Source organism: Protopterus annectens, chromosome 3.part0, assembly GCF_019279795.1.
Source record: "Protopterus annectens isolate FY-2018-M chromosome 3.part0, PAN1.0, whole genome shotgun sequence".
Classification (NCBI taxonomy): Eukaryota; Metazoa; Chordata; order Ceratodontiformes; family Protopteridae; genus Protopterus; species Protopterus annectens.
In genome coordinates this window covers 222,667,038-222,811,216 of record NC_056731.1, presented here as the reverse complement: position 1 = coordinate 222,811,216, position 144,179 = coordinate 222,667,038, and positions in this window count along the sequence as shown.

Here is a 144,179-nt window from a genome sequence, read left to right as displayed (position 1 = left end):
CCGGGACTCACATCTGACTTTACAGGCCGACACATACAAACGGTCACTATATAGCATGGAAATTCACTTGCTTGCCTAAATAATATGCTTATTATTGTGGCAATTTCCTTGCTTATTCTGTTTTTGTGTCATTTAGGTATTTCTGTTACAGAAATAACCAATTCATGCTACCATTACATTAAATACGGGATATCATTGTGTCCTACAATCGTAGCACGTCAGCCATTTCTAATCGTTTTTTCGGGACACAACTGTCCATGGGTGACTGCCCCAACCAAAGTGGGACAGGTGGTGACCTTAGTCGCTGCTCCTATGTCGGTGCGGCGCTGACATGCTTGGCTGTACACCTTCTCTGAGTGTAAACACTGACAGTGCATTGCGGAATGACAGCGGTCTTATGCGTATCCTTTACTCCTTGGGCGGGTACACTTATGCCTTCGTGGCTTCTATTTGCTTCTCCATTAATTTGGGGCGGGGACTATGTTGCATACTGTACATGCGTTTCATTCTGCACAGGACCTGGCTGCTGCCATTACTATTGTGGGCGGACCATGGCTGTCAGCACATTAGGTTGCTCACCTCATGCTGGCTTAGACACGCCTCCAGACGCATCCTACCTGGGCTCGCTCACGTACACTACGCACGTGTCTGTGATTCCGGTGCACTCTCATTAATATGTATATGGCGCTACTGCGCCGGATATTCCATGCACCGCCGGCGCAGGCCTTACGCCGGCCTTGCGCCGAGCTTCATGAATCCCGGGGTTTGTTTCAAAGACAGAAATTATAGGAATACAAGCCCTTATTTTAAGGGATTGCATAAATAACTGGGTATTGCCAGTTTTCTATTAGGAAACAAATAACAGCTCCCTAAACAGTAGCTGCAGCTTCTGTGTTCAGATATAAAAAATATGATTCACTTTTAATTCATTTTACATACAAGGGATTAATATTACTTGACATGTTTAGGATTAATATATTACTTGCATGGCTGCATACATATGTGATAGTTTTCTGCACCAGAAATTTGTTTATAGTAGCTATCTGAATACTTGGAATGGCTGTTCTTTAACATAGTCAGGAAATGATATTCACTAGATTTTCAGTTCTATTCAGAATCCTCCTATGCGATTTTAGTCCTTCTCATTGTATATCTGCAGTTCTGCAATTGCTTCCAAGGGTCAGGTCATTGCCCGCCCCCTTGTCAATGGCAGACAGATTATTGGTGGTAAGTCTTGCTGGAGAATACTGGCACAATAAAGACCCCATTCAATGATTCGAACTTGACATCCTCCATGGTAACCTATGATATTCTTTCCTTCTTTTCAAGAGACATGCTTGCATTGATGCAATTTGCAGTAGAATATGATGAATCTAGTCTTCCTCTCACATCTTAAATCTGAAAAGGATCATAAACAGTATTTGCATCTTCAGCTGTTCAGCGTAAGTCATGTAGCTGTGCCTGTCTTTTGCTTAAAGTTTGTTGAATAAATAGAGGATACACTTCTTTCTGAGTTAACTTTTGTGACCTGGATTCATTATTACATGTTGGTATTTAGTGTGGTGGGCACAGAGCCAGCCTTAGGCATAGGCCAACTAGGCGGCTGCCTAGGGTGCCGCTGTAGCAGGGGCGCTTTTCCAGTATTTATTTGGTGTAGGTAAACCAGATGAGGGCACCTGGGTGGTGTGGGGGGGGGTCGTGGAGCCCTTTTGCCTAGGGCACCAGCTGATCTAAGGCCACTGCTGGGTGGGCAGATAAATTTGCTCTACTTTCAAGTTGAGTTACAGTGAAATATCTAAGAATGATTAGATGTTCAAATATTAGCATGATGTGGGACAGCATGGCAGTAACAAACAATAGGTGAGTACAGAGAGAATACTGCAAATCTCTGAACAAAAGAGCAAATGTGAGCAAATTTAAACTATCCTGCATTTAAGAAGGGGTGTAGTATATGAGGGCTGACTGTAATAATAGCTGATTTGCACTAATTCAACCATTCTCGAGCCAGACTGTAACCTGGTTTTGAACAACAGATCTCTAGGCTTGCCAGCTCACATGTGCCCAACAGTTGCACTTGAAGGCTGCCCTTTGCTTGCATATATTATAAAACTACCTTTAACTTAGGCGGTATAAGACAGGTGTTGGAGTCATCATGCAACCATAGCAAATCACTGCATTTTCAATTCACTTCTATTCATTAAGAAAAAAAGTAACAGACATGCATATCTGCTAAAATACTTCAGAATATATAGCTTTGTCATACTCCAAAGATATACGTCCTATTTTCTGATTCATAGCACTTCAGTCTCCCACAGTTTCCTTAAAAAACAGGATGGGGGAGGTGTAACACAACTTCTCAGTGTTGTGACAGACATCTTCCCATGTGCTGAGGTTAGTTTGTAAATGATTGCTGAGATATAAATATATATTATAAACTTGTTACCTAACTCATCTGCATGTAATGAAAGGGATAATGAGGCACGTATTTTACAATTGGTAAGGTTGGAATAAGTACATTTTCTTTTGCAGGGAGCTCTCACTGTGCCTCTGTGAAATTCCAGAGTCACTGAAATATATTCTGTATTACCTGTCTTATAGAGCTTTCTGATATCACCTGCCTGAAGTCAGCTCTTAGCACTTACTCTGCAACGCTAACTCATACAGGAAATACTGCTGTCAAAAAAGTATGCAAGGCATCCAGTTCCTCTCTAACACAGATTTAAAGTAAGTAAAGATAGAATAGTCGGGTCTATATTAGATGAACGAATGCTTAAAATGTCGACTATGACATTCTCGACAGCTTTTAAGTGAACGTTCATCTAATCAAAACCCCAGAATATTGAAACAAGGAGTTTCGAAAAGTTATAGTTGGCAAGCCGTCAGGAAGCCAACGGCTGATGGCTACAATGTACTGTAAACCATTACAACCTCCCAAAAAAAAACAAACAAAAAAAGAAAAAGCCCCCCACAACCCCCCAACTTAAATATACCAACTCTGAGATCGCACCACATTGGAGGACTGTCATAACATTACATTACACAGGGTGAATGTCGAGACCGCACCACAGTGGAGGACTGTAAGAATGGCGAGACAGGGTGAGCATTCTGACATCACCCATTGGCTTCCTCATGGCTGGCCAACTGTAACTTTTTGAAACTTCTTGTTTCGACATTCTTGGGTTTCGCTTAGATGAACGTTCTCTTAAAAGCTGTCAAGCATGTCGTACTCAACATTTTAAGTGTTCATTCATCTAATAGGGAACCAAATAGTCAGATGGATTCTTTCTTGCAAGGTGTATAGCTAAATTCTGGGAAGTATTTCACTTCCTCTGGGGTTTAATAGGCCTTCCAATGTCTTTACAGTTGCTTTTTGAGTCTGGTCTAGAAAGGCAGTATCTACAACCAGCTTATACATTTTTTTTCTCGGAACTCCAAGTTTGCATGTAGACATTTTTCATGACTGTCTATATCTAGACAGCAGTGTAAGTTTTAGCCAGCTTCTTTGAAGGTCAAGGAGCACTGTGGTGCATTCTACCACTGGTAAATGGCATGTTTTAGCTGCAGAGATCTTTAGCGTTACTGATACCCTACATTTAGGAACTGCACCTTGAAAAGTTGTGAAGACCATCACTCATTTGTTATGGAAGATGTTATCTCTTCATTCTTGCCCGAATTCTGGCTTACCTCCTGTACAAATTCCTAGTGATTTCAAAGGTGCAGATGTACCACGAGTTTTATGTAACATATTCTAAATTTTATGCAACCTACTTTCACTAATGTGGTGTATTCATAGAAGAAGATAGTTAACAAACATTACACCTGGTTTGGATGCCCAAGTACCCATGGAAAACTCCCAGCTGAACAAATGGACTTCCATTTCTTTGTGAATAAGTACCTCTTAGGCTTTTTCAGTGTTCTCATTTTGCTTTGTAAATGATGTCAAGTTGTGTAGAGATACAATTACATTACTCCTCTGTTTTTAGAGTGAACAGGACTTGCCCAACCATTTAAGGTTGTTTATTTTCCTAGAGCAGGTCTAAGAGTCTCTCTTGCACTTCCTCGTGGTGGTGTTTGTTATGTGATACCTGTGGTTGTGTCACAGCCTCAATTACATGTGGTAGGCACCTCATTCGTACTGCTGAGATGTGGCTAGAGCTAACAACTACAGCACTGACCCACTGTTAAGTAAGATGTCAGCTGTGCTCAGTGCATTGCATTAAGTTCACTTGGACTATGGAATTGGGGGTCATAATCAACAGCAAGCCTAAATATTCCATCTGAATGACCACCAGAAAAAGGAAGAGCTATAGTTCTGAAGCATACTTCCCTAGCAGGAGAGGAATAGATTATTTCCATTTAATCTCCAGGCCTGATGAAACACTAAAAGTATCTTTAAGGTCTGGAAGAACTGCTATTAAAAAGCAGTCATTCAAATACAAAAAAAAAAAAAAAAAAGTAGGGCTGGAAATTGAAACCAGTATCCTTTTCAGGGTATAGAGTGACAAAGCTGTAAATATGATCCAGATGTTGTAGGGTAGAATATCCATTCCTGGCACTGAAGGGGCTTACCCAAGAAGAAGAAAGGGATAGTGCCCACTTGTTTCACACTGTGATGGAGAGGAGAAGCATATAATCAAGGATGTGCATTCTATTACATCCTCTCCAGTGGAGTATAGAGGGCAATAGAACTGTTTTTTTTTCTTGTTGGGGAAAAAATTACATCACCCAGGAAAGTGTGTGACAAGCTGTGCTAAGGCAATTGCATGCTCAACTGTGAAGTAGCACTCGGCATGTGTGGGTGATGATAGGCTTAATGAATAAACTCTCTGATAGCTGTCTGGATGATGGTCCCACTACGACTGTTCTTTTAATCATGAGTACTGTGGTAAGGAGGGCAGCGATGGTCATCAGGGAAAACAGGAACAAAACACACAAGCATATAAAGGCTAACTATGGATGTAACAAATAATCATATTGATTCCTCATCAAAGGATCAATTGCCATATGAAACAGGTAAGATGATAGCAAGCATCCTTCTCTCATGTCCTTAGAAATGGGGAAGGTAGGGATACACAATTTCTTTAATGTGGCAACAAGGTAAGTCAACCAGACACAAGTGTTGCTTTTCAGGAGTGGCCCAGGCATATCATCTGGTTAAATGACTTGCTCAGAGCCATACAGTACAGAAATGGAGGTAGAAGGAATCAAACCCTGTAGTCTGGACTATAAAATGCAGCTTGTTAACTATCAGTGCCTGAATCATTTGTGATAACTACCAGGCAGGCAGTTTATTAACTTGGAATGTTGTTCACTGTGGAAAAGTCTCAGACACATGAGAAAATTATGACCAAGGCCCACCTGCTCTAGACATTTAAATAAGTAATCCTAGCTGACTTGAGTCACTTTTTGAACATATAGATGGGAGAAACCTTCTGATGAATCTAGTTTGTTTAAGATGGACATTATGTCTAGCAAATAACCAAATAAGTTACAATTTATTTTCTTTATAAACTCCAACTGAGTAACGCAACCCATTAGATAACATCCAGTTTTAACAGTATGGAACTGATATTAACTTTAGCTGATTTTGTGCCTTCTGACCAGCTGTAGAAACTTAACTGATAGTTATAACCCAAAGCCTATCAACAATGTCTTTGAAATCCTTTCAACTACTCTTGATAAAAGAATTACTTAGTTAATCATCTGTGGTAAAAGTTAAGAACTTCAAAATGGTATATTATATTATGTGACCAAGAAAAGTATTTATTTCATATTTTTATCAAAACATATATACTTTAGATTAAACACTTTTGTTGATAAGTATGAACGATGACCTAAGAGAATCCTAATATATCCACAGGAGCCAGTTTAAGTTTCTTCCTCCTCTGGATATAATTTATAAATAATATTTGAATCCAGAAAAGGTAATATCTATAGTGAGATACGTAGAACCTTTGGAGGGAATCTGCAATGGGTACAAATTAATTTTATCAGTCACCTGTATACAGCATAAATGGGCATCAGTTGGCAGAACTACTGATATAGAGGGATAATGCCCTGACCCAGGCAATCTGAACTCAAGGAATGACTCTGGTGTTTGACTGTGCAGGTAGTGAGGATTGACATGAGCTGTCTCCTCTGGCAGAGTTTCTCAATGTCCACTGCTATTACACCCTTGTTGCATATTCCCCTACCCTCCTTTCTGATTGATAAAAGTAGGCTTATGTCTCATCAAACCTCCACCCCCAGCAGCATCAGCCCCTTCAATGCCGAGGCTGCTAATCAAAAGTTGATTAAATGTACTGCAGTCATGGCTTCATCCCTCTATACCATGAAGTTTATAGATATCAGCTTAATAATACTTTTAAGAGATGATCTCCCAATTTACCTCAGGCAAATGATATATCATATATCAATTCACTGAAATATCATTTAGTCATACTGCTTATACCTACCATAGGCAACATGAACATATTTTATTCATGAAAATAAAAAAAAAATACTGTGGTACTGAACTGAATGCCAACCACCAGACGGGAAGGACAGTTTTGTACTTCCATATCTGTTTAATCCAAAGACTACTTATTCCTCAGAATAACAACTTTCATTACAAAATGGTTTAAAAAGACATGCAAAATAACAAAAAGATCCAGCACTCCTTGGAGCAACTAATATCTAATAACTTTATCAGAAGTAGAATGGCAAACAAAAATTGGCTATAAAGTCTTCATCAGGTTTATACCCCAAATTAGGAAATTTTTGCTTATGTAAGAACTATTGTTATGAAAATGAGGAAACACTTCAAAAAACACTACCGGCAAATATAAATAAATATGTAAATATAAATATAAAGAACATGCAAAGAAGTAAATACATTTTACTAAAGGTGGGTTTTATGCAGATTTTAGACTATGAGCCCATTATATTATTCTTATTAATGGCGACATCTGAAACTTTCCTTTGGATTTTTGACCACATGCCGTGGTGGTGCAGCGGTAGCATTGTTACCTCACAGCATGAGGTTCTCCTGTTCAATTCTCGGCTGGAGTGCGGGGAGTGCCTTCTGTGTGAAGTCTGCATGTCCTCCCCATGGTTGGGTGGGCGTTCGAAAGACATGCATAAATGGGTGTGCCTTCGTTGAAGGTTGAATGCCAAGCTGGCACCTCGGTGTTCGCGAAAATCTACTGCCAATCATTAGCGGACTGGAGTTCCGCAGTGGCGACCCCTAACCGGGAAAAAGCTGAAAGACAACAACAACCTGAAAGTAACAAATAAGCTGTGGACTTGTATCCATATGCATATTTACATGTTAAAAATTGCTACTCAATTAATATCAAACACAATACTTATGAGACAGCTGACATAGATCATATTATCAAGGTCTCAGTAGATATCCAAAACATGAAGAAAATTTTAAGTGGTAACTGTAAAATATTCCAAGGAAATGCTGAAGCACTGAAGCATGTGTGTAATAAATCTCATTTTACATTTAAAAGAAATGTTTGATAGAAACATAAATGAAAAGAAAAACGAGTAAAAAACAGCTGTAACATGAGAAGGGCTGGCATGTTTGCATATGGGTTTTGTAAACAATGCAAGTATATATTCAATAGGTCATATTCAGCTGGGAAAAATGATGACAAAACAGTTGAGGTTAATCAATACTTACAACAGCAATAGAGTTGTATATCTTGCTACTTGTGACATGTGTAAAGCATACTATGTAGGTAAACCACAGAGAAACTTATCATAGAGAACATATGAGCTTGTGCTAACTGAAAGAATGATATAAAATGCAGTATGTAAACAGTCTAAGAATTGTATCAATTTTAAGAAGTTTTCTTTTTCTTCATTAAATAAAAGATACTGTAACTTTACAAGAGAATGTAAATAACTTGCTGGAAATTAAAGAAGTTTTCTAACAGTTTAGATCAAGGCTAACCAGTTTTCTGGTCACAGTGACACTTTAATTATCATGTGCATCTTGAAAATGAAGACATCAGAACTGTGAGCATTTGAACATAATTTAATTTTAAAATGTGTGACTTGGGTTTTTATGTCTTCTAAACCATTTTTGTAAAAGTGTTGTTATTCTGAAGAAATATTTTGATTAAACATAGATGGAAGCAATAAATATGTTTCCTTTTTGACGATTCATTATTTGGATGTCTTTGCTTGCAAATGTTATTCATGTTATATTAAATAAAGAAAAGACACACTGTTTATGAGCATATCCAGGAGACATTTGGTCTTGTAAGTGGAGCTAATGTTATGGTGTAAAAGAATGTATCAATTCATTAAGTAAAAGTAGTTTAATTTAAATATTCATGACAATCTGTGTAAGAATTTGCATTTGGAAGCTGCTAACAAAGGCAGAGGCAGACAGCCTTTATGGAAACTCTATATAAGTTTGAACAATTAAAATGCTTTTTGATGAGTTGCACAACACTGCTTGAATGGAAAAAATCTAATATATGGCAGCTAATTGGCTCCAATGTGACTTCTAAAGCTCTGAGAGATTTATCATAAAAATAAAGACAAAACTAAAGTAATAGAACAGCCATAGGGATTAAAATACACCTGTCTTTACATATGAAAAAAATAAAGATCATTCCAGTCTTTATCTCTCAAAAATAACTATAGTGGTATCATTCTTCACATTGTTTCATTGTTCCCCAAATTTTCTGAGAATTCCCCCAAAATGTCAGCATGATGACAAACTACTGCTATTTGACAAGTTACTATTATTCTAGTTGGCTCCATAATATACAAAGATGAATCCTGAACTGAGACACAGATGTTCCAAGGTTGATTAGTGGTCTATATGGTGGAGCACCTAAAATAATTAAAGGTGAGTGACAAGGCAATGTCTATTCACCTCTTCTAAGATGAAAGTTGAGGGGCTGTGTTGGGGAGCATGCTCAGGGAATGAGTTCCACTGATGATATGGGTGTCTTAACAGGTGTTACCTGTCACACTATAAGTTGGATGAAGAAACAGGAATGTACCATAGTGTCATTGAGAGCTGTTCCCTTTAGGTACCACTGCATACCCAACTTGTGATATAGTCTAACTTGTCAGATGGATATTACAGGTAACAATTCTATTTAAACCTATCAGATGGCAGCAGTATGACATCCCTCCTCCTGCCTGAATTATCTTCCTAGACGTGGTGCATCCAATCCTGAATTATTTTGCAGCTTTTACTATCTGGAGAAGATGGAATCCCCCTAGTGAAAGGAAATATTTGCATTTGTCCCAGTAGTGATGGCTTCAGGGGTAAAGATGGAACTATAGGACAGGTAGAAGGTTTGAAGTCAGTAGTGGCAAATCTCAATTAATGTCAGGACAGCTACGTTGAGTTATGGGCCAGAGATTGTAAATAATAATAAAAATAATAATAATCATTATATACTGCTGAAAATTCTGGAAAACACAGTTATTTTGAATATGATGATCACTAAACCACTTTATAAAAAGGAATGCACTTCTGTCTTACAAATGTATTGAACACAGATTCCCCGAACTCGAGCTGTGAAGATAACCAAGCGAAGACCAAGTTCTTCTTTTGTCACACAGGTTTATTATAAAACACGCCAACACACAGAACACAGAACTCAATACAATGGTTAAGCGCTTTCATCTGGAGTATCCAGATTTCTTCAGAACCATTTGTGTCCATATACCATTCCCTTTTATATCAATTTTGGCGCCAAAAAATTAATTAGTTAATAATCTACTTTATATTTATTTATATATATATATATTTTAAACAGATAGGGTTATGTAATAGGAGAATTTTGTTAAGAATTTTGTCAAGCTTTAGTATAAGTTAAGTGTTTATGTGTATATTAGTAGAATAGTTTTGTAGTTTTTGTAGTTATGTATTGGAGTTCTTTATGTTACACAGTATGCATGATTTCCAACTATTCATATGGAATGTAATTAATGTTGATATTCTGATATTTTATATCAAATAACTTAATAATTCACTACAATAATTAACTACAGTTTTATATATAAAAATTATAAATATAAATTCTATACAAATTGTATAAAGATTTTTTAAACTTTATATTTTAAAGTAGATTATTAACTAATTAATGAATTTTTTGGTGCCAAAATTGATATAAAAGGGAATGGTATGTGGACACAAATGGTTCTGAAGAAATCTGGATACTCCAGATGAAAGCGCTTAAGCATTGTATTGAGTTCTGTGTTCTGTGTGTTGGCGTGTTTTATAATAAACCTGTGTGACAAAGGAAGAACTTGGTCTCCGCTTGGTTATCTTCACAGCTCGAGTTCGGGGAATCTGTGTTCAGCCACTTTGGAAATCTAGGTTGTTGATTTCTGTTGTTTATTTACCAGTTGTGTGATGGCAGAGGTGGATTCTCTTGGGACTCCATTGAGTCGTGAAGAATACTGCTCGCTCCGGTCTGAAGTGACGTCGCTTCAAGGCGACGTAAACAGACTGCTTGAACTTGTCCATAAGTTGACTGAAGCAGTAACGTCAGGCGGGGAATCTGCAAAACAAGCATTAAAATCTAATACAGAGACATCGCATGTGGAGGCGGTACTAGTTGAAGTTAACAGTGACGGAAGTGAAATCCCTAATGGACAGTGCGAAGGGATAACATCTAAAAACCAACGTAATTTGGATATAAGGGAGGACAATGCAAATGTGTCATTGGAAGCAGACTTTACCTTTGACTTTAGCCTATTTCACACTAATAGTGAAAATGTAAGAATGGGGGCACGTTCGAAACATCACCGTGAACAATTACGGACCTATTCGGCGATCGCTAGCAAAACAAATGCTAAAAACAAAGGTACTGTTAATAATGAACAAATATCTAGTTCTAAATTGATGTATACTCAAAAAAGGGACTGTCGGGAACATGTTTTCAACGTTACTAATGTATTGAATGATTTTTTAGCCGAAGAATATGATTTTGTGGGGAAAACTACAAGTGAATATAAGCAAAAACATTATGTGAATGAACAAAATGTAATGAATGATGATGTAAAGGCTAGAATTTATTCAATGGGGAAAAAATTGATACAACTGAGGAGTGTGAGAATTGATAATGCATATCTTGAAAAATGTTTATTGTTACAAGTTGTACCTAAAGGACTGAGATTCTTTAAACTACCATTGGGTATAAAATACACTTCTAAAATTGAGCAAACGTTTAATAAGATGTTTGATGAGTTTGGTTACATCTATATGAAGACACTTATTAAATGTAATGAAGAAAAAAAATAATGTTTTATTACAGGAGGTAGAAGTATTAAATGAATCCATTATACAAGATGGGAATTTTGTAGAGTGGTATGATTTATATTCTAAACAATTTAATAATGCAAAAAGTAGAGTGAACAATGTATATAACAGGAAAATGCATAAAACTGAACGTGACTTAGAAATGTATAGGATAGGTAGAGCTTACATTTGGCCCCAATATAAACATGATGGGGAGGGAGAATTTGAAGTAGTACATACTAAAGGAAGAAGAAGGAAGTATAGGATGAATGAAGATGAAAATTTTCAAGGGGGGAGATACTATCCGGCCCCCAAGAGATGGCAAAGAAGATATTAACAAGAAAAAATTCCAGATCATTTGAGGTTCCATTTAGTGGAAAGTGTTCCACATATACACCTATCTTTTCCCTTAAACAAACTATGGACTATACAAATCATAATGAGAAGGAAAAAGTAAATGGTACCCTTACATCTAATTCTGTGGAGAGAATGGTGAGGTATCCCAGTATACATAGTTTTGAGGGGTTCAAAGTATATAACTATACAGAAGTTCAAGTTACGGATGAAATCATAACACTGTTTAGTAAGGGAATGAAATTCATTCCTACTGTACATTTTGACATTTTTGATATAATTAAGGAAATTAAACTTTTTTGTAGAAGATTAAATTTAGCTATACAGTTTAATGATGACTCAAAAAAGGGAAATGTCAACATTAATAGCAAGAAATTAGTTAAGAAAAGTACATATATCCCTGTTATGAATACACAAATTGCTTTGTATGAGAAAATGGTATGTAAGGATTTATATACTTTGTATAGAGATATAAAAACTAATAGAGTTGATACATCTACTATTAATGATAATTTGAATAAGGAAGAAAGAAAATGTTTGGAAGATCTTATAATAAATAATGAGATCAGAATAATGAAGCCCGACAAGGGTGGAGGTATAGTGATTTTTGACAGCCAACTATACCAAAATGAAATACATAAAATCCTATATGAATCAGGTAACTACGAACAGGTATCCCAGAACCAAATTAATATAGGACATAGAAGGATTGATCTAGTAGTTGAGGAATATTTACTAGATAATAGAATAACTAGTGAACTATATGAATATTTAAGAAATGAATTCCCTATATTGTCCCACATCATAGGGATACCAAAGATACACAAAAATTTGGAACACCCCCCGTTTAGACCTATAATATCTGGTTCAAAATCAAAAACTTTTAAGTTAGGGGTTACAATTGATCATTGGATGAAACAAATATACACGAAAGTGGATCACATAGTGAAAGATTCATGGGATTTTTTGAGTAAATTAACCATGGAAGTTTGGGAAGAAAATTTAGTCTTCCTTACAGTGGATGTACAAGATTTGTTTTCCAGTATACCTGCGACTACTGGACTGGAATATTTCTACAATAGTATGACTAAATATTTAGGTTGTAGTTGGGACAAAATAAATTTAATCATGGATATGATGGGGCTTGTTCTCGATCATAACTACATTTACCATGCAGGGGAATATTTTAGACAAATACGTGGAGTTGCTATGGGGGCTTCTTGTGCCCCCATTTTTGCAAACATGGTTATGCTCGAGTGGGAGAACAAGTATATATTTCCCAGTGAATACTACCAATACATAGGGTTGTGTACAAGGTTCCTGGATGATATGTTTATTATATGGAAAGGTCCAGTTGCAGTTGACAAGATACCAGTTTTTATTGAATATCTCAATAAAACTACGGATTTCTTGAAATTTACTTACCAATATGACAAAGAAGGAATAGCATATTTGGATACATGGATAAGTAATACAGGAACGGGGTTTGCTTCAAAGATTTATAGAAAACCTACGTTTTCAAACGACTACATACATTACAGTAGTTGTCATCCAGCACACATTTTCCGTAATGTGGTTAAGGGCCAAAGCATACGTGTAGCCAGAATGTCATCCTCAAGAGAGAGTATGACAAGTGAATTGGATGTTGTATTTAAATTATTTTATGATAGAGGTTACCCTAAAACTATGTTAGAAAATATTATATCATATGTTAAGACAGAATGGGGACATAAATATGTACCCTTATTAGGGAAAGGTAGTGCGATAAGTACTAATATTAACACAGACCGTGATAATAGAGTATGTGTCATAAGGTTTAACCCCTATACCAATATAGTGATAGAAATACTGAAAAAACATTGGGAATTGATATTGACTTCAGTATCTATTGGCCACATAATAGGAACAAAACCAATAACTGTATTCAAAACAGGAAATAATTTGAAAAGGATGATTGAAAATGGAAAAAAGGGTCAGAATGGTACAAGTAAAAAAGGTACAACGTATTGTGGTGCTTGTAGTCAATGTAAAAATATTAATACCAACGTTAGGATTAGGTTAAAGAATATCACTAGATCCATAGTATTTGCCAAAAAAGGAAATTGCAATACCCAGCATATTGTTTATATAGCTACTTGTGTTAAGTGCTCCGCGTATTATATAGGAAAGACCGAGAGAAAATTTAAGACGCGTATATATGAGCACTTATATAGAATTAAGAAAGGAGATTCTAAGAATGCATTGAGTAGGCATATAAGAGACAAAGGTAATGATCACACCTTTAAATTCGTCATTATTGATCAAGTTGAAGTGAGTGATAGGGGTGGTAATTGGAAAACATTTTTGGCTTGGATGGAAAGTAAGTGGCAAATATGTTTAGATGCTACTTCACCACCAGGGATTAATGACCACATTAGTTTAAAACCTTTTTTAGTTCTAGATTAGAACAACCCCCCTCTTTCCTATTGTTTCTGAATAGATTTTGAATTGGTTATTGGGACTGTGTACAGGTGTACAACAATGCAGTATGTATTTATATTTTTATATATATATATATATATATATATATATATATATATATTTTTTTTTTAAACAGATAGGGTTATGTAATAGGAGAATTTTGTTAAGAATTTTGTCAAGCTTTAGTATAAGTTAAGTGTTTATGTGTATATTAGTAGAATAGTTTTGTAGTGTTTGTAGTTATGTATTGGAGTTCTTTATGTTACACAGTATGCATGATTTCCAACTATTCATATGGAATGTAATTAATGTTGATATTCTGATATTTTATATCAAATAACTTAATAATTCACTACAATAATTAACTACAGTTTTATATATAAATTCTATACAAATTGTATAAAGATTTTTTAAACTTTATATTTTAAAGTAGATTATTAACTAATTAATGAATTTTTTGGTGCCAAATTTGATATAAAAAGGAATGGTATGTGGACACAAATGGTTCTGAAGAAATCTGGATACTCCAGATGAAAGCGCTTAACAATTATATTGAGTTCTGTGTTCTGTGTGTTGGCGTGTTTTATAATAAACCTGTGTGACAAAGGAAGAACTTGGTCTTCGCTTGGTTATCTTCACAGCTCGAGTTCGGGGAATCTGTGTTCAGCCACTTTGGAAATCTAGGTTGTTGATTTCTGTTGTTTATTTACAAATGTATTGACACAGAAAAGGGATAAAAACATCTGAATGTCATATTGGGCAATATGAGGCTACTCTTAGAAGTGCTTCCCTTGAAACAGAAACTCAATGGTGAAATAAAATATAACGGGTAATTTTTCAGGAAACTGTAGAATGCCATGGGGATGTAGCAACAGGACATGGAAAGTAGCAAGTGAAAAATTGTTAAACAGGAAGTGTAGCCAGTGACAACAATAACAAAAACAAACACAAACAAACAAACAAAAAAATCACTATAAACAGCAGCAAAAATCCACAAAAGAACAATGAGAGAATGTGTTATCACCACTTTATTAAACTGTTTTTGTTAAGCACTTTTGTCCAGTTCACATATCAGGACTTCTTCAAAACAGTCAAAAATTCTACCAAATAGCATATTTTTCATAACCATTGAACACTTGTATATTAACTTTAATAAGCCAAAAAACATTGGAAATTCCTCAACTGGATTTAGGGTATTAAAAAAGATCTGGTTGCTATATTGATGTATAATACAATGAACAACCTTCACTGTACTGTCAAATTCATCAGTAAATGTTTGAAGGACATAGAAGTGTCTAAACTAAGATAATATTTCAACAGTACTCCAAGAAGAGTCTGTATATGAAGTAGCTTTATACATGACTGAAAAATATAGTCTATAGCAAACATAAGATACAATAAGTAATTTGTTCATGGGTGTACAGAGATTAACCCCCGGATTCACGAATCCTCCGTGTAAGACTTAAGTCTTACTCGGAGGCTGCAGTTGAACCGTATGACATCAGCATGCCATGAATATGCATAAGGGCACACTGACCCAACCGTAAGTCCTACACGGACCGTGTAAGAAAGCAGGGGGCGTGTCCGACTGCCAAGCAGTCTAAATGTCCACGCCCCTGCAAGTGTTTAAAATAAAAGGAAATAAACAAGAGTGAGTCTGCTCAAATGTCCCTGCACCCAACACCTCACTGCCTGATATTGTAAACCCCCATCACACATCTAAAATGCATAACCATAAAAATGTTTTTAAATACCCAAAATAGCTGCCTGTATTTGCCCGTGTGTGCACGTGTGTGCCCTTTGCTTAGCTACAGGTAGCAATTCTCACATGGAAGAGCATAAGAAAGAATGTTTATGCAAATCACACCAAATAGCAATAGCGTAATGGTAGAGCGTTCGCACAAAGAAGAGGCATTCACGGTTCGAGTCCCACCACTCCCTTTCATATTTATTTTTTAAATCAGTATATGGAATAATACCCAACATATATGTTTAAACATAACTAAAAAGCAGTGAAATGGCCAATGTATCAGTGAATAAAATAAATATTTTAAAGGATCCCAATATAAAATTGCCCGCAGTTAAGCAGCGCTTCACCCAGCACAATATAGTTGCCCATAGCTAAATCGTACTTTACCCAGCGCAAAATAGTTGCCCAAAGCTAAATAGTGCTTTACCCAGCGCAATCGGTTTGCGCGGAGGTCACCGCGCCAACCAGCACACCATCGGGCAACGTGGAGCAACGTAGAGCAAAGTTGCTTAAACACAGCCATGCCCCCTAACCTGTCTAAATAGTAGTAAAATAAAAAGCAATGATAAGGTTTGAACCCACGACACTGTGCACCATAATCAAAGTACTGAACCACTAAGCCACAACAGCTTAGGATAAGCATCCACTGTTAACATATATATAGTAATAAATGTTTGATTAACCATTGCTAAGCATGTCTGCAGTCAGCCAAGAATATTCAAAAACAACCAATCACAGAAAAGTGCGGGAAATGCAGCATATTTAAGCCGCATAGGCGGGAATACTCGCCATAACTGATTGTAGCTCCCATCTGCAGTTAGAATGTCTGGTGCTGGAGAGGGTACACGCTTTTGAGTGCAACGCTGGGGCATCGAGGAGTCAAGATATATGGTTTGGCTCCTAGTCCATCGGCATGAGACTCGACTCCTGCAGGGCCAGTTCCAAGGAACAGAGTATAAGGCAGAGGCTTGGAACTCATTGGCTCATGAACTCACCAGTGCCACAGGCATCCCTCGGACTGGTGAGCAGGTCCGTCACCACAATGCAGACCTGAAGAGGCAGAAGCAGGACCTTCTGAACCACTGGATCCAGGAGGCCCATCAAATGCGGGATGCCCACTACTAAGTAGGTAGCCATGGAATGCAGTATGTAAGATAAGCTAATATAGTCTAAATAATGGATAGGTATGTCTCAATATCCCTTTATTTACTCCACAACTGCAGGTGCTCGCGCTATGAATCAGCAAGCCTATGCAGATAGGCTGCTAAGGCTGCACCACCAGGCAGGTTAGTAAATATTCTGCATGTATTGTTACATGATATATGTGAGTGAACATGAGAAAAGTGTTTAAGCCCTATAATACAGCAATAAAATGTCCTGATTAAATCCTCTGCATGTACTGTTATATAACAAATGTCAGTGAGCCAGAAGTTGAGTGTACTAACCCACTAATCAAGCTAAAATAATTCTGGAATACTATCCCTGTATTGTCATAACATATAAGTGAGCAGGCCTGAAAAAGAGTGTTGTAACCTATCAAGAAAGGTATAATATGTCCTGAATATGTCTTCCGTATGCACTGTAATAACAAGTAAAGGAGAGAGCCTGTAGAAAAGAGTGTTCAATGTAATTAATAAAGGTATAACACTTGGAGTGTGTCTCTGTCACTTACTTTGAAATGTTGTTGTACCCTTGCAATAATAAATAGTACTGTTGTATTAGGTGCTGTCAACCCACAGTTGTGTAGTCCCATAGGAAGTGGATGAAGGAAGTGGCAGTAGCTGTGAAGTATAAAACATTCATTCCCTGAATAAATCATCTGCATGTACTGTTACATATCATAAATCAGATAGGCAGGAATAGAGTGTAGTTACCCATGAATAAAGCAAAAACATGTCTGGAATACTATCTCTGCATGCACTGTCATAGATAAAAAGTGAGTGAGCCTGCAAAATAGTCCTGTAACCTATCAATAAAGGTATAACATTTCCTGAATAGGTCTACTGTATGCAGTGTAATGCCAAATACAGGAGAGATCCTGTAGAAAAGAGTTTTAATGTAAATAAGAAAGGTATAATACTTGCAGTGTGTATGTGCCAGTTACTCAGAAATGTTGTTGTACCCTTGCAGTGAAGAAATGTTACTCTGTTGTAGTAAGTGCTGACAACCCCCAGTAGTGCAGTCCCATATAAAGTGGATGAAGGAAGTGCCAGTAGCTGTGAAGTATGCAACAGTCCTAAACAGTTGTGAAATGGCTGACATGCATAGGTAAATCTGGCACATGAGTAGCCTGTCAAGGTGTTCCCCAGAAATTTTAGTGTGTTACCTGAAAAGTAGGGTTGTGTAGAAAACAAGTGAAAAAGCCATGTGAACACATCCAGATGTGCAGATACATAAACAAGTCAATTTAATACAAGTATGTAGCAGTAACATCTGCATCCTGGACAGTTACCATGTCAGATATAGGCCAGGTATATCATGAAGTAGCAAAACCCATAACGCAATCAAATGCATGTTGCTTAGTGTAAGAATACATGTAGGGGATATACACCTGCAGTCAATAGGAATGTAGTGTACAGTTAAAGTACTAATAAGATGTTAATGGAGGTTACTTTTTACACCCTATTCCATGTGCATAAACAATGCAATTCCACACCTCAATGGGTATGTCTAATCTCATAACATTTGTTGGGACATATGTCCTATTGTTATAAAAAATATGCACTTACTTTGATGCATGTCCCCTGTTAAAACACCACAATCTCGGTGGCCTGTTGCCACCAATCATCCCTGCATGCTGTTGGAATGTCCACTGTTGTTCAATACATGCATGTATTATGCTTGCTGTTCAACTGTTGTAACCCTGGTGTGTTGGGTTAATGGGAATATTACTGCATGCTGTTACAACTAACTTGGAATGCTGTTGTATATGTTGTAATTAAACACACCTAATCACAGAACGTATGGGAAGGCTGGTCCAGGCAGACCCACATGTCCCACCTCAGCTGGCAGTTGCACATGGCACCAGCAGGTCTGGTGCCCAGCCCAGGCCACTCTCCTCCGTAGATCTTGTGCCACGTTTGGGTGGAAGCACTGCAGGGGATGGGGCTCACCCCCCCTGCAAGCGTGGGCAGAGAAGGGACTCCTGTCACCCTCCGAAGGGTCCGGGTTGTGGTGTGTAGGGAGATCCAGTGTTTAGTCGCTGATCCCCTAAGCTAGCTTGAGGTGAGAGTGGCACGACTCACGGGTGAGCCTGCCCCTCCTACGCAGCCCCCAGCACAGCGACCCTCTGGTCTGCGAAGGTCCAGTGGTGACTGCCCATGGGTGGGGATTTCAGTCCCACTGTTACCATCTGTGGGCTCATGGGCTTGCGATTTCCAAACATCCGTCCCGTCAATTGTGTTTAACCATCCCATGTGTCATACTCCACCCCTGTATGCGTCTTGTTTGTATTGTCTGTTTACCTATCCAACCTACCTCCCCAAATATACCTACTTCCTCTACCTCACTTTCCACTCTCCCATGAAAAAAAAAGGGCAATCTGTACCCAAAAAAAAATTACGCCCCATACATAGCTTCCCATTTCGCACACGTCCATTGGACATGTACACTGATTATTTTAATTGGCAGTACAACAAACTATGTTGTCCTCACCCCTCTCTCAGGGGTGGAAGGTTTCAAATTTCACTCCAAATTTTCAACATATGCACAGCTGTTGCTGGTAAAGAAATGGGCAGCTATGGACCTTCCCTACACCCGTCCTGCACATCCCGAGCTTGTTTTCCTACTGTCTTTCCCTCTCTGTGCCCCCTTTTTTCACCACTTTCCTATCTCCCCATTTTCTTTTCTTTCAAAGAAATTAGCATGGGGGTTAATGGGAGTAAGCACTTTTAAGCAGTAGTAAGCGGGATTAAGCGAGTGTGCGCATGTGTGTGCTTAGCTAAGCGTCACTAAGCATCACGCAAACCCGCGCAAACCCGCTTACTACTGCTTAAAAGAGCCTTAGTCACTCTATGGCAGGGCCCTTGTTCTGCTGAGCAGCAAAATAAAAAACATCTGCCAGACTCGAACCCCAGACCACTGACACAATAGACTGCATGAATTACCACTAAGCCGCAGCAGATATACAAATAACTTGGTTCTGAAATAAATATATCATGCATTGCACTGAGGGAATGTAAATGGAAATTAGGAATGGTATAACACAAACCCTTTTCTGTGGGTCTTTACCAGCAGTAGTTGTGGAATTGCATGACATGACTGTGAAAGGAGAACCAGCCATCCTAGCAGGGAATAATGTTACAGTAGCACCTTACAAACACCACACAGTATCAGACCAGGATAAATACTGGCCACAGGAATACAGTACAATAACCACATTTGTATGACACTTAATTGTGTAAGTGAGAAAAAAGTACATACTCCCATGTATCCTGTGTTAGCATTTGGAGGGGTGCGTAAATGTCTACCCTGAGATGTGTGTACTGGAAGCAGCAACATGCAGGTATGAGTACAACATGCAAATAACTGGCTACAACCCTAGCATCAGATAAGAGACATATACCAACTTTCAGACTGACACAACGGTGTCCAGAGCAAACAAGAATGGGCCCCACCTTTGAAATCTGAAAGGGCTATGCCTACCTAACCTAGCATTTTATAGCAGTGGGCTGCAATCACAGTGAGTAATGCAATCACCAAACAGCAGGCTGCATGCAATTACTGAATGGTGGGCAGCAATTGGTGCAGAGACTGTCACATGCACAAGTGCAGATACCTAGAAAAGCAGACTGTACCTGCAGTCCACACATGCAATTATATCATTGCAGGTGTTGTGAGATAGAGAGTGAGAGAGAGAGAGACACGGACACAGACTGAGACAGAGACAGAAGAGAGGGAGAAACAGAGACTGAAGGTTAAATAGAGGGCAAAAACCCAAAACAAACCAGCAATAAAAAAAATACAAAACCGTAACACACAGAGCAGGGAAATACAAAGGTAAGGTATGTGACTCAAATGTATGTGTTGGCATGTTGTAGATGTTCCCGAAGAGTACTCTACACACTGCAAATCATCCATGTGTGGCAGCATATGTATCTATCTGTATCTGCACATGTGCATAGGGCAAGGGACATACTGCAACTGTTAGTGAAGAGTGGACAGCTATCTGTCAGTGAATGTTGATATGTGCATATATCCATGTAGGTCATAGTGTGTGGCCTAGAAGACAGCATGCAGTGCGCAGGAGCGGCCTTAGGTCAACTGGTGCCCTAGGCAAAAGGGCCCCACGGCACCCCCTACCACACTTCCTGGTGCCCTCATCCTTGTGTCCACATAAATAGTGGAAAAGCACCCCTGCTAGAGTGGCACCCTAGGTGGCCGCCCAGTAGGCCTATTCCTAAGGCCAGCTATGGTAGTGCTGATATATGTCATGTGGTGGTTAAATGCTGTGGGACAGATTTGTCAGATCTGATGTGTTACAGACAGTGAGGCCTGCTAATGCTACAAGGGCTGAGGACACCCACATGCATTCTGCACAACACTGTGCAATGTAATCACATACCTGTACATCCCACAACTGTCGCATAAGTGACATCCCTACCATGAAAGGTGGACTGTACATGTGCCTATATGTACATCCATGTGGACAGCAATGGATGTGTACATGTATGTGTATAGATATGCATATATAACATATATATATATATATATATATATATATATAGAGATATATATATAGATATATATATATATACATATAGAGTGAGAGAGAGAGAGACAGAGAGACATGGGGTCATATGTACCGCAACAGACGTGTGGTGAGCAAGACATGGACTGTAGACAAGTGTTGATACTGCAGTGCCATTCCACCTTCCCAAAACAGTGTACCCATTAACTAACACATAGGCAGAGATCTATCTAACAGTGAAGGTGTGAAAAGGGAACATGGGACACAGGTGGACAGTAGCCTCCACTTTGATGAAGACAGTGCCACACTACACCTGTAATCTGTCTGTGTGGTATGTGTCATGACAATGGGTGTGTCATCTATGGAAGTATAGGGTTGAGTTCCCCCCTACTCATCACAATGCCCTGTGTGGTATGTACTTCACATGACAACTACACCAGGTGAACAGGCCACAGACAGACCTCCCAAAGGGTAATACTGTCCACAAACAGATGCCCTATGCAGACTGACTCACAAAACCACAACTACACTGTATTGCATAATGGCCACACAGAGGTGACCTCTGCCGGACATACAGAGGTATGTACCACCCATAGCTGGGTGACAACCACCATGGCAACATATCACAATCCCTCAGGTTTATACGCTCTAGGGCCCTAAACCTTGTCAGCTCACTAAACAGCACATGCTGGAGGGATAGGTTCCCATCTCAGACATATGCCATACACCGGAATAGACCACATAGCAATAGCAAACAAGGCTCCTCCTTAGCAGTTTTTATAAATACCCCTGATGATTGTGTGGGAGATTGTTAATACACCCCAAGAAACACCTCTTTGGTTCAGGTTGGCAGGGGCAAGTGAAATCAAAGTACATGTGTGTCAAAGGCCAGGGTAGCATATGGCTACAGAGCTGCGTAGGCCCTAGGGCCAATAGCATATTACCTACCTATGACACTATGCACTCACACATGTACTTAATGAAATAGCTGCTATGTGAGGTTGAATAAGTGTAACGCTGAGTGTGTGCAAGGTCTGTAAATGTGTGATAGCTTAGTGTGATGTTGTATATGACATGGTAGTGCCTATCCTAGCTGTGAGGACAGCAACTGATGTGTAATGTACTGTTAGGCAGACATAGTAGTACGGCATATGATGTGACGTAGTTCTCCGTTGATGAATGTGGTGTCTCATTGTAGGCTAAAGCAATACATGTATGCTTAGTGAGTGGTACTGCTGGTGAATCCATCACCAATATGAACTGTAGTACTACCTGAAGCTGTAGGGCTAAACAGCACAGTATGGTGTGCGTTCACATTGCTTGGAAACACTGTCATGTGTGTTTCCTGTAGTCTGCACAGAGGACAGACTGCAGGCATAAGGGTGTGTAAGTAGTGGCACACAGCACCGTATGGTACACAGGTAATGCTCATCTGTGTTGGCATACAGTGGTGTGTTGTATGTTTGCCTGATGTGTATGTGATTATGCCTGTACAATGGCAGCAATCGTATGTGTGTTACAGGGTTAACATGTGTATCCAGCAACATATATAGTCTATTACAGCAGTATGACACGTATAGTAACAACTGGACACATCTGTTAGGCAGGGCTATGGCATCAATGACTAGGGTGTTTGATTGGTACTACTGTACCTGTACTTTACATCCATTGCAATGGATGACATCTCTATTAGATGCATTGGTGTGATATACACCCCTGTCTTGAGGTTGTGCAATGTGTCACAAACAGTGTGTCAGGTACTGTTGTATAGTGGTGTGATATATAGAGTCTGCCAGGCAGTGTTAGTTAGTTGTGGCCTGAGAACCAATAAGTGTTATTGAACGTGTGTAACTGCTGACAGACAATAGGATGGTATATATGTCAGTAAAGTGATATCTGTGGGTAAAGGTGTAAAGTGTGCCACAGGACACTCTCACACATATTGTTCATACCTTTTTAAGCCAGATGGCCCACCAACGCAACCCAGCTTACACAGCAGAAGAGAAAGAGGTGATAGTCAACAGCCTTTTGCAGCAGTACACTATGCTCTTCTCCAGAAGCAGCCAGCACCAGCAGGAGTGGACTGCACTGTGGCAGGAACTTGTTAGTCGGGTAAATGACATAGGCATGCATAAGCAGACATATGAGCAGGTACGCCATCACTGCAGTGATTTAATTAGACAAGTCCGTTGGCGTGCGTCTGATATCCAAAGACAGCAGCTTGCCACAGGTGGTGGGTTGGCCATTCATCCCCCCCTCCCAGAGTGGAGGAGCTGCTCCTAAGCATGGTGGCTCCTGGACAACAGCTACAGCAACCTCTGACATGTGTTGTAATGGAGGCCGGAGCCACCCAACACATCCACCTGGAGCAAGCAGGTAATATGCCCTATCTGTAGACTACAGTTAACTGTATTGTTAGATTATGTGTACGTGAGATGTGTACTGTGTGTTTAGCAGTTCCACTGCCTACTGTTGTCTGTCTGAGGATAGTTTGTATAATATCCCTACACCTGTGACTGTTGACTGTTGTTGTACTGCAGTTTAGCATACCCACTGTAGCAATGCCACAGTTGTGGCCACTGATGAACCCTCTCATATTCTCGTAGGTCCCTCTGGTGTGATGGCAGGGCAGCAGATCCATGCTGGTGAGTGTGTTATACAATGTTGGTAATGAAATATGCCTGTCATATGTGAGGTGTAGGCCATGTACACGTAACACACCTACACATAATGCATGCCGTGCATGTTTGCTGTGAAACGTTGCACAGCTCAGTAATGTCAGTAGCTGCCTCAATGACATACAATACACAGAGCATGACACACAGTTGTGGCAACCCTGTACTGCACATTGGATAGGCATAGTTGCAACACCTGTATACAACATAAGACATTTATTACATGCAGTACACAAAGTCATGCTACATATGGCATAACCACACACCCGCTGTAAGGTCAGACGTCAGTATCCCACATGTCATCCATACACACATGATGTACCTCACGGGTAGAGGCCTATCATGGGGCTGTGCAACACTCTTCAACACATAACACTGTCATGTTAGGCAATGCTCCCTACTGGGCACCTCATACACCCATGTACAAAGTGGCTGTGTAATAGTGAACGTATCCACGGCTCTGCAGTTCAGGTACAGCATGCTAGGCGGTGGTCTGTCACACAGTAGTAGCCATGAGTGACCACAAGATGCATGATGATGATGATGGCACATGGTACTACACCCCATCCAGTTACAGTGACCACAGTACTACACATAGCAGTCTTTGCTGTGCACCTCATTGTTCTGTGTGTGCAAACATATGCACCTATACACACCATGCATAGCATGTTGTGTGTCTTAGCTTCATGCTAGTATACACATTTTGCACAACAGCCGCCATCTGTACAAAGAGTCACATATATGTCCTGGAATGCTATTGGGTGTATAGGTCACATGCCACACATTGGGTATGTGTGGTGTTTAAAGTTGCAGTCGTGTAGCATGCCATGTCATGGCTGGCAACAACATATCTGCAATATGTCCCACATGCACCATAACCACTGTGCAATGTCCATGTTGTGCATTGGGATTCCTTCAGGTCTACATGCACCACTCATCCCATGTCTGTACATTGCATGCATTTACTACACCTGTGCTCACTATTATGATAAATGTCATAGGCCAGGTATATCATGAAGTAGCAAAACCCATAACGCAATCAAATGCATGTTGCTTAGTGTAAGAATACATGTAGGGGATATACACCTGCAGTCAATAGGAATGTAGTGTACAGTTAAAGTACTAATAAGATGTTAATGGAGGTTTCTTTTTACACCCTACTCCATGTGCATAAACAATGCAATTCCACACCTCAATGGGTATGTCTAATCTCATAGCATTTGTTGGGACATATGTCCTATTGTTATAAAAAATATGCACTTACTTTGATGCATGTCCCCTGTTAAAACACCACAATCTTGGTAGCCTGTTGCCACCAATCATCCCTGCATGCTGTTGGAATGTCCACTGTCGTTCAATACATGCATGTATTATGCTTGCTGTTCAACTGTTGTAACCCTGATGTGTTGGGTTAATGGGAATATTACTGCATGCTGTTACAACTAACTTGGAATGCTGTTGTCTATGTTGTAATTAAACACACCTAATCACAGAACGTATGGGAAGGCTGGTCCAGGCGGACCCACATGTCCCACCTCAGCTGGCAGTTGCACCTGGCACCAGCAGGTCTGGTGCTCAGCCCAGGCCACCCTCCTCCATAGATCCTGTGCCACGTTCAGGTGGAAGCACTGCAGGGGATGGGGCTCACCCCCCCTGCAAGCGTGGGCAGAGAAGGGACTCCTGTCACCCTCCAAAGGGTCCGGGTTGTGGTGCGTAGGGAGATCCAGCGTTTAGTCGCTGATCCCCTACGCTAGCTTGAGGCAAGAGTGGCATGACTCACGGGTGAGCCTGCCCCTTCTACGCAGCCCCCAGCACAGTGACCCTCTGGTCTGCAAAGGTCCAGTGGTGACTGCCCATGGGTGGGGATTTCAGTCCCACTGTTACCATCTGTGGGCTCATGGGCTTGCGATTTCCAAACATCCGTCCCGTCAATTATGTTTAACCATCCCATGTGTCATACTCCACCCCTGTATGTGTCTTGTTTGTATTGTCTGTTTACCTATCCAACCTACCTCCCTAAATATACCTACTTCCTCTACCTCACTTTCCACTCTCCCCTGAAAAAAAGGGCAATTTGTACCCGAAAAAAAATTATGCCCCATACATAGCTTCCCATTTCGCACACATGTCCATTGGACATGTACACTGATAATTTTAATTGGCAGTACAACAAACTATGTTGTCCTCACCCCTCTCTCAGGGGTGGAAGGTTTCAAATTTCACTCCAAATTTTCAACATATGCACAGCTGTTGCTGGTAAAGAAATGGGCAGCTATGGACCTTCCCTACACCCGTCCTGAACATCCCGAGCTTGTTTTCCTACTGTCTTTCCCTCTCTGTGCCCCCTTTTTCACCACTTTCCTATGTCCCCATTTTCTTTTCTTTCAAAGAAATTAGCATGGGGGTTAACGGGAGTAAGCACTTTTAAGCAGTAGTAAGTGGGATTAAGCGAGTGTGCGCATGTGTGCGCTTAGCTAAGCGTCACTAAGCATCACGCAAACCTGCGCAAACCCGCTTACTACTGCTTAAAAGAGCCTTAGTCACTCTATGGCAGGGCTCTTGTTCTGCTGAGCAGCAAAATAAAAAACCTCTACCAGACTCGCACCCCAGACCACTGACACAATAGACTGCATGAATTACCACTAAGCCACAGCAGATATACAAATAACTTGGTTCTGAAATAAATATATCATGCATTACAATGAGGGAATGTAAATGGAAATTAGGAATGGTATAACACAAACCCTTTTCTGTGGGTCTTTACCAGCAGTAGTTGTGGAATTGCATGACATGACTGTGAAAGGAGAACCAGCCATCCTAGCAGGGAATAATGTTACAGTAGCACCTTACAAACACCACACAGTATCAGACCAGGATAAATACTGGCCACAGGAATACAGTACAATAACCACATTTGTATGGCACTTAATTGTGTAAGTGAGAAAAAAGTACATACTCCCATGTATTCTGTGTTAGCATTTGGAGGGGTGCGTACATGTCTACCCTGAGATGTGTGTACTGGAAGCAGCAACATGCAGGTATGAGTACAACATGCAAATAACTGGCTACAACCCTAGCATCAGATAAGAGACATATACCAACTTTCAGACTGACACAACGGTGTCCAGAGCAAACAGGAATGGGCCCCACCTTTGAAATCTGAAAGGGCTACGCCTACCTAACCTAGCATTTTATAGCAGTGGGCTGCAATCACAGTGAGTAATGCAATCACCAAACAGCAGGCTGCATGCAATTACTGAATGTTGGGCAGCAATTGGTGCAGAGGCTGTCACATGCACAAGTGCAGATACCTAGAAAAGCAGGCTGTACCTGCAGTCCACACATGCAATTATATCATTGCAGGTGTTGTGAGATAGAGAGTGAGAGAAAGAGAGAGAGAGACATGGACACAGACTGAGACAGAGACAGAAGAGAGGGAGAAACAGAGACTGAAGGTTAAATAGAGGGCAAAAACCCAAAACAAACCAGCAATAAAAAAATACAAAACCGTAACGCATGGAGCAGGGAAATACAAAGGTAAGGTATGTGACTCAAATGTATGTGTTGGCATGTTGTAGATGTTCTCGAAGAGTACTCTACACACTGCAAATCATCCATGTGTGGCAGCAGTATGTATCTATCTGTATCTGCACATGTGCATAGGGCAAGGGACATACTGCAACTGTTAGTGAAGGGTGGACAGCTATCTGTCAGTGAATGTTGATATGTGCATATATCCATGTAGGTCGTAGTGTGTGGCCTAGAAGACAGCATGCAGTACGCAGGAGCGGCCTTAGGTCAACTGGTGCCCTAGGCAAAAGGGCCCCACGGCACCCCCTACCACACTTCCTGGTGCCCCCATCCTTGTGTCCACATAAATAGTGGAAAAGCACCCCTGCTAGAGTGGCACCCTAGGTGGCCGCCCAGTAGGCCTATGCCTAAGGCCAGCTATGGTAGTGCTGATATATGTCATGTGGTGGTTAAATGCTGTGGGACAGATTTGTCAGATCTGATGTGTTACAGACAGTGAGGCCTGCTAATGCTACAAGGGCTGAGGACACCCACATGCATTCTGCACAATACTGTGCAATGTAATCACATACCTGTACATCCCACAACTATCGCATAAGTGACATCCCTACCATGAAAGGTGGACTGTACATGTGCCTATATGTACATCCATGTAGACAGCAATGGATGTGTACATGTATGTGTATAGATATGCATATATAACATATATATATATATATATATAGATATATATATACATATAGAGTGAGAGAGAGAGACAGAGAGACATGGGGTCATATGTACCGCAACAGGTGTGTGGTGAGCAAGACATGGACTGTAGACAAGTGTTGATACTGCAGTGCCATTCCACCTTCCCAAAACAGTGTACCCATTAACTAACACATAGGCAGAGATCTACCTAACAGTGAAGGTGTGAAAAGGGAACATGGGACACAGGTGGACAGTAGCCTCCACTTTGATGAAGACAGTGCCACACTACACCTGTAATCTGTCTGTGTGGTATGCATCATGACAACAGGTGTGTCATCTATGGAAGTATAGGGTTGAGTTCCCCCCTACTCATCACAATGCCCTGTGTGGTATGTACTTCACATGACAACTACACCAGGTGAACAGGCCACAGACAGACCTCCCAAAAGGTAATACTGTCCACAAACAGATGCCCTATGCAGACTGACTCACAAAACCACAACTACACTGTATTGCATACTGGCCACACAGAGGTGACCTCTGCTGGACATACAGAGGTATGTCACACCCATAGCTGGGTGACAACCACCATGGCAACATATCACAATCCCTCGGGTTTACACGCTCTAGGGCCCTAAACTTTGTCAGCTCACTAAACAGCACATGCTGGAGGGATAGGTTCCCATCTCAGACATATGCCATACACCGGAATAGACCACATAGCAATAGAAAACAAGGTTCCTTCTTAGCAGTTGTTATAAATACCCCTGATGATTGTGTGGGAGATTGTTAATACACCCCAAGAAACACCTCTTTGGTTCAGGTTGGCAGGGGAAAGTGAAATCAAAGTACATGTGTGTCAAAGGCCAGGGTAGCATATGGCTAGGCTGCCGTAGGCCCTAGAGCCAATAGCATATTACCTACCTATGACACTATGCACTCATACATGTACTTAATGAAATAGCTGCTATGTGAGGTTGAATAAGTGTAACGCTGAGTGTGTGCAAGGTCTGTAAATGTGTGATAGCTTAGTGTGATGTATATGACATGGTAGTGCCTATCCTAGCTGTGAGGACAGCAACTGATGTGTAATGTACTGTTAGGCAGACATAGTAGTACGGCATATGATGTGACGTAGTTCTCCGTTGATGAATGTGGTGTCTCATTGTAGGCTAAAGCAATACATGTATGCTTAGTGAGTGGTACTGCTGGTGAATCCATCACCAATATGAGCTGTAGTACTACCTGAAGCTGTAGGGCTAAACAGCACAGTATGGTGTGCGTTCGCATTGCTTGGAAACACTGTCATTTGTGTTTCCTGTAGTCTGCACAGAGGACAGACTGCAGGCATAAGGGTGTGTAAGTAGTGGCACACAGCACCGTATGGTACACAGGTAATGCTCATCGGTGTTGGCATACAGTGGTGCGTTGTATGTTTGCCTGATGTGTATGTGATTATGCCTGTACAATGGCTGCAATCGTATGTGTGTTACAGGGTTAACATGTGTATCCAGCAACATATATAGTCTGTTACAGCAGTATGCCACCTATAGTAACAACTGGACACATCTTTTAGGCAGGGCTATGGCATCAATGACTAGGGTGTTTGATTGGTACTACTGTACCTGCACTTTACATCCATTGCAATAGATGACATCTCTCTTCGTGCATTGGTGTGATATACACCCCTGTCTTGAGGTTGTGCAATGTGTCACAAACAGTGTGTCAGGTACTGTTGTATAGTGGTGTGATATATAGAGTCAGCCAGGCAGTGTTAGTTAGTTGTGGCCTGAGAACCAATAAGTGTTATTGAACGTGTGTAACTGCTGACAGACAATAGGATGGTATATATGTCAGTAAAGTGATATCTGTGGGTAAAGGTGTAAAGTGTGCCACAGGACACTCTCACACATATTGTTCATACCTTTTTCAGCCAGATGGCCCACCAACGCAACCCAGCTTACACAGCGGAAGAAAAAGAGGTGATAGTCAACAGCCTTTTGCAGCAATACTCTATGCTCTTCTCCAGAAGCAGCCAGCACCAGCAGGAGCGGACTGCACTGTGGCAGGAACTTGTTAGTCGGGTAAATGGCATAGGCATGCATAAGCAGACATATGAGCAGGTACGCCATCACTGCAGTGATTTAATTAGACAAGTCCATTGGCTTGCGTCTGATATCCAAAGACAGCAGCTTGCCACAGGTGGTGGGTTGGCCATTCATCCCCCCCTCACCAGAGTGGAGGAGCTGCTCCTAAGCATGGTGGCTCCTGGACAACAGCTACAGCAACCTCTGACATGTGTTGTAATGGAGGCCGGAGCCACCCAGCACATCCACCTGGAGCAAGCAGGTAATATGCCCTATCTGTAGACTACAGTTAACTGTATTGTTAGATTATGTGTACGTGAGATGTGTACTGTGTGTTTAGCAGTTCCACTGCCTACTGTTGTGCAATACGGATAGTTTGTATAATATCCCTACACCTGTGACTGTTGACTGTTGTTGTACTGCAGTTTAGCATACCCACTGTAGCAATGCCACAGTTGTGGCCACTGATGAACCCTCTCATATTCTTGTAGGTCCCTCTGGTGTGATGGCAGGGCAGCCGATCCATGCTGGTGAGTGTGTTATACAATGTTGGTAATGAAATATGCCTGTCATAGGTGAGGTGTAGGCCATGTACACGTAACACACCTACACATAATGCATGCCGTGCATGTTTGCTGTGAAACGTTGCACAGCTTAGTAATGTCAGTAGCTGCCTCAATGACATACAATACACAGAGCATGACACACAGTTGTGGCAACCCTGTACTGCACATTGGATAGGCATAGTTGCAACACCTGTATACAACATAAGACATTTATTACATGCAGTACACAAAGTCATGCTACATATGGCATAACCACACACCCGCTGTAAGGTCACACGTCAGTATCCCACATGTCATCCACACACACATGATGTACCTCACGGGTAGAGGCCTATCATGGGGCTGTGCAACACTCTTCAACACATAACACAGTCATGTTAGGCAATGCTCCCTACTGGGCACCTCATACACCCATGTACAAAGTGGCTGTGTAATAGTGAACGTATCCACGGCTCTGCAGTTCAGGTACAGCATGCTAGGCAGTGGTCTGTCACACAGTAGTAGCCGTGAGTGACCACAAGATGCATGATGATGATGATGGCACATGGTACTACACCCCATCCAGTTACAGTGACCACAGTACTACACATAGCAGTCTTTGCTGTGCACCTCATTGTTCTGTGTGTGCAAACATATGCACCTATACACACCATGCATAGCAAGTTGTGTGTGCGCTTATACATGCTAGTATACACATTTTGCACAACAGCCGCCATCTGTACAAAGAGTCACATATATGTCCTGGAATGCTATTGGGTGTATAGGTCACATGCCACACATTGGGTATGTGTGGTGTTTAAAGTTGCAGTCATGTAGCATGCCATGTCATGGCTGGCAACAACATATCTGCAATATGTCCCACATGCACCATAACCACTGTGCAATGTCCATGTTGTGCATTGGGATTCCTTCATGTCTACATGCACCACTCATCCCATGTCTGTACATTGCATGCATTTACTAAACCTGTGCCCACTATTATGTGATATGGACACAGACACTGTCATCAGACATGGCAATCTATGTGTCACACAGATGACACATGCAGCCATGGTATGTATACCATTGAGTGATGGTGCACATGACATTGCAGAGCAGATAATACTTGCACAGCAATGTTGTGTCCATGTACACATTGTGTTCCAGGGTGTAGCCAATCACTGAACAACTATGCACATGCATCAAAGCCATGTATAATGTCATTAGATAGGGCTGTCTACACTTGCACTGCATGGTGTTGAGCAACACATGGTCTGCCTGCTGATACATGTGTGGTGACTGTTTGCCTTGTGATACTGTCACCCACCATCACCCACTATTGTGTATGTGTTGGATTGCTGGTGTGTGTGTGTGTGTGTGTGTGTGTGTGTGTGTGTGTGTGTGTGTGTGTGTGTGTGTGTGTGTGTGTATGTGCTGTGGTGAGCGGTGTATTTCTGTGCATGTGTGCATGTGTTCATGTGTTCATGTGTGTATGTGTGCATGTGTGCATGTGTGCATGTGTTCATGTGTGCATGTGTGCATGTGCATGTACAGATTGTAAAGTGCGTTTCCTGTCTTCCTTCCACAGGTGCTGTGTTAGGCATGGCTGAATGCAGCAGGGAACCTGATGTCACCACCACTAATAGTGGAGATGATGAGACATGTATTGTGGCACAGGAAGGTCTGACAGGGTCTGTCGTTGGTCCACCAATCGACAGTACACAGCGGTCAACCCCATCTATGCGGACACTCATACTGCCAATACATCCCTCGTCACCAATGGCCATAGCTGAGGGACAGCATACAGTTGGCATTGACCAGGAGAGTGTGGTATCTATGGCACATGCATCCCCTCACAGCAGCCATAGCTGGATTACCAGAATGGTACCACATAGGCAGATGTCCAGGGGTTCTCGGGGGAGCACCACTGGTCTTATTAACCCTGGCAGACATGCCCCCAGAGGTATTACAGCCTTCAGTATGTTCTGGGCTGTAATGCAGGCACAGGCACATATGGAAAAGTACACCCGACAGGGATTAAGGACGCAGAGGGCCCATTACACTGCTATCAATGACAGCATCCGTGACCTTGTCAGTGCCATCTGGAATTACACCGAGGTCATTGATAGCCATTGGAGGAAGACATTAGATGTCCTCCACAATGTGTTAGCCATGAGCCAGGACCATGCGGGAAGGATGAGAAGCTGAAGCGGATGCATGTCAGCAACAGCATCAGCTGGCAGTCATCGCGGACAGACCACAGATCACAGCCGCTCCTGTATTGGCAGTGCCAGCCCCAGCAGGCTGGCCTGTCCATTGACCATCCTACTAGACCACATGCACGTGGCGCTGGCCAGTCCCAGCAGGGACATGGGTCCAGTCATCATACCTTTGCTTTTGATGATAGCACCCAGTCAGGGTTGGTGCCTGATACTGCTCGTAGCACCCCTGCTAGGCACAGGTACGGTGTCCATGGCCAGAGACAGTGATCTGTATGGCCTAGCAGGTACAGTCTGTGGCTGTCCCACAACCACCCGTATATGGCAGCCACATGGTGGAGTTGTGTGCATGCAGACACACACACATTTACCATACAACTAGGGCTCACACATACACACACACATTACATCAACATTGGCCCATGCAGTACTGTTTCCCCTCACACACACACAGATATGCCGATTGGATGGGTCAATGTCGGGCTCTGGCAAACCTACAACACACCCTGTGCATATGATGACACCTGTGCCACCTCCTGTCATCTGTCACATTGATGCAGGAATAGGCTAACATGGTTCTGATGCACAGGGTGACATTATAGCAGTGTAGCAATAGTAGCAAGTTGCCAACAGGAAGGTGTACTGATATCCTTGTAGGTATATCTGAGCAGGCATTATGCATCACAGCTCTGATAGTCATTGTAGCATTGTTTACACCAGTGTTAGGTCTGAGTATGTATTGTCCACCCATGTGCCACTTGGCTGAAGTGTACAGTGTTGCCAGCATGTGTTAGTGAGTGGACAGTACGTGCATGATGTGTGCATTACAAATTAGCAGGTGTACATCTATGAACATGGTGTGTGCGCACTGTCTGCATGTACGTGCATAGTGGACACGTGGGATGTGCGACATACCCTGTTCTACACATTGTTAACATCTCATGGTATCTTTCGATGGCCAGTATGCATTCTACTACAGATATGTACTAACATGGGTACACATGTGTGTATGACATGGGTTGGCACTATGCTGTGGGTGATACCGTTGATATCTGTCAATGATCTGCAATCTGGCAGTATACACCACCTCAACAGCATGACTATAACCAATCATTAGATGATGTCCTGACAAATGACTCACAGTTGTAGGGAACTCAGTAACAGTTGGATCCTTCCAGTACTATACTATAACAGTAACCAGTAGTATTGACCGCCACACATTCCTGTTTCCACACCTGTGTGGCATAAAGCCCTCTTTGGTACATGCAAACATACTAGGGATATGTTCATCCACATCTGGAAATGCATGCATTGGCCTACACTGCATTCCACGGATGGGACGCATATCCTACACAAGGGTATCATACAGACAGATACCTGTTGTCCAATACATGCTGTATAGCAGTATGCCGTCTATGGCATAGTCATCCACATTTACTATACATACTATCCCGACAGTACCACATAAGTGGTAGCCCTGAACATGTATGTTGGGTACCAATGTGTACAGACAGACACATGTTATGTAATCTGTTCCTTGGTATCCACATATCCATAGGTATTGTGGGGTCCCTCGGTGTTTTACATAACACATTAGGGGCCTGCATGCATATCCACAGAGCTGGTGCACACCTATCATGACTGTCCATTATTGCGAGTCGTTGTTGTGTATGAACATGCCTGACATATACCCTGGCAATTACCCTCACTCACAGTACTCTATAGTACATGTCATGGGTATGTGTGGCAGGGATGTCCTTGGCCATGGATCACTGCATTGGCCAGTCTTGATGCAGACATACATATGTGGCCTATGATCTGAGAAGCAGCGGCACTATCTGTTGAAGGTTACAAATGTATTCATGTAGTATGCAGGCTTCACACCTATGTACTGATTGAGGTCACATGTACACAAATCTATTTGACATGCAGATACCCAATGTGTGTAATGCACATACTGTTTGAAACATATGTCATTCCGTAGTAAAAGCAAAACCCACACTGCATTGACCACCTGTGGCACACACACACACACACACACACACACACACACACACACACACACAGCATTTGCATGATTCAAACCCCTACCAAACTAGGTAATGACACTAGTGAAATACGCATTAACACGACGCGCTATTTGCTTTACTGGGAGCATTTTTTCCCAAAGCTCTATTTGTAGGATGCTGACATCATCACACTTGACAAAGAGGTATTCACCACTCCTAATGTATTTCCACAGTCTCCAAAAAAGCCACTCCTCTCAAAGACAGTCTCACACACACACATTCACAGGATTCAAACCCCTACCTAACTATGTTATGATACTAGGGACATACGCATTAACACTGCATGCCATATGCATTACTGGGTGGTTTCTGTTCTCCTTCAATATTTGTAGGATGCTGACATCATCAGACTTTCCGAAGAGGGATGTACCTCTTTTAAAATGTGTTTTCACAGTCTCCAAAAAGGCTACTCCTCTCAAAGGAAACCACACACACAGACACATACATACACTCAGCAATTGCAGGATTCAAATCCCTACCTAACTATGTAATGATACTAGTGAGATACACATTTACACGACGCGCTATATGCTTTACTGTGGGGTTTCTATTCACATGCTAGGTTTGTAGGTTGCTGACATCATCAGACTGAACATGGTAGTGTGTGTGCACTTAGTGTTATGCAATCCCACGAATGAACCTTGTGGGTCAGCACGTGTGAACATCTTGAACAGGAATACACAATTCATACCTGGTGTGATCTATCTGTGGACATATTACCATTCCTTCATATGACAATACATATTCATGCATGGATTGTAGGTTTTGTGGTTACCACATGTGTCTGTGATGTTGGTAAAGGGCTATTCATAGTCTATGTGGGACCTGTGTTGCTCCTGTCAGTGATGTATGTCCTGGGTGGCTGCCTTGCAAGATATCTAGTAGGTTTGGGGAACATGATGTGCTCATTAACATACCAGAGACATTTGGGTTGTGTGTTTGTCGGTTTACAATATCTCTGTTCCTGACTGCAATCATGATGGACTCCATGGACTAGCATTTCGGACTTCATAGGCTTATAGGAATATAGTTCCCATGGTGTGTTGTGCACCAACACTTGTGGGGTGTGCCACATGTTGTTTTAACACATTCAATGGTGTAAGGTCCTGTAGAGAGTGTGAGGCTCAACAGACTGTTTGGGTGCAGTGTCTGTTTGTCCTGTCGTTCACTTATGACACATATGGGGAAACAATATTATCCACGTGATGGGATTCATTTGGCATTGGGAGGACCAGTTTACACATTCTACATGTGGTATCTCCTGGTATGATGTTAGGGCCTTTTGTCACTGGGAGGTGGGTATGTATGTATGGGCCTGTCTGACAGGATGTTGACATTGTCAGTCAGGTACAGTTGACCCTGACTCAGGACATATATGACTGTACATTGATATTTCTGACATAGCTGAAGGAGGTGTAATGTTTCTGTCTGTACTCCTTTGCAGATTATCTTTCCACAGCAACAACAAACCTGAACACTAAAACCCTGTTATACTCTTTTACACACTTGACACACTACTGATCCTTTGTGATCAGTCGACAGTGTATGTCATCATCATATCCTGGCATGTCCAAAGGTCGGTTTTGAGTGTACTCTCCAGTCCAGCTGGTGCATATTGGAATTCTGACGCATTGTTACAACTGCCTTATGTACACAGGTAACGCTGTCCTCCTACTAACAAACTCAGATATCTGTGAGAGGTGCAACTGTATAGACAGACAGGAGGCTGAGCTCTCCCAAGCCATGACTGGCACAGTCTATCGGGTGGTGAAGGTAACCACACACACCACAAATACAGTCACACATGCACCAATGACAACAGCAAACCGTATACATTGACACACAATGACATACTTGGAGCATCTAAATATACTCTGCCTAAGCAGCTGAGACATCCAAAGCAGACACACAAACAACTGCTAACACACAACCATACACACATATCATCACATAGTTCACAAAGTCATAGTGCCACACAATCACTGCCCTTAGGCCTACACAACACACCTCATACACTTGTATTAGGTGAGTATAATTGTCCGTCACACTGACATCCCACTCACCCGGCTGAACAAGGTGAAGGTCACTTTGTGCTGTGTGTCGGGTGCCAGGAAATGCCACATGACACATGCACTGTTGTCAGTCCACTGCAAGTACAAATATGGCTCCATCACTGACCATTCTGGTGTGTAGACCCTCAGACATTCCTCCATGGAATACATGACAAGAGACATAGAGGGGCTCTCTGATCATGTAGACCAGGACAGTATGACCCTGACCTTGTGTAGCATCTTACCCTCACCAAGTACTATGTCACAGTATACAGATGACATGATCACTTTTAACAGTTGCCTAACATATTGTTGTCATTCACAGGGGATCCAGTGTCTGTCAGCCTGGGATTACATGCTCAACATGCCATGTACATTTGCTATGGACGCCATGCACCTGTCACTCCTAGGCTTTCACAGACTGCCTTAGTCTCTTGACACACACATAGTGGCTGTTTGAAGCGAGGGTCAGAAGACATAACCACAGCCATAGACATTACAGGGTACAGGAAGCGGAGAGTGATGGTGCTCAACAACTGATGTCTAACCCTCAGAATGCATGCACTCAGGACTCACATCAGTATGGAATCTGTCGATATATGTGCAGTAATAAACATCTGGTTCAGGCTCACAAAAGCACAGCAGCACTAACAGGTTTTATGTCATACCATGGTTTTCAGACACAAGACTCTGACCAGACAACAATAGGGGGGAATCCATATACATCATTCATACACACACCTCTAGGTTGGTAGCAATACACAAAGCATTGGGGAATGTACATGTGCAACTGAGAGTGGGCAAAACTGCATTTCAGTTTGTAGACTGTTACAGACCACACTCCCAAACATGGGCACAACAGTCATTATTCCTGGGAACACTGGGGAATGTAAGGTCTCACCAAACACCATTATATTGTGTGACTTCAAATACACAAACATTGACTGGGTATACTACTCAAGCAGTGACACCCTCGCACAACAGTTGCTAAGATTGTTACACTCAAATGCTAGGGCAGACCTGGTCACCACACCCACAGGGGGTTAAACATGTGGGACCTGATCATCACCCACATGGGGACTCTATGTTCCACAACAGAGGTATACCTGTAATTGTTAAGGTCGGAACATATATTCATCTCACTAGACATACATATCCCATACATACACACATCCTATGTGATCTCAGTGACATACTTCTCATGAGCAAACGTCACACTTGTACAAACTGAGGTGATATCCCTCAATGACCCTGGGACAGTGTTAATTACGGCTCAGACAACTTCATACTTTACAAGCACATTCTATGGACAACTACTGGAATTCATGGATCATGCTATCCCAAATAACTACAAGACTCACTCCTCCAAAGGCAGGGGACCTGTCCACTGGACCACACCATTACTGAGCTATACATGGACAGGAGAAGGCTACTACATTATAGAACACAATCACAAGCTGGAAGGCATCTCTGATCAGTACTATGGTATAGCTATGATCAGTTGTTGATTCATCTAAGGCCCACTTCTAATGGACACTTGCAACAGACACTATGGACAATCACAAGGCCTTATTTAGTTATGTCAGGGACCTGTGTGGGAAGGAACTCACAGATATGCTGTGAGTTACTGCATAATTACAAATGATACAGTGAACCCACTGACATTGCGAACATCCTGGACAACAGGTTCAGTGGGAATGTTTCCCCGCCATCCCCCCTGCAGTGCACATGTCCATCACAACAGGGTGTAGCCTCCCTGACATTACAGATGAACATGTGTGTGCTGCCCTCTCCACAGCAGACAACACAGCATCAGTGGGACCAGATAGTGTCCCAGACTGTGGCATACACGAGACTCATGACAAACTTCACACTCACATTATGTCACTGCTCAATATCACAGTTACTACAGGATGTGTACCCATGGAATGGCATACAGCTACGGTGTACATGCTCCACAGTTCTGGTGCCACAAGGGACCCTGGACATTATCGCAATATATGCCTAACTATCCTGGTCTGCTATGCTATGGAGTGTATCATCATGGAACACAAACACATACACATTGTGAACCTACAGACACTGGATCCTACACAATTTGGTGTTGAAGTGGGCATATCTTGCCTCTTGCAGATGTTTGATGTCTTTAAACAGTTAACAGGTCCATAGACGTACACAGGGTTGTCCACACAGTCTACCTGTAGCTCGCACCCCACTTCTACACAATACCCCACTTGGCCTTTACACATTAGATCACCAGATTCAATATCTACACATATGCCACAAGATGTCTTGCTAACTGGATCATGGATAGCACACACATGGTCATTATTACAGGTGCCATGTCTGACTATACACCAGTTACACGTGGCATCCCATGGGGCTCAGTCCTGGGACCACTCTTGTTCTGTATATATTTCTGATACATACTGGCTAATACAGGAGGAATATGGATGACCATGTTTGCAGATGACTGCAAACTGTGTGCCATAATCGACTCCACAGCTGGCACAAGCATCCTCAGAAAGGGTCTCACAGAGATGGATGACTGGTGCCAGAGCCATGGCCTACAGCTACCTTACTTTAGATGCATAGTCATCACCTTTGGTAGTAACATCGTGCACACACATTACCGCATATGTGGATGTGAATAATGCGTTATATAGACATATAAATAAATGTGGTGATAAGCATTATTTTAAATTTGCAGTTCTGGATAGTGTAGTTATAGACTCCAAAGGGGGTAATTTTAAGGCATATTTGTCTTACAAGGAACTATGGTGGCAAATTTATACAGATGCTTCCACTGAACCTGGTCTAAATGATTTTATTACAATTAAGCCTCTATTAATGTTAACATAAGGATATATATGTTTTTATTCTTGTTTTTATTCTTATTTTAGATATTTCAGATAGTATGGATTATTGTAGTGCATTTTGTGCTTTTTTGATTTTTTATTATGTATTTTTGGTAATGATTTAGGATGGAGTATGATACGTTGTGTATGTTTTTGCTGTGTGTTTCTTTAAGAAGTTTGCTACATTGTTGGCGCCAAAAAAGTTATTTAAATGCTTTTTAATGGGTATTTGGTAGTTCTGAAGAAGCTTACTGTTGTTGTAAGTGAAAGCGCTTAACGGAACATCTTTTTATTAAAGCATTTTCACCATTTGTGGTTGGTTCAGTTCTTTTCAGAACTTATATTTGGCTGGTTGGAGTTTTTGGATCCCAAGACACAGGAGGAACCGGTATTTTTTTTGTTCGTCAGTTTGGTTGTACATTTCACATAGGTGATGATACATCACGTACAGTGTGTGTGATTTGTGATTTGGGGACATGAATATTTAGTACTCTTGCCTTTGACATTCACATTGCCAATGTTGTTGGACACACCTTCTATTTAGGCAGCCTTATCCCATACAGTTTTACATCCAGATCCGGTGGGGTCATTGTGAACCTGTAGTTATCTGGCACATGCTTGGATACAATGGCCCATTTCAGATGTACCTTACCCAGCACCTGCAGCAACTGGAATGTACACAGATTTACATAACCAAGTAGATCTAGGGACTCACACAGATGGTATGCACAGTTTGGCTATGGTCATCCCAGCTCTCCTCAGTTGCTTACTGCCTACTTGGATGCAGTCTGTGCCTTTTGTTTGATGCCATGTCCATCACCAGCATTGATGGACAGGCTCCACATGAGGATATCAAAGTCCCTTACAGCTAGATGCTCCAGGGACAGGTACCTGAGCAATGATGTTAATAGGACATGCTGGAGGGGCATATTACCATCACAGAGGCTCCACTCACTTGGGAATGTTATCACAGTACCACATATGCACAGACCCACGCTGCCCACCTACAGGTGACAACTTCACAGGTGGACGGGTGATCGTATGTTTAGCCCTGGGATATGTTATGGGTCCTTGCTAGACAGAGGCAGAATGAAATGAACATATGTGAGATATCTTCTGTGACCTACTATTGACAGGCACAGTCTACTGATCTAGCGTGATTGGCTCTACATGCCCTAGGGCAGATAGCCTAGTGTCAACCTCTGAACCTATGCTAATGTTCAGGATGCACATTGTTCAGTGATGGTACTGATTGGGGGGTTTGTTTCTTCTTTGCTTTACCACTTCCTATGAACAACCTAGGTTTCTGCATAACATATTTGATTGTGACAGGATTTCACTATTTTATATTGTGTCTGTTGTCATATCACTGTGTGCACATGGTGGATTGGTGAATAGTGCAAGGTTCCTGGGTTGACACTTGCAACTGAGGGATATGTGTGGCCCGCTGCTGTACTCAAACTTGAACTAAGTGTGTGAGCATGCCCAGTTCAGACTTTCAGTGTTTTGTTGCCTGACATTTGTCTCATAGTTTCAAGTGTGTGAGCATGCCCAGTGTGACCTTGCAGTATGTTGCTGTCTGAGGTCCACTACGTTTGTTGATGTGTGTGAACATTATCAATATTAACATTTATACTATATGTGTATTGAATATCAGGTTCTATTTTTACTGCAGGCCTCACCTTTGTGTCTTAACTCGACAGGGATTATGCTATGCCTGCAAGGTTTCCATGAGATACTTAGCATTGACTTATCAACATTTTTTCATACAAGCTGACCATTGACATACTGTCATGGTTTATTGGTTCTGTAATCTGACTATAGTGCACTGTATCCTGGGTTCGAGGACTGTCACTGCTTCATACTTTCATACATGCCAGAGCAGACTGCTTCAAGAAAAGTGAAGCAAATATGAACTTGTTAACCTGCTTTTGATGAACTATACCCACATTTGACCAGACTTGCACAACATTGCTCAATGTTGCCCAACATTGCTGGACAGTGCACAATATTGCTGAACATTGCCTGTAGTTGTGCTGCTTAGTGTGTGCAATTTTGTTTACATATACTAAATAGTGGTGAGAGCTGTTTAGCAGTGCTTTATATTGCTTAACACATAGCAATCATGCCTCAGGTGGTGCTGCAGAGCTGCCTATGTCAGATGCACATTTTACACTCACTATACATGTTTGTTAACAGGTAGTGTCAAGTTAGGCATCGCTTTTACTGTATGTGCGAGTCAGAGAGAGGTATCATTTCCAGGGTTCCTACTGAGCTATATATGCTATGCGTTGCCTCTTTGCCAAGGCCAAAGCATAATGGGCATGCCCCCTTCTACCTACTGGGGCAGGCTCAGGTTGTTCCTCCTCCGAGTCACGCTCTGCCTGTGATGGTCTTGGCAATGGTGGGGGGCTGTTGTGCCCGGCCCTATGCTGCTCCTGCTGCAGCTGTTTTTGGAGGATCATATTGTGTAGCATAGCACATACCATGACTATTTGGGTACATGTAGTTGGTGAGTACTGCAAGGCTCCACCAGATGTGTCCAGGCACCGGAACCGTGACTTGAGCAGCCCAAACACGCGCTCAATTACATTTCATGTTTGTGTGTGTGCCTCATTATGGCATTCCTGTTCAGGTGTGTGTGCATTTCTGATGGATGTCATCAGCCATAGCTCAAGTGCATATCCAGCATCCCCCACTAGGTGACCATGAGGGATGTCCCCATTGGCAAATGTCTGGTACAGCTGTGTCAGATGCCAGATATGGGAGTCATGATAGCTTCCAGGGCAGCCAGCACACACATTCATTATTATGCCCTGGGCATCACACACAACCTGGCAGTTGATGGAGAGTTAACCCTTGCGGTTATAGTAGACCCTATCCCGCTCACCGGCCAGTGCTTTGATGCGAATGTGCGTGCAGTCTATTGCACCCACTACCTCAGGGTATTCCGCTATTTGCTGGAAGAGATGCATATTGCTGACCAATACCTCACGGGAATTGGGGAAATATACATGATCACCGACATGTGCTGCCATGGCATTCAGGAACTGGTGCAGTACCCTAGATGCTGATGCCTGTGAAATCCCCATCATATCACCAGTTGGTCTCTGGAAGGTACCTGTTGCTAATATTCTTAGGCCAACACATACCTTGGTTTCCACTGGGATGGGTTCCCCTCTGTTGGTTCTGTGTGTGAGGTGTGGCCTGCACAGCTCAACAATTTGATGCCTGAGGTCTCTGTCCACTCTATAGCACTCCACTATCTCCAGCTCATGTAGCCCCTGGTAGGTTACCCTAGGCCTGTACACTCTTCTCCGTCTCCTCACTGTGGGTTGCTCAGCAGCATTTGCATTGTCACCAGTCTCAGCATGTTGCATATGTCGCCTTATGACAGCAATGGCAGCCCCTAACATTTCTTTGTCTCAGTAAAGCTTTTTCAGTTTTCACTTCTATTAGCTTACTGCAGTGTTGCAGTGTGTCTGAGAAATACATACTGGAATGTTTTTTGCTGAGTTTTGAGTGCTGGGCTGGGCTAGTGTAATGCCTGTGTAATTGGCTGATTCTGATTGTTTTCACCTGCTAGCTCTGCTAGTACTCCCTGGTTAATTTCCTACTATTTGTTGTGTTTCCTTTTCCCTTTCTGTTTCCTCAGGGGGCAGCGCCGCGCAAACAAGCGCAAACACACGCACACCAGCTCACACACATGCACACATGCTTACATGGACTAAAACTTGCTTATTCCTGTTAAACCGTGCGCACACCGGTGCAAGCGTGCTTACAACTGTTTACACAGCCTTACATATGCTTACTCAAGCCTACACATACGCACACACGCTTACACGTGCGCACACTGTCTTACTTGGGTTTACTGGCGCACACACATGCGCATGCATGCTCAGCAAGAAACTTTGGTATTATCCACAGCATACACCTTCGATTTCTTGACTTTACCTGGCCTACCTGTTGACACACCTCTTTCACTGTTATGTAAATGTAAGCTGACACATGTCACTCTGCTCCAATGAGCTGCACTCTTTTCATGCATACCCCCCTCGTGATGTCACCTGTGCTACGGTTAAACCCTGGAAATCGGGAATAAAAAAAAAAGTTATTTTATTTTTAATTTGCATCACTTCCCATTGCCAATGGCTGTATTTCTGGCCATTGTCATGCTTCCTCCTGTGAATGCATGTTTTTTTTCCAGCTGACACAGCTCTGTTTTGTTATTTGCAGAACCATACTCAGTTATCAACTGAGTACATTTCTGCAAATAACATTACTCCTACTCGGACAGGTTCTGGTTTCCTGGATCACAAATTTACCTCATTTGCATGGCTTTCACCTGCAATTGAGGTAATTTGCATATCCCAGCCCTGTCCATGTAGGACTAGTTTGGAGAGCTCAGTTGCACGCTCCTGCCGGCTGTTCCTGGATTGCTCGGTGGACATGTTGGCTTGCTGGAGTCTTATTCTACTCTTAGACTCCGTGCAAGCCTTCGTGAATCCGACCCTAACTGATTCACACCACACACTAAATGGATGCATCTCATGTATATGCAGTGTTAGCTTTGTACTATTATGTTTAATAGGAACTGCAGTACACAGGTACATTGATAACTAAGCACTACCACAGTATCACATTCTGAATATCAAGCAGGTCTAGCACTTTTAGGTGGACACATAAAACTAGTGCTATAAGAATACGCACCAGTAGGCACTAGACACATGCATTTTTAGAATACATAAATCCTACTAAATACAGGTAGCTTAGACAACCTCAGTGCATAAAAGCCATGTTTCACATGAAGGCTTTCATTTTGTTATGCAAATGTAGTGCAAATAACTGATACCGTGTATACTGTACATGGAAACCTCATATGGCTTCTCATGTTTACCTCTGAACATGATTTTTGCTTGTTCAATCTTCAAATGATGTGTTGCCTTAAAAAAAGAATGCTTTAAGTAATTGTCCTAAAAAATTGAATCTCTTTTCTGCATTTTTGTGGAGTCAATGTCTTAGATGCCTAGGCAGACGTACCTCATATTTCTGTTATACACTGACATCAACTCTGGATTAATATAGTGCCAGTTATTAAATCTAATAACTGACTTAAAATGGTTTGATTTTTCAATATCTTTGCAAATGCCATTTAGTCTCTTTTCTCACTCTTTATTACCAGTACATTGAATTCAACGAACTTGTCACATACACACATACACAAATATGGCAAGCATACCTATAGACAATTTAGATCACTGATTTATAATTGGTATCTTTGAGATGTGGGAGAAACCAAACATCCAAACATGACTGCAATCAAACTTAACTGTACTAATGTACAGTAGCATACATGTCCATGACATTGTTTTTCTCACAGTTTTATGACAAACATCATATCCAACAGCTATACCAGAAACTGTCTTTGTATCATTCTAAATTGTTAATTGTCTAACAACAAAACTCCTTTGGACTGTGAACATATTCCAGTCATGTTGAATCAAACAATGTGTTAATAATTAAAGTATTATCTAGAAATAGTTGAACATGCTGTACTCTTGTTAACTACATGCTGTACAATACAATAAGAGTATCAGAAAGTGCTCCATAGACAATTCCAAAAAAAAAAAAAACACATGTAACTAATGCTGTTTATGGGGTATATCATTTTATCATTTTAATGTTAATAAGTTCGTTACTATGATTTGTATCTCATGTGGTACTTGTTTTTATGTGTTTCTCTATGAATGGATATTTCATTGAAGCTAGACTGCTTCTGTCTTTTTTTCACTGTTTAGATGGTAGATGGTATCAGAGGTCAATAAATGTTTAACAAAACTGAAGAAACGTATCTGCAAAACTGAAGAAACATATTTGCTTCCAAGGGTTTATGTGCTCAGAAGTACAGAAATAAAATTCCCTGTAGAAAACTGTCCCAAATGCAACCACCGTCAATTATTTTGTGCTTAGAGATCAAACTGAAAACTGGAAGCTTTAGAGACAGAAATCTGATTTACTTCTTACTATGAGTGGATTAGTGAGCAACCCAAAACTGTGTAGTGTGCAGCACTTTTGCATGTCACAGAAGAAGAACACTTGAAGATAATACAATTCTTTTACTTTTCTTGTAGAGAAGATAGAGAAAACCAAAGCATGTAGGAGTCCAGCAGATATTATAAGCCTAGAATGAATATGCATTGTATCCACCATTTGTTGTTTACAGGGGCACATGTTCTACAGAAAACTATACATGCATATTTTATGCAGCTGAAGAATAATAAATTAGTTACAGGATCCAGCAATAACAGGCAGCATCATCTTAAGCTCTTGTAAAAGAAATGAAAGGGGTATGTTGTTAAGAAAAACAGACATGACCTCATCAAAAGCTAGTGATGTTTTCAGAGACATTCCCAGGAATCCATTAAAGGGCCCTGCTCCCATGACATGGTGTTTTGTGTTTATACCATGATATGCAAATCATCGCTGAACTGGATGCTGTGGTAGTAAACTGCTGCTCATGTTGGCATTGATATTTTCCTCCAGAACCTCTACTGCACACAGGAGTATCCATTCAAACATAAACACACACCACACTCTCTGTACCTGTCCCTAACATGTCTGCCCTCCCATGGTTCCCCAATCCCCAATCCCCATACTAGTTGACGTATTGCAATGGCACAGTTATAGTTATCCTGCTGTCTAGTGTTTTTCCTCACCCCCAGTCTATGTATTAGTTTACATGCCATTATGACACCATTGTTGTTTTTCTGGAGGCTAGTGGCTCCCCAACCCCCATACTCCTACTGTTGTTAAGTACTGCTGTGGCACAATTCTGGAAACCCTGGTGTCTAGTGTTTCTCCTCACCCTAATACCTATACTGAAATCAGTGCCATGATGGTACTTAACTATAGAGTAGTCCCTGGAATCTAGTGTTTACTACCCTGATCCCTGTAATATTGTCAGTGCCATTATAAAACTTAAAAGTAGAGTAATTCCCAATGTCTAATGGCTCTCCCACCCAAAAGTTCCATATTCCTCTTGTGTTAGGTAGTTGAACACAGCCTTGTGGCTGTTTTCACTACCTCAACATGGTGGAGCCAGCCATGCTGATCTATATGGCCTACTGAGTTTGTGAATAGCTTGTTGGTTAGATGACACCCTGGTAGTGGTTCCAGTGGAGAAAAGACATGGCCATGTTGCGCAACTTATAAACAAAGGTATGGCATCTATGTCCAAATAAGTCATTATTCCACTGTATTCAGCATTTATCAGATATGTCATTGAGTACAATGCCCCCTTTGGTATGTACCTAACCAGATATATCCAAGAATTAGAATGTCCACAAAGGTTCCTTACTAAAAGAATACAGGGCATAAGTAAAATGTAATATGCAGACTGCCTCAAGGCCCTATCCCTGTATTCTGTCTCCTACAGCCTTTTGAGGGGAGATCTATGTCTGGCATACAGGGCATTGTCAGACCACACTCTGATGGACCTCCTGCATATCCAATAAACAGCACCAGAATTACTCATTCTAATGACTTAAAACCTTGCCTGTGATATAAATAGCACCTGCTGGGAGATAGTTATGTATCCCAGAGACTACCCTGTCTATTGAACAGGCTCCCTATTTATGTGAAGCAGAGTTCCTCCCTAACCCAATTCAAGTGCAGCTTGGATAATTGGATGGGAAACCAGAAATTCATCCCTCGTTTGGCACCTGTGTCTCTAATGGACACAGGTAACCTGTAAATGGTTCATCTCCAAGGTCCATGCTTACACTTATCAAGGGTATCAGAACTTGTTAGAGATTTGGGATGCATAGCTAGGCTTAAAAAGGCCCTTGTGATCATCAGCCAAGTAAACACCTATGAACCTATGAATCTATAATTAACATATGCCTCTTCCATGGACTGCCTCATTAGCATTCAGCATGGCAACGGAGGCAACCCTATGCAGTGTTACATGTCTTCATGTTACATTATCATGCAGTACACTGTTAGGGCTGTTGCTGAATATAAAACAGTACTCATGATATGTACACAAATTAGTACCTGTCATGGTACCTTTATGATTTTCTCCCATAGTAATTATTAGTGCATAGTTAAAATATGTAACAGAAGAATGGGATGCGTGTAATATGAAATATGAGCAAGATAAAAGTAAAAACCGAAAGATAATATGAATATGTGTTGCAAATGAACTGGATATTGAAAAACAGAGAGAGTTATCAAAACAGAACTGAAAAAAAAACAGCGATGAGAACAATTGGTCTATTGGAATTAAACTTGCATATGGTTGTGGCTATAAACATGATAGGAAGAAGTGCCCTGCATTTAATCAGTTCTGCAGAATCTATTCTGTAATGGAACACTTTGCTAAGACATGTAAAAAAACAAAACAACTGAGTTTAAAAGAATCGAAATGGTGTTCAACAGAATTATTAAAATTAGCTGATTATTGTCATTATCCAACTGCAAGAGATGGCATTGTGATGTTTGAAAAAGTAATCAGAGAGTGAATGAGATAAACATATAAGTTAGATTGTTAGTAAGAAATGGGGAAAATGAAGAAACAAAAACTGAACTGCATTGAGAAACAGGTGCAGAATAGAACTTTTTTCTTATATGGCTAAAAACTGAATAGAGAGCTGTGTGCACATTTTAGTGTATTATGGTCAATGGATAAAGCCAGCATATGAAAAACTGCTGGAAAGTGGTTATAAAAATAAGAAATACCACATTGTTTTTAAAATATCACTTGAAATCTATTGGCATAGTATTTAATCTATTTGGTTTGTAAAAAGCTAGGAGTAGTAAAATTAATTCACAATGCAGAAGCAAAGATTGTATGTGCACAGCATGAGTCAGTAATTTACAGACCAGAAAGATGTAGAATCTTAAGTGGTACTGTACATGGTATGCATAACTCACTGCAGATTTGAGATATTTGAATGAAATATATATTTCAGATGGCATTATCTTTTTGCTATAAACATAGCTGAGCATAACTACTTTGTCTACAATTACTTTATATTGATTTCCCTGTCTAAGCCTGAAAATGCCCAGCCAGGATAAGTGCTCCACCCTGTCAATAAATAAATGAAGGATTACTTTCTTTTCATGTTTTCCTTCATTTCTTTTCTTCTTTTTTTTTTTTTTTGCCTGCTGTGTATGCATCAGCCTAACAGCCAATCAGTTCTTGAATAGGTAAGATAAACAAGAACCTTGTTTTATGATATCAAATTTGGATCATTTGCCTGCTTGGTCTTCATGTTTCCTTCCTTACTTAGGTAAGTTGATGATCATAGTTAACCAGCCCATCAGAAGGTTAATCTTGTTTGTTTATCATGTATTTTTGAAATTCCTTGTTGTTTGTACCTCGGAGAGGCAATTGCGATCGCCATTCTTCTTTGAAAATACAGCTATTTCTCTTACATGTTTAGATTGCTCCCTATTTCTGATGTGCAGACATTTCATGAACTCACCACGAGCTTCTTAATTTCATTGAGCACTTAGATGTTTCTGTATTGTTTTCTGTGTCTGTCCTTTCTTCAAGATTAAATATTACAAATATAAATTTATTGTTGGTAAGACTTCTGGTTAAGAATATTCACCATTTGCATTGCTCAAGCTGTTTACCTTCTCCTTATGTGCTTTGCACTGCTGAGCTACAAAGACCCAAAGACAGTGGTGTAGATAGAGACTCACCCCATGTTTAAAGAAGAATAACATCTTCAGGTGTTGTATAGGTGATCCAATTTGTTAAGCATTACACACATTTCTTGGTGCATTGGCGACCTCAGGGGCTTTTTATTCAGCTTCTTTTACTGTTGCAGCTCCCACTCCACCACTGTACACATTTTGCAGGTCTTGGCTTACATGCATACATACATGCATACAAATATTTCAAGTACCGACATTAATGGCCTTCTAGCTTGCCAATATACCAAAACAGTTGTTCCCATAATAAATGTCCCAGCTGTTCTTAAAAATATCTAAACTAGTGCTTACTTTAATGTAGTTTGGTAGTCTGTTCCAAGCATCAGCAGCTCTCTGAGAACCAATTAACACACTTCTCATTCTTATAGAAGCTTCTACGTAGGTTGTCTGATGATTCTGTACTACTTTTTTATAACTCCAAATATACCCAGATATACTTGTCTTTAAATGCCCTATATACCTGAATACGATCTCCTCTTAAATATATATAAGAAACACTGCACAAGTTCAGATATTTTAGTCTTTCATAACAACTTCAATTTTCACATCTATGGATGCCCTTGGTATATACACACTGTACTCCTTCCAGTTTACTCATGCTTGTTTTGTTATAAGGTTTCCATAATGTTATTCCATACTCAAGTTTGGGTCTAATGTAACTAACAAACAATGACTTCATTATTTCTGATTTCCTAGACTTTATAAATCTTTTTATACAACCTATAGTTCTATAAGTATCATTAACCAATTGGTTGATATGATTAGAAAACTCAAAGCTGGAGGATCTACCCATATACCCAGGTCCTTAAATGAGTCTACAGTTTCAATCACTCTGTGCTATATTAAATATTCACCTTTCAGTTTATTCCTCCCAAATCTCATATATTTAGTTTTTGATGTATATATCAGCAGATTATTCTCCTGTGCCCAATGATCAGTTTAGTCAAGTTCTTTTGCAGACATGCCCTATCTGTAACACATGTAATCAGTTTACCCAATTTCAGGTCATCTACATACAGACTGTAGAACACCTCAGATGAAAAGGATAGGTCTGAAAGGTACAATCTAAACAAGTAAGGGTCTAGGACAGAGCCCTCTGAGACACCCTGACTGTAACCAAGAATTTCACCTGTCCAATTGCTGAATGATACTTGCCATGTCCTATTTGTAAGGCATGCAGCTATCCATCTTAACAAGAGTAAATTAATGCCTAGTTGTAATTCATTGATCAGTATTTTTGTATGACCCTGTCAAATGCTGAAGTGAAATCTATGTAAATTACAACACTGCCCAATTTTTCATTCATTCATAGCTGTTATTATATTGCTATAGAACATTGTGTTACAGGTGGTAATAGATCAATTTTCAACATATGCATGTTAATATATGGTTTCAAGTCCCAACCTTTCCATTTCTGACAATAATTTATCCAATATTACCCTCCCCATTATTTTTCACAACATAAAAGTAGACTTAAGGGTCTATTTGACTGTGGGTTTCTCCTACTCCCCTTTCCCTTAAAGAGTGGTTTAATAAGCAAATGACTCCAATATTGAGGAATCTCCCCATATCTATATGACCTAGTAAATAATAGATATAATGGTACTATAGTTCTTGCTGAAGTGTTTTCATATCATTGTTATTAATTCCATGTCCTCCCAGTGCTTTGTTTGGATCCAGTTTGGATAGTTCTTTTTCAATATACTCTATTTTGATTCCAGTGTCTGAGGTTACCTGGTCATCACTAGAACAACTTATCAGACCCTTTTTGGAGCTAAACTGTTTTGTATAAGATTTTGTAAATATATGTATAATCTGTTGTGTGCGAGAATAAGTTTTTGAATCTACACACAGTTTATCAATTTGTGCTTCTTTACTCCTTTCACATCTTATGTATCTATGAAATGGTTTCCTATTATGCTCAATATCGTTATATACATTTTCTTAAATTTTTTCTTGATCTTGTCTCATGCTATGCTTAATTTGTTTGTCCAGCTTGTTTATTTCAGTTTTCAAAGTTGTAGTTTGGCCTCTTTTCCATTTCTTATATTCTTTGTCTCTCACTTCAATCAGGTATTTTGTTCTTATGGAAATAGAATCCCATACCGTTGCCTGCCTAGATACTGATGTTAAACAGTTTTTTGATTTTTTTGCACTCAAACAATTCCTCTTTCAAAACTTTCCACATTCCTTCTGCAGTTTTTCCACTGAACACCTCACTCCAATTAGTCTTACAGAGTGATTGTTTTGCTTCCATATAATCCATAATTAATCTTCCATGCATTGGTTTAGATATCAGTTTGGCAGAATTATCTAGCAACAAATTAACCTTTATAACCCCATGATTACTGCATATAAATGGTGGTAAAACTTGACATGAAGTAACAGTAATTTCTGTAGGAACACAAACAATGTCTAGTATGTTCCTTTCCCTGGTAGTTTTTTTTACAATCTGAAGTGATTGCTATTTATGGACAAAAGTTGTGAATAATTTCCTCACTAATGTTCATGAATCAATATTATACAATGAATGGCCATTAACATTCAAAAATGGGCATGCTGATCTCAAAAGAAGGGATGCCAGCTTGGTGTAGTTATTTTGGCATCTTCCATGGCTGCATTTTGTTTATTCCTAATGACAGGTATTCTTTTGGTTGATGACAGAAAATAGGCCAGAAGCTTGACATCAGATCTAGAGCAGAATTTCTGAATGCATGACAGAAATGTTGGCATTTATTTATTTATTTAGTTTGGTAATAGGGATAGAGCACTGATCCAAATGGACCTATTTCAGTCTTTGCCTGGACAAATAAAAATGACAGTAGAAAAACATGCAAGCAAGCTAACAAGAAGTATTATGAATACAAACAAAATGTGTGAAGATTAATTATATGAATTATTAACAATAATAATAATAACGTACACAATACAAGCACAGTAGGAATGGTTAGATTAAGGAGGGAAGAAGAGGAAGAAGCAGAAGAAAAAGAGAGTGAAATAGTGAAGGATTAGAGTACAAAGTGTAGATGATAGCAAAATTAAGGTAAGGACATCCAAAAAGTAACTATATACAAAGTATACAATATAGAAGAGATGTCACATATTAGTGCAGGAAATAATGTGAGGAAGACAAAGGTGCCAACTGGTGAGGAAGGCTAAAAACGTGGCAGAGTGATAAAGCTTTAATGTTATATCTCAAAAGGGTAGTTGCCTTATATACTTTTTATAGGGGCATATCATTTTATATGCAAAATGCAAACATAATGAAGGCACTATCGGACGTTGTAGGACAAAAGCAGATTTTGCTGTGTCCTTTATTCTATTATGTTGCAGCACAGAAAGTCAGCTCCATACCAAGAAACAGAAGGCAATGAGAATATCTGAATGACGGAAATGATCACAGCACTTTAAGTCATTACTGAAGATTTGATCTGAGAGTCTGGACTTGATTCTCATACCTGGAAATGGTCACTGAGGTAGTATATATACTGTTAAGAAGCAGGTTACCTAAAGGGGTCAGATGTATTATGACAAAGCACATGGTGAATGTCAAAAGTTACAGAAATGTACCCCAGGAAATGGAGAATTTGGTATTGCTAACAATGAATTTATTGAATTACATTTCACTGAACTTAACAGACTGAAAGTACAGTTCGATGACTATCAACAAGACAGAAAGAAGGGACACTGTATTCTGAATGGTACGTAAGCTGCCTTGGGTTTAAATAACAACACCAGGTACTACAACCTTGTTTTTTATTTAATAAAGTTAAGGAAGTAGGCAGAAAATGCCTTAGGAAAGGTATGTGGGAGCTTACACTCCCCACAGTTTCACTATGTATTTGTTTCCATTTTAATGCACTAAATAGTTCTAGTACCTCGGTGTTAGGCCATGTGTCTTTGCTCTCATATAGTAGACATTCCCTTCAGATTAATTGACATAGGAGTGATGTATGCAAGATTGCCAAGAATTGCAGCTATTTGACATGGATTTAGTTCAACCTTTGTCAAATGGTAAACCCAGCTTTCTGCGTAAGGTTCCAACAGTATCATTTGACAATACTTAATCCCTCCTCTATTCTTTTAAGAAAGGGATTGTATTGGGAATGATGGTTCCATTCTAAGTAAAATGTGAATTTTTGATTCAGCCATTTATGTTGACTGACAAATGTATGCATTATTAAGTATGACAGAAAGTATTGAGAGTGAAAGAAGAAAAATAAAGGGAAAACTCAGAAAATCCAAAGATGCAGTTATTCAAGTAATCATTGCAGATGCTTAGAATGATGTACAGGCTAGGATGTAGAAAGAAAGATGTCCTGAGAATTCAATCAATCTTGAAACTGATATGAGACAATCAGAGTGAATAAACAGACATAGTAAGGTTCTGTTTAATGGAAACGCACATGCTAGCAGCTTAATTACTGCGTAGAAGTGATGAACACTGCAGGCCATTAATTGCTGTTTGCATATATGCAATGATTATGCTTTTATGTTTATGTGAAGGTAACAATGATGCTTTGTAAAGTGAAGTAGAAACTATTTATATAAGGCTTGCTTCAAGGAAAAGTTGTTCAGGCATGAGGTCATTGTGATTTTTTTAACAAACAGTTGCAGAGCAACATAAATTGACTTACAAATGTTATTACAGTAGTCTTTATGACATTGTCCTTTGTGCAGTTCCCCATATGTCACTGCTACCACTTTATCCTTTGAAGTCTGTGCCATATGTGCCCTGCTCATGATGCCCTTCAAATCCTGCACTGTATCAGGCATGAACTTTACTCACACTTGCATTACTTTAAGCTTTCTGTCTCTCTCTCTCTTAACTACAACCTACAATTTTTTCTTCAATACGTCCACACAGTGAAGTTCTGCTCAGTGACCTTAAAATGTGCAGTTCATTTCCCTATTTGAGAATAACCTCGCCAGTACAGCTGCAGAATTACTGCCTACACAGTGTCACAAATAGCACATCAGTTATATTTAACATAATTTGTCTTATTACATTTTCAGCGCAATCCATGGTAATTGATAATCTACTGAGTCAGCAGTTCCATTTGAATATGCATGTAGCTGTTCAGCTGCAGTCCTTTATTTAACAAGAATTATTATTACCTTTAAGGTAACATTCTCACAAATCAGACTGATGCTTGTTAGTGTTAATAATGTCAACAGTGTTATTGTAAGATACAGCAGATACATTATTTACATGTTTATGATTTCTTATTAAGGAAAAGATGCTTATTTCTATTCTATTTACTGCTCAGCCCCAAACCCTGATGCCATTTTCTCCTACAGTGCCCCCAACATATGCTGCACTGACATGTTATGTCCTGTCTGCGTATGACCGCCAAGCAGTTATCCCACTTCTTTTAGCACAGAAACAGCTTGGTCACTACGGTGGTAAACTAGCTGAGGGCAGTAACTATACAGCATGGAGATATTAAAAAGAAAACTCAAGTATAACCATTAACTAGTGCCCCAGAATAAGAGAGCTCAACATTTCTTTCTTTTGTTCTTTTTTTTATTTTGAAGATAGTGTGTGATTTTCTTGCACAAAGTATGCATTAAAGTATATGATCACATATGCTAGAAGGGTATTCGCTCTGGCCAGCCACAAAGCATTTTATGTATAGAAGAGTAGGGTTAATCCTGCTTTCAGAAAAGACTACTGCTCTATCAGAAATCACAGTGAGGTTCAAGAAAAAAATGGGCTCTATGACACTCAGGACAATGCCAGTTGAGGCAGAGAATTAAGGCTATGATGCTAGCAAGTTACTTCCTGTGGTCCAGGGTTTGATTCCCTTAGCCTGCATTTGCCTGTGTCACTCTTAGCAAGTCACTGAACCCAACAGTTTTCCAGGGCTGAGTCTGGAAAAGATAAATATGGATCAATGTTGTACCCCAGTTTTAAAAATAGTTAAACAAAATATGTTCAGTCACAGACAGCTGCACAGAAGTTCAGGCAAGGACCTTTCTAACTTGGTATCAAACCAGCAGATGTTTAAGGTCATCCAAGCTATGCATACTTGGTTTGTAAATGAATCACATAAATAGGGGAGAAAACACCAAGCCATTTTTCTCTCAGAATTAAAGTTTCTACTTATCTCAATGAGATCCATTCACTCACAAATTCAAGGGCAGCCTTGAAAACTCATTGTCTCTTAAAATTATGTGCTAACTGTAGAAATAAGTAATTATGTGTAATCACAACATATACATCACAGAGTGCGGTACTAGAAAAAAAAAACATTCAATGAAAAAACATCTTGAAGAACTTGTGAGAAAATTATATCAATAAATAAAGTGTCTTATTGGGTCTCTAATGAACTGTATCAAACTAAAGGGTATTGCCTCATTCTTCTTTAATACACTGAATGCAAAGATAAAAAATGAATTCTAACTGCTGATGAAAGTCAGAGCCAAGGCAATAAAACTCCTATGCATAAAAAATGGTCAGACCACCACGGCTCCACTTTCGCGTTGGCCATCCAACTGGATTTGAAGAAGTGTTGGATGTCCAATGTGAAAGTGCTTATCTATTTTTACTTGTTTTAATAAAGTATTGTGTTTTGGGAGCTGTGATGGTCTGGCCGTTTTTTTTTATGCATTTACTACACTGACAAGTATCATGGATTCCACCTATAACTTAGCTTATAGTTACACTCAATAAAAGGACTACTTCATAGACATTAACCTTAAACTGAGCTTAAAGACAGCTTATCTTATATTGCATGCACTTTTATAACTGATGCCTTTAGATGTAAACCATAAACATATCTTCTTGGTCTCGCAAAACTTAAATAGATACAGTGTAGTGTTCTTCATCTGTCCCTTCTGATGTATTTTGAACAGATACAGGTATGAAATGTATTTAAAATGAACATATATAAATATACTTATGTCAGGTAGCTTTGCTCAGCTTTTATAGTATTTGATCTGGCTGCATGTTACAATAATTGCTCTCTTTGATGCTAAGACTTTTTGTTTATGTATGTTAAGCAATGAATCTGAAATTTTTCTTCTTTATTTAAATATGGACAGATGTCAAAGACCACACATACACATATTGGTACTTAACATACCTGATAAATAAAAAAGAGTGCAATATAATGTGCTATAATATAAAATGAACTCCTTAGTGCTTTATTTGGATGTGAACTTTTGGGTAACGTTATGATGACTATCAGTTTAACATAAAATAAGATGTTGCACTGAAGAGCTTTTCTCTCTTCATCCCACATGAAAGTGGGCTCTGATCAATAGGACAAACCAAGTTAACAAATTAAAATTAAACAAATTAAATACATAAATCATTCTGCATAGTTTAATCTCTTCCATCAAGATTCTGCTCCCGCATTTTCATTTTCATAACTCTGTGCCAGCAGAGGGTTAAGATGATATTTTGGCCATTACTTGCCAATTCAAACAACTGCATTTTTCAGACCATAGACAAAAAGAAATATTCAAAAAACTAGGCAACCAATATTATTACATTATATTATTATATTATGGACAGGGACAGTCTGTAAAATACTTAAAGGCATAGGAACAAACCTAAGCCATCCTCTAGCCCTTAGTGATTGAAAATTGGATAAAATTCAAGTAATAATGGCTAGGATTATAAGGTCTCTGAAGCTGTTAGCTTAGTTATCTCCTATGGACCTGTTACATCACCGGTTGCATTTTTTTGTATTGATTATGTTCCTGTGACTAGTGTACCATTGTTTTTCTTCTCACTGAGGAAAGAAAATGGTAAAAAATGCAAAAGAGCAGACTAGATTACCAAAATAATTAACTGATGTTATTTGGGGCTGCACCACATCACAGTTTTGGCTTGTAGAATGGAGGATTAAGGCTATGAAATGTTAGTGAGCTTCATTCTGTAGTTGCCAGTTTGACCACTCAGACTCCATTTTTGGATAGACTGTATCCACAAGTGCCGAAAATAACAAACTACAAACCAAGACAGAAACTAAGCAGGCGAACGCTCCCAAATGAATTTATTCACAAAATAAATGTAAGCAAAGTACACAACCAAGCTTAAGACGTGAGTGTCCACCACCTTACAAGAGGCGGGGTCTTATGAAGGGTAGGTTTCTCTTTTTCCTAATTTTGCTTATGTTTACCATATGAATAAATCATTTGCTGCGTTTATCCATCCCTAAGGATAACTTTGAAAAAGTTACCTAACCAGACAGTGTTTCTTAAAGAGGGGTTTGCCTGATTAACTAATAATGAAAAAGAAAATAATAAATAAATTCCCAAGCATCCACACAATATTACCAGGTCTAGATATGGGTCACAATTTGCCTTATTCCTTTAAAGTTAGCAGAAAACATTTAAAACTCTGAAATTTCCTTGATTACTATATCACTGTCTGCTCTAGAATTAAGAGGTTATAAAGGAATGCAATTGCCTCATGTTCTACTCCATAAAAAATATACTATGCCATCCTTTTTATTTATTCTTTGTTAGCCAGGTTAGTTTCTCTAAGTAAGTAGCTTCTTTTCAGTGGAGACCCAAGATGGTATTTATACTACTAGGGGAAATTTGGATGGGACATCGGGGAACTTCCCATACTCTTTGCAGTATGGGGAAGAGATTTGGTGTTACACTTCCCGACTTCCTGTTTCCTGTCTAGGTACAGAGGCAGCCAGGAGGAACAGGGAGAAATATAGCTGCTGAAAGCCAAGGCAATTTGGAAGTTAAATGTGTTAAAAATGAAGAAAATTGGTAGAATCTCTACCAGAAATGTTTTCCAGTGATGTGGGTGCAGAGAAAACATTGTCTGCTGATAGTGAGGAGATTGGGATGAAGACAAATGCAGTGGTGGAGATGGATTCCAAAGAAAATTTCCAGAAAAACCTGTTTGAAATGGCAGAAAAATGTGTTATTTCAACCCTCCAGTCAGGAGGATTGTGGGATGTGTATCTGGAAGAGGTAGTTAACAAGAGTGAGACAGAAAGTGGAACTGATATATCCTGGAGCGACATTATGGAAAAAAATAGGAGAGGGAGAAAAAGAGAAGGAAAAAGAGCCAGAGAAAGTTTCAGGAAAAGTCCTATGCTCAAATGGTGGAAGAATGAGCTAAGCAGAAAACAGAGACAAGGAAGTAAAGAAAAATATGTTGTTTGGGTGAGCAGTAAAAAAGAAAAAGTTCTGGACAGATATGAGATATTGGATAATGCTATTGCACCTCTGGGATTAAAAGCACTGCAGAGGTAAGAGCTTTCATTTTAATTAACAACGATACTTTTTGTGACTTATTTTTTGAAACTTGCCAGGCTATGGAAAACTTTTTGGGAACCTATGAAAAAAGAAAGTAGACTTTCCATGGTTAGAATATGTTGTGCAAGCCTTTTTCAGGCAAATAAAAAAATAATCTTGATTCAGTTTAGGACTGAAGTGGGAGCAAAATAACTGAGATAATATTTGTTGACAATATGTAAAGAAATCATGTGGTAATTTGGATAAGAATTCATGAAAATGAGGAATATATTAAAATAAGAAAAGGCATAAAAAGAGTAAATGAAACATATTAAGGAGAAAGAAAAAAAATGACAGGATTATGGCAACAACACATCAGTATGAGAGAGTTTTACAAAACTGGACAATATGGTGGATTCAGTTAAAAAAGAAACAAAAAATGTATTTTTAGAATATATAGGAAAGAAAAGGAAAAAAGAAAAAAAAAACGGAATAGAAAATATTAAGTCAAAATATTTCAGGACTTGATAGAGAAAAAAATGTTTATGAAAAAGAAAAAGAATTATATAGAAGAAATCAGGATAATATTAATACATTGCTATATAAGCACAAATATTGCTTACAAGGAAAAAAAAGAAGTAACACCATACTTATGTAATATACTAAAAGAAGAAAGGAAAATAAGAGAATTAAAAAATAAAAAAGGAAAACAAGTTAAAAACAAGGAGAAATATATGAAATAATTAAAAAATATGTATTAGATTTATATAGTAAAAAAGAAGTTAACATAGTACAAATTTATAATAGTGAAAGATAAAATAAGGAAAATAATGAATATTTAGAGAGAAAAATAAATATAAATGAGTTGAATGAGATCTTAAAATATATTAACAGTAATCCAGCTACAGTTGTGGACAGAACTGAATATACTATGTATAAAGAATGTATGACTGGCAAAAAAATGTTTTTTATAGAAGTAATGAATGAGTGGCTAGAAAGGGGAATTAATTATAAAGAAATTTGCACAAGTGTGATAAAATTTATAATAAAGAAAGGAGATAAAGATAAAATAAAAAACTGGAGATCAGTTACACTGAATAACACAAATTATAACATTTGCATGAGAATAGTAACTAAATTTGTTTGGGAGAAAAGGAAAGGGGAGTCAAGACCTAGTGTGGATAATAAGGGAAATAATTGATGATATTATTAATAAAAAAGTGGAAACAAAAATCATGATAGGTGATGTCAGTAAGGTGTATGATATTATTTAGTATAAAGTATTATGGGGAATTTTACAAGCATAGAACATAAATGAAAAAAAATATTACAAGTAATTAAATCAATAGATGAAAATAATTATGTGGAACTGAATGTAAATGGTTGGATTGGGGAAGATTTGAAAATAGAGTGTGGTATAATACAAGGATGTCCTGCAAGCAGTATGATCTTTGCTATAATCATGACCACAGTAGTAATGGAAATTAATAAAATGTCAAATAAGGGTGAATATAAAATAATGGATGAGAAACAGTTACCAATAATATATACTTATTGTGATGATATTGTAGTAACAGCAAAAAATAAAGCCTGGATGGAAAAAAATAATGAAAATTTGAGTATACAGTTGAAGAAACTTGGTTTAAGCATAAATAAAGAGAAAAGGAAATGATTTGGGTATGAAGGTATTATAGGAGGTTTGGAATATAATGCAAAGAGTATAGATATTTTAGGAATAGTACTTGGAAGGACAGAATACAGACATGAGCAATGGGATAAAGTTATTAAAGGAATCAAGGACATGATCACGTTCTGGAAGGCATATAGGTTTTCATACTAAAAGAAAGCACATTTATTAAAAAACATAATAATAAGTAAAATAGCTTATATTGCAAATGTTTATATGATGCTAATGAAATATGAAAATAAATTATGCAAACAATTTTTCATTTATTTGGGGTCAGGACTGAACCTGGTTAAGAGGAGAATTTTGTATATGAAAGGTGAACAAGGGGGATTGAGGCTGATAAATCTGATTGTGCATTCAGCCTCTAAGTATGTATAGAGTACTAAAACGAATAATGAAAAATAAGAAAGATTTGGCAGAAACAATAATGTATTGTAAATACAGAGAAAGTTAAGAAGAAATGGAAATGAATAAAGACATAAAAGTGTTATTAATGAAGAAATTAAAGAAATTTACAGTACAATTGTACTGTGGAAATTTAAAAAAGTGATAGAAAAGAACAGAAAAGAGTGGTGTGTTAACATTATGATATCCTTTTATTTGGTAAATCCATTGGAAGAGTTAGTGGCAGATAAGAAAGCAATAATGATGAGATACAGAAGTTATAAACAAATTAAAGAATGCAATGATTTTTTGTGGAGGTTGTCCATAGGAAAATTACCAGTGGTGGCAAATACGCCATACAAGAGAAAGCAAGATAGAATATGTAATAAATGTAAAGAATGGGAAACTACAGAACATGCTTTTTTAAAATGTGAGAGAATTCAACAACTATGGAAAGAAGTATGTAAACATAATTTGATTAACGGTCATTTAAATTTTGAACTGTTAACTATTTCTATAAATAGTCAGTACTACTTGTCTGTTACTACAAATATATCTTAGTACCTGTCCCTGGATTTAAACCCCGATCTGTGTGTGGCAAAATGAACAACAGATATATTGCTTATCATACTGAGCTACTGGGCGACCACTGTGTGTTGATTGAGTGATAAGTACTTAAAGCTCACCTAGTGACGAAGTTTGACCTGGTAATATAGGTCAAGTGTCACACAAGACTGCAGTGACAGCTGAACATACATGCATGAGATTCATGTATGAGAGAAATAGTAGGTGAACTGTGTACTAATACTTGGAATGCACATGTACACAATTAACCACTAGTGGATGGGAATATGTGTGATCTGTACAGACCATATCAAGGTGCTGGGTTGCCTACCTGACCCATATACATTTACAGATGGTATATTTGCAGTCTACGGCTATTACAGTTTCATACTTGCCTGCATCAGTCCTACATTTAGGGATGCATATAGCTGAAATGTAAAGGTTAACACAAGACAATCCTGGGAGAAACACACTATAATACCTTAGACAGTATAACTCTAGGTTCAGATCTTAGTGCAGAACAAATATCATATTGCATTTTATCTTGTAGTACAGCTCCACATCTACAGTTTAGCATAACAGTTCTTTATTGGCCAACCTTCAGTCACGTCATGGTGTTATACCCGTGTTTTCTTCACAGCACCTGTAATATTCGATTTCTTGAACAACAGCCCAGAATACACACAACAATTGGCAGAACACAGATTTATTGAGGGTGACATGACACAGTGACTGGTATACATCTGACAATCTTTATTGTTCTACACTTTAAATAATGCAGGCATTGGAAGACAGCTGTTATTACACAATCTATTCCATACTACCTTTATTTCTTCACAATTCTGACTGCAGTTATACTGTATTTCCTGTAGATTAGGAATGCAGTTAATTTATTCCCTTCACATTTTCAGTGCTGGTGTACTCTATTACCAAAACATGTATTATTAATGCAGTATACACATGTTATTCCCAAACATTATTAATGCCATATTAACTTTCTTTCTATAACATTAGTGTGTTTCATGCTTTCATCTATATTGAACTGTACTTGGCAATACTCACTTATATCAGTCCAGGTCTATGAACATATGCACTCACAACAGAATATACCTACTGGCAGTTACTACTGTACGCTTTCTTAATTAGATTACTATATATTGCAAGATATATCTGTATTCACCACACTCTTGGCGCATCTTGACCAGGCACCCTGCATGGGTCTCCAGGTTGAGAGCCCTCTCCTCTGCAGCTGTGGGGGGAAACACACCATTATGCATACTTGTCTATCAGATATTCATACTAGAATTTGGTAAATCTTACAAACTTCTGGGGTATTGCAGTACCGAGTGTCTTGGATCCATTGGGCCAAGAGCCCCCCTTCCTATGCTTCAGGTCGTCATAATGATGACGCCCCTGCTCACCAGTGTGGGGGATGCCAATTGCAGTGTTGAGGTTATGGGCCAGCTGGTCTCAAGCTTCTGATTTGTATTCAGAGCCCTGGTACAGGGCCTGCAGCAGCCGGTCACCATGGTCTTTCACAAGGAGTCCAACCATAACCCTGGACTCCAAAAGGTCCCAGCACTGCACCCAGAAGTGCACAACCTCCCCAACTCCAGCCATAGCTCCTGCAGTGATCAAACTCCAAGAGGTTCTGGATGTATTCCCATTTACTGCACTTAAATAAGGCTGTTTTCTGCCCTTTGCCACCATTGGCCATTTTTAAAAATTCTCAGCTTTGCTTAGCACAGCGCAAACCTGCTGAGCTCAGCTCAGCAGTGCTTAGACAGGGAATGCCTAGCAGTGAGAAAACCCTCTTAGCCAAGCTGAGGACTGCTTAAACTGGGATTGTTTAGCAGTGCCAAAACCAGTAAGTGGAGCTACACTTTGCTAAGTACTGCTAAAACAGATCCTGTTTAAGCATTGCTTGGCTTGACCTAGCAATGCTTAGCAGAGCTTAGCTACAGGCAAGCCAGAGTTTTTCAAAAATAAAAAAAATTATATAGAAACTAATTGTTCATTAATGATACTTTATTATTATGTGTATCTATTTTACTTTGTATGTCCTAAACATATGCATTTCACTATGTTATCTTGGAGTGTAACTTTAATGTATTGGACACTTGTGTGTAACTGGGGCTTTTATCCTCAGGTCTCCAACGTCAATTGGCTTCTGGTCCAGCTGGGCTAACCTGGTTAAAAAATGTCACTGTATACATGATAAAAAAAATGATAACATTTCTCTTTCACATGTAAAAAGCTAAATGTCCTGTATTTGAACTGTGCCCTTACTGCACATGAGGTCTTTACTCTAACCATTCTGCTACCAAGGAAATGGTGATTAGAGCTATCCATTTCTATATAGCTCTTATATTTAAACACTGGTGAGCACTGCACCTTGCCATGCAAACCTGCTTAGCTATGCTTAAATGTGACCTTTCCTAACTAATTAAATGCATCAGCTTTCTATTTTTAGATGTCTTACATGTGTCTATTGCTTAGCACTGTGTGAATACACACACGCACACACACACACACACACACACACACACACACACACACACACACACACACACACACACACACACAAACAATTAGTTGAACGTGTTTCACTTTATTATTTAAGTGCCATCTGGCACTTGTACCGTGTTACATGGTTCTCTCTCAGTAGCACATCTTCATTAATATGCAAGGCACACTGCCATGGGGGAGCTGTAAACATGGCCACAGTACACTATGTGTAGGACTTACACTATTCATTCAAAGAGTTTATTAAATCTGGGGAGAGGTTTTAATTATAATTTAAGAAGTAAATGTAATATGAAAGTTAACTATGTAAGAAAATATCAGAGGTTATGAGATATGGTAAATTAATTCTTTGTGATAAAAATTCATGAACATACAGAAGGGGTAATTAGAGAACAGAAACAGATTACTTTATAGTATCAGAAAAAAATGAAACGGATTTTCTTGTGATGTTAATAGAGATACAGGAAAACAAATAATATATAAAAAGAGGCAAAGGAATAAAGAGGCTAAATGAGAAGACATGAACTAAAGAAGGAAAGAGATTAAAAATACAGTTATTTAGAGATCTTATTACATTTTATAAAAATTGGTCTGAGTGGTGGATGATTTTTAAGGTATAAAATAAAAAATGTTTCTTACAGTGCCAACATGTTGTGAGAAAAGTAGAAAAAGAAACGTATAGGAAAGTATATAAAGATGCATCTGAAGATTTAGAAAGTAGGGACAGAAGTTATTTTGATAAGGAAAAAGAATTATATAGCAAAAAAGTCAAGAAAAGATAAAATTACTTATTCATATAAGATATTTCTTGCAAGGAAAAAGAAAAGTATCAGCATTTAAGTAGATTAGTAAAGGAAGATAGCAGTATAATGAAACAAAGAATGCAAAGGAAGAAATAGAAATAACCCAGGAACAAATTAGGAATATTGTGTAGAATATGCATAAGAAATGTTTAAAGAAAAAAGAAAAAAAATTGAAAATAATATGGGAAGTAAAAAAGTTTTCAGAGCAAGAAAATGAAGAATTTGAAAAGGACATTTCTCTATATGAGTTAGAAAAAGTATCAGGATATGTAAATAGATATTTGGCTGCAGGACCAAATGGAAAATGCTATGAAATGTATAAAATAATGGAATGGCAAAAATAATATTTTCAAAGTGTCAAATGAATGGCAGAATTAAGGTTTTATGAACAAAGAGATACATAATGAAATACTTACATTTATTTGGAAGAAAAAAGATAAAAGTCAGTTAAAATGGAAACTGATAGTACTGAATAATAATGCCTATAAGATCTTTATGAAACCCATACAGAAGAGATTTGAAATTAAGATGAAAAGTGTTATGGAGAACAGCATATATAGTATAAGGGGAAGGGGTGTCAAGAATTATTAATGATAGTAAGAGAAATTGTGGATGACATTATAAATAGAAGAGAAGAAGCTAAACTAATGGCTGGGTATCTTGATAAGGTATTTGATAAAATAGGACATAAAATTTTATTGGCACAAATTAAGAAATAATGAATTTCCACATGTAGTAATAATAAAGTAAAAACACTAGTAAATGGTTGGTTAAGTAAGGAAATACATATGAGGAGGGGTATACTTCCAATGAATTGTATTTTTTTTGCTTTAGTTATGAATGTGATTGTAAGAGAAATAAATTATAAAATGAAGTAGGCTAGGTACATAATGCCTGAAAAATTCCAGTTTTGTAAACATATGCAGATGAAGTTATAGTAATTGCAAAAAATAAAATTGGAATAAAATAAATAACATTTTGTCTATACGAGTGTTTAGAAGAAATAGGTATAACTTTAAGAAAAGAAAAAAAGTAAAGGATTGGGTGATATGGTTAAGATAGGGAAATATATTTTACAATTAATGAAATTTCTGTGTTAGGCATACAATTTGGTAATAAGAATGCAAGCAGAATTTAATGGGAAAAATAATAGAAGAATTATAAGAAATTTGTTCTTTCTGGAAAACATACAGTTTATCACTTAGGAAAATGTATATGTAATATATTCATTATTAATGGGAAAAATAGCATATTTACCAAGTGTATTTATGTTGCTAACAATATCTGAAAAATAATTAGTGCTCATATTTTTTTCATTTACATGGGGTTCTAGATTGAATCCAGTAATAACAGAAATTGTGTATTTAAATAAATAGGAAGGAGGATTGTGGTTAATTAAACCAGTAGTATATACTGCTTCACTGAATTTATATAAAGTGTTAAAGTGGGTAAATAAAAAAATGAAAGATTTTTAAAATGTATCTAAGTTGGATGGTGCAGTAGTTAATGTTGTTCATAGGTTCATAGCTTCATACTAGGCTATCTGCCCTAGGGCATTTATAAGCCTAGCCAGAGTTGTGTGGCTTTCACCACCCCTTAGGTTGAAGAATACTATACCCATTAGTTTGCCGTGCCTCTGTCCAGCAGTGATACAGAGATGATCCCCGGGGTAAACCTACGATCTCCCATCCACTGGTCAAGATTCCTCTTGAACAGAGCCAGTGAGGTGCTCTGTCTCACATGGACCGGGATTCTGTTCCACAGCATAGGGAGTCTCTGGGTGATGAATCTGTCCCTCCAGCACGTCCTATTTATATCCATGTTGAGGTTTAAGTCTCTTGCTCTTGTGGCTCTGGTGGATTTGGATTTTTTGAGGTGGAGCATGTCCATTAATTCCGGTTGGACATGGCCTTGTATGTCAGGCACAGGTCACCTCTGAGCAGACGGTATGCGACTGAATAGAGCTGGAGTTTCTTCAGTCGGGCAGCATATGGCATATTTTTGAGCCCCTTTATCCTTTTGGTGAGGAACTTTTGGGGTCTTTCCAATTGCTGCAGGTGTCGGGTAAGATACATTCCGAATGGGGCATTGTACTCAATCATTGTTCTGCTAAGTGAAGAGTACAGGGGAACAATGACCTCCCTTGATCTGGATGTGAATCCCTTCATAATCAGGTGGGCAATGTAGAAGGTCCTCCTAACCACTTTGGCAATGTGAGTGTCAAAGAAAGGTTACTGTCAACTTGGGTCCCCAGGTCCCTGATAACCTCTTCTGTGCTTAATGGATTGCCACCTATGTGGTAACTTGGGGTTACCTTGTTTTTACCAAAGGGTATGACTATACATTTTTTGGCGTTTAGCTTAAGGCCATGGCTCTGGCACCAGTTATCCGTTTCTATGAGACCTCTCTGAAGGATATCTGTGTCTGATGGATTTTCAACTATCGCCCAGTTTGCAGTCATCTGCAAATTTTGTCAGCCACAATCCTCCTATGTTTGCCTGCACTTCTGAAAAGTAGATGCCGAACAAGAGGGGTCCCAGGACTGAGCCCTGTGGGACACCGCTTGTGACTGGCTTGGAGTCTGACATGGCACCAGCAACTCTAACCCTGTGGGTTCTGTCCTTGAGCCAGTTTGCAACCCATCTTGTGACATATGGGTTTACATTTAAGCTGGTGAGCTTTTCTATGATACCCGAGTGGGGTATTGTGTCGAAAGCTTTTGCAAGGTCAAGGTAGGCTGTGTGAACTGCCTTACCCTCATCAATGACCTTGGTGGCTGTTTCAAAAAAGTCGACCAAGTTCAAGAGGCATGATCTGCCCTTGACAAAGCCGAATTGGGTAGGATCCAATGTCTGTAGGTCCCCTATGTCTTTATTTATGAGTTCCATTATGATCCTCTCCATAGCTTTGCAGACCAGGCTTGTTAAGCTTATGGGGCAGTAATTACCAGGGTCCGTAGAAGCACTGCCTTTGTGGAGTGGGACCACAGTTGCCGTATGCCACTCTTTGGGTACGTATCCTGTGGTAAGGCTAAGATTAAACAGCAGCCTTATGTGTGGGTTTAGTTCCTCATTGAGTTCATGTAGCACACAGCCGGGACACCATCCGTCCCATTGATGCTGTGTTTTAGCTTTAGAGAGAGCAGCTCTCACCTGCGCATTTGAGATGATTGGGGGGCTACACTCTGCTGGGATAGATATTTCTCCTTTTGGGGGGGGGAGGGGGAGGGGGAATTTTCACTGAACCTGTCTGCCAGTATGTTTGCAATATCTGTGGGTTCAGTGATTTTTGCATCATTTTGGACTAATTCTGAGCATATCTGGGAGTTTCCACCCAGATTTCTAACATAGCTGAAGAAGGCCTTATGATTGTCTTTTGAGTCCTTGGCGATTTTTCTCTCAAAGTTGGCCTTGGATGATTTTATGAGTGATCATAGTTTTTTACTAGTATTGATCAGAGATGTCTTCCCTTTTAGGGATTTTGCTCTATCTTATAGTAGCTTTCTCCTCTTGTTGTAAAGTTTGTTTATGGCTGGGGTCCACCAGATCGGGCGCTTGCCTTTGGTGGAAAGGGTCTTGATTTTATTTGGGATTGCTTGATCCATGCTCGTAGAAAGCATTTGTAAGGGATTCAGCAGCGTGGGTTGTGGTTTCCAATGGCTCAGGGGCCTTGAAGGATACCACCTTAGTGTGAAGTTGGCTTTTGAGAAGTTCTTCACTGTGGTCTTTTTGTTGGGGTGGGGATCTGATGGATCTCCAGTGAGATTAGTTTATGGTCTGATCTCACCAATGAGGGATATACTTCCGGTGTGGAGCATTTTGTCCCCATGTTTGTGATGATCAGGTCTAGTATATTTTCACCTCTTGTGGGAATGGTGACAAGTTGTTCCATAGCATTTGAGTTTATGAACTCCAGGAACCTTTGGGCTAGGGTATTGGGGCTTGAGTAATGTTCCCAGTCTATGTTTGGGTGAAGTCACCCAATATGATGGTGTTTGGAGAGACATTTATACTCTCCAGTGTTCGGAAGGCTGTGGGGTTCCTGAGTTTGAGAGGGTGGCCTGTAACATGCTACAAACTGTAGAGCAGTTTTGCCTATGGTTAATTGCACCTGAATGGTCTCTGATGCTTCGTGAGTTGCCACCAGCCTGGAGGTGTGGGTATCCTTGATGAATATGGATACACCCCTCCTTTTGTGGTACGGTCCGGGTTTTGGGGCCGGAACGCATGATATAAGGTAAAACCTGATAGTGCTGGGGTGCTCTCAGGAGCCTTGAACCAGGTTTCAGTCACAGCACAGACATCGATGTTCTCCATACTGAGGAGGGCTTCGAGGGCATGCATCTTGAGATTTAGACTTCTGGCATTGAGCAGCATTACCCTTAGTTTTTTTCCATTATTGTTTTGTAGGGCGGTGGGTTTAGAATTTGAGCCTTGTCTAAAAAAGGCACTATAAGTTCTCTGGTTTGATTCTTGGCTTGGGGTGCCTCTTGTGCAGAGTCTGCCTGTCCTCCCTGCATTTGCATGGGTTTTCTTGGGTACTCCAGTTTCCTTCCACATTCCAAAGACATGCATGTGGAACATTTCTCCACAGGCCTCCTCTGAAAATAGTATCTGTCCTAGTTGGACTTTCCTGGTCAACAAATGTTAAGAAAAAAATGTAAATGCAAGTATGATAAATTTTGGGGTATGATAAAAATGAGTAGAAAAAATAGATATATGAAGAGCTGAAATGTTATCAAGAAAAATATTAATATGAAGAAGAAAAACTGACAGAATAGAAAAGGAAAGAAGAGTATAATATACAAATAATAATGATACCACATTATTATTATTAAACCATGGGAAAATCTAGCAGGGGAAAATTAAAGCTATACAAATTATAAATAAAGGGTGTAATAAGAATATAGAATGTCAAGATTTTTTGTGGATAGTGGTAATAGATAAATTACCAGTGAAAGGAAGCATTCCATACAAAAAGAGAAGTGATAGAATATGTTTACATTGTGGGAAGAGGAAACTACTGAGCAAGTTTCTTTAATGTAAAAGAGTAGTAAAATTATGTTTAACATTACGTAAAGAAGTTTTTTTGAAGATATAAAAGAAGTGGGTAAGATAAATGTGGACATGATTAGAGATGGGCATTATAGGAAAAGAAGTAAAGAATATGTTAAAAGAATAGATAAAAATGTTGTATGTTATTGCATTGATGCAATAGAATGAACAGATACGTGAAATTATGTTTAATTGAAAATGGATTTTGGCAACAATATTGAGTAAAATCAGATGGTTATGGAAAAAGGAGTGGGAGCAAATATAATAAATAATGTAATTATGAATGCATAGTAATAAAGGAAGGGAATGGAAAATTGTATATTTGTAAATTTGTAAATATGTTTTGTAAATAATATTTTTTAATCAAAGGATCCCTACTCTTTTTGTTAGGTAACATGGGATATTTTGTATTCACCTGAGATACCACCAACTCAGGCTGATGGGTTCTCATTTACACATATTTTCTGTAGGATAGCACTCTCAGGAGTGTTGTAGTCTTAATCCAGCTACCTGGTGTTGGAGTAGAACTTACAGTCTTCTGTAGCAAAGGTAAGTGTACTACCTGTTTTGCCACTGACACTGCTACTATTATATGTATACTCTTTTCTCTTCAGAAACAGATCAAATTATTTATTTTATTTGTATTACCTACTTCTGCATGCTAACTTTTTCTGTTTTGAAAGTAGATGAAGTATCATTGTATGATTTGTCATCAATATACTGTCCACAACAAATTCAGTTTTCACAGCACATTCAATTGAGGAAAAATCTGTGTGATTTCCATATATCATACTGTGAGCTCTCTAAATTCTACTCTGTATTTTATCATTTCCCATGGTTTGTTGACTGAAACAGGACAATTGTTATTTCTACTGCCAATCAAGGAAAGGCAGATAATGTAAATGGCTTGATTTTTAGCAGACTTTTCATGTTTATTTTTAACCTTTTCATGTTTATTTTTTTTATTTATTTATTACTATTTGCTTACTGAGTAAGTGAATTGGACTATTGACCGTTTTTAGTCATGACTGGTGTACTTACAGCTTAAGTCACAAATAATATGCATGTATTTATAGACAATAAAATAATATAACACTTGTAGCATGCATGTACAATGTAGATTTTAGGGTATAAATATGTTAGATGTTTTAGTTATCACAGATTCAATTACAAAATGTTTAAAAGTTTACAGAATAATTGAAAAGTTTAAGGAATCAAACACGCAGATACATTTTAATGTTGTTCACAAACACAATCTTGGTGACATTGCTGAAAGATTACCATTTTGAATTGTTTGAAGACAATGGAGTAATTGCTACTTGTACAGTCTGGCTTGTATACCAGCTTACTGTGCCTCTTTAGTAAGACATATATTGAGTCTAGATGTGATGGTGTTGCAAGTGAGTACCGCTCATATTGGACATAATTATCCAAATACTAGGACCAGATGATGAGAAACCTTGTGTTTTAAAAATATGTATATTGAGCTAATTAGTAGACAAAGAATACTGAAAAAAACATGTTTTCTATGAACTATCAAGTAAAATTTTGTTGAGTTCTAGCATTCTTGTGCTAACAGCATTATTGTTGCCTTTGCTATTATTGCTACTGTTATTTTATGATGACAATGATAGTTCACTACATGCTATTATTGATGGTGTCTTGCCTGAGAAGATTTAAAAGTGTATTTAGTAATGACTCCTCATAAGATTAATACTAATTTTCTGTGAGTTTCATATATACAGTCATAGGTTCATAGGCAAGTACTAGGCAAGCTGAAATTGCAGGCCATTTTAATCCTAGCTAGTTTCCCTTTTTATACTCAAATTAACCTATACCATTTAGTTAGAGATTGGCCTTACCCATTCTGTGGTTGCTAATTATATATGACCCCTAATAATAATAATTGGGATCATATCATCGATAATATGAAGGGATCAATACATCAGATAAAGCATTTAGGAGCTGTTTCTGTCCATTAGTAGTATGGGGGGGGCAGTCCTGGGGTAAATTTTCTGTTTCCCATCTATATATCCAAGTTGTGCTTGAATATGGACAGGGATAACCTTTGTTTTATATGGCTGGGGAACCTGCTCCAGAGCAGTGGTATCCTTTGCGAGATATACCTCTTCCTCCAAACCATTCTCTTGATACTGCAGAAAAGGTTTAGATCCCTAGACCAAGTATTTCAGATGCCCTTTGATTTGCTTGTGTGTAATAAATCCATTGGTATTAGGTCAGAGGATGGCTTGTATTTCAGACACAAGTCATGTCTTAGCAATCTGTAGGATACTGACTGTAGTGTTGGTCCATGTAGGACATGTTGCTTAGGCTTTGTATGTTTTTTATAAGGTATGTCTGTGGGAGTTCCAGTTGTTGCATGTGTATGGACAAATACATGCCAAATGGGGCATTATATTCAATGACTGGCATAATGAGGACTGAGTAAAGGGGGACAATGACATCCCTAGAGCTAGTCACAATTCTTTTGTTTATAAGCTGTGACTATAGAAGGACATTCTTACATAAATGTATACATGTTAGTCAAACATTAGGTCACTGCCACAAAAGTTTCCAAATCTCAAACAAATGGGTCAATGCTTAGAAGTGTATTGTCAGTGTGGTAGTTTTCTGGGGTAGATTACTTCCCAAAGGATACACTAATACATTTTCTTGGCATTTAGTTTCAGTTCATGATTATGGCACCAGTTGTTTATTTGGGACAAACTTTTCTATAGGATGGCTAAGTCATTTGGAGAATCACTAACTAAAAAAATATTTGTGACTGTCTTTGGCATAGGTAGCTATTTTAGCCTCAGACTTGGCTATGGTGGATTTTATTAAGCTCCTGAGTTGTTTGTTTATTTGAGTAACAAGGGCTCCTCTTACTTTTGGTCAGAATTCTTTTCCTTTCATTGTAAAGTTTGTTGATGTTATGGTTCTGCTATGTGGGTTTGTTTCTGGGGTTTGCCCTGCCCTTGTTCCTACATGGTACAGCTGCATCTATGCAGCTGTTTACATGCTGGAATAGTGTGGTGGTGTACATTTCCACATATTTAGTGGAGTTAAATGGGTTTGGTGGAGATTTGCAGCCTGCCAATATATTGGGCTTTACCAAGTATTTACCATAAACACATTTTCTAAAGATATAACGTATTATTTTCATCTTAAAAATACTCAAAAAGAGTTGCAATACAATTATATAGGACAGTCCAGGTGCAATGGCGTTATCATCTGTGTATAGTATATTTGTTGTGCTGCATCTATAGTTAGCCTTTGATATACTTCATATGTTTTCATTTTGAATAGTAAAGCATTGAATATACATCCCAATTTATGACATGCAGGATGACTGAAGAACAAACACTCTTAATGTATGTTCTTGTTGTGTCTTTCGGCTTATCCCGGTTAGGGGTCGCCACAGTGGAACTCCGGTTCCTTAATGTTTGGTAGCGGATTTTTACGTGCGGAGTTACCAGCCCTGATGCACAATCTTCAACGAAGGCATGCCCATTCACGCATGCCTCCACACAGAAGACGCTCTAGCTGAGAATCAAATGCAATAACGTCTTGCTGTGAGGCGACAATGCTACCGCAGCACCACTACCGCGGGTCCAAAACACGCTTAAAATATAATATACAATATATAAGATATAATATATAGGTTTACTATCATAATGTAGAATGGCACCTACTTGAAACTTGGTTGATCGAATGCGCATTGTCATAATTTTCATAATGCCAAACTGAAAGTGATCAACATTACATTAATGAAAGTGAGTATTCATTCACTGATATAAGGTTAATGTTATGAATGGAGATCACAGTACAGTGTCGATTGGGAAGTTTACCCTTTTCCTCACTGTAGTGTGATCTCAGAGTTGGTATATTTGATTTGCAAGGGAAACACGGACTTTCCATATTGGAATTTTGGAAGTTCTAATGTCAAACATTGCTTTTGTCATGTCTGACATTGTAGACTTCTGACATTAACACTTTCAACTTAAAAATTCAATTACTTGATCTAAAAATATTGTGATTTTCAACATTATGATAGTAAACCTGAATAGACATTCCAGTCTATGATAGCTAGGATGATAAGAAGAACAAACACATTTATACAAATATAATATATAAAGATAAAAAGCAGTCATCAAGCAATACCTTAGTGTGTAAAATGAAGATATATCAAAGTAAACAACAGAATACAATTGACAGTGGTCGCTACTATAAAGCATGCAATCATTTGCAGAGATCTTGGTGGTACAGCTGTTACTCACAAACATACTACCAGAAAACAAAGTAAGGAAAGATCAAATGTTTAAGGTGGAGTATGACCAAATAGTGATTGACAAAGACCACTCAGAAACTTATCAAGGGTATCAGAACTCATCACAAATTTGGGATGCATGGCTAGGCTTAAAAAGGCCTATGTGGTCATTAGCCTAGTAAACACCTATGAACCTATGAATCTATATATTTGATGGAGAGTTTTTTTTTTTAATAAAAGATAGGAAGAGAAATTTGTAAGACCCCCCATATGCACACATAATAAGTAATCAATAAAGTACCTTATATGTCACTGATAGAAACAGGTGTAAATTTGGTAGATACTCAACAACAAGGAAGCCTTTTCCATCATTTTGAAAAGTACAGCTCGCTAGGTTTGCAGTAGTCTGCAGACTGATATTTTGGCAGACTTTCTAGTTTAACATGGAAGGTAGTGTGTGGATGTAAGTATAAGTCACAATGCAGTGGTGTTGCACACCATTATAGTGCTGCAGCTATTACTAAGAAAAAGTATGGCAACTTGCAGTGTTTACTGCAGTACTCACAATACCTTTAACATCACAACACAGATCATGTTTCATATTAGTGCAGTCAACTCTCTACAAACACATGCACTGGGCTTTGTAGACAGCTTTCTGAAGAACAGATCTTGTTGTTAATGCTTGAAATTTAGTGTGTCAGAAAGGCATAAGCAAGATCAAAATTGTTCTTTTGCATTTAGTATTTGTTTGCCAGCTGTTTTGAGTTTGCACTGCTAAATTTCTTCACAATGAAATTGACATGCAATGCAGTCAGTCAAGAGTATTATTATGTGTTGTTTATGTTTTTTCAGGAAAGTAAATTCATTTACAATAGATATCTTTCATGTATACTATCTGTTGTGTAATTTGACTCATGCAAGGTGCCTTGTAACTGCAATTTGATAACGTAACTGGCTCAGCAGTACTTCAGTATTACTTAAAGCCCACAGCTTTTCTACCACAGTCTGGATAGTACATATTCTGTTGTACTAAGTCAAGTCCTGTTTCCCCTTAATCATCTCTAGCTTTCAGCTTTACAGTAGCTCTTTTCTTGTCTTATTTGATTTGTCATGCTTTATCTGCCCTAAATCCAGTAACTTATCTTGTCTTTTTCTTACACCAAGTTCTCAGAAACAATACAATGGCTATGGGGCTGTGGGTCATTATCTGAATAAAGACAGAAAAGGGTACAGTCCTGATTTGCATCCAGAAAATAACAAGCTCCAAGGTTAACTGCACTGGACCATCACATTTATTTTCATTTGTTTATTTATTATTTTTTTATTTGTTATCCAGAATAAAGCACTGATCTAATAGACAATTTTCAAGCTCAACCTGGGATACAGTACAGACAATTTTTGTGACAGGTATTTTGATAAAATACTTAAAAATATCTAGCTTTAAACCAAATTTGACCAAACATTGTTATCTTATAAAAAGCTACAACATAAGTCTTACAAAAATTCAGTTTGTATGCAAAGTTGAATAAACTACAAGATGAAGCTTGCAAATAGTTTGAATATGAAATTGATTGTTATGCATGTTTTGTACACCCAACATATTAAGATTTTGTGGATGGAGCTCACTGAAGGATGTAGACATTAGCAGAATAGTATTGTGGTTGTTTGGGGAACTGGTGGGAGACAGAGAAGGAGGCAGGGAAGTTGAGATAAGGAGATATGTGGGGGTATAGGGAATTTATTTGCGTCCTTAAGGGATAAGGAGGGAGGGAGGACATTTGGTGTAGTAGAAGAGAAATACCATAAGAAATGGTGAGAAAGAGTAAGAATTATAACTTAATAGAATGTCATTATTTCAAAGTTTTTAATTATAAGACATAGAAAAGCAATCCACAGTGATTTGGAAGGGGAATTTTATACCAGTGTTTGGAAAACATTTGCACAATGCTTGTTAGAATAGAAATTTCTTAAGTGATCTGAACTTTGGGTAAAAGTTCATTTCTTTTGAGTGTTGAGGAAGGAATTCCCAAAATTTGAGAACCATGATAGAAATGTTTATCTACAGAATTTCTTCTTGTTCTAGGCAAACAGTATCCTGTAGCAAGTTTAGTTAAATTCCTGTATAAGTACTTGCGTTAATGTCATTACCCCAGAAAAGACCTGATGTGAAGTTGTTCAATCTCGCCGTTCATTCTTACATGTGGATTCGGAGCCGATCTATCGGCTCCGAGTCAGCCACTTTACTAGCTAAAGATCTCAGCCAGGTCTCTATCCCATGATGCTCTATGTCCTACCCCAGATCTAGTTTGCTGCTGCAACAGATCAGAGGTCGTCGGAGAGCTCAGGCCAGTTTGTTACAATGTTTTCTATTTTTTTCTAACTATTCTGCTATATAGATACTTAGATTTACCTTTCCTACAGTTATAAAACTTATTGGGATAGTTAGCCTTTGTTTACTTTTATCTTATCTGATTTTTGACAAGATTTCATCCTTTCAGAGTGGCTGTTCTTAGGCCTTTGGCCTTCCTTAGTTATTATACCCTATCCTGTTTAACACAATTCTCATATTAATAGTGTGTTTAGCTTGCTATTTAGGTACAGAAAATTTATATATATATATATATATATATATATATATATATATATATATATATATATATTAGACATAGATAGATTGTCATTGTTTATTAGTTGTCCAGGGATCTGACAACTCAATTGTTATACTAGCTAGAGTTTGTGGTGCTTGTGTGTGCTTTGTTGTGCAGTAATCATTTTATCAAGCTTAGTGTTTACTGTGGTTTTGCTCCTATAGCTGATCAAAAGGAGTGGCAAAAATCAGGGTTTAAAAAGTGCCCACAATGTGGGCAGAAGATGTCCATTACCGACGCCCGTGTGAACTGTGTCTATTGCTTGGGCCCAGTTCACCTCCAAGAGGATTGCTCTATCTGCCATTCCTTCAGTAGCAGGGTTTTGCTTGAGAGAAGAAGGAAGTTGGTAGCTAGAGGGTTATTGAAGACAGATTTTCAAGAGTCCTTGGACAAGGCTGACCAGACCACCAAGTCATCGAAGGGGTCGAAGTCGTCTAAAGCTTCCTCGGAGCCCAAGTCATCAGCTCCGAGTCTTACTGTGAAGGTTCAGTCACCGGTCCCACAGTCTTCAGAGCCATGCACTGAGCCAATGTTTTGGAGCTGGTCCCTGGTCTTGGAACTGGTCTCCGAAACCCTGAGATTGCCTATCCTTCAATCTGTGGCTTCTTTTCTTCCTTTGACTCATTCTTCAAGGACCCTCTCTGATGTGGATGTTGACCATGTGGTGCAGAGGCTTCTCGAAAACCTGGCACTGGCAAAATTATTATCGGCCTCGACCCAACCGGTTTCAGGGTCTAAGACCATCCCACCTGCTGTGACTACTCCTCCGAGATGGGCCAAGCCTTCGGAGCCGGGGGAGGAGGATCTGATGATTGTGGACCCTTTGGAGCCAAGGCTTGTTCAGTGCCATCAGCTCTGTCAACCCTGATGTCTTCGGTACCATTGGTAGAGTCTGGGAGCTGACACTCGCTGGTTGGCTCCGGGGGGGGGGGGGAGCCGAACCGATACGTCATTTCCATCCCTTCCTCTCAAAGTGTCAGCTCGGATGAACTCGATTCCATCCTTTGGCTCGGAGCCCACTGTCTCAGCGCCGGCGAGGTTGCCGTCTTCTTTGGAACCGGCGGCTTCCTCAGGTTGGAGCAGTGGTGCCTTCAATTCTATGAGGAGGGTTATTTCATCAAAGACACGCACATCATCAGGTCCCTCCTCCTCCTCCCCTAAAGTGCCACTTTCTGCCTCTACATTGCAGGTCTGTGTGAAGCGTTGAGACCCGGAGCCTCAGGTAACCCCATCGGCTGACCCTTGCTCTACTGAGACCTCACCAGAAGCTTCCACTGATGAGGTTCCCAGAAAGAGACTTTGTAAGAGGAGGCATTTAGATTCCCCACAGTAGTCTTTGACATCAGACACTGACTTAGAGGAATCGGAAGGGTCCTCATGGTCCCCCTTGGAGGATATCTCCTTTGCGGATATCTTGAAAGTCCTTAAGCAGACAGGTGACTGGCAGTCCGTTAGCCCTTCTGAGGATGAGTCAGTACTCATGAAGGCCTTTGGGTCACAACCTTCCACCTCCTGGGTGATTCCGACCTTCGATGAACTAATGGAATTGGTTTTTGGAAGGGCATGGGAGTCTACTAATACTATGGAACCGGTCCCCTTGGGGCCCAGCAAATTTATCACCTCCCCCCAAGACAAGATGTTCCTTACTAAGGGAGTTCCGGTTGATGCCATGGTGATGGCGGTGGCCACCAAGAAAGAGATATCTGAAACCTCTTCTACTGTCCATCCTCCTAAAAGGGATTTCAGGACTATGGACAGGTACGGGAAATGCATCTTTAGTTCTGTGACCTTTGCTATGTGATCGCTTAACTACTTGACTCATTTTACCCATCTTCAAAGAGTTCTCCTAAAAGTGCTTGGAGATACTCGGTAGTACAGATGGAGCTGTCTCTGAGGAGGTGACAGCCCAGCTTAATACCCTTAATTCCATAGTTAACTCGTCCATGCGGCTCATTTCCTATGCAGCCAATGGTTTGAGTCGGGCAGCAGATTCAGCGATAACTATTTGGAGACAGTCCTGGATGTGCTTATGCCCCTTTGTGGAAGCCTTCAAGTCTTCCTTTGTCAACACCCCATTCGATGGCTCTTCTCTTTTTGGGCCCAAAGTCAAGGAGACTCTCACTAGGCGTGAGCAAGAGGGAAAGACTCTTTCTGCCATAGGAGCCTGTTTTTCCACCCCTACCAGACCATACTCCAAAGGGCAGAAAGGTGGAAAAATGTGGTTCTGAAAGTCCCAAGGAGATTTCCAGAATACACATAGTGAACCCCCCTCCAGGTGCATAGGAGGGGGTAATAATGGAAGACGCCGCCCCGGCGGCAGAGGGGGTCCACAGAACCAGGGTGACAGGAATCAGTTCCTTGGTAAGCCCTATCAGCTTTCCTGAAAGGAGGCCCAACTGTCCTACTCTGGAGGCAGTTGGGGGTCACTTGGCTTTGTATTTAGATCCCTGGCTAGGAATTACAACAGATTCTTGGGTACAAAGCATTGTTACCAGAGGTTACATCATTCCATTCTTAGAAAACCCACCTGTTGGGAAAAAAAAAATCCCAGATGTTCCACCCAGTCTCAGGGATCAAGCAGCCATAGAAATCCAGAGGCTGCAGGAAAAAGGAGTCATCCAGCCAGTCCCAGCAGACCAAATAGGATCTGGAACTTACTCCAGATTCTTTTAGGTTCCAAAGGAGACAGGGGACTGGAGGCCCATTTTGGATCTCAGTAGACTCAAAACATTTGTAAAGAAGGAGAAGTTCCAGATGGTCACACTTCAGTCTATTCTGACATTCCTCGGAATGGGCGATTGGATGTTCTCTATAGATCTCAAGGATGCGTACTACCTATCAAAATGGCCAGGCCATCCAGAGATTATCTGCATTTCTGGCTGGGAGCCAGTCACTACCAATTCCGAGCACTGCCCTTTGGACTGACAACAGTCCTCAGAGTGTTTACCAAATGCATGGCAGTGGTTACAGCTCAAATGAGGTGTCTAGGATTCCAAGTGTTTCTGTATCTGGATGACTGGCTCCTCACCACTGCCTCCAGGCATCAACTAATTCTGTCCAGGGATCACACTCTCAGCTTCTGCTCTCAGTTAGGCCTCACTATCAATTTCGAAAAGCCAGCACTGTTGCTATCGCAGCATATCTCCTTTATCTGAGCAGAACTAGACACCACCACCGCAACAGTAAAATTGCCCCTAGACAGAAAAAACACTCTCAGAATCCAGGTCTTGGACATTTTGCAGAGAAGAACAGTACCGGCCCATCAAGTACTGAAGCTACTAGGTACCATGGCAGCTACACTCATAGCAGTTCCTCTGGGATGTATGCACATGAGGATTCTTCAATGGTTACTCTTCACCCAGTGGTCTTACCAACAACTTCCAATGTCATTCTTAATCATGATCACGGACTCTTGCAAGAAGGATCTTTGCTGGTGGTTGACCAGCCAAGTTACAGTGGGTTGACCATTTGTTTCTTCCCCACCATCAGCCATGGTGACCACGGATGATTCTCTGATATGGTGGGGGGCTTTTTCAAAGAAGAACAGTTCAAGGCACCTAGTCAGAGATAGAGTCACAGTTGCACATCAGTGTTCTGGAGCTGAGAACAGTGCTTTTGGTGTTTCAGCACTTCCACGACTCTCTGTCTCTAGGGACGATTGTGATACAGACGGACAACATGTCTGTGGTCTGGTACATCAACAAGCAAGGGGGAACTAAGTCTTACCCCCTGTGTCGAGAGGCCTTGAGAATTTGGCAGTGGGCAGTATCCACCGGGTGCTTTCTGATAGCAACGCATATCCTCGGGAAATCCAACGTGATAGTGGACAAACTGAGCAAAGACATTCTGTTACCGCATGAGTGACCTCTCAAAGATGAAGTTGTGGAGATGATTTTCTGCAGATGGGGCCAGCCTTGCTGCAATCTGTTGGAATCCCCTATGAATGCCAAATGCAGAAGCTACTTTGCCCTGAATCCTCCTCTGGGGGACAGCCCAAGGGACTACGATTGGCCCCAGGACTCCTGTATGCCTTCCCACCTATACTCCTGATTCCAAAATTCTTGCAGAAAGCCAAAAGCCTGGGAAGGACTGTAATCTTAATAGCCCCTTTTTGGCCTCGTCAGATTTGGTTCCCTTTCCTCCGACTCTATCAACTGGAGGGACCTTGGAGTTTGGACCCAGTTCCAGACCTGCTGACACATTCGTCAGGGGTCCTCCATCCCTCCCTTCGTTCCCTCAGACTGACAGCTTGGCTGCTCTGATTCCCAACCTGGCCAGGTCACACTTTTTTTTTCTTGTGAGGTACAGCACATTCTTGTATCTTCGCATAAGGCTTCCACCAGAAAGTTGCATGCTAGTAAATGGAAGCAACTTGCTTTTGGGGCCTCCCAAAATAACATTGATCCTTATGCTGCCTCGATTGCTAGTATCCTGGAATTCCTATCTAAGCTTTTTCATGAAGGTGCTGTAACTGCCACTATTAGAGTTCAATTGGCTGCAATTTCGAATTTTCACCTTGGAGCTGAAGGTTCTAATTTGATGTCTCACAGACTATGTAGGGCCTTTCTGAAGGGTACCATTCATCTTAGGCTGCCTGTTATACAACCCTTTTCTCCCGGGAATCTAAATTTTGTGTTGTCACATATTATTCTTCCCCCCTTTGAGCCTACATCAGCCTGCCAGTTGAAATTTCTTTCTTGGAAAACTATTTTATTGGTGGCCATTACCTCAGCACGCAAGGTGTCTGAGCTTCAAGCCCTTTCTATCAACCCCCCATATTTGGTGTTCCATCCAGCAAGAGTTTCTCTGAGGACTGATCATTCATTCCTGCCAAAGGTGTGTTTAGAGACTAACCTGAATCAAATTATCGAACTTCCAACCTTTTTCAGTAATCATTCCAATAAGTTGAAGTATATGTTGCATAAACTTGATGTCAACAGACAATTGAGATTCTATTTGGACAGAACAAAGGAATACAGAAAATCTGACCAACTCTTTGTATCTCATGCTGCCACTAAGAAGGGATTGCCAGTCTATAAAGTTACTCTTTCAAAATAGTTAACTGACTGCATTAAATGTATATACTCCAGCAAACCAAACATTAGAGCATGGTGTGAAGGCACACTCCACTAGGGCTGTTTCCACATCTTCTGCTTATGCGGCTCGATTGCCTTTGGGCACTATATGTACAGCTGCCACTTTGTCTAAGTCGCATACCTTTATCACTCATTACAAAGTGGACAGGGCCTCCAGGGACAGGGCTTCCTTTGGTTCAACTGTCCTCAGGAATATACTCCCTTGAGCCACCCAGGATTAGGGTGCTTGGGATGCTACCTATGTGTAAGAATGAATGGTGAGATTGAACAACTTCACATAAAGGAGTTATGTACTTACCATAATGTTCCATGTGAGTTGTTAGTCTCACCTTCATTCTTACATTCCCACCTGCCTTCCCCCTCCAGGGTCTCGAAGAATGAGTATACTTTGGGTCTGGTGGTCTTGTTCTGGGACTTCTTACTCCAGTTGGAGTATTTATTGAGTTATACCTGTTTATGCTGGGTTCAGCAAACTAGATCTGAGGTAGGACAGAGAGCATCATGGGATAGGGACCTGGCCTCGAGCTACTCTGAGATGACTTGGAGCCGATGGATCAGCTCTGAACCCATGTGTAAGAATGAAGGCAAGATGAACAATTCACATGGAACACTATGGTAAGTACATAACTTCTTTTTCACTTTCAACTACAGATAGTCAGCCTTCATGTTGGTCACACCCCTTCCACTTTTCCTTGTTGCAGATTTTGTTGTATGCAGGAATTAGATAATCTGCAAAAGGAGCATAGTACATCTTGTGATCTAACTTTGGTCAGATCTGTAGGATCAAGACTCAGGGTTTAGTCCTTCAGCTTGGAATTGAATTGCCTCTCATGTCTATGTGTAGTGGCAAGGGTAGTTTATTACACTTCCCCAACCACCTTTCTACCTGTAGGCAGTCTGAGGTAAATAGTGTACTTGCCTCCCCAACATGTCATACTAGCAAATTCAGTATTACTAGCACATTGCATTATGTTTACTATTCTCATACAGAACAAGATTATGGGTATAACTCCATCCCTGTTATGAAAGTACAATCGTATACCTTATGTGCAATATTAACGATGCCATGTTCTGTGCAATTTGAAATCTGTCTGATTTTGATCTGTGCAATATATTATCTGTGCGATATTTTGGGAACCAACGAAGACACGTAAGTGGATTAGTCTTGGTGCATAAATGTCTTACTGTTGTTATTGCTGGATTAGTATAGTATATATGTTATTGTTGCATTAATATCAGTATATGTTGTATACACATTGAGTTCGAAGTGATGCAATTTTGTTCAGTTGCACTGTTGTGTGGTCTGAATGACAATAAAGTTCACTTTGACTTTGGCTTTATCCCTGTTCTTCCTACAGCACTGCTCTGTCACTAATTCATTAGTTAATTCCTCCCCAGAAGTGCTGCATTAATAATATCTTTGCCATGACCGTAGTACCAGTTACTGCCATTAAGGTCTACAATCCTTCTAGTCACTGAATTTTGCTTGTTATAGTGTGGCTAAACCCTGACTATGACTCAAGTGTTGCATGTTCAGGTAGTGGCTTGGGAGACTTTAATCACAATAAAGGTTGTGAGAATAATTATGAAGCCTATGCCCTTTCTCTGGTTTTTAATTTCTCCAGGTCTTTTGGGTTTCTAATACCATGACGGGAATGGATCCCATTCCTAAGTCAAAGTATAATTAAAGTTCATGAAATTAGTATTGTTTCAAGTTTTGATGTCAGCCAGAAGTGCAATGTACCCAGTAATAACCTTCTGTAATTCGCATGGAATTACATGTATTGGTAACATATCTAAATACTATTGTAGATTATTTTTATAATTCTTTTTATAAGGCCCTTTGCTCCTACTACTATTGGAACTGTCTGGATATCCTTCTCCCACATTACTCTCATTTCTGCCTGCAAATCCTGATATTTTATGACTTTGTGCCTCTGTGTACGCAAGACACTATAGTCACTGGGTGTGGCGATTTCAATGATCAATGCTACTTTTGTCTTCTATTCATTGGCTACTATATCAGGTTTTCTAGCATCTATCTTTTGAACTGTTGGTAATGGGTGATCCCATGTGATATAAACTTCATAATTTTTTATGATACTATGTGACTCATGTTTCCAGTGTTTTTCAGCCACTTCAGTACCATAATGTTTTCACAGTCTCCAGTGCAACAGTCTTGCCACATTATTATGCTTTTCAGTATACAGTCCTTCTGCCATTAGTATGTCACAACCAACAACAAGGTGTGCAACTGTTTCCAATTTTGTTTTACAAAACCTACATTTATCTGTTTCTCCTACATGTTCAATGGACTTTGTAAACCAATGTGTATGTAGGCCACTATCTTGGGCCACCAATATTAACCTTTCGTCTCTTGGTTTGAATTTGCCTCTTCTTAACCATTCCTGCATTCAAACCTGATCAACATGAGGTTCTTCCAAAAGTTTTCTATATTTGCAACTATATTTATGCATTTTCCACATTTCTTGCCTTTTCATCTGGTTGTTCACCTTATATTCTTTCTTTTGATTTTTGGCACATTCAGTTGCTGCCTGATTTTTATCTACTTCTGGTTTAATTTCCATTCCTGCTTGATGCTGATATGCTTTTGCTAGACTAGGCAGGGAAGTAATATTAGATTTATTCTCCTCATGTTTCAGAGCTTTCACTACATTTGGGCCTTGTGAGGTTAGCAGATATGTATGCAGTCCCATGATTGCAGATCTATACATGTTATCAGTTTCAAGGAGACCCATACCTCCTTCAGAATGGGGAATATATATAGTCTTGGTATGCATTAATTTTTATAAATCATTTGGTGAGTATGAAGCATCCTTCTTGTTTTCCTGTTTAATCTGTCCAACACATTTTGGGGCCAGTCAGTCACTCCAAAACTGTAAGTTAGGATTGGAAGAGCATATTGGTTTATAGCTTGAATTTTGTTCCTAGCTGTTAATACTGTTTTCAGGATTAATTTAAGTCTTCTAAAGTATTCCTTACTAAAATTTATTCACATTTGTTTGTGTTTTATTGCTGATCCTTCATCAGTTTTCAAATATTTATACAATTCCTCTTGCTCAAGTTCTTTTATATCACATTCTTGTCCCAAACTGATGTTTTCTTGGTGTTGCAGTTTTCCTGGTTTAAAAGGTTGCTTTTGCACATTTATTAAGACCAAATGACATTCTTATATCATCTGAAAATGTTTTGACAACTTGCAGTTGTGCTTTCAGTTCTTCTCTGCTGTTTGGGTGGGAGGATGGTGGGAGAGGACGTGCACTGCACTTTACAGTTTCTTTTGGAAACAGAGAACTGGTGAAAAGAGGTGCTGGTAAGTAACACATTTGGCAGGGCTGTAGAGGTTGCATCATTGTAGAAACAGGGGTCACATCCCTCTAATCATTTATGTGCATGCTCAACCTAAACGTGCATTGTCCACATGAAGCACCTCTGTGAGCCACACTATGGAAGTTTCTTGCTTAGCCCAGTTGTCCTTCTAGTGCATGTGAGATATACCTTTGTTTGAGCCTGAGGTGCTGTTGAGACAAGCGCCCTCCCTGTGAAGGGTCAGAACAGGGAATCAAAAAATTCCTGAAGAACCACAGAAAACTGTAAAATTGTGGCACTGTGAAGAAGGAGCTTGAAGTCATCAGCAGCTGTAGGGATAAAGTGTGTCAGAACAAAAAATATAATAGTAATCTAAATTTGTATGCCAAAAATAGTAAAAATACTTAAAAACTGACCAAATAGCTCCCATTTCATTGACTAGCACAACATAAAGAGAAAGTTATATCTATCAAAACTTCCAGGCAAAGCAGACCAATAACATCCAGCATCTAGAAATAAAATCAAAGTAAAAAGCTACTGACATTCATGTCATTCTTTAATCTGCTCAATTAAATTGACTTATGTTGAAACACAGATAATGACAATAAGACTCACACTTTAATATCAGACAACTGCATAAGACAAACAACATGACCTGCATTATGGCATGACAAGTTTAAGCCTCATGCCCTATGCATATCTAATATAAGGCTAAAAATGCACTTAATTTCATTGAATTCCTGCCTAGAGGGTATTCCAAAAATAGGCTTGACTAGAAAAATGAAAAAAAAAATGACAAGAAGTATAACAGTGTAAGATCGAATTGCATCAGTGGTACATCAAAAGTAGCCACTAAAGGAAAGGAATATGAGGCACTGGTAGTCATAGTGACACTGAACAGACAGCCCGCTCCACATCATCTGTACATAATTCTTATATATGGAGAAAAAGAAATGGAGCATATGTTTGAGTTGGATAAATACACACGTCAGGCCAGCTAATCATCCTGAGGGATGTATAATGATTACTTCTGTAGCTTGTATGGACTGCCACAGTTTGTCTCATTATCTGTGTGGACTTGCAAGCATTCAGAATGTCAAGAACTTTATGCAGTCACAGTGGTGCATCATCACACTATGTTTGCCATCTGGGAGAATACCCAGATTCCAAAAAAGCAACATTTTGGAATCATTTGATCCACCTGGAAATATGAATTCAAAAAATTGAGATTAGTACTGAAAGAGAGTATCTGGATTCTTGTATGATATTGCTTAGAGGAGATGATACAATCCTGTTTGAGGAGTACATATCTTCTTGATGAATGCTTTAAAACAACTTAGAAGACCTAATCTCAATGTGGCTGTACACTCATTGACTACACATTAACTAAAGCAGTTAATAGTGGAATGAAAGAATAACTACCCTGTTCATTGCAGAAAAGGCACTTGAAAACTATTTAAACTGGCAGTATCTATTAAATCTATACAAGGCACAATGCAGGTATGCAAAGAAACATTACTTCACTAATTTAAGAAATAAAAACATTATCTCCCACAAACATCTATCAGAATATATAAATCAGTTACTGGGAACCACTAGTAACACTAATGTTAATTTACATGGGCACTATTCTGAGTTCATGTTTCAGTGTGAGCGTTTTTGTTATCCAGACAGGCAAAGTCCTCCACTGTGAGGTATGGCCTTCCAGTCTTTAGTGATACCGCTACTTGCTAACAAAAGCTGCAGCCATTTCCACCTTCTCTTATCAACTTATGCTTTTTCATCAAAGCAGGGTAAAATGAAGTTTTGTAGGTTGTATTAGTTAGTGTATGGAAGCTGTCTAACATGCTAGTGCAGACTCATTAATGTGAAGCTCTCACTGGTATTTATAACACTAACATGTTTTACCGAGCAGGCTTGTCTCATAATATTTATCTTGTCACTATACATTTTCTAGTACTGTAATGAGATCATGACTGAGAAAGGTCTCTGTTGGTTCAGTTTCATACCTTGACATCATATATTTTTTTTAGAATGGTTTCCTATACAATGAGAATGACATTGCCATTTTGTATTCCACAGTATTTATTAAAGAAACATTTCAGCTGCCCACATATATTTATTTCTCATTGATTCCCAAGCAAGAAAAACAAATTATATTTGGCATCTACAAGCTGCCCCTGTCCACAAGGGACACATTTGTTTGAAACCCAAAGTATATTTATTTTATTTTGTTAATTTATTCATATTTCATTTTATATGGTTTCCTGTTACTGATGGCTTCATTGATTAACCGAACTGAAGCCCATTCTTGCAACTTTATAATTTCCAGAAGTCCAAGAAATGATTTCACAGTAAACCATGTCTTGTTGTGAGTAATGCTGGGGTTACCCCCATTTGTTGTAGTTTGGCCATAAGGGGGAAACCCAAACAGCAGACAAAGCTAGGTTCCTTACTAAACTAGCAAATGACAACTGGATTTTCATTGAATAGACAAGTTTCATTTGAGCAACATGGTCCAGTTGCCAAAATACAAAGTGGCAAACTGAGCTGCACAAATGTGAGGAGGAGGTTCCATAATGAATGAGGACAAGGGTGTATGGATGAAGGAGTGTTGTCATCCAGTGGGAGGCATGAGAAAAAAGAAGGAAAAAATTATCTATGATATGGCACTTAGCTGCCACGGGAATATGAGAAGTAATCGAAGCAAGCACAGGATGGTTGTACAAGGTGCTGCAGACAGGCACAGATCCCTGTGGTGTTTAAATGACCAACCTACCATGCCACAGTTCTTGAGTTTACTTCACATGTTTGTCCTGTCCCTTATGTAGCTTGTGGCATTCTGGTAATGAAGAGAAGTGATGCTTGGGGATGGTAATGAGCTGGTTCACCTGGTCCATGGTTTGGTTCCCTGAGCCTCCTTTTCCCCTGTGTGACTTTGAGCAAAGTCATTTATGCAACCAGTGCTCCCAGCTTCAGTTGGGAGAGACACACAGATATTGTATCTCTTCCCTACATACCATTCATAGTAATACATAAATACATATATACATAAATAAATAAATATTTCACATATTGTAATCAAGAAATATTAGTGTGTTCCCACGTCTTATGCCAATGGCCATGATTCTACCGCAAAGTAGTTGAGAAGTATGTTGCTATATGGCAGGGATCATAACTCTCAAAATCATTGCTGAAGAATTTTGGTCAGTGACAAAAGTAATGGGGTAACAAAAGCCCAAAATCAGGGACAATATTTAATTATTACTATTAGAACAACAGGTTTTGTATCAACATGAATATTCTAAACAATATGAAATATGAAACTCCAATACCTGGCATTATTGACTTACTGTAATCATCTGTGATTTACAAGAAAATCAAAACTTTTTATGAGGGACAGGACAATATATAAGACAAAATATGGGACATTCTGCAAAATTATGTGCAACTGAAAGGTATGCTTCTCTGTGTTACTATCCTACACATAATGACAGCACATTAAGACAGTGATTCACCCCCCCCCCAATCTGACACAGGGAATTCCTTACTGCCTACAGACTGGATGTCCCAGGTTCAAGTACCACCTCCCACTCAAGGTGAAACACAAGTGAGAAATGCTGATCCTTGATGTGACTTAGCACATTAAGGCACCACCAGCACAGCTCTTTTTAAGAAGCTGTATTTTGGCAAAATTGTCCTGTGATGAATGCAGGCTTTGAGCATCACCATTTAATTTTTGCTTCACTGTTTAGTTTCTGACTCACTGAGGCAAAGCACTTCAGTTAGACATAGTTGAAGCCATTTGTGGGTAAACTAGCAGTATGACTCCCAGGCATGGTTTATTAATTGTATGCAATAACATCATTAAAAAATAGATGTATTACCATGTAATAAATAATGTCATTGTACGCAGCAACTTGGTTTTCCATTTTTTTCACTAATATGAGTTTCCAGTACCACATGTGTACAATCATCTAAGTGCAAACACTTGCACTAAACATCCATTTAACATGGCTGCTTTTGCTTTATTAGTCACTTTGGATCTGACTCTTCATTTCTGTACTCTCGTTTACAAGTACTTATAAAAGTCAAGGACAAGCTGTTGTATATCATGTCTCATATTATACAATAGCATTATTTAGAAAAAAATGTCTGCCCTATTTTCAATAATGTCGTTGTGTGATGGAGAGTCATTTGTTTCCACTCTCTGTTGTTTGAGGGAAACAGATGGAGTTTTACAGCCTACATATCCACCTGTGATAAAAATTACATCAATCACATGTTGTTGATTAATTATTTTTTGTTCATGGCATTGTGCAGTTCAACTGAAGAGTTAAAAGAGATGATTATTTAGTTTTATCTATAATTATTAAGAGGGAGAATTATATATTTTTAAATGAAATGTTGTTTTTGTTTGCTCTGCAGATGAAAAGGCAGCTAGATTTAATAGATACTCTGATCTGCATTTCAGCAGAGCTACAAAAGGAAGTTGTGCGAATGATGCTTAGTGTGTTACACTGCTTTTCTGACCACTGCATTCAGCTGCTGCTGATGTTTCTGAATGCAAAAAGCCTTTCACTGTATAATTTAAGACATCCTTGACGTTATGGAGCCCATGAAAAGTGATCAAGTGTTACTAACATTAAAGCAAGATGCATGGTAGCATTTGCATACAAATAAATACTCTAAACATTTTTTAAAAAGTTTTTATAAACTATATACACACCTGGATGCCTGGAAGCAACAAACACTTCTGTATATCCACACTGACACCTCCAGCCATTTTTTCACATGGGTGTGGCATTTGTCTACCAAAGTGGACTTTACTGAATTCTATTGTATCAAGTGATATTGTGCAAAATGGTATTTGGGGAACAAGGAGTTACTTGGCAAGGCAAGCCCCCTTCGATACCTTCACACAAGGGAAACATCCCTCACACCACATAATTAAAATGAATTACGGGGTTATTATACCTTGGTCAGAATTTAAACACACAATTCACTGATAATCGCTTTGTCCAATTTCATTCGGTTATGCTGCTTTCTGTAAACCTTTGTCTGAGTAAATATCAAATAATTCTTTCACAAACATGGTTGCAGTGCTGAGCAGAAGAAAAGTCAGACAACAATCAACAGGTTTTCAAACAAATATTTTCACTCCTTTTCAGTATAATACATTTTTGACACTATGAAATAGCAGTTCATTCAAAAATTTTGGAATGGAATAGTTTATAGTGAAGCAAGCAGTATGGGGGGGTGGGGGCTGTGTTAGTTGTCTTAAGAGATGACCCACAGCTCTGAAGCCTTTAATAAGTGCAAATTTAAAATGAAGTCTACACTTAAAAACAAAAGCCATGGTTCATTTAAAGAAAAAAGTGGTCAATGAATTACCAAATACAATGCTATGTTCTCACACTGTGGAATTCAAGGAATGACCAATGGTGAATTTGAATGACTGTAAGTAGGTAGTAGTGGTGCCCGGACAGTTATTTTATGAGACGGTTAATCTGTTCCATGATTATTCTTAATTACTGCATAGTGTTTTTCCTTTTTTTTTTTCCTAAACACTTTCTTATCAGTGGTATGCATGTAGGTCATACTTAGTTGAGTCATCTTGTGACTCCCACATATACACAAAGAAATACACATTCCAAAATTCTTTACAACTAAGTCAGGCCCAATACCTCTTTTGATAAAGTCAGAGTTCAAAAAGGTAGAAAGCAATTAGATGTGCCTATGAAAGTTTGGCAACTAGTGCATGTTTCTTCTTGCCAAACAGAATATATTGTTGTAAACATGTATTATTAATCCACAATAAGGAATGCAGAAGAACATCTGAATATATTGAATCACAGATGTACTGCATCATCACTTGCATAAACAACACAAGACCTGAAGCTCTATATGCAGTAGTGATTAGCACGCATGATAAAAGCTTTAGGAATAAAACAAGTGAACATTAACAGGGACAAGTAATAAGCAGACTGTCAGATCAAGTGGGGGGGTGGAATACATGGTATTCCCATACGAATTGCTGAGATTATATTGTGACTAGTTAGGAATGAGACAGTAAAATAAAAAAATGATTACAAATAAGGCTTCAGCCAAAGGCCCAGCTTAAATATAATGCTCCTTAACATTTGTGTTTATATGTTTTTCTGAAGTAGTGATACACTTGCTAAGTAAAATCTAAGACATCTAGAAGGAATGCCCATGTTATCATATTTTTATATTAACTGTTTTGCAGCAGTAACCTCAGTTTGATATTGATACTAACAATCTCCCAGAATTACTTGGTGGTATGCTTTTGTTTAGAGTTTCATTGATGAGTGAGAATCTGCTAGAATGGACTACAGTATGAAGCTGTTTACTATCTGCTCACTCTTATATAGTTGCTGCCAGTTATCCATTTATATTAGGCTTTGTAGTGCAAACAGAAAGTATGCAATACAGTAAAACAGTATTTTTTTGCAGAGGCATAAATGCCATCCCCCTAACATGGGGGCTGCCCTTTCACAACACTGTATATGTACTGTTTCTGAGGTCAATAAATGTTAAGCAAGTATGTTTGGAAATCAGGATGGTGTCTTTGAGTTTACTCAGATTTTAATGCAAAGGAGGATTCAGCTGTGAACAGTTAGAAATTGAGCTGCTGAGATATGATGAACTAAAGCAGAATCCTTCTTGACTGCTGTTAGTATACCACAAAATAAAAATGTATATTGGGACCATCCAAATTCTTAGAAGAGAAGAAGAAAAGTAACATTCCTTTTAGGAGATAATGGTGTGAGCTCCAAAAAGTTGGCAGACATACTGAACACCCTTTCATCATTCTGATAAGGATGGGTTAGGCCATTTCAAGGAGCCTATGATTCTACTGTTGGAGAGAGGGTCTGCTCCAGGGAACATTTTGGAGAGCTGCAGGTGTTAGAAAGGCCCATAAGGGTCACTTTCAGGTGAAAAGATTCCAAATTGTTACCTAGTTTGGGCACTTGTAGAAATGATTCCTTTTCCTCATCAGTGAGATATCTAACAAGTGCTTGTGCTAGCCACACCCAGGCCTCAAACAATGAAGAACTCTTCTTGACGAAGTATATAAGTAGAGACATATCTTTGTGTTTGGTAATGACTTCTTGTAGCTTTATAATATACTGAAATAGAGGATGGATAATATCTGATGTCTGTGTGGTCTGTTTACTCTAACACTGAGGTAATGTCTGGTTGATAACATCAAAGGGCATCTACAGAACTTATTCTAAATTTATGTTAGATCTCAGGCAAAATATTATTTAATCTCCTTCTAGAAACTGTGATCATGTAATAATACCCCTCCCTCTCCATTGTTTAAAGGCTGCACAGCCTTCTCCTGCAGGATATGGCAGTGATGGGACATTTTAAAAAAGGTGCAACATAGAGGTTAGGGTGCCCCTATGCAATGACTCCCATGTTCATATGAAATGAACTGATCAACTGGGGATGAGCTGAATGCTATTTATTTATTTATTTAGATTGTTGGGTCCAGTTAGCTTAAGAATAGAACTTATTATGTTCTTTCTGCTGGATATTTAAGGGGTTAGTTCAATCATGGAGACAGAATGCCATTCTTTCCAGGTATCTTTATAAGCAGATTGCAGATGTAGAAGAGGTAGCTACAGCTTGCACACCTTACTGGTTGTCATCAAGCATAGGAAACAAAAGCTTCCATGTTTCTTGCCCATGTAGTGATTGACCTCGGAAGTAAAATATATTTTCCTTCACTAAAAGTGTTCTTTCTATAACATGGCATTGCTTATATTAACAAATTTATACCTATGTTCTTTTAATAACATGTAATTCCTTATGTTAATATGGAATTGCCATGCTCACTGTTTTCTTTATGAGCCAGCTTACTTCACCAAGGAATTAAACTGCCTGTGCAGTCTAATACCCAGTTTTAAAAGGAAAGGCAGATTAAATTTGTGTTTGAAAGCTATCTAACATCCATGGAGTGTACTGAACCAGAACTGTTGCTGTGCTTTTCTTACTTGTTTGTCTGAGACTGTTACTTAGACAAGGAAATGTGTCTCAGCTCAGTGGAGTGTACTGAACCAGAGCTGCTGTAATTTTCTTTATTTTTGTGTGGGACTGTTATTTGGACTTGGAAAATACCAACTCATGGAGAACATTAACAAGTATCAGTATAACTAGTTGTCCCAGGTAGAAACTCTCAGGTGGCATGGCTGGCAGCTCAGAATACTTACAGACTGGTTGCGAATGCAATACCAGCATTTATTTTAGATGGCAAGGCTGATATCATGGCTGGCTAAAAAAATAATTTTGAATGCTAGTAACTGCAACAAGGAGAAAATATGAGCTCCATTTTAAAGTTGTGCAGTCCCAAATAAGTTTTTTTTTTGGCCTACAACTCAAGGAGGACCTTTTTTTAGTTTTCAACGTTGGATTGATGAGGCTAGTAGTCTGGAAACTGCCTAGGGAGCCAGTTCAGCTTACCACTGCTTTGACAAGGATTCTTTCATCATAAACTAGTTGGACATTATTTTCATCATGAGGCTTCAGTCATCAAGCATAAGTAATCGGAAACAACAACAACAGCAGGTCTATCTTAATCAGGTTTTTGATGTCAAGATTTATGAGGTCAGTGATGATATGCTTCATGGCCCTACAGATAACACTTGTAAGGCTGATGTTTCTGTAATTCTCTGGGCCTTGGGTGAGTCAACATTTATGGAAGGGCATTATTATAGTAGTGCACCAAAGATCAGGGACATAGTAGCAAGGCTTAGGTTGAACAGTTTGAGGAGGAGAATAATGAGTACATTTTTAACACTGTTTGTTAGTTAACCCAGTATATTGTCTGGGCCCATGGTGGATATTTTCTTGATATTTTAGAGTATGTTAAGAACATGTTCCTAGGTGATGGGGGTGCGACACAGGAAAGGTTTGACAAGAGATATTAGTTTCATGGGAGAAATTTGCTGAACATTTGCTTTGTGCACAGGGGTGTCACTGAACAGAGCACAGAACAACACAGGTGGATACAGATGAACTACAAAAATGACTGGAGGTGAGTACAACATGCCTGAGAGGGCTGTACACTCAAGCAGAAGACATAAACTAAAGATCTATGCAATCATATTAGGAATTGCATCTAAAGGCTTTTATCTATGAGAGTGTGTATCCAGGGAGTGGGCACCCAGGAAAGAGGGCAATATTTTTTTTAATTTGGCAAGTAAGGTCACTTGAAAATGAGACCACATTTTCCTCTATTTGGGAAGATGTTTTCCCTAATATTCCAATCAGAACTCTGACTGCTTTGCAGATAAGTTAAAGTCTTTGGCAACTGACTGGTATCAGCAAGGAGGGAAACAGTTGTCTGTTTTAACTGTCACAATCAACTTGCTTCTGTGTTTAAGGAGAAGAGGACAGATGTGACATGCTGCCTCAAAATAAGTCAGATGTATTTAAAGCTTAATTTATTTTTGTGGTCACTAAATCACTAGTTGTTGCTTATAGCCACTCAAGAATGCAGACATTACTTTTCACATAGAAATGCTGTAGCCACAGCTTTCTTCCAGAGTAGGAATATGGCACAAAGCTTTGTAAGACTATCATTTATTTATTTATACATTTCTTAACAAGGACTCATTTCAGGTATCATCCGGGTCACTAGGGTAATAAAGTACAGTAATTTTTAAAGACAGATATATGAAATTAATCCTGAACACTGCTTTACAATAGGCAAAAATATTGTTACACCAAGCACAATACTAGGTGAATAAACTACATTAATAAAAAAGCAAAGCTTGTTACTATATCCTAAAAGACTAAACTTTTCTAATAAAGCACGGAAAGAGATGCAATATGAACATTAGCTTGCTGTACTAAAGTATGGAAAAATAAAAAAAATAGCTCTTCTAAGTGTAGTTAAATGAAATTTGCTGTTATTTGACGTATAGTTTCCTCAGAATCAAAAAGGGTTATATTTACTGGTTCTACTACAGTAACATATCACAGACTTTCCAATGAAATTTCCTTGTTAACTTTCTGTAAAGTACTCCAGTATCTAATATTTAAGCACTAGCTATTCTGCATAATACAGATAGGAGCTGTAAGGGTTGGATGTACCATCATTTTCTTACATCCCAATCTAAGAATAAACAGCCATAGAGGCCCTACATGAACTTGTATTTAAAGACTTATAGATGGCAGCTAACTCAGGCAGTGCAATAACTGCCACACATTCACAGAGCATTCTGCTTTTTAATGTCTTCTCTTAATATCCATGAGAGATTTAAACTTAATTGGAAATGATGTCTGCTCTCTCAAGAGCTAACACCCTAAATGACCAGACAGCTGCTGTGGATATATAGTGAGCTTTTTAGGATCTCTCTGATTAAAGTCCCAATAAGTATATTCAAGCATGAGGAATCTTAATAATGTAACCACGTGCAGACATAGTCCAAATTGCACACACAGAATCCCACCACAGCAGAATTAGGGAGTCATCATACTGACATATTACACGGAGTTGAGGTTCTAATAAACCTGTCCTGGTTTATAAATTATTAATAGTTGTATTAAAACAGTATCCCAGTGGCATACCTGGGGTTGCAGATTCGTTATAATTGATAAAATAGACATGCTCACAGTCTTCTGCAAGGAATAAGTGAATTTTACCTGCTTAGAGGTGGCAACAATTGGAGCAAAGATAGTAGGTCAAATAGAATCTAAGACAAATATGACATAATTATAGTTCATATGGGAGTGGTTAATAATTTGATGAGTCAAAACACAGTGACATGTGTAAAGGTATGGTGGGGTTAGCCTGTACTCTCAATAACAAAGAAAAAACTTTTATACTTAATGAAATCCTACCAACTTTTCAAATGGCACTTAAAATTTAAACTAACATTTTGGTCATCATTTCTTGGCTAGGAAGCTGGTGGCATAAAGCAGGGGATTCAGTGTTCATTGGCTTGGTCAGAACAATTTGACCAACCTACCTGTTTGTTTTTCATTGGATGATTTGCATAAATCATCCCCGATATTGAATATGAAGCATTCTGTCTAGATGTTACCCAATCTAGAAATTGTGCATATTACAGAAAAAACAAAGGTAGCCCTGCCAACCAAGAGAAGCTAAAACAAACACATTAGCAGTCTTTTTCCTTTCTTTGCAGTGAGAACATAAATGTTTGTATCATAAACAAAACATGGTTTAAAGATGTAAAAACTTTAAACAAGTTAATCTCTTTCCTTTGCTCTAGACTGCAGAGAATGCACGGCAAATCCCAAGCAAGAATAATAGGAAAAAATACAAAATAGTACCCTTACTAACAAAAAATAGTATGGCTAATAGAGAAAATACGTAATAAGAAGTCTTACCTACAAAAAACTGCAGATAAGCCAGAATTCAATGTCATCAAGCATTCCAGAATCATTTCTATGACTACTATGGAGTACAAAGATTTCTTGGGTAGTCCACTACTCCAAAAGCAGAAAATAATAGGGTTCTTATGGGGGACTTCAATCATCCAAACATAGACTTAGAACATGTTCACAATAATAACAAATTGTACCAAATAAGATTAGGTCTTATTAAACAAAATATTTTAAAACAAATTGTCCTAAAAGAAGTAGCAACCTATTTATAACAAATAGCTTGCTACGTCTGTTAGGAATAGTAACATATTTATAATAAATGGTTTTGCCAATTTTCTCTCCCATAGTTTTTCACTTGCTTTTAAACATTGGCACATTATATTTATCCTAAGAACTGGTATTTATACTTTGGGAAACACATTCTTCCTTCGACTATGTACTGATAACTATAAAGAGATAAATATACTTTTTAATAAGGCCGTTTGGGACATAATGCTAAATGGACCTTATGTTATACCTCAGGAAACTTACAAAAAAATTCACACACACACACACACACACACACACACACACACACACACACACACACACACACACACACACACACACACACACACACACAGATATAGATATAGAAACACACATATAGGTAAGGCTACTCAAAGGCTCATTTATGAAATATTATGTTGGAACTACAAAATTATACTGTACAACAGGGAAAATAAAATTGTTCACTTCTTCAAGAATGAATCTTAACTATATTTTCAAACTCCTCATGAATGGATTATAGAAACATCTTGCTAAACTGATCCAGTTGTGAACACCACACTTAACAATGCATAAGATCCCACAGGATATGAAACTAGATTACAATCACAAACACAGGACAGCAGCAGCAAAGTGCTCTTCAAGTATTTCAGAAAACTAAAGAGTAAAGTAACAGGAGTGACAAACTTTTGATAAATAATGCTGTAATATCAGATCTTTAGTTAATAGTTATGTCAGACAAATTCTGTGCCATCTTCTGAAAATCTAAAGCTATATGTAGCACACCCACTCCCATTAAGGATGACTCCCACCCCAGCATAATGACTGAAACAAAAAATAATGGCATGAACAAAAATTTAAGTACACCAATTACTTGGGTCCTGATGGGTATTATGTCTGTGTGTGGCTGATACCCAATGCACAAGATGCCACAGAGCACAATGTTGACCACTGTACAAGATACCACAGAACACAACACTGACCAATGCATAAGATGCTATAGAATACAATGCTGACCAGTGTACAAGATGCCACAGAACACAATGCTGACCAATGCATAAGATGCCACAGAACACAATGCTGACCAATGCGTAAGATGCCACAGAATACAACACTGACCAATGCATAAGATGCCACAGAACACAATGCTGACCAATGCACAAGATGCCACAGAACACAACACTGACCGATGCATAAGATATCACAGAACACCACACTAACCAATGCATAAGACACCACAGAACACAACACTGACCAATGCATAAAATGACACAAAACAGAATGCTGACCAATGCACAGCATGCCATAGAACACAATGTTGGTAGCTGTTTTCCATATGAAATAACTGCCAGTCTGATTTCTAAGTGTACACTGTTAATGATTCCTTTGTTTTGAGAGAGTTTTCCTGACTTTGAGTTGTTGCTACCATAAAGTCAATATATATGATTTTGGAGGATATGAGGGCTTGCCCCCAAATCTGGAGATGCAGGAGGTTGCCTTCTTAAAAAAGAACCTCTTGCAATTTATAGTTGTTCTGTGCTTTTGGCATTACTTTTCCTTGTTTTGATTCTGTGACATTCTGATATTTGAGGTTTCATAATTTTATTTTTTTAACAATTTTAGTTTTTATTGCATAAAGTAAGGAATAACAAACCAAAACTTTGAGATCAGAACTATGGCTTGGGAGTAGCAGCATGCCCAGGTGCTAGGAGAAAATGCCATCTGTTTTGTAAACCAGACTGAAGGTCTTTGAGCATCATCTGTTTAATCCACTCAGCTTGGCATGGTGTTTGTTTCAGCATTTAGTCAGTAGGCACCTAGCACAGGTATCCAGTGGGGGGAACAATGCTACTGCTGATGTAACACCTATGTCTTGGTGATATTCTCTGTACCCATATGAGCTTCATTAGAATGTCAGAGACAATCTACCTAAACCATTGGATGTGTATGTATCAACTGTAAATTATGTTTGGTGGTTGCATCAAGTATCCATAACCAGAAAGTGACCCAAGTTTTAATAATACAGATAAAGAATCTGGTTTCCATGCCTGTAGGGTTGGCAGGAGTTACCTTAGCTTGATTGTCACATTTGTAGTTTGTGGTTTCCTCTGCTGTATGGCACTTGTGTCTAAGGTCCAGTTATGTGGTTATGTTTCAAAAAGATAGGCAGATATACCTCTTTTGATGTATATGGCAAGTTACAGCTCCATGTATCTTGCATTTATTATCTAATTTATGGATATGCACAGTCTTGTTGTACCATGTATAACACGACTGTGTTGTAATATGATGTTTTGTATATTACCCTTAAATCACTGACCTGCTTATGTATTCAATAGCTGGTTCATATTTTGCGTTGTAACTGTGGGCCATAAAATACAAAAGACAACATTGTTATAAGGGGACATTACCTGGAGCAATATGTTGAATATTACATCTGCAGTTAAGGAATTCTGTCTATACCCGAATAACTGAATGCTGTCACACGTGAGAGTAAGTCTATGATAATGGCATGGTAGAACAAGGTCTGGTTCACTACACACATGAATTCATTCCTACACTGGAGCCACCTGGGATATCTACATCATATTTAAGTGAAATACTCCATTCCCACTGGGAATGTTTCAGTTATATTTAGGTAACCTGTCACAACTTTATGCTGATCTACTGAGAAGCTAATGTGCCATGTCTTATCTTTACTGAATCTTTTTCATCTTATGCTATTGCTGTTTATACACACCTTGCAACCCATGACTTCATGGTTCATGGCGCAAATGATCAGCTGGCACATTTGGTAAGGTTAACAAAAGCATAAATACGTAAATTAAATAAGCTGCCAGCTTGATCTGACTGTTACTTCACTAGGTATGTTTGCCTTCCTGTTTCTCAGATGCTGTTGAGTGAACTGTGGATATGGCATGGTGACAGCATACTGTTTTTGGCTGTGTTTTCTTATCATGTGCTGCCGTAGATGTTAGGACAGACAGTCTCTTCCTTATGCTCTTCAGGTGAGAGCACTTCATATCCTGTATAACAATAAGGTAAAGATGTGCCACAACAAGCTGTACCACCTGTGCTGGAAGAGGCCACAGACGTGTCATTAGTATGATAATGAGAGGCTGTGGCTGTGATGGTGAAAGTGTGCCGGTGAAAAGGGTTTCACTATCTGCAGTTTGATGGCTCAGATGATATCTTTCATTCTGTCCTACTGAAGCAGCCCATATCCATGAGGTGATATGGTGTAGGCGGCACTATTCCAATTTCAGCAAGTGTCCACAGCCCCTGTTTAGATTTGTAGATCATCTGATGGATCAAAAAGGCCAAAATGAGTATGGACTGACATATGTAGTAGGCAGAGAAGCCATTGGATGCGACTGTAACATTGGGAGTGGCACACCCAAGAAAAGGGATAGAAGAAGATGGATGATCAGTAGGCAAACAGCTCTCACTAGTGTCAGGAGACTTCTTATGATTCATCAGTGAATCCAAGTGACTGAATCTCACTCGATGAAGGTATTGTTCACTTATTATTGCAGATGGCTGAGTGTCCTGGATATTCAGCAATATGTCTCTGTGTTTGAACTGATTGAATGGTATGTCATTGTACACATTGTGCCAGAATGGAGTAGGAAGAACCATTAGTTTATGATAGCAGTAACTATTTCCCTTTCCCACAGATGTGCTATCTCTGAGTAAGTATATTTAAAAAGCAGTAAGCCCCTGTAGAAACACTTCCTTTGGTTTTTATTATGTTAGAATTAACTGTGTTGGTTACGTATTCACCTTGGTGTTCTATTCAATGTGTGTAGCCACTTCTTGAAGGCCATTTTCAATGTGTCTGGTCACTTATAAAGCCATTTGAGATGAGAGGATAATCTGTCTGGTCACTCATAGAGCTGTTTGAAATGTGAGACAATGTGTCTGGTAACTCATAGAGCCATTTGAAATGTGAGGACAATGTGTCTGGTAACTCATAGCGCTGTTTGAGATGTGAGGATAATGTATCTGGTGACACACAGAGCTGTTTGAGATGTGAGGACATTATGTCTGGTCACTGATAAGGCAGTCTAGATCTCTGTCGCTTCTTCACCCCTTACTGTGTATATTATTTGTTTTTCACTGCTATTTTCATGTATTCCACAGCATCCCTACCATCTTGCCTGTCCTAGTCTTGTCCTCTCTCCACTCTTCCTGTTTACTTTAACCACTTTGAATTTCTTTAAATACTATATGAATAATACTTCTCTTTCATGTAATTGGCTTCCACCTTATTCACCACTGTTTGATTTTTGTCCTTGTCTAGATCCGCTCAATGTACTCTTCATTTTCACTTTGATACTGTCTTCACTCAAGTCTGCCTTCCCTTCATTATATCTCTGTGATATGATGTATTTGTAGCTATTTCTCATTCTCTGTCACTGTCCTATGGAGTGTTTGTCCTCCTGCATGCTGCATATGGTATGTGTGCTGTCGACTGTTATGGTATGTGTGCTGTAGACTGTTATGGTATGAGTGCTGTAGACTGCTATTGACAACCAGCTACATGTATTTCTTGAACTGACACTGTAAACATTTTTCTCTCTGGCATCATCTGACAACACACGCAGAACTTTTATTTTTGCTGTGGATTATTGTCTGGTGCAACATTAATTGCAACAGTGGCTTGGAGCAGCTGGGGCCACCTAAATAGGTCTGCAGTTTCCATATTAAATTGTGGCAGAATGGTGCATTGGTGTGTCTGGGAATGCTCCACAGCTGTGATTAGTTTGCTGTATTGCAAGCAGCACTGTTGTGTTGCTCATGATCTGTGATACATACTTATTCTACCTTGAATGACATTGTGTTTTTCTTTTATACAGCTGGCCCTATCTAGGCCACACTGCTCCCCTCTATAGCCATGCATGTGAATCTGCTGTCCAAGGCCTATTTTTTCTCATTCTAGTGATGCTTAGCTGTGACTTTGGTCAAGCAGCAGTATTTGCTTCAACTCCATCCCCCCTCAGCAGGCATACTGCTCTACACCATCACATGTGGCTGCTCTCCCGTACCTTGGTTGTGCTTCTCTGTGTCCTGTGTCAACACCTAGCTGTGCCTTAACACATGCAGTTATCTATGGTACCCCTCATTGACTGCTGTACAAATGGACTTGTAAGTGCTGTTTTCTAGTCTTATTTCTGTGCGATATATTATGTGGTGCTGCTGCATATAGCCTCATGATGACCATACCATGTTGGATTCCAGTTGCCTCTGCTTGCATGGTACACTGTCAGGTTTGGATGCTGCATCAACCTGTCCTGCACATGTTACTACTTCACATACACTTTATTCCAAGTACTGATATTTATATTATGGCACATTTCTTAATTCTTGCTGCTTTTTTCTCTAGTTTTCTTGTCTTAATTACTGTTTTCCAGACCACCTTTCTCTGAGTCCTCTATCGTAGTCACTATTACATGATTTATTTTTATTCTTGTTTTGGTGCACAGTGTGTTACTACTTTGCACTATGTTTTATGGATCCTCACATAGCTGAATGTTGCTCCATGATTTATGACAGGTTTCAGAAATCCTCTCTCATTTCAGCCCCTTTGGTTTGTTTTGCTACTTCTCATATAAAATGGTATGGGATTGTGGCAGTATATCATTATGCTGACTGCAACTACCATTTGTGCAGCGTAGGTTTGTGGCATTAAAAATGGGTTTTATCTTGCTGTCTCTTCATGAACCCCATCCTTGTACAACATGTAGAGTATGACTGGTAATTTATCTGGGTTTAATGTAGAAGAATTGAACCATAGGATTGATTTGCAAAAGTCTAGAGTGGCTGAGTACTGCAGTTCCATTCTGTTAAAGATTTTTTTTAAATAATTGATGATCAATCTCTACTGAAAGGCACTAAATTTGAAATTCTGTAGTTCACAAATCTTGTTTGTTGTGCAAGTGTTTTGAATTTTTTTTGTCATGGTTTGGCAGCACTAACTATAGTAAAGTATTTTATAGTGTGGCAACCCAGGTGTCTCACTTTTATCTTCAGAAATATATTTTGTCCACATGGGGCCCACAACAGGTAATTTAAATCATTTTGTCTCATTTGTGTAACGCTGATGACTGTGTCCTTAGGGTCACTTAAATTTAACCTACATCACCATCTGTTTGGTGCCTACAGTTTTCAGCAAGGGATGATCTTTTCTGTAAAATCTCCTTATATATTTTGCACAAAGGGAAATTTAAATAAGCATTTAGCATCAAAAACATGTCACTGAGATCATTTCCCAAAATCTGTTATAAATAGCTTTGTTCTGTATTGTGTGTTATAGAATTAAAGTGCACCACAGAGAGACTCTTGGGAAGAGAAGTTACCGACAGGCACAAACAATTCAAATCCAATGAATATTCTTAACTGTTAAAATGCAATATAGAGTAACAGGCTGAATTTCAGCTGCCTGACTGCTTTTCTTCTTAAAACTCTTTCCTAAATCCTATGGTCATCATAAGGTGACGGATTACATTTCCTATATTTTCTATTATTACCCAGATGCGAAATTTGCTGTCCAATACCCTTGATACCATCAGTAGTATGGCCACAAATATTTAGTTTTACTTTCATTATAATGCATGTTCATATATTTATGCAGTATTATTAAGGTTAACATAGTAATTACCTGTTATAATGCATGAAATTTACAGATAACATGTCATCATTCTGAACACTGTGCTTCATAATGTTTAGTCTGAGTACTTACTACTATAATTTCACTGTCAAATGCCTGAATATTATTTTTCAGACCATCTGCATTTAAAAGCATGTTTTAAGTTGGAGAACCCTTTACTGAATATATTTAACAGAAAAAATGCTTAATTAAATATTGCAAATTATACAGATACTATCTGTGCCGGAGAACTATACTTTAATTACTAAATTAGACTTCATTCAACCTTTTAACTTTTGGGCAGACCACTACAGAAAGGTTTAGTTTTATGCCTCATGATGTATGACTGATACATGCATACAACATGATGAAAACTATAGCTGCATCCTCTGGTATTTCCCTTTTCATTAAATAGATTTATTTTATACAATTTTCGGTTACTATTTTATCTGATTTGCTTTCACAAATAGTCATCTTTTTGTTTACATTTGTCATATATTTAAATAAAAGGAAATCATATAACTGTAAATGAAAAAAAAAAAATATCTGACAGTGCAACTACTATTCTGTTCTACTGCTTATCTAAATGCCTACATTTGATAAACCGGATTTTAGTCACATTTTATTTAGATTTAAATGATACTATCATTAAACATTAAATACTTTAGAATGATTTGATCAAAATATGCACTTTTATTTCCCCTTGCTCGGTCTCTGCCTGTTCCTTTTTCTTTCTTTCAAAAGAAAACAAAAAATTCCTAATTCTAACTTAATATTGTTGTAAACAAGATTTTGCATTCTGAATACTATTGTAGTGATAGCAAATGCTCACAATGCAGAAATTACTTTTACTGCATGAGGGATTCTCTGGAGACTGAGGTAAGATTGCTAAGGGGGTCTGCTGATATGATTCTACTGCTTGAAATTAATTATGTAATGAAATGGTAGGGTTGTGTTCACCACCTGGCTATGTAGTATCAAGTTTCATTTTAGAGTTATTATTTTTTTGTGCACACACTTGCTTCTTTATTTTGACCATGTGTTTCACATATCTTATCCTTGGGGATCTCCAGTATCAATACACTCAGTCAACCACTGATAGCAGTGGGGATATGTCTACCACATGTTCTTGCCCCAGAAGTATTTCTCAAAGCTCGTGGTGTAATCCAGTGGGATATCTGATGAGCTTCATTTTATAAACTAGAACATAATTCCTTCTCTGCTGATTTTGCCCTTGTCTCTTGGGATGGGGCAGGAACCTCAGTGAATGTTTTGTTTTACAACTAACCAATTATTTCAGTTGTTGCACAGACATCTGATGACTTTGCAAAAGCTTTCCTCAGATACCAGTCTTCTTAGAGATTCTGGAAAGTTACTATACAAAGTGAAGGATAGCATGCTACATACCCCGTCTTGAAGCTTGAAGCTGTACAAGTCAGTCAAAAAAATAAATATATATCCTTAATCAAACTGTGATAAAACATATAAAGAACAGATTCATTGTATGTATGAGAAGGTGATCATTTTAAAGGCAAACAATATTTTTCTAGCTTTGAATACTCTAAAACGTATGTACCTTTCAAATAAATGGCAATGATCAGACCTAATAAGGATTTTTTCTGGAGTGCACACAGATAAAACCCTTAAAACTCTTTGGAAGGAATAACCTGCTTTAATATTTTCAATGTTTTTTTTTTTTTTAATAACACGCAGTGAATGCTGGAATGCTACAGATATGTACCACAATTATTTCCTCAGGGAAAAAGGGTGTGTCAAATTTTCAGAAAGGAAGCTGGACTGTGCACTTAGGGGTTAGAGTCAGCATTTTAATTTCCATGCCATTTCAGCCTTGTGTTCTGTATATAACTTTAAACTTTTAGGCAGACTTCCTTTACATATGTAACATGGATTATTATTCTGGCAAATCTGGGCGAAGATTGTCTTCTGTATCTTCTTTTATCTGAAATGGATATTAGTTGAAGAGATTAACCATGGTACAGACTACAGGAGAAATCAGTCCTCTATGATAAGCAGTAATTTTGCATTAATGATAACTGCAGCTTTGAATTCAATGTCAGTAATTTCTCTGATGTGATATGCAATTATGTGGTTTGCTCTTAGCAATCAATATTCATAATGGAGCAAAAAAGGGAAGTAACATAATGGAAATTCCAAAACTTTGAAATGATTCTGTACAGTTAAGTGCCAAGTGATGCATTCCATTTTCCTTATATTTCCAATAAGTTAAATCTTGAAGAGTCTTATAATATTGTTTGTAAAATTATCTTGTTTTGTTTTGCATTTTACAGGCATATCTTCCTAGGCAGAACTATAGTGAGATAGAAAAAAGTGAACTTATTTAAGAATGCTATATGTATTAGTCATTTTATATGCTATTATGCAAAAAATGTGCTTGTGCAGAAATGTTCTAAGCCTGACCAACTTTCTAAATACTGAGCATTATTTTGCCTCTGTAGCTGAAAAGAGGATTATTTCATCTTGTAAAGTGCCAGTTTGCAGAATCATAATGCTATGTTTTCACATTGTTTCAGATCATTGATTGAACCATTTCAGTTAAAAGTGTGGAATTTTCAAGTGTGGAACTCTAGGCTGTCATGAAGATCCTATTCCTGCAGAAGAAAACTCCAAAGGAAATCCATGAATGTATGATGCAAACATTGAGTGATAAGTGCCTTTCTTACTCAACCTTGATGAGTGGATGGGTAACAGAAAGTTCACACCAGAGATCATACTAACAGCTCTACTAGATAGGGGCCAAGGGTACTAGCTGCTAGATCAAGGGCCTAGGGAACTAACCAAAGGGGCGGTAAATACTGCACAATGTGGCTGGGCTAATATATGCCTTCGGGCAGATAGCCCAGTACCTACCTATGAACCTATGAACCTATGAACTATGAAGAAGGGGTATGCAAACTTTCAGCATGGAGATTTTGAAACCAAAGATGCAGCAATGTCTGGGAGGCCTCAAACGGTGTTAACTCCTGAAATTGTTAGCCATGTCCATAACTTGATTTTGACAGATTAGCAAATATTGGCTAAAACAATTCCTGAGAAACTACAGATATCCAGGGAATGTGTTGGGTTTATAATCCATGAGTAGCTGGGTATACAGAAGCTGTCAGCCAAGTGGGTGCCCCAATTTTTGAATGCCGACAAGAAAAGACATTGAGTGGACACTTCAAAGTTGATTTTATGGCATTTTCATCAAGCAGGTGGCAGTTGTTTGGAATGAATAGTTACTGTTGATGAAATATAGTTACATCACTATGATCTTGAGACAAAACAATAGTCCTTGCAATGGCGGTACTCAGGGTCACCAAGGCCAAAGAAGTTCAAGACACAAAAGTCATCAGGAATGGTCATGGCCGCAGTGTTTTGGGATCAGGAAGGTGTTGTAATGACTATCTTCCAGGGGGCCAAACTGTTAATGCAGAACACTACTGTAACTTGCTGTGCTGATTAAAGGTGGCATTGAAAGAAAAAAGGAGAGGGAAGCTGCAGAAAGGAGTTCGGTTTTTGCAAGACAATCCACCTGTTCACAAGGCTGGCAAAACAATGGATGTTTTGACGAAAATGAGGCTTGAGTGCATAGACCATCCACCCTACTCACTAGATCTTGCTCCATCTATTTCCTGTTTTCAAACCTTAAAAAGAATTTGAAAGGGCAGCTGTTTTTGAGTGATTCAAAGGTGATTGCAGCAGCGGAGCAGTAGTACACTGTTCAGACTTCAAACTTTTTTTGGCAGGGTTACAGAAACTTCAGACATGATGTGCCAATTGTATTGAACTTTGGGAAGAATATGTTGAATAACTTATAAGTTTCATGGCTCCACTTCATTCCCTTCTTGGTCGGGTTTAGAACTTTTCAGCAGACATGACCCAGTACAGATGTAGTTACATGGTCTTGCCAGTAGTTCAAGAATCTTGCTCTTTCAGCATAAGGTGGAACTACAAACACAGAACATCACTAAAAATATGGTATTATCCACTAAAGGCCTTACTAATGTGCTTGCCTGGCTTTCTGTCCTGGATGGAAATGAAATGACATCAATTCCCATTCACAAACAAGAAGCGGGAAAGAGTATGATGACTTTTACTACACAGGTTACACAAATAAGATGATACACATTGAACCCTTTAAGTAATGATGTAAGTTAGCCCTGTTTTTCTTGGCATATATCATGCTGAAGAAGAACCTTGGCAACTGAACATTAACTACAGCTTCTCTTAGGATGTCTCATTTGCCATTTAATCCAGCTTCTAATTCTTCCTTTCATGTCCCAGGCAGACTGGAAGACACTGACTATTTTCATATCACTTCCTCTTCTCATTTGCTTCTCAATATGTCCTTTTTAGTTTCACTCACTATACCCTTGTAATGACCAGATATGTCCTACATTTTCCATAAACTGCCATCTTCACAGTTCACATGATTTATTGAGATAATATTTTCCTGCATAAAGTTATTTTTGTTCAGAAGTCTGAACTGCAGCTGTGGTTTTCTTGTCACAAGACTCTACATGATAAATACTGTGATAATATGAGGTAATGCCATCGGTGCCAGGGAGAGTAGGGCAGTACATGTGTAACATATGCTAGCATAGTTAGCTGGAGATTTGTAAAGAATTTTATGTCATCTGACTATCACACTGATTTGTACAGATGCTTGTGTTAAAAATGCATCAACACTGGGTCCTGCTGGATAGAAAAGAGATAGACATGTATGTCAGTCAGTATTATTATAACTGATTACATGTATATGTTTTAGCAGAGAATTCTGGAAGGGAATAGGTTAATTGCAGTTAAACTAATTTTGTAAACTAACTTGAAAATTAAATGAGTTGGTTTAGGCCATAAAGATTTATCTTACAGGTCTGATTTCAGACAGAGGCAAACATGTCTGGGAAAATCAAAACTAGGAATCTTACTGTACTGTTCTTAGGGGTGAACTAATTGCTAACCTGTAAGGATGGAAGTTTTTGAAATTGTTTTGTAGATTTTAGATGCTGCACAGATCTTAGCAAAGCTCTGGGTGTGTATTGTACCAGAGTCAGGTGACCAAACATGATGTCATTTTGTAACCAGCGCTGAAATTTTTTTTTATATTAGTGAGAGATATTCTGGAACTCTCACAGCAGCACTTTGTTCTTCAGAACCTGACAGGAAAGCTCTCTCACAGATATTATATACAACCTCACACCTCATCTTGCCTTGCTGTAGTAAGCAACTCAGCACTCATCATCTTGCCTTGCTGTAGTAAGTAACTTAACTAGGGAACAGTAATTCTTTAGTCAGTCAGGAAAATATAGTGAGATTAGTTAAGTGTTGTTTTTCTGCATCTGTGTGAATCTATTCAAGTGTGTTTTTATATCTCCTGTGACTGAAACTCTGGTGTTTATTGTAACTAGATATTCAGTATTCTTATATGTTCTATTTTATTATTTATTATTAAATATTTCTATACATTTCATTATGGCTGATCTTTAAGAGAATACTTGTAACATCATAAGAGTACTTATGCTTATGTTAGTGACACAATGGTCGCTCCTGAAAGCCTTGCTGCTTTGGTCAAACTCTACCATTTGTATTAGTATTAATTTTACTCAGTATAATTGGGTACCCTTATAAGAGCCATAGAGTAGATGACTGGTGGCAGTGTAATTACCTTATAGTCTGGGTTGAGGGGCATAGCTGGTAAATCTGTGCCAGCCTTTCTCAGGTGTGTGTGTGTGTGTGTGTGTGTGTGTGTGTGTGTGTGTGTGTGTGTGTGTGTGTGTGTGTGTGTGCACATGTGTGTGAACATCAAATATGTTGTGTGTGTTAGCTGCTTGGAAAAGGGTAACAGAGCTCCAAAGTGGTCAGTGTGGAGTCTTGTTTTGGGCTGGGAGAGAAACAGACAGTCCAGCCCCAGGTGGGTGCTTCCTGTGTGCTGTTAAAGGGAAATTGTGCTTGGTGCAGAGAGCTGCATCTGAAAATACTGTGTGTATCCAGTTTTGCTCCTAAAGGCTGTCCCTCACCATTTTCAGTGGTGATGATTGGGCTCCTTGATTATAGGCCCAGAGTAGGGACCATCACAATAACATTTACAGTTTATTTTAATTTTATAAAATATAAACACCAATGGAATAAAACACTGTCCGGAGGTACGTAAAAAAGAAAATCATTTATTAATAAACATCAGACCATAGACACACAAAAAAAGGACTGCACCCATACATAAATACAAGCACTTCAATTAGCAAAAAGCCAATCTTTAAATAGCAACAGTTATTCACTTGAAATACCAGTGTATTAAAAATATCTAAGAAGGCAACACTAAAAACATGATATGTATTGCTAAATAAATAAAAATATGTAAAAAATAATGATATATATCAAAATATATATGTGTATGTAAATATAATAGTAAAGCAGTAGCAATGTACTTACAAACATATATAAAAAGTACACATACAAATATATAACCAATCAGAAAACATATTCAAAAAATATATATACAAAATTTGCCAGGCATTAACTCTTGAGTCCTGGTCCCTTTAAACTAGGTCTTAGTGGGACTTTCTCATTGAGACCACTTAATCATCCATTTGACCTCCCTTTTCTCAGTGAGATTCCTTACATTACCACCTTGGGTGTTAGGATGTATTCTGTCAATGACCATAAACATAAATGTATGTATTATATCAGTGTTGATAACATGTTTAGATAGGGCATTATTTACAGAGGCACAGTGTATGCTATATAGATGTTCCCTGATCCTGTCCTTCAAGGCTCTAGCGGTTTTGCCAACATAAAATGCTTGGCATAACCTGCAATAGGTAAGATAAACCACGTGTGATGTCAAACATGTAGCTCCTAACTTAAAGTAAAACTTTTGTCCATTATCAGGATGCTCAAAACTCCCACTGCTGTCTATGTAGCTGCAATAATTGCAAGTGCCACATGGTGATGTTGTGTCTCCTCCCTCACATGTACCCAATCTGTGGCTATCTGGGTAGCACAAGAGCCTCTTCAAATTTTTCTTGTTTCTATATACAAATTTAGGAGTATCACCCACTATTCTCCTAATGGTTGAATCATTAGTTAATATGTCCCAATGTTTCCTGATGATTTTTGTTATCATCCTTGTGTCTTGCACAAGATTAACTTTTTAACTATATGAATTTTTTTTTGTGTCAGACTTTCAGATCAGGCCTTTCAAGGACCTTGCATGGTTTCTTTCATAAATATTATTTACCATCTTTTTTTTTTTTTTTTTTTTTTTTTTTTGGATCTGAGTTGCACTTATTCAGTGTAATAGTTGACACTGTGGTGGTCCATAGATGACATAGTCAAAATGTTAAGGTTTGGAAGAGTAGCAGACATTCATTTCAATGTATATTAACAGATATTGAAAATTCATTTTTTCATGTTTTACTGGTAGCCCTTACTTGTACAGTTTCTTTACAAAAGTTTATATATTTTTTTCTGACTTTTCCTTTTTCACCATATTTATGCAATCATTTTCTGCTTTTTGTGTAAGTACTATGAAGTCTTTTTCCCTTGCAGGTTGCATTTAGCAATGAAATGAAAAATTGGCTGTCAGTGAGATTTTGAAGGCTGAGAGGGAAAATGGATCTTTGACCGAATGTCATATCTCAATGACCTTTACTAGCTGTGTCTCCTGTGCATAGGGCACATTTGATGCAGGGGGATCCTGCAATCTTATTGAGCAGTTTTTCTTGTCCAAACAAGCACTAATACCTTTCACAACTTGGCTTCTCTGTTCAAGTTTGTAACAAAATTATTTAGGAGACAAGAAACTATGCATGACTTAACTTGGATTATAAACAAATAATAGAAATTAAAACCTTGGCAGAAAATGCCTTCAATGTTAGTAATCCAAAAATAGAAGCTAGAGTAAGTTGTAGAGAAAAGGCACCTACTGGTTGCTATAGCATGTGAGCAACAACATCCATTTGTTAGCCACATAGGCCCACTGGATACACAGTCCCTTTTCATGTACAACCTGGGAGCAATTTCTGATTAAGGGACTTGCTCAAGGACACACAGTAGGCAAATGAGAGCTGTGGGAATCAAACCCTGTACCACATAAACTACAGCTCACAGCCTTAACTCTCTGCATCAATTGCCATGGCTGGAAGCATGTTTCAGCTCCATGCAAACAAGCACATAGCTGAACAATGCAGCAATAATTAAAGCAGACCAAAACTCATCAGATTCCACTCCCTTTCCAACAGCAAACTGTAAACAACAACAACAACAAAAGTATAACTAGCAAGAACACACGTCTCAATATTAGCTTAAAAGTTGGAAAAGTCACTTCCTTGGTTTTGGCAGATTACTCCCAGTAAATCAATTCAGCAATAATCAAAGTTGCGAAAAAAAAAACAGACATAAAGCCAATAAGAATTGGTGGTCCTAATAAGCTAACAGCAAACAAACATTCAGACTGGTACAAGTTTTCCTTCTGTCACAAAAACAAATTGCAGAGACAGTGCCAAATGAAAAATACTACTAATACAAAGTCATGTTTCAATGTGAACATAAAAAGCTAGAAGAAATCATGTTCTTTGTGTTGTAGGGATCAGATAAGTGGTGACCTATTGAACTTTATTTACTGCTGAGATTTAAAATAACAGAGGCCCAGTTGAATGAAGTCCCTCATATCTGTTCTTACTTTATATCCTTTTCAGAGTTGCTGGCTTGTCACATGGCATAATTACCACTGATCTGAAGAAGGGACTGGAGATGCCCCAGCCTCTGCACATGGACTCCTGCAAGTCTGTTAAATTAGTTTGGTAAGAAAACCCACAGAATAATTCACAACCCTCTCCATTTTATTTAGTTATTCATCTATTTTTTTATCTTACATTTTGGGATGCTAATAAAACCATGCACACCGATACAGACAGAACCATGACTTCAGTTAATAGCTTGCAAACTGCAAGAGTGCTGACCCTTTCTGTCTTTCCTGTATTTTTCTGGTCTCAGTGTTATTTTTTCAACACTCCTCCTTCTGTATTTCCTCTTGCTTCAAATCCTATTTGCAGTTCCTTCACCTTTGCTACTTCAGTTGTGAAATACAGTGATGTTTCCTTCCTCTTGATCTTCATATTTGTTTCACATAAAGGTTTGTTGTTCTGTTCTAGCAGTTTTGAAGTGGTTCCATCATTTTCTCATAAGACAATTGCAGTCTGTTTTCTGAGGTCCTGCCCATTTTCTAAAAATCTGTCCTAATGAATTCAAGGACTGTCACTTTATTCTTGACTTTGCTTTGTAGTTAAGTTGACAGACAGCTGCAGTGTTTAGGAAGCATATGTTCATAAATTGCTGACTAGTTTTGCACATCCTTTATCTCAGTCACCTTTTGTGAGTACCAGACAGAATGTTGCTGTTTCTTTAGTACATTCTACCAACTCCTTGAAACCTGACCATTGTAGGGTATCGGGATGATAATATTCGTACAGATGAATGATACTCAGATTCATATCTGAAATATTGATGCAACCTTATCACTGCCTTCTGCATTATACAGGGACATCATCAATCATTTCCTTACATTTTCATCCTCATGAGGAGGTGGGAGTCATTATACAATCCATAGACTGAGTGTATTGCCATTTCTAGTACATAGTATGATCCAACCTACCTATTCCTCTCACTGTTTGCATATTTGTTTTGTTGATTCCACTTTTCCTTTGGTAAAGGACTACAGCTCAGAGATGTAATTAGATCATACTGGCCCCAACAGTACAAATTTGAGAAAGGTCTCCATATTACTCTTCAAAACTACTTAACTGTTAAAGGCATAGCTTGTCAGCAAGAACTGCCCCATGTCCAAATCTGGAGCCTGCTCTAGTCCAAAAAGCTCAAGATGTATGTGACAGCTGACTGCAAATGGACTGACTTTCAACTGCCTTGAAAATAAGATGTGATTATTGATAAAGCATACTTCCCACAGGGTGATGTAGGCTGCTACAAATGCAGGACATCAGTCTGATATTGGCCCATTTCCTTCACATGAATTGTTAGTTACCAATTAAATCAAGGACACAAGCTCTGCACCAGTTGTTCAACCATTTGGTAAATCATATGACGCAAAGCAAACTGATGCCATCCTTGCAATGCAGAGGTAGAACCTCCTGGTAGGCTACAATGTGAGTTCTTTATGTAAGGTCCATCCCAGCTATTCAGACTACATCTCATATGCCATAATCCCTTTACCAGCCAGGTGAGTTGTTCTTGAATACAGGATACTGGACCTATAAAACCATTTGGATGGACCAAAGAAGTGATCTGGCAGATGCCAGCAAAGATTCAATAAACACAAATATAAAATTATGAATATTATTAACAACTTCTGAAAGACATAGATAGTGGGAGTCTTTGGGAAAGATAGAGGAACAGATGGATTATGGGACTGGTAGCACCCAGAATGAATCATTTTGAGCAAAGCTAGAAGGTGGTGAGGAAAGTAAATACCATGCTTGTCTACATAGCAGAATCAAAGGATATAAATGTCACCTTGCATCAGTACAGACATGAAGCCACATCTTCATTGTACTGGGCAGCTCTGGATATTCTAACTAATAAATGGAAATGAAGCTGATAGAACCTCCTCAGGCCATGACTATCAAGATGGCTGCCAAACCCAATAGTAAATACAATACATCAGTAATGTGAAATAACCATTCATCACGCATGCTTTTGGAAGGTGAAAAGAAAATGGACTACTCAAGGAATGTCTATGCAGGTACATCATAAGCCATATCCGGATGTCAGGACTGAACTTCAAACTGTAACACTATGAAGCAGAATCTTAGTCACTGAGCCACCAAGCTGCTCACCTTAGACAGCTATATTAAAACTGATATATGATGGTCAGTAGAACCCCCTACAGAGAGAGTCACACCAAGGAGGTTCCAAGAAATGAAAGGCACAGACAGAAATAAAATACGCATTAGAATGTTCTTTTCCAGTTCAACAAAGTACACTTTGCAATAGCAGAAATCCCCTCAAACACTGACACAACTGTGAAGCTGTAGTGAATATAGACTGTTTTGTAGGCATAATTTTTTTTTTTTTTTTTTTTTTTGCTAGAACGTTTTTCTTTGAGGTGGTCAAGAGTTTTCAAATTAAAACTGCTGTGCAAGGTCAGCAGAAATGTTGCTTAGAGACTTACATCCTGCAGAATCCTATCAGAATTGATACAGAAAAGCAGAAATAAAATGCTCAATACTCACTTATTTCCCACTCAGCAAGAAGCAACTTGCAATGAAAAAAGCTATGAACAAAATGTCAAAGCTATAATACGGCTTTGAATATATTTTCTCTTTTCCAGAAATGTTCTAATTCTGAGATAACAGAACTTGCAGATTAAAACTGCTGTGTGACATCAGCAAAGCTTCATATTTTGAGATGCCCATGTAACAGATTCCCACCAAAGCTGACCAGCAATAAGACAAACTAGGCATACAACATAAATTCTTTCTTACTCACTTAGTAACATATATCTTGCAGTAATAGAAATGCCATGGGAAAGTAATGCAAGTGTACTGCATTCTGAATACAAACTCTTCTTCAGTTGTATGGTGCCTCTAGAACACTCTGGTTTGTTTTGACATTCATACAAAGCTGATCCTCTCAGAGTTGAAAGATAAACAAATGAAGTGTACAACAGTCAATTATCTAAAGAGAGATTTCAGTCATTAAAAAAATAAGATTCATGTTTAGTTTTAGTTTGTTGATAACAGAAGCATTCTGTGAAGTCATATGATTTTATGTGTACAGAGATTATTATAAAAGGGCTACCACCCACACACATACACACTCCCATATATTTCTCATATAAAAGACAACATCTCATGTTAGCACACTCTGCTGTCAGCCAAACTAGCCACAGGCCACTTCAAAAAGTGGGAATGAAACATGTATGGGTATGCACATACATATTCTCACAGGAACCATTAGTTTAAATAGGTTCACTGAATAGTTTAACATTCCCTAATGTAGTGAGAAGCATGATAAAGAAAGACGCTTCTGTGATATTGATCTTAGAAAAAAACATCATAAAATGAGAGATTTCAAGGGCCATAGTTACTGTAAAGAATAATAAATTATCAAATTCTGCATGAATACCTGTAGAAATGTAGCAGCTTGCCACAGTTAAAAGGACAACAAAATAACTTTTTTGCTACTCAATTTGTCAACTTTGTGTTGTGGGGCAGAAATTTGGGGAACTGCAGAGTGCACCAGATGTCATAGCTACAATTCTCCTATTATATTTTAAGGACTGGAATTTGAATAATATGAGTAATGCCCTTTGTGAAATTTAGCATCATTAGTAGATGGCTGCACTATCTAATTAAGCCACTTTATTAGTAACTAAGATAAGCGTATAAATAAAAGTTTTTTTGACAGAGTAAAGGAATCTGTATTGACAGTTATAATCAGTACAAACTATAGCAAAAAGATGTATGCTGTACCAACTATGATTAACACAGAGGAAAGTGATTTTTATTTTATTCAAATACAAGAAGAAGATTAATTATGTAATTAGTATTACAGTAAGTAACTGAATGTTGATACTGTATTTTCAGTCAAATATTATTTAAGCACTGTAGCATTCACTGTGTAGTGCTTTGACTCTAGAAAGCTGCTTGCTACATTTGTAACCAGCTTGCTACTTTGTGATCAGAAGAACATTTTTTAATTTCATATTGGCAAAGCTTTCAATTGTATGTTAATCCCATTTAATGTTCTCCCCTTCCACATTTTAATCCTGGCAAGCCTGAGTAGAGTTCCCATGATGACATACAAATTCCTCTCCTAACTCATCACTTTTTATGTCCTTTGCATAAGATCTTAAACTGAGGTTCATCTGTCTGAGTTTGTAGTAGTTCAGGTGGATATAAAAAAATCCCATGTTTTTTGAAGAGTAGGGATCCTTTATTTATATACAAAAATAACTCTTATTTACAAAATGTTTACATATTTACATTTACAAGTGTACAATATATATATATATATATATATATATATATATATATATATATATATATATATATATATATATACAATATATATGATTGTATAAAAATCTATTTATACAATCATTCTAAATTTTCACCCTTGTTAGACCCCCACTCCTTTTTCCATACCCACCATCTGATTTTACTTAATATTGTTGCTAAAACCATTTACCATTAAATGTAATTTCATTTACTCTTTCATTCCATATAGCCCATATAACATGAAATAACTTTGTATGTTTTTCTAACATATTCTTTACTTCTATTCTTGTAATATTTATACCCATGTTTATTTTATCCATTTCTTTATATCTTAAAACAATCTTCTTTTCATAGTTTTCTCCACAGCTTTTTTTACTCTTTTACATTACATAAACACATATTCTGTAGTTTTTCTTCTTGACAATGTAAACATATTCTATCACTTTTCTTCTTCTATGACATATTTTCTTTTATCTGCAATTTATATATTTCCAGTCTTCAGAAAAATCTTGAGATTCTATTTTCTGATTACAGTATTTGCTTCTTATTTTTGTAGCTTTAATTTTTAATCTGTTAGATTTTTCCATGGTTTTCCATAGTAAGGTTTTATCATTGCATTTGTATACCATAGTTTTCTTTTTCTATATCATCAATTTTTATTTTTCACAAAAATATTTGTTTCTTGGTAATATTTTATTTCTTCATTTATATGCTCTTTTTTCTCTTTTACTCCTTTTTACCATACCTATAAGTTTATCATACTTGCATTTATACATTTTTTTCATTTATCTGCTTTAACACTTAGTACAAATTTAATGATGTAACATATACCACTGGGTTAATTAATACTAAACATCCTTCTTCTTTATTTACATATAAAACTCCTCTTTTTACTGAGTTTAATCTAGAACCCCATATAAAGGAAAAACTATCTGCAATAATTATTTTCAAATACTGATGGCAACATAAATGCAATTGCTAAGTATGCTATTTTCCCATCAGTACTGAATTTATCAAACACGCATTTTTTTCTGAATGCTGATTTGTATGTTCTCCAGAAAAGAAAAGTTTGTTTTATTTCTTCTATTTTTTTCCCATTGAATTCTACTTACATCTTTATTCCCAAATTTTATACCTAACATAGAAATTTAATTCGTTGTAAAATATATACCCCTGATCCTTACTGCATCACCTACGTTTTTACTTTCCTGTTTAAAGCCATCTCTATCATCTCTAGACACTCATTTGTGCAAATTATTACTTCTTTTATCCAAGTTTTGTTTTTTGCAATTATTATAATTTCATCTGCATATGCTAACAGAACTGGAATTCTTAATCCTTCAGGTGTTATATACTCAATCTCTTCATTTTGTAATTTATTTCAAGTACTATCACAGTAATAACTAATGCAAAGAGTATACATCCCTGTCTTATACTACTCTTCATATGTACCTCTTGGCTTAACAAGCCATTTACAAGTACTTTTGCTTAATTATTACTATATGCTGACGTACACAATTTCCTAACTTTCTCACTTATATTATATTCTTTCATTATTACCCATAAGATTTCATGTCAGTTTGTGTCTCAAATGCCTCATTAAGGTCTCCTATCATGATTTTCACTTGTTCTTTTCTGTTCATAACATCATCCATAATTTCTCATCATTAATAATTCTTGGCAACCATTCCCCTTTATACAATGAATGCTATCCTTCACAATATTTTTCATTCATTTTCAAATCTCTTTTACATTATTTTCATACAAATTTTATAATCATTGCTGTTCAATACTAGTGGTCTCTATAGTTTATTTTAATTGCCTTCTATATTCTTTCTTCCATATGAAGTTAAGTATTCCAGTACATAATTCTTTATACATAAAGCCTTCATTAAACCATTTATTCAAAATCTTTAAAAATATCTTTTCGCCAATACTTTGCATTTTTATGCATTTCATAGCAAAATCTATATTTACTTGTCTTAATACTTTATCTAGCTCATTTAAATAAATCTTCTTTTCCAACTCTTTTTCTGTTATCTTTTTTACTTTCCATGTTTTTTCATTACCTTCTTTGTTTCTTTAAATGTTTCTTGTACATATTGTACTACATGATTCGTAAACTTTTCCTGAGTTCTTTCTTTTTCTTTTACATTTTTTATTTCTCTTATTACACTACCATCTTTCTTTACTAATCTGCTTAAGTAATTTGATACTTCTGCTTTCCCTTGTGTAAAACATCTTTGCTTATATAACGGTTCTTGCATTTTTTCTTGATTTCTTACATATAATTCTTTTTCTTTGACAAAATACTTTCTTTCATTTTGTTCTAAATCTTCCAATGCATCATTATACATTCTTTTATATATGTCTTTCTGTGCTTTTCTCATATAATATTGCCACTGTAAAAAGCATTTTTATAGTTTTCCTTAAATATCATCCACCATTCAAACCATTTTCTATAAAATGTTCTCATAGCAATATGATCTTTCCATAACTATATTACTAATCTCTTCCCTTCTTCATTACATGCTTTCTCATTTATCATTTTTATTCCTTTGCCTATTTTTATGTATTCCTTGTTTTCCTTTATCTCTAGCCATATTGCAAGATGATCAAAAAATCCTTCAACTACCTCCCCTTCTCCTATGACTAAACTTTCTGATACTATAAAGTAATCTATTTCAGTTCTATACATACCCCTTTAAGTCCATGATTTTTTCCCCAGAGTTTTACCTTACCACATGTTATAACTTCTAATATTTTTATATCATCTTCTTTCATCTTTTGCTTGCCTCTTAAATCATAATTAGAGTTTCCTGTAATTATAATATTCATATTTATTACTACATAGACTAAACGCTGATGAAATAAGGTTTTCCTCTCTTTAACATTATTATAAGCATATAATGTTATAATTATATACACTTTGTCTTTCCATTTTAAATCTATAATGATCAGTCTTCCCATTTTTTGCTAAAGTTACACCCAATATCTTTATTGTATTTCTACAGAATATGCCTATTTCAGAGCATCTTGTATTTCCCATATTATCTTTCCTCCCCATTGTTTCTCTGTTTGTAATCTTTCTTCATTTGTTAAAAATATTGTCTCTTATAATCTAATCGCATGTGCATGACATGTAGTACAAAACTCCAAATTTCCTATTCTTTTTACTATATTTTAATACTATTCACATTAATGGCAAGCACTCTAAAGTTTTCATTTTCCCTTTTCCTTAAATTCATGGTTTCATAAGTTTATAGCTAATTACTAGGCTAGTTTTCTTAATAGTCCATTCTAAGCCTAGCCAATTTCCTTCACCAAGTTAAGAAATAAACCCCGTACTTTAAATCTGTGAATCAAACACCTTAACCATTATACCAGGCTCCAATCAATAGCTAGACATTTGTTTTGTACTTAATTCTTTAATTTTTTTCTGTCTTTTACTACGTCCCTATTTATGTCTTCATCACTTATTTCAGAATCTTCTTCTATGTCCACTTTATTATTTTTCTCATCTAATTTTCTTCTATTTCTACTACTTCTAAAATGTCTTCTGTTTGTTCTTTTTCCTTTTCTTTTTTCTTTTTTCTTACTTTTAATTTAATTTTTGTAATCCAACCATGAATGTCCATTTTATTTTCATTTATAACATTTCAATTTACATTTTTGCATCACATCCCATTTTCCCACAAATTTAACATTTTGTTTTGTCCTAGTTACTTATCAGATCTTCTTCTTTTCCACAGGAAAAATGTTTTGGATTGCCCCTGGCATTTTACAATATCACAGTTCCCCTCCACATTTATCATGGTTGGTATATGTATAATGTTTAATCTTTCTATTTTTAACACAATATTACAATCCCAGCCACCAGCCCAAAAATCCCTTTTGTTATAAACATTTGGAATGTCTAGTAGTTATTTACATAAAGCTTTCAAATGTCCTTTCAAAGTCTCTTTTTCTACCTCTATTCAAAATTGTACATGAATTTTCTTTTTTCTTTCCATGTTAAATGTTTTTATCACATAAAGATTCTATGTGTTACAGTCTTTCTTTTTTCATGTTCTCCAAGAAAAAATTCCATTGAAAAACAGTGTCACAAAATGTCTTTTTGTTGATAAGAATAAATGCTCTTGCCTCATGTGCTTTTATACCCAAAGGAGCTATTAAATTGTCCCACACTTCATCCCTCTCTGTTTCTGCCTTTTTTTACTTTGAATTCTTACCATATACTTCTGTTTTTGATTTTCTTCTGCCTTCTTTTCTGCTAATCCACTTTGGCCTTCTTTTACTTTCTCCACATATGTTTTCTTTTTCATCTCGCCACTATTCTAAAATTGTCTCTGCATTCTCCTTTTGTATTTACTCCATAATGTCCATCAGGAAACGTCTCCTTCATTTTCTGGCTAACTCTGTACCACCATTTCTTTAAGTAAATCATCCTGGAATCCTCCTGACCAGAGAGTTGTAATTATACAGTCATTATTTGCTGACTCATCTCCACCAAACAGGTTTCTTTGAAACATTTCCTCAGAATTCTGCACGCATTCTCCTGTCTCGATATTTGCTTTCTGGTTCATTTATTTCACCTAGGGTTGCCACCTTTCTGTGTGGTGAAAACCAGAACAAAACCACACCCCTTTGCATTTCCTAAAACCCTGCCTCTCTCTGACCATTTCCCCACTCACCCCGCCCACTCTCCTGCATATTTTATGACATAAATGCTTACGTCATCTCAAGGTGGAATGCCTTCTTTTACCTTTTCTGCCTTGTTTAAACAAGTCCCAGTTTTAAACACATCATGTTAGTGATGCATTTCAATTGAAAGGTATTCTGTGTCTGCTTTGTTTACAAACTACGGCATTCTGTTTGTGTAGATACATAAAATACTGAAGTTTATACAGTACTTTCCTGAGTACCAGACAAACTTTCTGATTTCTGGGTAGTCCCAAAAAATACTGGATAGGTGGCAACACTACTTTCACCACGCTATCATCTCTTTTGCTGTCTCCACCTGCCTTCCTGTTTCTCTGGGCCACTTCTGTGCCTGGAATTGAAACAGGAAGTGCTCCTCCAAAAGGGGTCCCACTCACAACAATGATGAGTAGGGGAAGTTCCCAGATGCCCTGCCAAAGAAGTAAAAATACCATCTCAGGTCTCACCTGAAAAGAGGCCACAAACCTAGTCAATGAAGGATAAATAAATAATATGAAACAAAAGCGCTTTATTATTTTTCAGTTTGTCAGTTGAATTTTACACATTGGGTGTTTTATTAAACTGCTGTTTACTGAAACCGATTTTGAAGTAGTCCATCCACATATTTAAGGACTTATTTTTATTCTGGCCAGAAATGCTTATGAGCCACATGACATGGTATTAAGAGTTCCTACAGTATGGATGCAGAATTACCTATATCCTACTATAGGATGTAACAGAGGCATTGCATATGACACAGTTAAACATCAGAACAGTTACATCTGACAGTGCATCTATACTATTAGGTGCAACACAGAATCAGGAAATTTGTACATTTGTATACAACAGTCATACAGCTGAGCAACATGAATGCATGATCAATAGAAAAAGGCTAATGCAGAACAGGAAGTGTTTATTGTTGAATCTAATGAACAGGTTAAATGCCAGTATGCACAAATGCATAGTTGTGTAGATAAATAAGCTAATGCATTAAGCAGATTGAATGAAATTGCTGCTTAATACATTAAGCAGATAAAATGAAATGCTATTTGTGATAAATGCTTCACTGCAAGTTCAGAAATTCAAATCATACCTGAATTGACTGGTAAAAAAGGATACAGCCCTTATTATGACAGAAACAACCTTGGTTTGACCAGTAGCCCAGGTGGTGGATAAGCTGGCAAGGGGAGGAAAATGAGGGATAAGTAATGTCTGCTTGGTGAGATGTGCATGGCTGTGCTGCCCTTGCACCTTTCTGTGTTAGATTCCGCTGCAGAGACTCAATACCATGTAAGAGCACTCAGTCTAGAGCGGAGCAAGGTGTTTGGAAGGGTCATGCCCTTGCTATGACTATTGTACAGTGAACCTTGATTATTCTACTGAACATATCCAGTGGGAGCAGTTAGGCTAGAATAAAAAATACCAGTTTCTTATATACTACATTATACCATCACCTCCTGAATTTGACCTATGTCCTCAGAAGGAACAAGTGGGGTGTATGGATCTCACCTCCTTGAGACCTGGATGGCTAAAAGGGAATCAGATGAATAAAAAAATCAAAAAGCATACAACTCAGAAGGTGCTAATTCCATGCTTCAGAGTTCAGATGACATTTTTCTGAAATTTGTTGATCTGTTCAAAAAATAAGCTTGATTGTATGAAGAATATTATATGAAGATTTCTCCCAAGAGAATAACACTAATTCATGCTCTGAGACTCTGGGAATAGTACCAGTTGCACTTAGAGTCTAGAACAAAACATCAGTATGAAAACTGCGTTAAGTCATAAACAGACAGAACCAAAAGAGATGGCAAACAGTATGGTGACTGCCATGAAACAAGATTATTTAAGGGGAGCACTGTCTGTCCTATGCCCTTTTGTCATATCTTACAACATCACATTTGTAAGATCACTTTCTTATGTTATCAGTGTCTCAGTATACTGGAGGTTGGTTTGGTGCTGGTGTTCTGCTATAATGTAAGGTTGCAACATTCAGAGAGGAGTAGAAGGGTACTTTTCAGTTTTTTAAGCATTTTCCTTTTTTCTTCTGAGTTTGTGTAGCCATAGAGTTAGAATAAATGGAGATGGAAGGGTAGAATCAGAGGACATCAGGATATGCAAACACTTGTGTTCTAGTGCTCTGCACAGAGTTAGAATAAATGGAGATGGAGGGGTAGAATCAGAGGACATCAGGGTATGCAAACACTTGTGTTCTAGTGCTCTGCACAGAGTTAGAATAAATGGAGATGGAGGGGTAGAATCAGAGGACATCAGGGTATGCAAACGCTTGTGTTCTAGTGCTCTGCACAGAGTTAAAATAAATGGAGATGGAGGGGTAGAATCAGAGGACATCAGGGTATGCAAACGCTTGTGTTCTAGTGCCCTGCACAGAGTTAGAATAAATGGAGATGGAGGGGTAGAATCAGAGGACATCAGGATATGCAAACGCTTGTGTTCTAGTGCTCTGCACAGAGTTAGAATAAATGGAGATGGAGGGGTAGAATCAGAGGACATCAGGGTATGCAAACACTTGTGTTCTAGTGCTCTGCACAGAGTTAGAATAAATGGAGATGGAGGGGTAGAATCAGAGGACATCAGGGTATGCAAACGCTTGTGTTCTAGTGCTCTGCACAGAGTTAGAATAAATGGAGATGGAGGGGTAGAATCAGAGGACATCAGGGTATGCAAACGCTTGTGTTCTAGTGCTCTGCACAGAGTTAGAATAAATGGAGATGGAGGGGTAGAATCAGAGGACATCAGGGTATGCAAACACTTGTGTTCTAGTGCTCTGCACAGAGTTAGAATAATTGGAGATGGAGGGGCAGAATCAGAGGACATCAGGGTATGCAAACGCTTGTGTTCTAGTGCTCTGCACAGAGTTAGAATAAATGGAGATGGAGGGGTAGAATCAGAGGACATCAGGGTATGCAAACGGTTGTGTTCTAGTGCTCTGCACAGAGGTAGAATAAATGGAGATGGAGGGGTAGAATCAGAGGACATCAGGGTATGCAAACGGTTGTGTTCTAGTGCTCTGCACAGAGTTAGAATAAATGGAGATGGAGGGGTAGAATCAGAGGACATCAGGGTATGCAAACACTTGTGTTCTAGTGCTCTGCACAGAGTTAGAATAATTGGAGATGGAGGGGTAGAGTCAGAGGACATCAGGATATGCAAACACTTGTGTTCTAGTGCCCTGCACAGAGTTAGAATAAATGGAGATGGAGAGGTAGAATCAGAGGACATCAGGGTATGCAAACACTTGTGTTCTAGTGCTCTGCAGCTTTTTTCATTGCAATAATTTGTACATATTTCAGTTCTATGTTTTCTATCCTGAAGAAGGGAGTGGCAATATTTCATTATACAACCCCAAAATAAAAGATGGGTATAGTTCCTCAAGACCAAAACAAGTATATCAAAATGGAGCATTGTCTACTATAAATGAGTAGAGAAGTGGCAGCTTCATTGTCAGCTGTGTATTCACTGATACTATGTTATAAAATGTGTTATTGTAAATACTGATTCCATTAAATTTGTTACTTTGGAGTTGTTCTCCTCAGGCCTCCACTGAGAAAAATCACATGTGCCCAGTCAATCTTTATCAGTAAACAAGTATCAATAAATAAATGAAAAATAAATAAGGTGCTAAGTTCTTCTGTGTTGTTGCTGATAACTATAGGTTCTGTCAGATAAATCTGGATGAGGTTCTAGAAAAAACAGTGTGCAAAGCTGTGTTCCCTTAATGCATTTGTTTCTCAGACGCATGCTTCTGAGACTACCTCTTGGGATTTCCTTGGCAGTGATGGTGTTCTTAAGACTGTTACCTTACATAGCTGAAGAAGTAGATGATATTCTAGTCTAGCATGCTAAAAATCAGCAAAACAGTGACAATAAGTAAATCTGCCTGTGATAACAAATAGAACAACAACATGAGGAACATCCAAGGTAGAATTTTATTAAATACAACAATGCTTTAATATCTATAAAAATGCTTTTTTCAAGTTGTATAAAATCACAAGAAAAAGCAGGTATTTGATTGCATATCAAATTCCAGCCTACTTAAAAAATAATTAATCAAATACATAAAATAAAATGAATAACCAATCAATGCCTTTGTTTTCTTTTGTTAATACTGGCTTAAGGCTATAGCAGTTATTTAAATCAGTTTTTTTGATTGCATTTAATCAGGTAATGCAGTCATACTCAAAATGTTCTGCATTATTCTCGATACAACCACCTCTCAAACTTTCATGTGCAGCTTGGAGCATCATACATTTAAAATTATGTGTTTCACCCTCCCGAACAGTATGTCTAACTAGTGCACGGTTGGCATTTCACTTCCTAATATTGTATAGATGATTGCATGTCCTCTATTTAAAGTGTCTGTTGTACCTACCTAGAACCCGGGGCATTCCATACATATTACCACTTATAGTAAATTGTTTTCTATGTAATACAATCTGCATAATGATACATATGATAAGACATCTTATCTTAAAATATGGTCACAGTAATTACAATTCTTACATGAAAATGTACCTTACCTTGTTTGCATATTTAATAACTTAGAATGCTTATAATACAACTGTCTCCTGCAGCATGGGTTATTCTTAAATGTAAAGGATGACTGGACCCCAATAGTCATTTATTTGTGTCTGGATTAACAGCTAAGATCTGCCAATTCTTTTTTATTATATCACGTAGTAAACCAACATATCTCAAATAAGATAAATAAAAGCTGAAATTAGGATTCACTGCATTCACTATTCATATTTACATATGCAGTCTCAAAAACAGGGATAGCTTTATCTGTTCTATCTTTTATAACCTGGTCTGTAGTCCTGGCTATGTGCTGCTGTTGTCTCCCTTTCTCAGTAAAACCTGTCTTCAGGTTTAGTTTTTCATTATATAATTCATTGTCATTACTTCTCAAATGGGCTAAACTTAACAGCAGTCCTTTAACTAAATTGTTATATCAAATTTTGAATACAAGATTGCTCTTGATAACAAGTTATTCTTCTTACAGTTTTTCTTAAAAGCAGCAGTATTTAACATACCTTAAGAAATTTGTGAGATGACAATATCAGAAAATTAATATTTTCTTAGGAGCTTCAAAGTAAAATGTAAATATTGTACAAAATGTTCTAAAGTGTGCAAATCACCTTTCCAAAAAAAACCACAATTGACAAATATATGGGAGAATACAATTTTATCTACAAACTCATGTCCGTTTAAAAATACATCTGCCCCCCCCTCGAAAAAAATTGTAAATTTGCAGAACTATTGGCACAAGCCATGTCCATTGCAACTTCATTTCTGTAAATAAAATTAATCTTCAAAGAACAACTTGAGGCTTTCTAATATTAAATCTAATAATATACACAAATTGAGTGAGGTAGAGTTATTATGTTATGAAATACATATAAGTGAATATTCTCAATATTTTAAGGATTAGGTATTACTGAATATAATATAATATAATATAATATAATATAATATAATATAATATAATATAATATAATATAATATAATATAATATAATATCTAAAGTCATAAATAAAGAATCTTCATGAAAAACAATAGAACTATATCACTGAAGTAAACTATTCAAAAATGTTGGGTGTCCCTAAGCACAGAATGGATGCTATCCAATAAAGGTCAAAGTTGTTTATATAGATAGAAAGTAATTCTGTTAGCCAGCCAGAACCAGAAACAATGGGGCATATTAATGGATCAGTTAAAAATGCATGGATTTCTGACAGCCCATACATAATTGGCACAGTCGGTATAGACATATAAAAATAAAAACTCAGCATGTTGTTTTACCCTTGAAATTATACTGCTAACTACATAATGAAAAATCTCCTTATATGTATTTTCATCACTTAATAATAATTCCATCTTCTCCAAGTAAGTGATAGGGTAAAGTCACAATTTAAGGACCAAAATGTCCAGGTACTGAGAACCATTAAGTCATTCAGATGTGGTGACATTAATAGAAATCTTTAGCCAACATGCTAGATTCAGAAAAGTCACAGCTCTCAGCTCCCTGAGCCTGTGCTCACACCCTGACCAGGACATACAACAGATATTGACCACTTGCATTCTTCTCTATAACCCTGCTAAGCTCTTCATCAATCACTATTGCCTCATTTCCTTTCATGGCACTTGAAATAATGCAGCCTCCTAGGTTAAAGAATTTCTCCATAAACACAGCTTACGTTGTGATGAGAATCATTGTTTTTGTAATGAGCATAACAAACTCATGGTTATGCTGCTTAATGTTAGGAGGCTAAACAGCACTCCCTGGAAGCACTCCTCACCTTGGAAGATGCTGATGTCTGTGCAGTCACTGAGACATGGTTCAAGTCCACAGAGAGCACCACATCCGTGCAAGGCTACAATGCCTTCCACACGTTCAGACCCCAAAATGAGTGTGAAAGAACCGAAGGTGGAGGTTTATCCATCTTTATTAAAGCCAAATACACCTTGAGACTGGTTAAACAGTATGACTCTCTTGAGGTACTTCAGGTCCAGCTAAGTATAGGTAAAACACCTTACCATATCATTGCGGGCTGCAGGTCCCCCACCATGAACAAAGAGAAGCACACCATCTATCTGGACCTACTACAGTCACTCAGTATACAGCCAAAAACTTTGGTCATGGGAGATTTCAAACATCCTTCCGAGTGGGCTACATACATGAGCACAAACATGCTTGCCCTGGGGTTCCTGAAGTTTGTCAATATAAATGCCCTGGAATAGTCTGTACCTCCACAACAGGCTTAAATGTCCTAGACTTAGAACTTACCAACATGGGGGTCACTGCACAATCCCCTGTGTGTTGCCCTCCCTGGTATGGTCAGATCATAAATCTGTCTTGTTTGAAGTAAGAATCTGACCTGACACCCCCACAGGAGCAATAAAACTGAAAAATTTCTCCGAAGCAAACTACAGCCTTCAAGGTGATGGTATAAAAAGTTTCAAACACTCTGCCAACATAGCCAACAATGACTCCTGTGCAGAGGAGTACACAAATGCCCTGTATAACCACCTAAACAAATATATTGACTTCACTGTACCTGAGTGGATCAAAAACAGTTCCTCCAGAAAAAAATAGGCAACCCTGGTGGACCTCAAGTATAAATAGGTTATATAACAAAAGGAAGAAACTGATGTTTAAGAACAAGAAGGAACTTACCCAGAAGAAGAATTCCCTCCACAATTTGGACAAACAAATCAAATATCATGTAAAGTTCTCTAAAGCTAGTTACAAAGCTAAATTAGCATCACTAGCTAAAGATAATCATAAGGCATTATTTGACTATGTCTGAAATTTAAAAGGGGAAAGCCCGACTAACTTATAGTGGTCAGTATCTCTCGTACCGAACCTGAGGAAACTGCCAACCTGATAGCAAACAGAATTGGTGCAAATGTCACCCCACCTTGTTCCCACTAGCTATACCCTAAAGCATACCTGACACCAGTCCTCTACCTAGTATCTCCAAACAGGAAGTCATATCCATGCACTTCAAGGCCAAAAACATGGCTTCTGTAGGACCAGATAACATCCCAGGCTGCTTACTAAACAATCTAAAACATGACCTTGGCTTTGTTCCAGCTGAGTGGAGAACAGCAACAGTAATCTCTTTGCCCAAAGGAGGTCCATCAACCGACCCTAGGAACTACAGACCCATAAGCCTGACCAGCTTATCTGCAAGGCCATGGAAAGAATCACCATGGACCTTATCAACAAGGACACAGGCAACCTTGAAACTCTTGATCCAACCCAGTTTGGCTTCATTAACGCTAGATCATGCTTATTGAACCCAGTGGACCCTTTTGAGAATGTCATAAAAACCCTGGATGAAGGCAAAACAGTACATACTGCCTATCTTGACTTGGCCAAGGCTTCTGACACAATCTCCAACTCAGAGATCATTCAGAAGCTCTTCTGGCTGGGGATTAACCCAAACGTCCAAATAGTAAAATGTAGAACCAGTGGTAGAGTGGAGAGAAAAAACTCAAGGCAAACAGCAAAAAATAGAAAATATTCTCTCCACACCATCAAACCAATTACAAATTTATTAAAACTGACAAAGCTTTCGGATATCAAGCTATCCTTCCTCAGTGTCTTACATAAAAGAAAAGTTAAAAACAAGCATTTAAACAAAAAGCACATGACACAGCCATAATTCAATTGTAACACATAAGTGACTCTTAAAGACATAGCAGCTTTAGTGGAGACTTAATCAAGCAAAATAAACTTTTTATAATTAGTATTTATACTAGTCTTTCTGAACAAGTTTAAATATAACCTGTTTATTTATACCAAGAATTCTCAAAAGGCATAGCAACTACAAAGAAGCCCTATAGAAACAAGAAAAAGATTAGGAAAAAATGAAAAATAATAACAACAAAAGATTTTTTTTGTTTCTATAGGGCTTCTTTGTAGTTGCTATGCCTTTTGAGAATTCTTGGTATAAATAAACAGGTTATATTTAAACTTGTTCAGAAAGACTAGTATAAATACTAATTATAAAAAGTTTATTTTGCTTGATTAAGGCTCCACTACAGCTGCTGTCTTTAAGAGTCAGTTATGTGTTACAATTGAATTATGGCTGTGTCATGTGCTTTTTGTGTAAATGCTTGTTTTTAACTGTTCTTTTATGTAAGACACTGAGGAAGGATAGCTTGCTATCCGAAAGCTTTGTCAGTTTTAATAAATTTGTAATTGGTTTGATGGTGTGGAGAGAATATTTTCTATTTATTAACCCAAACGTCACCAGATGGATAGCCAACTGGCTCATTGACAGAACGCATGCTGTCAAAGTTGGGGATTCCACCTCTACCAGTAGACCGGTTACCAGTGGCATACCACAAGTATCTGTGCTGTGCCCTCTACTGTTTAGAATCTATTTTTCAGACGTCCAGGTGAAAGTAGATGTCCTGTGGCTTACCAAGTTCACTGATGATTGCAAACTGGGTGCAATAATTGAGTCCCCAAATGCTGTTAACATATTACAAAGGGGTAACACAGACAAATGATTGGTGCCAAAGCCACAGACTAAAACTAAATGCAAAAAATGCATTATTATCCCTTTTGGCAAAGAGGAAGTCCCTACAACTTACAATATTGAAATCACCCCCCTACCTCAAACCCAGTTGCACAAAATTTGGGAACACAGGTATATAGCAATCTAAACTTTGATTTCCCTGTGTCCACAGTGGTAAGGAAAGCCTTCTATGTTGTGCATCTCATAAGTAAGGGCATTGCATTCCAGACTAAGGATGTTACAACTCCTCTGTACTCAACCCTCATCAGACGACTAATAGAATAGAATGCTTCCTTTAGCATGTATTTCACCAGACACCTGCAGCAGCTGGAGAGGCCAGAGAGGTTTCTCACCAAGAACATCCAAGGCCTCCAGAACATGACCTACATAGAAACACTGTAAGCCCTGTCACTGTACTCTGTATCCTACAGGCTGCTGACATGCAACCTGTGCCTGGCCTACAGAACAGTCTTTGACCCTGCCCTAATAGAAATGCTTCACAACTGCAAATCAAATGGGACAAGAGTCACTCACTCCAGGGATCTCAACCTAGCCTGCAACATTAACAGAACATGCTAGACAGACAGCTATATCTCTCAGGGATTGCCAGTCCTCTGGGATAAACTCCCAATTCGCGTGAAGCAGAGTTCCTCAATGACCTTATTCAAGTGCAATCTAGAAAATTGGGTTGGAGACTGTAAATTCACCCTAGGGGTGGCAACTGTGCCCCTTATGGACAGGAGCAGTTGGTACTAATCATAAACTCACTCTGTGAATAATGACCATCTAACCAAGATCAATTAGGGAACATGGGTATAACATGGCTAGGCTTGTAAAGACCCTAGGGCCATTAGTCCAGTAACCTACTAGCACAACATTCATCTTTCTCTTACTAAATTTATTTGTTAGGACTATTGTGCAAGAACAACTCAGGGAAAATGTGATTGGACTCAGTTTTAGCCATTGCTTTTTGTGGATCTGTATAACTTTAACCTGCCTTGATAATACCTCCTGCCTTATAACTGCCTATTAGTCAAAGTCTGTATTGAAGCATTTTCTGTTTATCTGCACTGCTCTTAGCCCACATGCCTCAGTTTATAGTCTTTATTAGCTCACTTTTATGTTGCTCATCTGGAGTTTAATGCCATGTTCTTTGCAGATGACATAGCCATATACAAAACTAATCACTGTTCCAAGCTACTAACAGCCACCTCATTTATGACCTAAATAGCTACATGGCTCACCTGGATGCACCTACGCTAAAACTGCTCTACAAATAAGATCATGTCCTTTGTCACCATGGACAGACTTCATTATATGTTCCTTTTCTGAAATATGTCTGTACTTATCTCACATTGCACTGACAACATACCTCACTTCGAAAGTGTTTTGACATGCCACTGGACTGCACCGCCTCCTCCTAACAATGTATTGATGTAGTGCAAATAAAAATCACAAGTCAACCCATAGTTACTAAACAGCATTTTGAATAATATGTATCTTGAAGTCTGATCTGACATGCATGATGGATGTTACATCCCTCTGTTTAAAAAGTATTTATAATTAATGCTAGGACTTACTATAATCTCAATATTTTCCTATCTACCCTAGGGACAACCTACCTAGCTTGTATATATCTGAAGACTTCTTCAGCAAAAGTGTATTCACCTACCCTTTCTTTGCACTAAATCCTAACTGACATGTATTTGCCCACTCAGGAAACCTCTCAAAGTCTTGGGAAAGTTATCTGTACTATCTGTTTTAAGCACTCCAGTGCAAGTGTCATCAGCAAGTGGGTACAACTTAGTCTTCCATCTATTTGCATTGTCTGTCACAGATATAACTGAACAGGATTGGTTTCAACATTGAAATTCATGGTACCCCACCAATGACTAGCTTATGGTAGACAATTGACCTTTAACTACTAATTCTTGTTTTGAGGCAGATACTTTTGTATCCACTACATTCTTTTGGGCCCTCTGCATAACTTTTAACTTTCTCTCCAATTTTCTCTGTGTGGCAGCATACAGAATTTGATGAAATGCAGGTATGCCAGAGTCACTGGATTCTGTCTGTACTTCTCAGTGGTGACCCAGTCATAAATCTGCACCAGACAATAATATGTCAAATCAAGCAGCTGTTTATTTGTAACACAACTATCACTCAGAAATTCACTTTAACCTGTCCCAAAGAGCTCTTTTCCTTGTTTTTTCTGGGCTAGGATTAAGACTAAAAAAATGTTTAGTTATCAGCTTCCTTCCTTCCTAGATCCTTTATATGAAGATGACTGCTGATTTCCTTCACATATGACCTCAGTCCTGTTAACAGAAACAGATCATGAAGCTCAAATAATTACTTTCAATGCTCTAAGGTTCTGGAGCACAAATTATCCAGTCCCTGTTCCTTTGCTCTCCAAAACTCTTTTAGTTTCTTCACCACGGTTTCTCTGGTCACTCCTCCCTTTGTCTATTCATATTTATTCATCTCCATCTCACCTTACCATTCTTTTGATCATATTTTTGTAATTTAGTTCAGTGAACAGGTCCAGTGCAGACTCTTTTCAGTTGTGACCTAGGCCACAACAAGTTCAAGGATTAATAATATACTTATGTATCTGCCTGTCTGTCTATTATTTCTATCTATCTAGCTATCTGTCTCTGTATGCTGTATATCTATCTAGCTATCTCTTGTCTATATAGCTACCTATTCTGTCTGTCTGCCTGTTATTATATCTATCTATCTATCTATCTATCTATCTATCTATCTATCTATCTATCTATCTATCTATCTATGTATCTAATCAATCTATGTTTTATTTTTATTTTATTTTACATTTGTTAACTTGGCATGTGAACTGGACAAGGACCTTTTCACAACTCTGCCCAGAAAGGCACAAAAACTAGTTAAGTAACACATCCAATTGCATCAATACACCTGGGTAAAACAAATTACTTCAGTGTATTAGGGTGCAATTTAACATGTTAAGGTACACCATAACACAAGCACATATATTAATTCTAAAGACAGCCCATTTCACCTAATACTCAAGTACAACAACATATATGCAATGACATCTGGATGTGAAAAATAGACATGAAAATGAAATATAAGCATGCAGAGTGATATGTGTTTATGTAATACATAAGTAGTCTGCCACAGGGAAAATCCATGTTTTGAACCCCAGTCACCAGCATGGCAGAGTGCAAATTCTTTATATCTTGTAGCACAGTCAGTCCCCTCCAGTCAGTATAAGAAGCATATTCATTCATAACGCTAGTATGTACTCCATTCTCTTGGCAGAATAAGTAATATGTACAGTACTGATATATGTAGGCATCCAAACGACTGAGTCACCATACATAAACCCCCCTATTCTTTGCAATGAATGCCATCAAATCTTTAGCCGTCATCTGAACTATCTCCTACTAAGGAAGATGGGAGGTCAGTTTAACATTTCATTAATAGTGCAGTAACCCCCCCCCCCCCCCATTCTGGGACAGAATACAGTCTTTACAACAGACATTAAAAGAAATGTAACTCTTCTTCTAGACTGTACCATACATGATACAAGCAGAGCAATTCAACAAATTCTACTTCAGTGTGAGTCATAAAAGCAACTCAGATACTATTTCAACCTGTAAGTGCCTAGCTGGGCTTAGACTCTGATAGAGTTTTCTTTTTTTTTCATTCTTAGCATTGATTGACTAAAATTCAGGACATTGTCAGACACGATTTGTTGTTAATGAAAATGAATTCTGTTAAAAGCTATTAACACACAGGGTATCATCTGACACTTTCTCCCATGATCTAAGATGATTAACTCATTTCCTCTCCTGCTTTGCACTTGTCTGCCTTATTCCATCCATCCATCACTTTTTTACTTGATTACTCCATAATAGAGGATCACAAGCCTTACATTGAAAACTTGATTGCATTGCAGTTTCATCTGTGAAAATATCTTCTTTTAAACTGAAACAAGCATTTATTAATACTATTTATACATAATACTGAGTTCATAGCTTTTTGTAACATAGTTGTAGCTAAAAATAGATCCATGTTGATAAGTTCACTTTTCTGTTTGAAATAATAATAATAATAATAATAATAATAATAACAACAATAATAATAACTGTTAATGTGTTACTTTCCCCTCTGAGCACTATCCTCAGTTATGGTTATTGCGTTTGTTTGTTTTTTCTATTGATAATAATTGTTAATGTGTTCCTTTTCTCTCCTAACACTATCCTCAATTAAGGTTATTACATTTATTTGTTTATTTATTTATTATATTTGTTAACCTCTGTAAAACACTGATCCAAATAGACCATTTCCAGGCACTGCTCAGGAATGCAAACTGAGGGTGAAACAAAGATTGTCACACAAAACAATTGCAGTTCAGGGAAGTTCAAGTGTAATATCAAATGAGGGACTTAAAGTAAGGTTGTTATAAAGTGAGGGTGTAGAAGACAAAATATATATGCATTGGCTGTAGAATAAGATAGAGATAATTACACAATATTTACAGAAATGAAGAAGCATCATAGTGCTAGTAATGATATTGGGAGAGAGCAGCATGATGGAGAGTAGGGGACAATAGGGGGAGAAGGAAGAGAAGACAGGGAGGAGAGTAAAATGATATAGGGATGGGAAGAATCGAGGGGAGGGGAGGGTGAAGGTAAAGGGGAAAGTAAAGGAGGAGAGTGGGGATGTTAGAAGTGGATCACCTGAGGGAGATTGTAGCAAAGGGAAATGTGAGGATTAATCTGACTGTAAGAAGGAATCCACCATTTCTGAGAATAGCCTTGGCAACTCCCCCCCCCCCCCAATCACAGTGTGGTTTGAGATTGAGATACCCTAATTAATGCCATTTAAAAGTAAGTTTTCATGGTTTTGCCATATTCCTTCTACACCCTAACCTTCACTTTGGTGTCTGCCATAGCTGCTGGCTGCCTGATATGTCAGTACCTATTGGTCAGACATGGAGACCCTCCCATGAGTACTGCATGGAAGATTTTTTTTTTTTTTTTAAACTTGATGGGCTCCTTCACTGCTGGTATAAAGCACTCAGTTCTAAGGCTACCACTGCAACAAACAGTGAACACCCTTTTGGAAAAGCTTCTTGTCATCACATCAACTACTGAACAGTGTTCTTCCGTAATACTTTTTCCCCAATGTCCCCTATCCAAAGTCTAGCACCAGAATCAACTTGAGTCATTCTTCCTAACTGTGTTTTATTTGCTCACTTGTATACATTCTGGTTATTCCTCTGCATGAACTTATACATAAATAATTATGCAGTTTAGACTCCAGTGTATGTTTATTGGCTGTTTTCCAAAGAATTTACTATCCCAAATTAATGTTACAAAAATGATTGTACTTCTTACTAGAAAGTATATGTGTTAGCTGATTTCATAAATAATGTTTTATTGCAAATGAATTTAGACTGAAACACTTATGGTATATATACTCCTAAGTATATTAGTTTCTATCTGAATAAATTTTATTTACTGCAGTATTGTATAGTTATCCGATTTAATTGACACTTACTCCATAAGTTTGCTCCTGTTGATAATTGCCCCAATGGGCTGTTAATGTCTGCATGCCTTTGGCTTGCACTGAAGCTGGAAAGTTGCTCAGGATAGGTTCATTTACCCAGTTAAAAAAATCAATAATTGACCTTTAAAGATTCTTCATCCAACATATAAACAAGCTATTACATAAAATTAAAAGATGATTTACATGTGAAGCAGAAAGCATTTATCTTAAATTACACAGATTACCTGTTATTCTTCTGCTCTTCCTTTTACCATAATGGTCAGTAAATACATATTTGACATGCTTGCCAAAGACAGTGGAAGGAGACCAAGACAGCACAGCATTTGCTGTTACACACACAAAAAAAAATATTGTTGCAATCCTTTCAACTACAATTCAAATGCTAGAAAAGATGATCATCCAATAACTGTTTTTTTTTAAATATCTTTATTAAATTTACACATATGACAAAGACGATCTTACAGTTATATAAATGAAAACATAAAAAATGATATCACTTTAGTTACAGTTTACATCACAGACAACATTGAAACAACTGTAGTTGTAAACATTATACATCACTTATAAACCATCCAGTCATTGTCAATTAAGCATTATATAGCTCATTCAAATCCTGCCTCTTACACCTCGTTCCTGCTCTGCATATATTGTTCCCACAATTCCCATTTTTTCCTATGTAGTTTGCTCCTTCCCTTTTCTAAAGATCCCAAATTCCAGTTGTTTTTTCTCTGATACTATATTCATTACTTCTAGTAAAGCTGGTCTAGACTTTAATTTCCATTTTCTAGTAATTGCTTTTTTGGCAGCCACCAAGATTAGACTCAGCAAGGCTTTACTATGTCTAGGCAATTCCAATTCTGTAGCATAAGTAAAAAAAAAAATCATCTCTCCGGTCAGCTCAATCTGCTCACCCAGCATCTCTGACAGAGTGGTCTGCAGGGAATCCCAAAATTCTGCCAGCTCATCACACTTCCAAAAAATATGTTTCCAGCTACTTCTTTCTTGCCCATCACACCCCCAACATTTGCTATCTACCTGAGGAAAAATTCTCTGGAGTCTACTTGGGGGGATAAAAATACCTATGTAAACACTTCCAGGCAAAGATCCTAAATCTTCTAGACTTTGTTGCATATTTGGGAGATATACATATATCCCCCATTGTTTCTTTGTGAAGCCTTCAATAACTGTTTAACCATTTAAATCCAAGTCTATAAATAGTTAGATGACATTGCTTCTATCCATTTCATGATGTGACCATTGCTTTACTTGAAATTGTAGTACCTACACTCAGAATCATTTTGGGAGTCTGTGCCTGTGCAATATTGACTTCTTGGAAGTTTTTTTTTGCACAGCTAACCACTTGTTACTCATCACACAATGGAGAAACTTGGAATACAATCTCCTGACATAGACTTACTCTCCAACTTCCTTCAAGACAGGAAATAATCTTCCAGGTAGTATCAAGTCATTCACACACACACACACACACACACACACATGCACACACGCACACACGCACACACGCACACGCACACACACACACACACACACACACACACACACACACACACACACACACACACACACACACACCAACTCTGTGTTAACTAAGTTGCTACAAGATTGGCCCACTACTTTTCTGCATAATTGTTAATGACAGCAGCACAATGCATTTTCAACATCAATACAATATTAATCTGATTCTTCATTGGTTAATTACTTCATTGCAACACCTTTAATATGCTTCAGAATTGGCTCTTATCTACTGAACTTTAAATATCACCAAATTCAGAAGTACGCTGTTCATGTAGAAAATTTCTCCAAAATATGGCAGTAGTAGTTTACTTAATATTAGTCAACAAAATAAGAGCCATGAAAATTTGTTTTCATAACATAAAATTAGACTTTTCAGAATGCAATAAATGAGACTATGCAATCAATAAAACGCCTCTAGAAGTTGATTCACTAGCCAGAGATCTGGGAACTCATGTAGATTGTAGCCTAGCCTTCATCCAACGTGCCCAAGGTAGTAAGAAAATCCTTCTGTGTTGCTCAACTTACAAGTAAGGACAGGGCATCTATGTTCAGAGAGGTCAGTACGATACTTGACCCTTATCAGACCCCTCATAGAGTATAATGCTCCATTAGGTATGTTCCTGTCCAGACACATACAGTAACTGGAACGTCCACAAAGGTTCCTTACAAAAAAGAATACAATGTCCTACACTGATTGCCTCAAAGCTCTGTCTCTTTACTCAGTATAATACAGACTTCTGGGAAGTGATCTTTCCCTAGCATACAAAGCTTCTCTAGTCCTTGTTTAGATTACTCTTTTCCATGTCTGCAAAACAAATACCATCAGAACTACTAGAATAAAAGACCTTAATTTTACTTGTGACATAAATAGGACATGTTGGAGAGACTGATATGCTTCTCAGAGAATTCCCATTCCCTGGTACAGGTCCCCATCAGTAGGAAGCAGAATTCCTCCCTAATCCTATTTAAGTGCAACTTGGACCAATGGATGTGTAGTTGGAAATTCTTCCCTGGTCTGGTGAATATGTGTCTGATAGAGAGAGGCAGTCTGTAAATCACCCCTATATAAGTCAAATTTGTATGTCATATTTAGGTTGCACGGCTAGGTTTATAAGGGTCCTAATGGTCTTTATGCTAGCATACAGCTATGAACATATTTGACTAACCAGCTAAGAGGAATCCTTTACCAAAAAGAGCCTTTCATTTCTCTGCTGCTCATATGCAGACTTCACAGTCTGCATCTATTGCATGATCCTCAAAACAAACGTCTTCTCTCATATTATGACTATATTTGAATCAGATATAGTATAATTGATCATAGTGCCATTTTAACAAGGTTTGATCATCTACAACCACCCAGTCAAAGGGAGTCCTTGGAATTAATTTTCGGCGGCATGGTCACCTCCATGTGCAGGGCAAACCACACTTCATCCAGCTCTCCAGTTAGTTATAACTTACTTCAGCATTTGAAAATCTCAGAGAAAGTTATGGTTTATGTATTATTTATTTATTTTAACATTATTTTACCAGGATAAATCCAACTGGACACAAAGTGCCCGTTTTCAGTGGAGTCCTGGGGAGAAAAGCTCCAAGGAAGTTAACAGAGTACATACATGGTTTAGATAACAATAAAAAACTGGTATACAAGGTAAGAGAAACAAAGAAGTACAAAAACAATTTTGTAAAACAATAAGATACTCAAACAATAAGATACTCAGGAGTAGAACCCCTATTTGCAATATTTACAACAACAAAAAATACATATCAGGTGAGAATATAGTGTATGCAATGGAGACATACAGTGGGTCACTTATATGGAGTAGTGGGTCTTCAAGGGGGGGTCTTTGCAGTTACAAAGAGGGTTAGCATAGAGGTGTGAATTAAGAAGGCCATTGAAGGTGCTTGTGTGACTTTGTAGCCTGAGTTCAGGTGGGAGGGTGTTCCATACTTTAGCAACATCATAAGAGAATAGGGCCTCCCCAGCACTGTTATTGCTTGGGTTGATTTCAATCAGGTTTTTGTTACATGAACGTAGTTCCCTTTTGGGAATGTGAAAGTTTAGTATGTCAGCTAGGGCAGGGCTCTTCCCCAGATGAAAAAGAATTTGATGGGCTATGATCAGTTAGTGGTAGTGTAGGAGGTTTGGAAATTCTAACCAGTGCAGTTTACTTAGGGATTGGCAGTGGTGGGAATGTGTCTATTATTGGTAGTGAACCTAGAGTTTGTTCAGGTTAGTTATGTTAATGTTGGTGAGGACTGGAGAGGCATATAGTAGTGTTGGTAAAAGATGAGTTCTGGCTATTGTTGTTCTAGTTTCAGGGGTTAGGAATAGTATGCAACGATATAGGCAACAAAGTTTTTTATGGACTTTAGAGATAGTTTGAGATACGTGCTTGTTGAATTTAAGTTGTTGATCAATAGTGATACCTAAGAGTTTGGCCTCAGTTACTGGGGTGATGAGGGTGGCATTGGTTGACATGATGGTAAAGGTGGCTGAGGAGTGATTGATTGGATGGAATAGTATTAGCTGTGTTTTTTTTTGGGTTTAGTATTAGTTGGTAGTTGTTTAGCCAGTTCTCTACCTCAGGGAAGGATTCCTGGGCTTTACTTTGTAGTAATTGGATGTTTGGTGCTGAGCAGATTAGAGTAGTGTCATCCGCATACTGGACGATGTTGGCTTTAGTGATAGCTAGGTGGAGATTATTTGTAAATATGTTGAATAGAAGGGGACCAAGGATTGAACCTTATGGGACACCACATGTGACAGGGAGTGGGGGGGATAGGGAGTTGCCCCATTTGACAGATTGTGACCGGTTGTTTAGGTAACTGTTAAATCATTTTAGGGTGGGGTCATCTAGGTTGAGTTCTGCTAGGCAGGTGAGAAGTTTGTTATGGGAAACTGTATCAAATGCCTTTGATAGGTCTAAGAAGGTAGCAGAGACCAGCTTCCTTTGGTTCCTATGATCATTTATGGTATTGGAGAAGTTAATTAGAGCAGTGTTGGTGCTATGGGAAGGTCTGAATCCATGTTGGGTTTTAGTTAGAAGGTTGTTAGTTAACAGATGGGTAAGGATTTGGTGGTGGATACATTTTTCTAGAATTTTTGAAAGGGGTGATAGGATAGCAATGGGACGGTAGTTGTAGAGGTCAGTAGATGGACCTCCCTTGTGGAGAGGGCTGATACATGAGGTTTTCCATAATGAAGAAATGGAATGCAAGGAGATAGATCTGTTAATGAGTAGGGAGATGGGGTAGGCGATGGCCTTGGATGCAATTCGGAGATATTGAGCTGGGAGACTTTCGGCAGCTAGGGTAGTAGGTTTGAGTTTAGCTAAGAGATTTTGAATGGTTGTAGTTGGAACTGGGTTAAAAGTGAAGGGGTGGAGTTTGTCTGGTAGTTTAAGGGTTGATGTTGGGTCATGGGTGATATAGCACTTACCAGGTTCAGTATTGAAGAGGTAAAGTAGTTATAAAAACTAGAGGCTATGTGTGGATCAGTACCTGTGATATATGGGGGTGGTGTGGTGGCTTTACCAGGCTGGGGGATGTTGTTCACTGCAGCCCAGAATTTCTGTGGGTTGTTGTTATGTTTACTTTTTAAGGAAATATAGTAGTGTTTCTTGTCCAACCTAACCTGCTTTTTTGCTTTATTTCTGAGCTCAGCAAAGCTTTGCTTTGTTACAGGAGTTTTGTATTTTTGCCAAGTTATCCAAGCTTTGTCTCTAGTCTTGAGTAAGATTTTTGTGGCTTTGTTTAACCAGGGGGCAGGGTTACTTCGCAATCTTATAGTTTTTAGTGGGGCTAGTTGGTTTAAAATCTCTTTGAATTTGGCATTAAATATTCTACTGCATTATCTAGGGGAAGGATTTTTATGGGAGCCCAGTCATAGGATTTTAGGGCTTCTGAGAATTGTTCTGGGGAGAAGATTTTTGGGAACGGATTTGTAAGAGAGCGAGGGTGTTAGTAGATTTTATTTTGTGCCGAAGGAAAAAGGTTGGGTTATGGTCACTGAGGGAGTCAGGTAATATTGCAGATAGGTGGGCAGTATTGGGCTGGTTAGTCAGGATCCAGTCTAAGGTGGATTCTCGTTTGGTAGTTTTGTCAATTCTTGTGGGTGAGTGTATGAGTTGTATGAAATTATATAGGTTTATGTGGTTGGTGGCTATGGGTGAATGTATAGTGTTCCAGTCTATGTTGACTTTACCTAGGAGTAAAGTTTCTTGGGACAGGGAGTGGGAAGCCCAGCGGAGTATAAATTCTAGTGTCTTAAGGTTGTCTCCTGGTGGTATATAAATGCTGAGTAGGTTTAGTTGTTTGTGTTGGTTTAGTAGGATTTTGGTGAATAGGGTCTTGGTAATGCTGAAATCTGGGGTTTCTTTTTGAAGGAGCTGGACTTTTAAATTGGATTTGTAAAGAAAGGCAATGCCACCACCTTTTCTGTGAGGTCTATCAACTCTTAATATGTTGAAGCCAGGTGGAGTTACAGAGTTATCTTTAATGTGGGGTTTAAGCCATGTTTCTGTAATCACTATAATGTCTGGGTTGTATACAGAGATAATTCCTTGTAACTGTTCTATTTTATTTATGATACTGAGAATGTTTAGGTTTAGAATGAGTAAGACGTGGGTTTATGCTTAAATCGGAGGTTGGGGTTGGGTGTGGCATGGGTGTTGTATGTTGGGCCAGGGTTGGGGTGGATATCACCTCCTAGTAGTAGTTGGGCTGCAATGCTGGTATGATTTTAAGGTAGAATACAGTTAGGAAGTGATGTTTGAGGCTGGAGTGTTTTTTGGATTGTGAGGTGTAATGGATAGGAGAGATGAGTTGAAACATTAAAGGGTAAAGGATAATTGGTTGTGCGTTTGCAGGTATGAAAGGATTGTTTGTGGTGTATGGTAGGGTGGGGGATTTGATACAGTACATAGTGTTAAGTGGATGGTGATAAATAGTAATGAAGGAGAAAAAGTAAAGACAGATGGATAGGGAAGGAAAGAGTAATGGGATGATATGGTTGTGGGAGTGTGGTGTTGGTGACATGGTGATTGAGTTATCTGTGTTGGAAGACTGTGGATGGATGTAGAAGGAGAGTGGTGGTATGCAGTTTTAGGCAAATTAAGTTCTCTTTCACAGTCTTTTAAATGTGGTAGTTGTTTTCAAACCCACCTTGGGAAGAAGTTGTACGCAAGACCAAATAGCAAGAAAGCATGAAATTATCTCATCAAAAGAACATATATATATATATATATATATATATATATATATATATATATATATATATATATATATATATTCATGATCCAAACAGTATTTTTAGAGAATAAACTGTTTCATGTTTCCAAAGTTTAGTAACGACAATTCTTTTGTAAAAACAAAGAACATCAAGAGCTTAATAAATCTTGTTGTGACATGTAGAATAACAATTTGCACAAGAACAAAGCCTATAAAAATTTAAGACACTTTATAGGATTCGAAAATGAAATAATACGTGTACACTAAAGCTTATATTTCAATAACAACAACCACATGGGCTGCCCGATAATAAAAAACATTAATAAATGCATTTACAAAATAGAAAAGTTCAATAATGCAGAACACATAAGATGCACATGAAAGTAACCAAATATCATGTCTACAGTGTGTGCATAACTCGAATATATTATTAATAGAGCAATAAAGCCAGTAGCTGAATACAAAAAACAAAATGGCTCCCCAACAGGAAAAAATCCTTTGCCAGTAACAATGTTCTTACAGTCCAAGTTGTCCATATAATGAGATTTATAAGAAACAGAAGAAATACGGTTCGTGAATCTTCAATATGTCCACATACAGCTCCGACTATTAAAAAAAAAATGAATATAAGATCCAAAAAAGCTGTAATCATTAGACAATCCTCATACCACGATATGTTATACACTGTTTCAAATTATAAAGGCTGCGCAGAGAAAGTACCTTGGATAGGATAGCCCCAATAAACCAAAAAGGCCAATGTATACTTTTTCAATGAAAAAAAAAAAAAATGACATACCCGTATCTCAATGTACCAACAGGCCAATATCAAAATGAATTTTTGATGGAACAACACAGCCCGTATCAAATACAAAAAACAAAATGGCTACTCATTTAAAAAAGAGTCATTAGCAATGATATAGTCTGGGTTGTCCATGTGATGAAACATTCAAGAAACAGGAAAAAATACTGTCCCTAGATCTTCAGTAAGCCCACTCACAGCAATGGACTGTTCAAACAATGATATTTAGATCCAAAAAAGGTAATAATCATGTAATTTTCATACCATGATATACAGGACACAGTTACAAGTCATATAGGCTGTATACAAAAAGTACCTTAAACAGAATAGCCCCAAGACACCAATATATATATTCCTGATGAAAAAATGACTGCCTGTATTTCGATGTACCAACAGGCCAAGAAGAAATTCCAAAAGAAATTGCAGCT